Consider the following 143,283-nt stretch of genomic DNA (forward strand, 5'->3'; position numbering starts at 1 on the left):
TGCACATGTACTTTGAACTGTCTGTTGTCCCTCTTCAGCAAACCTGCCTTTGCACTTTAGAAACATTTGAACTTTGGCGAACTCAGAGTTAGTATTACGTCTGCAGAGCAGGGGGAAAAAAAGTTGTTCACAGAGAAAAAACCACAAAGATTTTACAGCGAGAATCTAAAATATTGTTGAAATTATTACGTAACTGCAGTGTGCTGTAAAATAAAAGCAGCCAGGGTGTACATGATGAGGTTACTTCAGCAGATTAATGGGGTCAGTCTTCTTTCCAGGTCTTCTATCATACCAAACTTACTTTGTTTTATACAGAAATGCCCAATAAAGTGAACAGTTGCTCGAGGCTACTGTAAGATTAAATTGATCTTGACAGTCTTTACAGCCAATGTGGTTTCAAACTTCAACAACATCACACTGTATGATGATGTATCACATACTTTTCTACTTATAGTTTTATTACAGTGTTTTGATACTTTAATTTATTGCATATAATGAGCTCAGTTTGAGTAAATGTATGTGTTATTGTTATAAAGGTGTCCTGAAAAGTCATCTCTTATAATCCATCTATACTCGAGCCCCACATAAAGCTCCTCTATCTCAGCCATTTATTAGAGATCCTCAGATAAATGAACTCTTCCTGCTTCATTTAGAGCTCGGGCACCTCAGCTCTGCTCATTGATTAGAGATGTGCTCAATAATTCAAAAAATAGCATTGGGAAAGAAGATGCTATTCATCATCAGTCAAGTCATTTGGGTGTTAGGCAATGACCCTTGCAGGCGCACCTGCTAAATCATTCGATGACATAATGAATGGGGTCATTTGTAACTGTATCATGCTGTGATTACCTATTCTTACAAAGGAGCCTTTTTGACCTCAATTCTGATTTAGTGAGTTTTGGTCTTGATACTCGAGAGCCTGAAAGTACACCGAGGAGAGTTTTAGAAGTTTTAGGAAAAAGTTTTAAGGACAAGTTTTTAGACGTGTGCTCAGAGCTGGAATGACAGAACCAACAACGCTAAACAAAAGATGGATTTAGCCCAGAAGTACCTTAAACCTGACCAGTAACCAACAGGAGGGGGGGGAATCGCCTAGTTTTATAGCAGTCTATAAGAAAATGACCCAAGGCTAACTTTCTCTTTGACCACAGCAAACACTTTCCTGATTAGGTTTACGGACTCGTTATGAATTCACTATGATCTTCATTTTGTACATTTATGGTCACATCAGTGTCCACAAGAACAATACATAAAGGTATACTTTGGAGCAGGCCAGCCTTGTGATCGAGCAGAACTATGATCAAACAGAATATCTCAGTTCCACAGTCCACGCTTCCATGACGGTGGCTGTGTCGGCCGTTTCCATGAAGTCTACAGCCTCAGCTTGACTCGAGGCTACAGACTTGGCTGCACGAATGTGGCTTGTGAGCTGATGGATGATGTGGAAATTGACCGTTTCATATGTGCATCTCTCATATGTCCAAATCTTTGAAATGATCCCAGAAAAACACCGTTTAAGCAACACTTTTTATTGGAGAAAGAATAGTAGGTTTTTGGTAAGTAAAGAAAATGAAAGCTACACATAAAGACAGCAACTATTTTTTTTAAAGGGGGGTCAATCCACAGAAAACACAATGGCTAAAGGTTAAAAATTACTATAGCACTTGAAACACTGCACAGTCAAAAGACAGATCTTGTTTGTACTGTAAGTGTAATTAATATCTTAAAGTGTGATTCAGGACTTCATTACAAGCTGATACCACAAAATATATATACATATATGTGTGTGCATGTACATAAGTTCCGTTTTTAATCCTCCATACTGTTTATCTACGTTACACAGCCACATACAAAATAACAGAAATGTGTCATACATGGGTATAAACTCTTGCAGAGTGCATAGTGGATGTGAATCATCCATCCGTCCATTCTCGTACACTTATCCAACTCAGGGTGCAGGGCGGCTGGAGCCTATCCCAGCTGGGAATCAAGATGAATGCTTTCATTTTTTCGTAAAATGGGTGTAACCTAGAAAATAATTATCTGTGACTGACTCCAGTTAAGTAGCTGTTTATCTCATTTTCCACAATTAATCAGTCGCGTGTTTTGAAATCGTCGGTTCATTTTTATTAATGTAACTCACAATATGGTGTAAATCTATACTGTAAATCTTATAGTTTGGAAAACTCTTTCTTTATATTTTGCTTTCGAGGATTTTTTAAGCCTCTTCACACTGACCTGTGAATCATTCAGCTCAAAGATGGACCAGTGCTGTGTCTACACACAACACAGCAAACAGCATTTCAGGATTCCTTTGTCATCTGTATTTATGAATATTTATCATTATGAAAATAGGAATTTCCTAAAATTACTAAAATATTTTTTAAAAATGTCACATTGTTATGTGTCATTAGATAAAAACCATGCAGAGAAAATTCCCCAGGATGCTGCATCAGGTGTTAGTTTGATGACGTTTGAGGCGTCTTCTTTTCTAATTTGATCACGATGCCCTTCTCTGGTCGTAGGATGAGCTCTCCAACCGGGCGGAGGTCTTCGCGTTTCTGACAGGCTTCGACTGTGAAGTTCCGCAAAATAGCCGCCAGCACCACCTTTTCTTCCATGAGTGCGAAACGCTGGCCTAAAGAAAATGACAGTAAAACAAACGAAGACGTGACGCACCTATTTGGAAACCTCACACAGCGAAGCGCGTATGGAGACTATAAATTTAAAAGTCCTTACCTATACAGTTGCGGAGTCCAGCTGAGAAGGGGACGTATGCATAGGCAGGCCTTCCCACCGAATTCTCCGGCAGAAAACGCTCAGGCCTGAACTCTTCGGGCTCGGGGAAGTACCGTGGATCACGGTGAAGAGAGTAGGTGATTATGATCGCGTTTGCGCCTTTAGGAACCTTGAAACCGTCTAAAAGTACGAAGAAAGTATGACACCAAAAACAGGCAAAACCGATTACTCAGATGCATCTGTTACGTGGCCACGACAACAGAGGAAGACTGGCTTCCCTTTTTGTGAAGAGGTATCAGCACCGTCTTGTGTTTGGGGTCAATGAGCCATTTGTTTCAGGTGCCAACGATCTAATCTTTAACTCACTGATATAGCAGTCTTCACCGAGGCTACGAGCAAAGAAAGGCACAGAGGGAAACAGCCTCAGAGCCTCCTTGATCACACACTCCAGGTACTTGAGCTTCTTCAGGTCCTCAGTGCTGGTGGGCCGGGAAGATGTACCTTTGAACATTAAACAGCACCACAGCACAGATTAGACATACAGTGATACTTAACCTGCCTCAGTAGGTAAAAGTGCAACAGTACATCCTAAAATTCACCTGTAAATAGGACAGCACTCAAGATCTGTAACTCTCTATAGAGCAATAATTGTTATCAACCTTGTGACTGTAAATCAACAATCATTAACATAACAAATTAATTATATAACCAGGTGTGGTAAGGTAATCTAATAGCTCAGACACAACAGGATAAAAATAGGATAGTAACCTCTTTGCAAATATGGTGAGGTTACAAGGATTTTGGTAACTTTTTGCACTTTTAACAACCAATTGCACGTACTTGCAGTGGCCAGCTATCTCAGAACAACCACTTTTGATTCCAAGTCATTGCACAGGTCACATGGTGGGAGTCGACCTGTCTCCAAATAACTGTGATCCGAATCAGCCCATATGGGCTGGTGAAGGTTTGCAGACATTTGTGGCCAAATTTATAAATGCAGACAGATCACGAGGACATTGCAATCAATCTGGATCAGTCAGTGCAACTCATCTGCGGTGCAACTCTTTGCAATCGGTGATTTCACTCAACTGGATACCAGTTGTTTGCGTTCTTGTTATAGTCCTGTATAAAAAGCTGCATCTATGTCGGTAGTTAAATCGGAATTTTTAAATTCTTTTTTAGATCTATGCAGTTCTTTCTGTAATCTGAATATAAGTGGTTGATGTCAGTTTCTGTTTAATATTAATTTCTGTGTATGTACATTTGGGTGATTCACTGCAGTAAATTGCTGTACTATCATAAACACATTGAAAGTTATCGCTAACTTGCCCCCATTCAATCACAATCACAGTGATAGCAGACTGACTCCATGTTATTGCTGTTTTATCACCATCTTAATGCACCACAGTCAACCTGAAGACAGCAACTGACCCTGGTCCCCGTCTTCAAAGCAACCATTTCAAAGACAAAAAGGTTATAAGTTCACTGCACATGGCTACAAAAGTCATGCCACGGTCTCCAATCACTGCTTCCCCAGGTGTGGCTGTAGCATAGGGTTTACATTGGAAATATAAGTGATGACCATATGGCAAAATTATCCTTCTCTACTTGTGGACAAATTAGCCTGGTTGCCTATGGTTACAAGGCCATCGGTAAAGAAAGTTATTATGCTGCACTTTTTGTCTGTGTATTCTGGCGGGTATGTTCACAGCTCTTATCCCTGAAAAAGCTCCCCGTGCCTTACAAAGAACAAATGAGTTTGAACAAAGATGAGTCAAAAAGCCCTCAGGCAGGAACAAAACAACACCATTAAAGTGGTAGAGCCTGTTATTATTACCGAACACCTCCTGTAGCTCTTGTTGAACTTTCTTGTGCACCTCAGGGTGCGAGCCCAGCAGGTGGAGAGCCCAATTCATAGCGGCGGCTGTAGTATCATGGCCCTGCAAATAAAGAGAGTTAATTAGAGACTTTTTTAAAGACCCTTTATTGAAACAGGATATGTGGATTATTCTCCCATAAGAGGCTCACATCATTATCTCAGAAAGTAAATCCTTTATTGGCACAAAGTGCAGTTTTTTGGGTAATATAAATGTATTAATAAGAGCAGCCTTAAGTATTCCTTTTCATTGCTTAACCACCAACCCGAAACATAAAGGTGTCCACTTCCTCCTGGATGTCCTCATGGCTCATCTTGCTGCCGTCTTCATAGGTGGTGCTCAGGAGCATGTCCAGAAATGCCCGTCGTTTCCTCTTGCCTTGGTTGTTTTCGCTGTCTGACTCGTTGCAGGACATGTTCTCAGCTCTTTCATGGATCACCTGAAAATAAATGGGAAGAGAAGAAGAGATGCTTCTTCTGAACAATTTCATGATTTCTGCATGATCGCGCAACGTGGAAAAGCGACCCGCTCCGTTACTCACTTTGTAGGTAAAGGAGTGGAGGACCTTGAGTGTTTTGTCGTGGTCGCGGCCTTCACTAAAGTAAGTGTAAATGAAGTCAGGCCATAACCAAGGTGACCGCTGTCTGCGACTGACAATGTCGCTCATTCTGAGAATAAAGAGAAAGACAGCAGATTAGATCTTTTTCTTCTACTATAATTTGCATTAGAATGATAAAAGCAGTAACTCACCTGTACACGCTCCTAACATACTCCGAATCAGAGTTACTCTGTGCATAAATTTTCTTTCCCATTGCAGTTTCTGTCAAGAAATTAAGGGTATATAAATATAAAACGCCCTTTTTCTAATTATTTATTTTGTATACCTGCATTTGTTAAGCACAAAAAGGGTCAAAGGTTTATCCAACTCAAAGGGTTGACAACTTAAAGGAAAAACCTTTACAGTTCAACCCCTACAGTAAAGGGATCTGGTGTCTCCGTTATGTCGTTGCAGATATTTCACTGGATTGGATTCGCCTTCCACCTTATAGAGAAAAATGAATCTAGAGTTGTTCTGGGAGATCACCGTCATCATTTGACGACTGGACTCGTCTCTTCCAGAATGACATAATGCATGAGGGCTCAAAAAATGCGACCGAGACCCACTCATCATTTCAACCCAATTAGACTGCATGAGTGGATGAATGGTCTCACTGCTAATCCCTACCATTACCAATTCTAATGAGAGAATATGTTTTGGAAGGAGAAACCATGCCATGCTGAATCTGCTCTGTTCTGGATGCGTATCACCTTAACGCAGGGTTTTCCTTTAAGTTGTCCCAGATTTGCACATTCTGCTTACCGCAGATAATGTCGAGAGCACAGAGGGTGATGAGACTGAAGCAGTTGAATGGACCCTTCCCTGCGTGGTTTTCCAACTTCTCCACCAGAATCTCAGCCTGCTCGTTCATCACTTCCAAGAAGTCCTCCAGGATGGAGAAGTGAAAGGTGGGCGTCAGCATCTTCCTCCGCTGACGCCACTTGGTCCCAGTGCTGATCAAAGATAAGAAGGCGCTATGCACTTTATATTATTTCATTTGCAATAATAATGCTGTAGATAGGAGCTTCTTTTTGTTTTGTGCATAGTCTTAGCTCAAGTTTTGATATATGAACGATCTAAATCTTTTGATCTTTCCTGATGGACAGATGGGATGTTTGCTATGCCACAGTTATACCTAGTAAGCAGACCAGTTCCCAGCCAAGGATGCAGAAACTTGTATGCAAAAGCTTTCTCCATGTGAATGCTGTTAGTCAGAACCGGCTTAAAGAAAAAGTAGACAGAAACATGTCATGAGTAATATTTGAGGCAAAAAGTTGTTTACTTAAAGAAATCTTCAGTGCACAATCGAGCATGCTATGTTCCAACAGTCCCTGTCGTCACAGGGGGAAAGAAATGATTCACTCAGACTGACCCTGCAAGCATCCACCTTAGTCCATTATCTTATCTAGATGTATGATGAAAACAAGTTACACATACAGTTTAGGTGGGACATATTGTAACTTCTTTAAGGAACATGAGGAATTTGTGCTAAGAGGAGTAACTGGCTTCAGCTTAATGTTTGAGTGGTGGGTGGCAGGAATTCTGTATCCTGCACTGTATAAAAGTGCAAAGACATCCTAAGATGTCATCACAGACTGCTTAGCTGATCTCAAAGACTTCAACGGGATCTCATCCAATCCATCTGTAACGACAGTGCAGCTTCCACTTCAGTGACATGTGTGGTTTGTTTACCTGCTTCGCTGAACGGGGATGGAAATTGTCCATAGGCTTACTCATCACAGGCATATTTACAGTATAAGACGTGCTGCATCCACTCTGTATTTTGGATAGGTGTCAGTCCGCTTACCTCAACCGTCTCAGCGTGATACAGAACCACAAAGGGGACCGGCCCGACCCAGAGTTTAAACAGCGGCTTATCTCGGAACTCCCAGGTAAAATCCTGAATTTGACGAAAGAAGTCTTAAAGAGAAAAATAAAGATGTTGGGTACAAAAATCACGAGAAACTCAATGTGCTTCATCACTTTGAGTACTTTAAATGAACACGTTGCTTGCTTGCTTACCGCCCGCATTGTTTTTGAACTGCAGAGCATTCCCAATGAAGGGGTAAGTGGTTCCCAGCTCAGGGATCGGCTTCATCTCAAACCATTTGTGCAGGTAATCGCTCAGCAGCTTGTAGGTTAAGTAGGTCAGAAAAGCAACAAAGATGCTAACTCCGAGTAAAGTTGTGCTGTAACTGCCAATTAAAACTGCCATTTTTCATGCCGTGTGTGTGCTCAGCCTGTGTGTGCTGAAATGTCGGTGCCAGGCTGTCCTTAAAAGCTCTGTGACATGTTTTTGCCCTGCCTTTTACTCCTCCTCTCCTCTACTGTCCTGTAGTGGGTAAAGGGGACCCCTGGTCTTACATTGCCATCTATTGCCCAGGAGGAGAGGAGGATGTGTGAGGGACTTCATAGAAAGTTTATTAAATTGACATTTATAGCATGAGATAACAGGTAAATGTACATTTTCAAATATGAAAAACGTGCTCTCTGCTGGCACGAATAACCCGTGTTAATTATTTACTGCGTGATCAAGAACTTTGTCCGATTTATTATCTCCGTGTATTTATCCACATTAACAGTTCGTGTCCTACCTGCCTGGTTAATAAGTGACAGTCTTATCTGTGATTGCCTTGTGTGTGTTTTTCTTTTTATGTCATCATAGCTCTTCAGCTTTGCACGCTAATTACCTTTAGCAATGGAAGGAGTGAGCCTGTAATATCTCAGCCAGGATTTCTGCTGCCCAGGCCCCACAGCTACTGAAAGGACTTACACTCCTTTACTAGAGAGCCCTGCTTTAAAATATGTGGTCTGCCAGTCTCCTTAATGTTAATGCATCCACATTAATAAGCATTGATATCTTCCCTGATGCTGGCTTTTGAACTGTGAGCTGATAACAAGGAAGGAAGGTCTCTGTTTTGACAAGGTGGTGCCCGAGGTTTCCAAAAAGGATTTGAAAATCACAGATTTTACGACAGGAGAGTTTTTAACTTTTCCTCAGTCGATTAAAACTGGAGATTTTGCTAGTAGTGGCTTTGACTCGTGCAGAGAATTCTCTGAATCTTTTAATAATATCATGTGTCTAAGTGATGAATTCTTAGATAAACCCTCCCAAGAAAGCCTGAACCATTGTGGGAATGTGATTTGTTTTCAGTAATTTCCAGACATTGTAGTCTACAAAGACTGTAAAAATGTCACTTTTAGAAACGAACATCCTTAAGACAATTTGTTCAGCCTTAAGAATGTTTTGAAAAAGTATTTGTTGGAAAATAAGCATGCCATTTAAATATTGACTGATAATAAGGTAAAAATAATTTTGGTAGTTTTTACGGTAAAACATTTCCGCTGGTAAAAAAAACAAAAACCTAGGTAAAGACAGTGCACCTTAAAAACATTGCCTGAGTGGCTGGAAATATACTGCAAATTAGAACAACTTCGTAGCTTGCTTTTGACTCCTTAGTACAAAATGTAATACTGAGCTTTAGCCACTAGATGTTCGATGTCAACTTCTTCTTTTTTGTTTGTTTTTTCCATATTACCCTCTGCATTGGCATACAATATAAAATAGGACTAGACTGGAAACAACAATAAAGGAGGATGTTACGAATGAGCAAGCAATAAATCTGTGAATTCCACGATTTTTATATTATTAATAAAACGTTTAATATTTTTATTTAAAATATTTATGCGGTTTTATTGCATTTATTATGCAAAAATACAACTCTTGCAGTCAGTCTCGTGCAATCAGTAGCGGTTTTTGATACGGTCGACATGGGCGGTTGCCCGGGGCGGCATCACGGGCATCGGCAAAAAAAATAAAAATAAAAAATTGCTCGTACTCATGCTGCCCCGACATCAGCCAGCGCACATTAGGAATGGCATAGGCACCGATCGGTTTTCTATGGCCCATTTGCTGGGAGTAAGGACGCCCTCCGTTTGCCAGGTGCGCCTGCTGCTTGCGGCACAGGGAGGAGAGGGCGGGGCGGCGACGGATTCACTGGTGGCTGGAGCGGCATCTAATAACCAACTCGCAAAATAAAAACAAACCAACAAACACGAAAACACCAGACATCATGATACAGAGTTATAATTTGCGCCGATGTTTTTTCGAAATTCTATACGTGAAAAGTGAGCGCGAGAGCCCTCAGTGCGCCTGCTTGCTGCTGAAGTCAAAGTAAACTTGATTGTCATCTCCGCTACATACAGTCCAGTGTAGAGAGAGACGAGACGACGAGGCTCCAGTTACAGCAGTGCAAGTAAACAAACAATAAATATAAGAAGAGTAAGAAAATGAATATACACTTTAGGACAAGGGGTAAAGGGATCAATAACAATTTAAAATTTATAATTTACAGTTTGATGATTTAAAGTACACACAACCCTTCAAAGGGGGAGGGGGGCCGGCTGCTTCCAGATAGAGCACATTTCATTCATAATGATGTAAATCCAAGCCCATTATGTATTCATGATTTGAATCCTGGGTTGTGTGAAATCCCAGAAATAAACCTTAGACAAAGTGAATCTGTGAACTAAGGTGTAGGTCTATTAGGTTATGTTGTGGCGATCCTGGAGTTGGGGGATTTGTGTTCATACTGGAGTGCAAAATCAAAACCAATGTAAGATGGGGCAAGGATACCTAGACCCCGGGGCTTAGAGTACGCTTGGGGAGTGTGATCGTGTGTACAGTGTCTCTTTATGTCTGTCTCCACGTTGGGTGAGTGTTGAGTAAGTGCATATGAGAGCATGAGGGTGGGAATGGATGTTTGTATCTGTGTGTGCCTGTTTGTCTGTGTCCATATGTCAGGTTGGGTATCAGACGCCACCTCTCTGGGGACATCTCAGGCCCTCCAAGGTCTGGAGGCCTATCTCCCCCCACAACTTCCCCTGCCAGTGACAGACGCCCTCAGACACCGGTGCGTTGGTGGGTCTTGGATGAGCGTCCAGGTACACACCGGCTCACTCCTTGGTGGCTGCTTATCGGGGCCTGGAGCCTGGGGCTCGCTCGGGCCACTTCGGGGGTGGGGTGCCCTCGGCCTGGGGCTCGGTCACTCTGGCGCAGCTGGCTGCCGGTGGAGCTCCCGGGCATGTCACTGCAACCCCCCTGGCTTCTGCTCCGCGGCTGCTGAGTGACCCCCCCCCCCCCCCCCCATCTGGGACTTTCCTCAGCTCTTTCTGGGACAGTGGCGCGGCTGCCCCTCTGTTGGTCTTCCTTGGTCTCTTGTGTTCTGGGGGCCTCTGGATGTCTGGAGTTTTGATCTCCTCCATACCTGCTTCATGCCCTGGAGGACGGGGCTGTGGCCTCCCCCACACCCTCTAGCAGATCATTACATGAAGGAACCTTTTAAAAACAAGTGTGTTCATGCTCACAGGTGTACACACGGGTGCTCACACACACAAACTACACCCTTTTTACCTTAAAGCACACTGTGCGCTGTCGATCTTACTTGCTGCACAATAATGTTTAATATTTAGTATTTACTGTTATATTCCCATAGATCATCATGATGTTGTTTATTCTATTGCTCTAGTCTTCTTCTGCTTGTTTGCTTTTTTTCTCAACAGGTGATCCAGGAAAAGAGAGGGAAAAAAAGGTGATGAAGCAAATTTTCATTGTCTTTTCTCTCTCTCTTTTCTCCCTTTTCTTTCCCTCTCCTTCCATTAACTTTCTTCTGAACTTTTCTTCTTGTCCAGTCTGGCCTGATTACAATAACTTAGAATAAAAATAACTAATAAAAGAAAAAATGAAAAAGAAAAAAAAAACAATGTAAGATGGACAAGAAAAGTTCAAAGCCATCAGGTGCTCAGTTTAGAAAAAATAGAAAAGAAGAGGAGGAGAAACGAGCAAAAGATACAGGTAAGCAGATGTGTCATTGGCAGGTCATCCTGAAACAATCAGAATCAGAATCAGAATACTTTATTAATCCATAAGGAAATAATGTGGATTACAGTTGCTCCAAAAAGAAATGGTAAAAATAGTAACAGTAACAGACTAAACTCCAAACAATACATTATGTTACAGATTTTAATATTAATTAGTCAGTGTCAATTGTTGATTTGTCCTGTTCTCATTGTATGACGAATTATGATGGCTGTTTGGTAGCCGTTTGCATACAATGCATACTTCCTCTCTCTTCATATGTGTGTGGGGCAGAGGGAGTGTTCGCCCGGGTGCCAAACAGGCTAGGACCGCCACTGAGTGCAATGTTTATACAAAAGGCAACACAATCAGAAATTGGAAGTAACATACAAACACTAGTTTATGTTAATTCTTTTACCCATTAACCCCTGAGGCTCTTTTCCAAACGGAATGATTTCTGTCATATTTTAAGCTACTTGTAGAATAAAATCACTGAGTGTACATTAAAATTAAGTGAATGCGGTCTCTCGCTGTATACATCATTACTGATATACACTGAGTTGTGAAACTCATCATTAAGAATAGACTTGAGGTCTTCAAATCCTGTCTTTATTGTGGAAAGAATCAAGAATGCAATCTGTCATGATTATCAAGGATAAACAAGTCAGTCCTTCAGCCGATTAGTCAAGCCGAGCGCAATGAGAAGCTTCTGGTGAAATGCTGGTATCCTTTCCTTATGGACAGGCCAGTCCAGAATGCAACGTGAACGTAACATTCCTCTGCGGAGGAAGAGTGAGTGAAACAACTTGTGGTCGTGCACATCCTGAAGAAAGACCAGGATGACTGAGTCCCTGCTTTCTTCGATGACTTGTTGAAGTGCATGATAGACTTTAAATCTGGTGACAAGAAAGAGAAGACATTGTGCTATTAAACAATATTATCCGACTAAGATAATTTTGCAACTTTTGCAATAAATAAATGACTGTTTGATCTCAAAATTATAGAGTTAGTGTGTGAACATGTAAAAAACAAGCAATTCGGAGCGCTTAAACCTACAGGTGAATAGGGACAAGTTCTACATATTGCTTGAAATGAACTACTATTGCTTTAAAAACACTATATGAAAGGTGTAAGTGTACTGATTTTTAATCAAAGGAAGGAGAATTTGATAAAACTGCCTTGCACATCACCATTTTTTTTCTTGTACTTAGCTTTCACCTGATACATAAAGTCACAATAAAGCATAATCTAGTGTATGTTTTATTTACCGTCTACACCAGGGATCTTTGAGGAGACTTTCGGTGACGACAAACATGATTTTTCTGGACTTTTTCATATTTGTCACAATGGATTCCACCTGTGACATGCCAGCGACTGAATCTCGATCCTCTAAACAAAACTGGCACTTTTCATTCTCTAAAGGGACCAACCTCCTCTCCACCCAACTGGAGTCTTCCTCCGTACGTATGACATAAGCGTCGTACTCATATTCTCTGCCTTCGTCAACTTTGGCATCACTGAATCCTAATGTGCGATTGATCATTATGTTCCAGTAAAAGTGGATCCTCCAGTCATGAAACCGCACCGTGAGTGCGGTTACAATTAGCAAGATGACGGCTGTGCTGCTCACTATGTAAAGAGTCTGAAATGGGGTCATGTCTTTGCAAGAAAGGGGGTCGAAATCCATGATGGAGTGGTTAAAGTAAGCTCGTGGAGTGTTGCACACATACTCGTCCCTGACATTTGGCACACTCGTCGTATTTGTGGTATTCAACCACGTCACGAACCACAGGATGCTCTCGCATGTGCAGTCGAATGGATTTCTGCCCATGATAAGCTGGGTGAGGTTGCTCATGGGAGTACGAAACACTTCAGGTCTCACGCTTGTGATCAAGTTCTTCTCAAAACGTAATACCTGCAGCGACTTCAGGTCATCGAAAACAGAGTCCTTGAGATTATTTATGAGATTGTTGCTAAGGCTTAGCTCCTTGAGGTGAGTCAAACCTTTCAAAGCCTTCAGTGGGATCTCATCCAGTCCATTATAATCCATCTGTAAGGATTCCAACCTCTGCGCATCTTTGAGAAACAACACCGGCCCACCAAGGTTGGCACTCTTCCACAGTCGGGCCAAGTTGTTGTGCTGGAGTTTCAACACCTTTAGGTTTACAAGCCCCTCTAGCAGATTGTCTTTGATGTTAGCAACATTGTTGTTGCTGAGATCCAAGACAGAGAGGTTGGTCAGGGGTTTGAATGGAGAGTGATCTAGGTTTAGGGCTAAAGCTTTAAGACTTCTCCCCAAAGTCAGGACTCTAAGGTTGGGCACATTAATAAAGGAACTGGAGCTTAGGTCAATTGACTGGAAGTTATTGCTCATGTGAATTTCCTGAACCTGATCTAGGCCTTCGAATTCTCTGCCTGTCAAAGTTTGCTTGATATGGTTGTAATCTAGAAGAAGAACAGTGAGGTTTCGCAAAACAGAGAAGCTTCCGGGATTGATCTGCGCTATATTTGTATTTATAAGATTTAGCCATCTGACTGGTGAATCTGCAAGAGATGCTAAGGTCTTGTTGGTGATGTTTCGGAGTGACGGACAGCTAATCCAGCTTATGTCAAGTTTTTTAAGACTTTTTAAGCCTGCAAAGGTGTGCTCTCCGATTTCCCGGATTGCAGTCCTCTGTAACATCAAACTCTCTAGCATGCCTAATGGCTGGAAAGCAAAATCATCAATAACTGGGGCAGCGGTACGACCTTTCACCAGTGCTTCTGTAAGTGCCAGTTTTTTCAATCTATTGAGCCCCTGAAATGTCCCATTGGTTAGGTGCTTAATGTTATTGTGCGACAAATTTAGAGTTTGAAGTTTAGATAGCCACTGAAATGAGCCGTCTTCAATTTTACCCATGCCATTACTGGACAGATCCAAGAAGGTTAGATTTGTCTTCTGCAGTCCTGTAAAGACTTTGTTTGTGACCATGACTAGACTCATTTTCCGAAGAGAGAGAGCATCGATGGCTGTCCCAGACAACTCTGAGCACAGTTTGGAAACCAGAGTTCCCAAGTTGCCATCCATGATTAAAGTGCGCAGGCCTGAAATGTGCTGAAAGCAGCCGGGCTCCAACTGCAAACAAACAATCACAGAGATTTTTTTTAGTGAGACGGAAAAAGGAAACAAAACAGACAACCGAAAGGAATGTGCTACAGTAACTCTACTTTCTACTGCCAGTTCCGATTTTGATGGAATTTCATTTCCCATTTCTGGATTAAACAAGTTTCTTACTGTTTTTAACAACACAGATGACAGGTTGAGGACTTGCAGAGAGGATGAATGGTCAAGAAATGAAAAGTCATCTTTCTTCAGAGTGGTGAAGTCATTGAATGCCAGGCTGAAGTTCACCAGGCTGGGCAGCTGAGGCTGGGAGCCGAGCTTGGGTGACTGCAGTTTGTTTTTAGAAACATCTAGAAAGGTTAGGTTCTGTGGATTATTAAAGAAGAGGGAGACAAGAAGAAGGGTTATTTAATGCTGTGCACAAGAGGCAAACAATTGATCCACAGCATATGTCAGACAAAATTTCATAAGCAGCACTTCTCTCAGGTCACAGGATAGTTTGCTCCATCTCTCTACAAAGACAGCTCACATATGCACCATCCATCCATTTCATATTAAAATTCCTCGGCTCTTTGGTTTTTTTTTTATTATTGTTTTATTTTATTTTATTTTATTTTTGGTGGTAGGTGGAATTTACGTTACTCATGTGTATTACTTTTGCAGGACAGTCCATAGTTATTAGGTTTTAACTGTTCTTACTTGCCTTTATTTCCATTAAGTACAAATTAAAGAACTCCAAAGGGTCCCCCCCCCAACACCACCATCGTTCCAATCATAAAGAAAGCGTCCCACATTTTTCACTGGCTCTAGTTTTCCAAAGTTAACACTGCAGGGCGGATGCTTTTTTGGTCAAAATGTCTGGCTTTTTTATCTAGTGGCTGTGAAGAAACCAGGAAACATCAAGTGCAGGTTACAATGTCCGTGTCTTTTGTTGCAGATGCATGCAAAACTGAGAGAACTACACGTCACCACAAAGATATAAGTGGTGCAGATTTTGTAATTTAATGGAAACAACCATTAAAAAAAGGAAATACGGCTACAATGAAGACTGGCTGAAGCAAGCGGAAAAAGACTGTCAGACTTTGTTGGGGTGGGGTGAGTCACGCATATGAAATATGTGGCTTGGAAGAAATGCGCTGAGCAACAGATGCATCCCAGCTGAAAAGATGATTGGAAGGCAGAATCCGTGATGAAACAACAGCTAACAACTGCTGTAACAGTTAGTTTAGAAAAAGTTGATATGTGTATTTAATAAGACTGGGAAAAAAAACGCAGTAACTTTCACTTCCTGCTAATCATAGGAAGTTCGGAAAATCGAACTGAAATTAATACACAAACCTCTTCCGTTTACATTTGTGGGACTTGATTTTTGAAGCTATATGTGGCAAAATTTCTCTCTCTCAGAGGAAGTAGGAAGCTCCACATTTCCTCACACACACACACATACTCTTTACCCCAAATTTAATTTGTTTGGATACCAACACATCTGTAGATATCAAACAAATGGCAGCAAGCTTTGGGCAGCAGGCTGTATAACCTAAATCCATGACCTAACCTAACCTAAATCCCCAAAACACTGATCACTGATGATTTGTATGATAAAAAGAAAACTAACTGAAACAGAGCTGTCATATTAATAATGAGGAGCAAACGTACAGTTTTTGGCCTTGAAATATAATTGAGTCAAGCAATAATTAGTCATCTAAGTGATCCGACACATCAGTACCTGCAGTGACGAGAAGGGTTCTCCCTGCAGCTTTAGTCTATTACTAGCCAAGTTCAACGATGTCAGTCGGGTGCAGTGGCTCATATCTCCAGTCTTCAGCAAATGCACCTGATTGTGTTCCAGGTTCAACATCTGCAGCAGAGGCAGTGTTTGGCACAAACCCGCGTCCACCTTGGTGATGCTGTTGTAACCGGCGTCGAGGTGCAGGAGGCCCGGGTACAGGCTTAGTGACAGCGGGGTAATCCCTCTCAGTATGTTGTGGGACACATCCAGGCTGGTGATGTTCCTGGGAAGGTCTGAAGGGATCTCACTGAGGCGGAGGCGACTGCAGTCAGCTCGGCCGTCTTCCACATAGCAGGAGGTCTTCTTCTCAGAGGTATCGCAACGGTACGGTCCCGTCAAAACACAACACGTGACGAGGATCCATGACAGGAGACGGGAACAATGGGCGCACATCATTTCAAAGACCTTTAAAGAAGAGAGAAGGGTGGATTTGCATTCAAATTTGTTGCTGGGATGGTAAGACTAAAGAAAAGGCTGAGAAGCCCTCTGTGGAGCTGGGTGGAACTGAGACATGTTTTTCTTACTTTTTTTTTTTTTTTACTTTCCTCTATATTAATAACAATTATAACTCTACATAATTTGTTTATATAAAAATATAATATTTGGTATACTGGGAAAATTACAAAAACAATGTACCAACGATTTCAATTGTGACACTACACTGTAGAACTAGTAAACACTGTTGTGCAAAAGTCTTGGACCATCCCTCACTTCTTTATACAAGTAGTTTACTTCCAAGGAGCCAAACATCCTTGGGCAGTAGTTTACTAGACTTTGCCTGCAGTACAGGCTGGATAAACCTGAATGGAAAAATAAACAATAAAAGATCACGAGTCATGGATTGACCTCCACTGAGCCCAGACCTCAATATTACTGAAACAGGGTGGGATCATCTCGACAGAGAACAGAACAAAAGGCAGCCAACATTCAAAGAAGAGCTCTGAATGTCCTCCAAGAAGCCTGGAGAACTTTTCCTGAAGACTACCTAAAGATATTAGAAGAAAGCTGCCTAAGAGAGCTCGGGCTATGTTTAAAGCAACGATGATCATACCAAATATTCACTGTCGAGCTCGTTGTTTTTACCTTTTCATGTTTCAATAAGTCGCGGCAACCTTTTCGTATTTCCTATCAAAATATAAAGAGATGAGCGGTGGATCCAGCCCTTTGCGCAGTTCTGTAACTTTGAAAGCTTTCAAAAATATCCGCCCTCGTAATTACAGGGTGACTACAGCGCTCCCACGCTGACCTTACAAGCACACTAATATTTTGAATGCAGTCCATACAGATTTCTTACCAGATGTGAACATTGCACAATACCTTCGACAGTCAGAGTCCAGACAGAAGATTCCCCCTGCAGCTGCACGGCTTCTATCGCTGAACGCACACAGCCACAGCGGCGCTTATGAGGAAATGAAACTGTGGTTTCGTTTCTTCTTCGGTGGTGGGTATCCACTGGAGAGCTAACCATTTCACGCAGGCGGATAGCCACAGATATTGAGATATTAAGTTTGCATAAAATTTATATGCATCATATCCTACACTCCAGAGACACGTCGGGTGATTTGACGTCTAGTTTCCGAACAAACTTTTTGGACTTGCGTGTAGACCGTAGACAGGATTCAGGAAGGCGTGGTGTAAACAGGTTGAGCCAGCCGGTCGTCTATTATGTTCGTGCCTTCTGAAACATTTGTCGGTGGTTTCATATATTAAACCGGGAACCGTTTCTTTAAACATGTTTAACATCCGCGGTGAGTTAAACAGCGACTGAGATGCGCCTGAGCAAATACACTGCTGTGTAGGAAAAGTGTCGTAAATATGTGCAGGTAACAACAGACAGCTGTAGTTATTTCTCTTTTTCTTTTAGGCATCCTTTAAATTAATAGTTAATTATATTTATTATGTTATAAGTTATTAAAACAAAAAAATTGTTACTTTATATTTATTTAGTTAGTTCGTTTTTTTTAGGATATGAAACTAGTCAGATGTCATTTAGGTAGCTCAAAGTTTATATGTGGTACTCTAAAACGCACACTTATTATAGTGACAGGACCAGAATAAATACGAGGTTTTCACTATCCAAAAAAAAAAACAACTGCTGCTTCTCTTTTAAGAGGAGTAGCATCTTATAGCTAAGCACTTGTTATAGCAAGTGAACCACACACCTGTGGGATATGGTTTCCCTTACCCTGATGAGGTTTCGATTTGGGGTCACAAACACAAGGCCTGGGTGCCAGAATAAGCTCTGCTAAGAGTCCAATCCAACCCACTGCATAACTTTGGAAAAACTTAATTTTGAACTTTCAACTGTGTTTTAAAGCTTTTCCTACATGGCTTTTCCCTCATGGTCATTCATACATGTAATATTCTTTATTTTGGTATCAGCCAGGCTCTGCTCTCTCATCTTCAGCTAGTTCAGAATGCAGCTGCCCGACCCTTGACAGGCACTCGTAAACATGAATATATCTGTCCAGTCTTGGCTCGTTTATACTGGCTTCCAGTACGTTGTAGAATCGATTTTAAGACTTTCTTTCTTGTTTTTAAGTCTCTAAATGAGCTGTGACGGGTTAGCTCCGTCAAACCTCTCAGACCTACTCTCAGGTCAGCTAATAAGTTGCTTGTAGTTGTCCCTAGAAACAAGCTAGGGCCTTTGCGATTGCTGTGCCCAAACTTTGGAACAGTCTGCCTCTTCATATTAGGATCTCTCCAACACTTGACATTTTTAAAAACCCATCATCACTTAATTGTGACTGGGCTTTTGTGTGATTCTTTGTGTGTGTTTGTTCTGCTTTTTACTTTTTTACTATGTACAGCACTTTGGTCAACCTTTGTTATTTAGAGGCATAAACACAGTCATTTAAGACTGTGTTTTTGTTAAGTTATATTTAAGAGTACACCCTAAACAAATGTACAGAAAGCACACTTTACAGTTTCTCTCTCTCTGCTTTAATTTTATTACATTTATTCACAGAGTATCAAGTTCTCCCTGATTGTTCCGAGGCCTGCAGGAACACTGCAGCGTACAAACTGACATCTCATTACATGACCTGATATGTCCTTATTCAGAACGACAGAGAAGTGAAATCTTGTTGTTGTAAATCTGAACTTGGTGTTAGTAACCACTGGAGGGCAGTAAAACGCTGCTATTAAACCATGAGCTTAAGTAATGCTGTGCTGTTTGTTGGTGGGCGCTATGAGTCCTCTTTCAGGGTACAGCACATATTTATAGTGACAGGTCTTTCAACAGAATGACACAACAAATGTCAATGAGCCCGTATTATACAGTTTGTATGCATCTTTGTGTTGGAGATTGCATTACACATACTGGATAATGTGCTAAAATCTATGGATTTGTTTCTGTTTTGCAGGGTGCTTTAATTGAATATATTATCTGACCCCACATAACTTTTCTTCTTATTATTCTATTAGAAAATAGAATAATAAGAAGTCCTTTTGGTAGGGACCCAGAACAACACAGTTCAGAACGCAATCATATCTACACTATGGACATAAATGAAGCATCAATGTTATTTCACTCCTGACTCTTGCAACCGATGGCACTGATTATATTTATTTTAGTTCAAATTAATTATTTAATGCAGGGAGTCAAAGATGTATGACTTCCACCAGAGATGTACAGTGCAGGTAATTTCATTTTAAAGTATAAGTTACTATGATTGCAGCTGTAGGCTGCAGCTAAGTGCATTACATAGGCAGTCCAAATACCTATAAATCTGAAGGTAATCACCATGGCAGGCCTTTAAAAGGTCAGCAGTGATAGAAAATCAGAAATTACTTACAGCTGGTGTAAGTTACATAAAAAAAATTAAAAGCAATAATGTTAGACTGACAATTATTCTTTAAACTGAATTTCACTTGAGATAAAAACCTTTATTTTTTTTATGGAAGCATAAAGATACAAGTGCCAGTTGAGCCAAAGCATTTTCATTATCTTAACATCAATTATCATACTGCGGGGGTTGCATGTCCCATCTTTTGCCATACAACACTGCCGTAGTTCAAACCTGCAATGAAGTGCTACTGAAATCGTTTTCACTGAACTTTAAAAATATTTTTTCCTGTATTTTCAGCCATCATTTAGTTTTTTAACTGTGGTCTGAAAAAAAAGAGGAAAAAAATGGACCAATCTTAAGAATTTTCACTGTGAGCGTGTTAACATTTAGCCTCAGAGAGCTGCAGCTGTGCACTTTCTGGATTTATAGTATCATAGAACTGCATACATAAGTACTATCTTTTAAATGTGGAGATAGCAACGTGCGATTAACATCTTAAATCTCTTAAACTCCACAGACCGTGTCAGCGTTTTTCCTGTCTTTTTCATTTTCCATCTCTCCTGCACACTGCTAATCGATTAATTATGCAGAGATGGATGAAGGAAGGTCACTGACCCTGCAGCAACATTTTAACACAGCATGTTTACTCTGTCTATTAACTGGATTAGTGCTATGGATGAGGACAGCTGTGTTGCATGAAAAGGAGGAAACATTACATTGCTTCAGTTTGGAAAAAGAAAAGCCTTCTTCTCTCTGTAGTCAGACCCGAAGATATGTAAACACACCATTCTCTCACCTCCCTTTTCTCCTTCATCCCCCCCTCAGATTATTGGGCTGCAGAGCAGGTACTTCCTGGAACAGACCTGAGGCCACTGATTGGTTTACCCCACCACTTAAGCTGAGGCAGCTTACAGGGCGTTGTGCCAACTCCTGGATTGCTGAAGACCTGCAAAAACTGAAGACAGCTGGCATGGTCAGCACTGTGGTGGTGCTGGTGGAGGTCAAGCTAGTAATGCAATAAATAAAAGCAGGAAGAATAAATTGAAAGGATTCAGCAGGGGGGGTGGGCAGGAATAGGGGCAATCAAATGAAGTGAGATCAAAGGCGCATGGAGTGGAAAGGGCTGTGATGAGAACAGGAGCCTCTGCCATAACACCAACTAACTCATGAGATGCACCTTGATCAGCTCGCGAAGAGAAGAAAAGTAACCATCAGGTAACCATCTGATTCTGACCAAGAGGAACAACTTGGCGCTGGAATAAGGGATTAAGAATAAGGAGAAGCACCCCTACTTACCTGTGGACAGTGACAGGCGTTACTGTACTTATTTCACTTACTGTTGCCAGATTGTGGCCGGTGCGTGTTGTGCGTACGCGTGTGATTGAATGCACTCATGCAAAAGGGATAATTGGTGGGAGGCAACAGCTCCATCAGTGGGAGTATGTGTGCGGCTTGGGTTAATCTCCTCTCCCTCATTTATAGATTGAGTCTCCGGAGTGTTGGAATGCCCTAACACAAAAGGTGAGTTTGCCCTCTTGGCTCTTCGCTGTAGCGGTTGTTAACCTGTGCTATGTAATTATGTCAACAGCTTTAACTCACAAATAAATCTTCATCATCAGCATGTCCAAACCCTCACTACACACTGACTGAGTGACACCTGTGCTTTGGACATCCATTTATTTACTCCCAGAATATGATTGTGTGCGTAGTTATAGGGAGTTGCAGTCTTATAGCAGCATACTGCCATTGTTTGGTGGACATGTGTGGACTTAAAAAAGACAAGCAGTGTTACTTTAAGTCTTTGTTAGCCTGACATTTTTAGCAGCGATGGGATAAATTCTCACAATAGGTGAAGTGGAAAACTGGAATGAAGAGATTTTTTGCAGAGAGGAATGGGGAAGAAGGGAACGGCTAATGCACATACAAGGAGATGTGCAGGCGGTAGAAGCAATGTTGTAGCATGTTCCCTCTGCAGAAAAAAAAAGACACTGCAGCATATCTCCCCCTCCCCAATTTGCTGACCAATGATGTTTGGAGGTCAGACTCCCAGCTCTGCTGTCAGCCCCATGACATACAGCTTGTTCAGGAACACACCTTAAAGGAAGCGCGGGGGAGGGGGGGGCAAATAATCACAAGCAAAATATATGCACATATTTATGCCATCTGCTGAGAAGCTAGTGAGCAAAAATGTGCAAATATATGCATTCAGCATACTGTTACCCAAAAAATAAAGCTGCTCAGCACGGATGACTGCATGATGTGTCACCCCGCACAGAAACGGCTGTTTTGTCTTCAGTGCAGGAAAACGAGCAGCCGATGTCAGACGACAGAGATGTGGCCAGATAATTTTTGCACGCACTTGGAAACTCAGATTTTTAACAGTTTTGTCCTTATTTTGACTAAAAAGAGTGCTGTTGAGGAATAAACAAAATAATTACTGCATGTGAGTGTTTCTCATCAGTGGCTAGTGCTCACTAAGTGCTTACTCGGGTCTGTTCTCACTAGAAGTAGTCCCCGGGGGTGACAGGACATCAATACTGAATTGGAATCAGCAGCATGGATCTACTACCATACTCTTAACTCTTTGCAGTGTGCAGTGCAGCTCAGTGATATTCAGTGTGTAAGAGGCACAGTTTGAATAAAATGCCAGACATATGCATGTATGGATTTGAAGGACCTGAAATCAGCTTCTTGTTTTTAGAAATCTTTTCCTTTTTCTAATTTTCTTTCTTTCACATTTGAATTAATCTCTATTGATTTTTGTTCTTATCCTCAGTTACAGTGTTAGAAAATGTTCTGTTATTTTATGCGTGGCCTAAAATTTGCAATACACCTTCCATCTGGCTCGTTTAAGGTGGAACTTCTGTCTGAGTCAAAGTGAGTCATCTCTCTCAGTGGCCCATAGAAAACTGCAGATGTGGGCCACATTTAGACCAAACAGCAGTTACTGCTGTCTGGGCAGTGAGTCAGCATCAGAGGTTTGTTTGTCCACGTACTGAACACCTGTAGGTCGAAACAGTAGTTAAACATATTTTGAAGAACTTGTCTTAGGGCTGTAGTTGAGAAGGTAAACTGGCAGTCATGTGATAATTTCACATCTCTATCACTCTGTGTTACAATAAAATAAAAAATTAGAGCAGCTTTAAGGAATTAAAAATTGGCTGTGGCTTTCCTTTTAAGCAGACTTACTGATAGCGTGCAGCTTTTTCAGGCTGATCTGAGAAAGCATGTGACGCGATCTACAGCAAACATTTTTATTTTTGCCTACAGCACAAACAGTGCCCGAGCTGACCCACGACCCAAGTTTTCCAAGGTTGCGAGCCTTTCTGTGAAGAGCTGAGACCTGAGCTTTCTCTGTGTGATAAATGCTGTCGGACATGTGGCCTTTTCAAAGAGAGATTACACATTTCTAGCGCCAGCCTTAAAGTAAAGGAGGCAGCCACAGCTTTGTTCCAACACCTTAAGCTTTGGCAGTCTTAACAACCCAGCCTGCCTGTTATGTTTAGCAGATGGGACTAAATGCCTTGATTTAAAGAGCCAAGCAGACTGAGTGAGTGCTGAGAGTCAGTGGTTTGCTTTTATGTTAAAAATAGGGCATTATATTTAGAATACATTTTTTTTCAGTCTTGTTAATTCTAATGTAAGAGCACAGTAAAGTCCAGCCACCTGCAGATCCTCCTTTAGTATTTTTCATGTAATTAATGTGTAATTACAATATAACTAATGTCCAACAGGGAAGATTGTCCTAAAACAGAAAAACAACGGGAAAAAACAATTTAGGCTCAACGCAGTAATTACTACATGTCTTATTTTCAGCTGATAAATTAAATAAAATACTTTCATTCACTGCTGTGTGAAGTTCATCCCCTTTGGGCTAAACACACAAATATTTTTTCTGGGTCATGTGGTCAAAACCGATTTAGCGATTTAGGTCTCTTTTGATGTAGCAGAGCAGCAATGTTACCAAAGAAGGAAGAGGGAGTTTCAGGGGTCACATTCCTCACACCGGAAAAAAAAATGGACAGACTGCTTTACTCCTAATGCAACAGAACCAGAACGAAGGACACTGAAAATTGAGAGCAAAAGTATTTTGATGAACGAGATAGTCAATATTTGCTGACAATTCTGTCTGCAGTTCTCCCTTTTTAGGCAAACTAAAAGTAAGCACTGTTTTTTTATACACAAAACACTTTGCCCTTTTGCTACTGTTTGCATCCCCTTGTTGGTCTCTGAATGAACTTAGACATTTTGTTTGGTCGCCTAGTTTTCAAATCCCACTGCAAACTGTGCGTTGTCGTGATTGCGACTGCACACTTGTCTACCAGCACCATCATGTGTTTGACCTGTATTAGTCTCCTCCTGTTGGCTTCTAATAAATATCCCTGCTTCTCCCCCCCCCCCCGGTTTGATAGGATTAATCGAGCCATTACTTAATTACAGGCTTGAGAAGAAGCTGAAAATCTATGAGGGGGATTTACAGCTCTTCCCATAAATCAAGGACAGATCTTTTTCATAACTGCTTTCCACTAACAGGATCATTAGCAAGGAAATGAAGGAAAGAGCTGGTGTTGCTGCTGATTTTGCTATCCAGGTAGCATTTCCAATGCTGGTCAGGAGCATTACAGTAATTACTCACTGTTAGAATGTGAAAATGGTTTAATAAATTTATGATTAAAATGTTCAATCAGGATTAGTAGCTCTAAATTGCAAAAAAAAAAAGCAGTGCAATTGTTCCATCATACTGTAGGCTTAGACTGTAGACTTTTGGCATAATGGTTCACTGCTACACTCTCATTGCTTGCTGAATTTGTAAATAATTACCTTACATTGAACTCAGAGACCAAGGATGGGGTCTCATTACAAATGCAAAAAAGTTTTGAAAAGAAATATTCAGTATTTGCTAAGTTAACACAACATCTCTACTACTGACTATTGATGGTGTAAACACTGCTTTAGAGTTGAGATCATGTCTAAGTATTTCTATACTCTGTTAGCAACCTCTTTTATTTTACCATGTAGAATAGCAGAGAGTTTGGTCCATGTTGGCCCAATAGCATCATGCTATTGCCGCACATTTGTCTGCCACACATCCACGATTGTACTGAGATCTGGTGACTGTACATTTGAGTACAGCGAGCTCACTTGCATGATCAACAGTTGATGTTTTGAGATTATACTTCTACAGAATATTATACAACGCATTTTAAAGATAAATGATCCAGTTAGCAAGCTCCTCAGAGGTCAGAGGAGAGTGGCTTGAGTTTTTCAAGCTAATGAAGGCAACAGTAGCTTAAATAAACACAAGTTACAAACAAGGTATGCAGAAGAGCATCTACAGCAGCAGAAGACCACACAGGAAACCGAGGTCATAATTTACACAGGTTCATGAAAATTGAAAAATAGAATATGGGAAAAATGGTGCCTGGGCTGATGATGATCAATTTCTGCATACACAACATAAAGACACGGATCAATCCTGCCTTGTATCAACAATTCAGGCAACTAATTGTAGTGTAATGACGTAGGAGATATCTTCTTGGCACACTTTGGGCTCCAACTTGTTCATGAACACACCTTAAAGGAAGCAGAGGGGCGGGGGCCAAATAATCACAAGCATAATAAATGCGAGTTGTTTAAATCCCACAGCCTACTTAAGTATTGTTGCTGACCATGTCTATCGCTTTTTGTGACCACAATGCACCCATTCCCTGCTGGCTGCATCGTCATGTCACTGTCATATCATCTCAAACTGGTTTGTTGATCATGCAAGTCACCAGATCTCAGTACAATCGTGGATGTGCGGCAGACAAATGTGCAGCGACAGCGTGATGCTATCGTGTCAATATGGACCAAACTCTGCTATTTTACATGGTAAAATAAAAGAGGTTGCTAAAAGAGTTTGCAAACACTTGAAATGTTTATGCCGTCAGTAGTTAGTAGTAGAGATGTTGTGTTAACTTATCAAATATTGAATATTGAATATTTCTTAAATTGAACTGTAATAAGACCCCATCCTTGGCCTTTTGATTACAATGTAAGCTAATCATTTACAAAATCAACCAAAGACTCTCCAAACACTCAGGCTCTGAGCTGAGAAGGGGTGTCTATCCTCACTAAACACTTAGATGTGCGAGGAATGGCTAACTATGAGCCAGCTGGCATCCCCACTTGCCAAGCACCTCTAACTATCAGTCACTTTTCATACTTTCTACTTCTCCATACTCTCTCAGTGCACTTGCTAATAGTCCATTATCTTCTTTTTTGTCAGGGTCCCCCACCCAGCTGCACATCTATCAAGTTTGCTTTTGTATTTGTTGGTTCTCATTTCTGCATCGGCTCTGCCAACTGGCATATACACAAAGCTTGCATCAGCAACCGGCCACATTTCGCAGCACCACTTATCAATCCACTCAGCAGTCACACAGGAGAGGCCTGGCTTACCCACAGTGAAGAGTAGAGAGGTGTATTAGAAATGTGTTCCAGAGAGTCTGTCAGCAATTACGCTTAGAAGACGCACGTGGGAAACATGAAGAGGTAGCTATGTTGCGTAAGGAGCACAAGATAGTCTGCCGTCCTTTCATGCCCTGATAAGGAAAAGGAGAGAGGTGGATGCGGTTCCAAAGGTTTCAAATGTAAGATTGTGTGTTTCAGTATCAGGGTTAGATCAGATTTAATGGAGTTGCAGTCTTCATAACACTGACAAGACAACAATTACACATGCATGTGATTACTAAGTATTAAGTGTGTGTATTAATCTGACACTGATGGAATGCCATTCATTTTTGCAGGCCTATCATAAATGAAGGCACTGAACAAAACACACATAATGATTCACTTTATTGCTACCCTTTCAGGAGTGTCACCAGTGTCATTTCAGTTCATCCTCTGGACACCATGGAAAGGTCTTCCAAACCTAATGGCTCATCTGTTCAATATTTAGTCAGATATTTCAGTCTGGACCACAGCAGACCTGCTAAATAACAGACTAACACCGATTCACTCAATAGAACTGTGCTAAAGAGCCTATTCATGTATTATCATGGCTAAAAAAAGAGATAGGCCTATTAGGACTTAATGATTTCCATAATGATGGGTTAAAGGGTGAGGATAATTTGGTTATTCAAATTGGGTGAAAGCTGAACTTTAATCTGCCTTAAACGTTTATTACAATATGAGAAACTTACCAGCATTCAGAGTGAAAGAGACATAAGATCTTTAATATCTTGATGACATTGCCTAACATGTCCAATATTTGGCTATTTCCTTCTAGAAAGCATGCTATTCCTCATTTTAAAAGGTTATCTCTGTATGTCAGCTGTAAGTTTGATCCCCCTATGTAGCATCACACAAATTAGAAGAGGGAATGATATAGACAGAAGTTAGTAGTTATCTTAAACGCATCCTTGTGCCCTGCTGCGGTAATTACAGTGTTAATTATATAGCTACACCCTCTGTTGGCCTCTGATTGCTCAATAGCTGCTAAATCATAGTTTAAGGAAACACAGCTAGTGCCTAACTTTGTCTCTGTGAATTGTAGTGCCGGGAAGGTAGCGTATCCAAAAAATGGCAAGCGAAAAAATAGTCCAGGATGTCAGGTGTTGTAGAGTTTGATGGCCATAATGAACGACTTCCTGTGGCATTCTGTTTTGCATTGTGGTGGAAGGAGTCTTTTCCTGCAAATGCTGCTGTGACTGTTCAACATGCCACGGAAAGGGTGTAAAGCATCCAAAACTGTGCTTAACTTGGACAGCATCCTCCTTTCTGACACTGACATCAGAGAGTCAAGCTCTACAGCCACGATCCTACTGGGCCAGCAGCAGTTTGTTGATGCCCCCTACCCTCAGTCTGCTGCCCGTGGACACCACAGACTCAAAGCATGCTGAGCATCATCCAACAAATATTAAAAGACCTCAGCTTCTTCAGAAATAGAGATTGCTTTGGCTTCTGTGTTTTAAGTTAAGTCCAGTATTGTTTTATTCTATTCATTTATTTGAATGAAAACAGTTCCCTGTAAGATGAGTTTATGAGAGTGGAACCTGGGGACAGTACCATCAAAACAATTAGTGAAATTAGCCTAAAAAGCTCAATAGTACTGCAGAGTCAGGTCTAACAATCTGTAGCTTTGGCAATTTACACAATACACATAGTCATTTTATCCGTTGTTGTTATAGGACATATTGATTAGTGGACTTTTTGAAGACTTCACAAGCACCGCAAGCAGACCAAAGACACTGCCGGGAGCATTTCCAAACAGCTACAGATAGATTATTAAAGCCACTGAGTCAGCAAATTCATTTGGGAGATCTATTACAATACTGAAAACACGTGCATGGGAAATCTTGCAGAAAATTAATTTAGTCCTGCCTCTTTTCCCTCTGCCTCCAGTCTGACTGTGCCAAACATCTTCAGCACTATTGGATTACTGGTAATTGCAAAATATCAAAAACCGAGTCGGCAGCGGTTTTGTAGCAGTATGCTACAAAAAGTGAGCCATGATTGATTTTATCATCCAAATGGCAATAAGAGTCTGAGAATCTGCCTCCGAGTGAGCCTAGGTGAGAATTTATGGCCGAGGAAAAAGGCTGAAATGCGTAATCTGTTTAATTAATTCAAAATATAATAAACATGATAGTGTGCGTTGGTTATGCTCAACATTTCACATGTCTGCAAAATAATTTAATTCAATTACATTTCTGCATGCAGCAACATGCTATCAAGTATAATTTTGTTATTATGGCATCAACCTCTGGTTCCCCTCTCGTCCTCTGAGCTCTTCACAGTCCTTTATATTGCTATTATATTTCAATTCTCTGGTATTCCTGAACTTCTCTCATGCACCATTATTTTTTCTGCTGCATCAGCGTTTCCTTAACATCTGTCAAAGCACTGGAAGAGCAATACTTTATTCAAACTGAAGAGTCATGAGTGACACTGGCTTTCACACTGGGCAATGCTCACTCTTTCTGACTGATTACAGCACAGGAGCAGGGCAGAAGCCAAAGTGCTGGGTTCACGGTAAATTATACCATCAACTGGATGATTGATGGGAGGCGGAAAGATTTTTTTTCCCCTTTTTATTCTATCTGTGTAAGGTGGAAACTGACTCTTGACCAAGTAAAACACAGCTAAAACACAGCTAGCTTGATTAAGATAGTTATCTGACTAACTGCAGTCACGCTGGGTAAAATAAATAAGAGCAAATGGAAGTTAGGGGGTCAAAGATTTACTTTAATACTTGAGCTGTCTCTAATGACTCTGCTAAACAGAGAGAGGACGTAGACTTCAACATCATCGCCCTCTTACAGATCTGCTTTGGCATTTCACCTGCTCAGCTCTTAGACATCAAAGTAAGTCAGGAATAGAAGTGAAAGTAGCATGATGTCATTCCCAGACAATGTCCTCCTGTACTCATACGCCATGCACTCATTCTGTACCACTTCTTTAACACTGGCCAGACGAGTGGACCTCAGTATCAGCTGTTCCAAATGTGGATCTCTTTGGATAGCAATGACTGAAAGATGTGACAGAGTGCCACTGTTCAGATAAAAGAGTCATTTTCTCACAAGATCAGTGTGCCACCCTGCTGTCCTTTGTCCCGTGGGCTATTCTGAGAGAGACTGCGAGGGTGCTTTTAGTATACACTGTATGTTAGGGCTATATATTTATTTATATACATTTATTTATATAAAAACATCAGTAGATTATGAGGGTGTCTTGTGGGAACTTTTATGTATTTTATTTAGAATGAGTTCTACAGTATGATGTAGCTGTAATCATGAGAAAATGAAACAGTTGCAGTTGTTTAAAGGTTAGGTACAGGGATACTCTGTGTGACGTGCTGCGTGTTGTCTCCTGGCTGTGGCCAGCTTCAGTGTGTCTTGTATTTAATGTCAGTATTTGGAATGCATTTAAGACTTTACTAAATGAACGATGCACTATGAGAGCCACCCGCACTGAGGATGATTCTTGAACGTCAGTGGAGACTGGTAAGGATTCTTGCAATTATATTCATTGACCACTTTGTTTGAGTACATCTGTTCATCTCCAAATATCAAAAAAGCCAATCATATTGCAGTAATTCAGTCCATTTAAGCATGTCAACATGTTCTGTTGAAGCTCAAAGCTTTAAAGAAAGGTGATTTAAGTGACTTTAAATGTGGCGAGGTTGGTTAAGCTACTGGCTTACGTCGGAAACTGCTGATCTGCTGGGATTTTCTCACACAACCATCTCTATGGTTTATAGATAGTGGTCTGAGAAAGAGCAAAAAGAAATCCACCGAGCTGGAAAAAAAATGCTTTTGTTGATCCCAGAGGTTCAGATGAGAATGGCTGCACTGTGTCAAAATAACAACTTGTTACTGCCAAGGTATGCAGAACAGCATCTCAGGGCACACAGCCCATTGAACCTAAAAGCACCAACACATGTCAGCTAAGAACAGGAAACTGAGGCTACAATTTACACAGACTCGCTGAAACTCGCTGAAACCTACCACCAGGTGGGCATTCTAGCCTAGTTATTTCATTTCTATTACTTGAATCTTTAAAGTCCATAGCCTCTTCCCTCGGTATGTCTATACCTGTACCTCCTGTGGATCTCTGCATACCAGACACAATGTATCATCATCGTCTTCCCTGGCCCTGTAAGAATGCATGCCTGATAGTATGCCAGCGGATAACATATCACCTATAAAAAGGAACCCTCTTGACCACAGTAACAGACAGTAAGGGCTGCTTTTACAGCACATGAGTGCTGGTGATAAAAGACCGAGCAGATGCCTGCATACACGCGCGCTCACAGAAACACATATGCACACATACACACTAACAGATGTGGTCTTGCTGACACCTCACAAAGGTCAGCCATCAATAATGCTCTAAATTCGTACAGCTTTCAAGCTGACAGAAGAAAGGGCTCTTTATGGATGTGCTAACGGCAACATAACACCTCAGCTTTAACGCTGCTGATGAAATGCTGTTAATGTGATTGAAGTTATAAGATGACACAAATAATAATCACTCTTACTGAAGCATTAAACAGTGAAAATGTATCAGAAATGTGCAGTATAGTAAAGAAACTCACTTGAAAATCAAATTCAGACATAGTTTAAACATAAATTTGGCATCTAAAGATGAAAACCCTGCATATAATGTTTTCAATAATTTCCATATTACTAGAAAATTAGAACAACTCAAATTTTTGGCTTTGTGTGTGATTCTGTATCAACTCGCTAGACCATGTCTAATGGCCCTCAAAAGGTTTTTAAGAATTTATGAGCAAAAGCTGCTTACTTTCACTTTAGAGTTACAACACATCTGCAGTCTATGTCTCTGTTACACTGAGACCTAAATAGATAAATAGACCAGCCACAACAAAGAGGTATTAAATTAGATAGATAGATAGATAGATAGATAGATAGATAGATAGATAGATAGATAGATAGATAGATATTATTGGACACATTAAAGACAAATTATTAAATGTGCATAAAGAATATCTTCTGTTGGCTATAAAGGCCTATAGTAGATCAAGTTTATATATTATTTAATAGCTGGGTGTGTTCGGATGGGGCTGGGGGAAATGCACTTAGCTTCCAAAGTGAAGCCAATGCAGCAGTGCCCTAAATAGGCATTCTTTTCTAACAGCCACCAGGGGGTGACACCTGTAGTTGCATAAAAGGCTTCAGATCCTACAGAAATCTATGAGATAACAGCACTCTCCCTTTACCTCTGTAAAAACTGACTTGTGTTGCATGTTTTGGGGCATAATGAAAAAAACCTTAAGTCCGTTTTGTAAAGTCTGGTGTCAGAGAGGAGGATTATATTATGTGACTGACAAGTCATTAGCCAGTGAGCGTATAAAACAATTAAAACTGACCTGTTTTAATTGTTTTATGGCCTAAAGTCATGCATGAAGAGTGTAGCCACTTTGAGCATCTGTAGCTGCTGGCTTTCTGCTAGATCTCACCTTAGATAATTTATCTAAATTTCAAATGCAGGACCACACCTCGTACACTCCCCTTCTGCTTCTCTGTCTATATATCTATATATGACGCCCCTGCACTACAAGCTACGAGTTTGTTCTCATTTTTGTTCCTCACCCTCCCTCTCTTTTTCAATTTATTCACTTCTCACAAGTGCATGTGTATCTGCCCATCCCAAGAGCCGACGCCAGTCCCCTCCAAGGCCTTTTCCAAACCGCAAAACAGGTAGCTAGCATTAGCTGATGACACAGAGCTCAAAACTAATATCCAAATATGATCATCAAAAAACCTAGATGGTGCATGCCAAAATGTCAAACTTATGACCAGGTGATGTCATAGTGGACATGTGCATCTTTTATATACAGTTTATGGTCAGCACTCAAATAAACCCACACTATCACAGCAGAGTATTTCCTGATAATTAAAAGATTTCGCTGCCAAATAATAATAATAAAAAGTAGAAACAAATGTATCTAGAAGCAAATACCTACAGCTCACGGTAGGGACATGGTAGCTAAAAGAACTCATTTAAACCTACAAGCATGGTGATGGACAAAATGCTACCAGGACAGCATAGATATAAATCTTAACACAGCTTCAAAGTTATTCCTAGCAAACATCTATGAATCATTTCTTATTTAGGCTTCGAGCCTTAGCCTGTGTCATGGTCTAACCATTAAAACAAACCGTCAGCACCCCGCCTCATATCTGAGGTCAGTCTATTGTGTGTTTCTGCTGCAGATAGAAGGCAAAGTGACACTTTCCTGTTGGTGAGCCGTACACAGGCCTCCCGTGTGCTGTGTGTGTCCTCTGCAAACACTGATTGAACCGCGGGCGTTGCCATGGCTACACGCAGACCCAATGAGAAGCTCGCGGTAGACTGTTGCTGAATGAAAATAACAGAGGCCATTTTGCGAACGAAGCCAAGACATCATTCACTAATAACGAAAAACGGAAACGGAGGCAGAGCCGGTCCATTTCTGGACTGACGCCGCTTCTCTTCTCCAGAGTCGCTAGGGTCGGGACTGCGGCGCGGCTCGCGCATGTAGTCGAGAAAGAAAGGCAGGCGGTAACTTAATTGTGCCGCCTTCTCCTTGGAGTGTCTTAAGGAGAGGGGATAGGTTATTTTCACCGCATTGCTGTCCGAGGCCCAGTGACCCCCCGGGAGAGAGGGAGTAGCCTTCAGTCAAGGTTGGCACAACATCCATGCGCGTTGAAAACAGGTGTACGGTTTCATCACACAGTAGCTCCCGAAGCCGCCGTAGCTTCACGGTGTGTGTCACTTCTGCGCCTGTCCGAGGACTTCACTCGTTTTATATGGAAAAGACATGTTATTAGACATGTTTCGGGAATTTGTCCGGTGAGGTGGCAGCTGTGTTAAGGTAAGTACACACTACCAGTTTGTTGTTTAAAAAACACAGGGGGGCTATATATTTATCTCTCCCTCCGCGTCGCTTTTAGCAGCTGCACCAGCAGCAGCAGCACTAGATCTGACCCTCGGCTTAATTTCGTGGTGTTAGAGCTGGTAAACAAGGCTATTTGGGTTGTTTTAACTGCCTTACAAGCAGTTATGACCCTGCAGTTGTAATTGACGAAACTCGAGAAAATGAATTAGCTTATCCGGGATGCGGTCGGGTCGACTCGGTTTCCATTTAAAGTGCATTCCGGTGGACTGGTGTCTCCAGTGCATTAGAGGAAGATGCGGTTGGGACTGGGAGGATGATAAATGACGAAACCACAAGCTTTTAAGCTTTACAAAGAATATTTCTAAAACCGTAAGGACCGACATTATGAGAGCAGTGTGGGAAGAACATGCAGCCTCCTGATAGTTGTAAACATGAACTGAAATATCCACGTTTAACCTAGATCTTAAACGCTTAGGATAATCTCTATTGTTAGCTTGCACTTGTGCATTGGTCAATACAGTTTCCCGTATGTGTAAGAAAAAAGGATATAAGCGTATAGCAGATATTTATTTTCTAACTGGACGAAGAACATATAACTTATTGAGTTTGGTTTTATGATGATAATAGTAACACTGTTACCCTGCAATTCTTTCATTTCATCTTGTGTGTAATATGTAGAGCAATGCTTCTGCGCAGGGCCACCCTACAGTCATCACTGAGTTGCAGTTTTTCCTTATTCCTGCTTCCTGAGTTCACATTCATCTGCCATTAAAGCTTTATCAGTCAGTCTCTATGCAGATAGGAAAACTCATCTGCTGCCTTGCTGTCTGACTTCCTCAAAGCCATTGCTGTCCCAGTTCAAAACAAGCAAACAAAAATAAAAAGGATAACACAGCTTTTTCTGTCCAGTCTTCTAACTTGGTTAAACGGATGATGTAATGAGGGGCAACGGATAGTATCCGTAAGATGCATATGAATGCTGGATGAGCAGGGAAAATGGGGATGTGTCCAGGATGCACAGACTGTAACACTATCACTCCGGGAACCACATACCACTCCCAGTGAGGCCTACCTTTCTACCTGCCTTGTGAGTGTCTTTTGCTGTGTGTGTGTGTGTGTGTGTGTGTGTGTGTGTGCCTTAGGCCATACTGGCCGGTGTTTCTGATGTTGTCTTTCTTGTATTTCTGTGACTACACACTTCTGTCTCTGATGAGGAAGCAGCGGGCAGGATGCAGTGTGACGAGCAACAGTTGGCTACTGACTGTTTCGCAGAGGACCAATAACAGGGACTTAAATATACACTCATAATGAGCAATCATAGCATTTTTGATTTGATTAATGGCCAGAGAGCCCAAAACTAAGTGTCTCTGTTGCTAACTCAGTTGCACCTGCTAGTTTAGAGTTACTGGGAGAGAAGCTGTGTGGTGCATGTGTGTCCGAGAGGGAGAGAGAAAGAAAGAGGATCAAGGCAGGTTGTCAGGGAATGGGCGAATGTGATACATTTTCTTCTGAAAGTACAGAATGTAGCAGAGGGGGTTACCAGAGGTGGGACCAAGTCATTGTTTTGCAAGTCTCAAGTAAGTCTCAAGTCTTTATCCTCAAGTCTCAAGTCAAGTCTCAAGTAATGTCAGGCAAGTCAGAGTCGAGTCTCAAGTCACTGGTGTAAAAGTCCAAGTAAAGTCACAAGTCTGAAATTTTGAATTTCAAGTCCTTTCGAGTCTTTAAAAAAAAAACGAAAAAAAGCATGTTGCAGTTATATGCTAAATGTAAATATTAGACCATGTAATTTTTAAATCTGTGTATTTCTCAACACATGACAAAATAGTGAACTTAGAAAATATACACAAATTGTGAAATTGCACCTCTTTAAAATGCAGCTCAATTAAACCTAGCTCCAAGAATAATTTTCACCGACAGTTCTGAGATAAGCTGCATGTTATTCTTGGATGCGGTTGTAGGACCGGCTTTAAAATCGCATGACAAAAATATCATACACATTAAAAAAAACTGTATCACCAACGTAGCCTGGACAACATTTGCTAGTTAGATGAAGTCAGCTATCTCATCGTAGCATATTTATATGCATATTTATAATTATACGCTTCTTGGAGTGAGTGCATACACTCATGAAGTTTAGTAACTTCCGGTCACTGCAACAAGCCCAGGTACAGTTTACCGACGGATGGGTGCAGGACCTTGAAATGCACCGTGTAGAAAGTAAAGACCATCGTACGTATCATAAGTTTACCAGTCTCACAAATCGTCGTCATAAATACACATTCCTTAACCGTTTATTAATAGGACCTTTGAGCTCAACGGTAGTTAATTAGCAGTGGAAATAATTTCTGGTAGCATCACAGAAATGTAGCAGTGACAATAATACTGTATGCTGTAATCGCACTGGACAATTAGTGATACAAAACAACTGTTTTACCCTGTGAATAAAAGTATATGTTTTTGTCAATGTACCATAATAACAGAAGCGAAACACAATATTGTGTCAGGACAATTCACTATTTATGCACAATAAACACAATAAATAAAGGAGCATAGCGCGACAATTTCTGTTCAGCGCCAGACTTGCTTGTAACCTATATCACCAATTATGTTAAGAAAAATGACGCATTAACTACAACAGCAGACTGACCTTTGTGGAAATGCTTGGAGCAGACTAACCTGTGAGCTGGAGTGTTCTAGGACGTTATAATTGGTCTTTGAATGGCTGCAATCCAGTCGCATCTTTGTTACTTCGGAAACATGGCTCGAACAATTTCTCTTCAACGACGTAATCCGATAACAACCGATCTCTTTACCCGTCGGCTTCCCGTGGCTGTCATGCGACCAGCTATTGCAGTTAATAACACAACAGCTTCTTGACATTTTTGTGTTTCTTTTTATCGCTGTGTGACTGGTTTCAATTGAAAGCCTGCGTGCGCTAGTACCGCTTGCCACGAGTTCCCAGAATCCTTTGCGGTTCTACCCGTGAATGACGTCACATTTTCAATCTCTATATAATATGCATGTTAAATTTTATATTTGGGGTAAAATATCAAGTCTTTTCAAGTAAACCGGTTCAAGTCCAATTCAAGTCCCAAGTCATTGGTGTAAAAGTCCAAGTCAAGTCACAAGTCTTAGAACATTATTTCAAGTCAAGTCTAAAGTCATAAAATTAATGACTCGAGTCTGACTCGAGTCCAAGTCATGTGACTCGAGTCCACACCTCTGGGGGTTCCTATCACAGTGGCCTTTATTTCACTCTATCATTCTCTCACACTCATTTTTAATTTTCCCATGTCTATTCTTTGTTTTGGTGCCCTCTCTTTTCTCATTGTATCCTCTGCTCTGCTTCCTCCTTTATCTCCCCCTCACTGTGCCCTTCTCCAGAGTCTGATGTCATGGCTCAAGTAGTGTTTGAGAAGTGGTGTGTGCCTGCTCCCAGAGCCCATTAACAATGTCCTGTAGCGTGCATCATAAAGTGTCATGCTGATGACTTTTTTTTTTTTAAATCTCATCTGCTGAGCCACTTTTATCTAAAGAAATCCTCTTTTTTGCACAGTAATCAGTAATTCTTTGTTACTGAACCAGAGATACTTTATTCTGACAAATAAGCAACACATTGTAGCACAAAAAAAGACTTGATACGGTCCTGCATTGGAATCATTTTTGCTTAGTTATCTGGCTGTGCAACAGAGACGGCCCCAAAAAGCTGCTGTCGAGGCCAAATGCTGATTGTGGTGTGCAATGTAGTTGAGTTACCACAAAGACAAAGAAAAGCAAAAAACAACAGAGATGAAAGAAGCATGGATAGGAAACACAAACAATGGCTGTGATGGACAGTTCTGATTCTTTATTAGTCCTACTCCATTGTAGAGACGTTCTAGTAGATCATGACTTGACAGTGGCCAAACCAAAATGACTAACATGAGTGCAAACAAGAGCCCACATTACCGGTTGTTCCACATATTTTTTACACTGCCCCCTGGAGACAGTACACAGCGACAGCACACAGACGCAGGTCAGCCAGCCTCTGTTGCACCTGCGGATGACCATACAGGGACCTTAATCCCACCCAATATGGTTTGCTTAGTGGCAAACTTGTGCATATGTATGTGATGTGTAATAATCAAATGTGTAAAAATGGCATTATCTGTTCTTATAAAATGGACTTGAACACATTTTTCTGGCTTTGTGAAAAACCTCTGCATCTATACACCGCTAGGGATGTTCAAATTATACTGTATCTGGAAAATTAAAAGTCTAAAAACTTACACTGCAAGTTGACAAGTATATCTTCACCTGTATTTCCAGCCAAGATCTTTCCCTAATTTAATCCTTGCACGTCAATCCTATTTCAGTCATGAGGCCTTTTAATCTATTTCAGTGGTTGTAAGAACAACCACAGGTTTCTAAATATAAAGGCTAAACACAGAAAGTAATACACAGCCAGCTTTGTTAAACAGCAGAAACACTAAGCCTCTGAGTACACTGAGTGGGCCTGCTATACCTCTGTTACACTTCATGTTATTCAAGTCCTGCCAGGTGCTTTCAAATTATGGTAAATCTAGAAAAGTGGACCAAAAGCCCGTGCAACACCACATTTACTTGCTGTGGTCACATCCAGCTTGTCATACATCAGATTAAGCCCCGTGTATCCCTATATCATTAGGGGCTGAGGCCTAACCCCACTGACAAAGGGCAAAATGCAGGGCACACCCTCAGCAAGTCACTATACCGTCATAGACAGGGCTACCACATGAGGCAAACATGCACGCTCATACATATGACAATTTTAGAATTATCTACCAACCTAGTATTTGTGTCTTTGAATTGTGAGAGGAAGCTGGAGCAACCTGAACAAAACCCCAAACGGGGACAGGGAGAATGTGCAAACTCATCACGCAAATGCCCCCATCAGACCAGCTGGTTCAAATCTAGAATCGTCTTTGAGAGGGCCAACCAGTACAGTACTTGGCCACTCAAAAATGGCCAGATCTGAATGTATGAGTTATACTGAAGGAGTTCACAACACCAGTTATGTAATACATGTTAAAAAAAGTTTGTAGAAAAACAAATATTATTAAACTATTATATCTCTATTAAAGAGCACGCTGCTTTGTGAATATGCTTTTCCTTTTTTGATCTTCAGATTTAAGTGTTTTCCAGTAAGTGACACTTACTACATGCGCAGCTCTTCTGCTTTTTATATCCTACCACTTACTTAACTGGTAATGGCAGGGCCTTGGAGAAGCTGATAATGAATTAGGTGTTGAAACTGTACGGGTGAGAGCATGTCGACACGGCTACTGTAGTCCAGAGTGGCTCATAGGTCAAAGTGTCGGTGCGTTTGAGTGTGAGTTTGTGTCAGTCACTATAAAAATAGTTTGCTTTGGTACTTTAATAAGATCATTACTAAGCTGCTGCTCTGTCCGTTTACTTTAAATTGTCTTATAAATCATTCTTCCACATGCAGCACTAAGTAGGACACACCTAGAAGAGCCAAAATATGATCTCAAGTAAGGAATGTGGTCAAAAATCTGTTTGCTTTGATGTGTGATGCAGATCCTGCTGCTTGTGTTTGTCATGCCAGGTTACAAGATTAAGTCTATAGTTGATAGCACTTATGATAGAACTTTATTGGTCCCCTGGTACTGCCCTGATTTTGGCCTCAAGGTTGCATCATTAGCACCTGTCAGTTGTCAGCTTTTCACCATACCTCAGTGATCCTTCCCACATGATGAGATGTTTCTGGGGGGGCAACTGCTGTTTGATTATGTTTGTTGACACACTGATCGCTGCTGTGGGGCTTTCAGGAACCCTAAAGTCTGAAGCCTAGGTGTTTGGGAGACATAGTTGGAGGAGCGCTACTCGTCACTGGATCCATTCGTGCCCATGTAGACAGGATTTTTACATTACCACTTCATCATCTGCATGATGACAGCAGGCACAGAGAGTGTTGATCAAGACTTAGCTATGTCCATGTTTGATTTAAAAGTTGGCAACAGGTTTGGCAGAGCCTATGAAGCTTTTTTTTTTTTCTAATTTATGGCCTTATACTAAAATAGTTGCTGGTCAGCTACTGTAGAGTAAGATAAATACATTTAAAATGACAGCAAACTAAAGAGATCCGCCCACTGTTTGGTGGAAGGTTTGTAGTATGAATCTCATCTGTTTTTGTCATATCTCAGGATTTGGTTTATGGAAGCTAATTAATTTCTTTTGTAGTGGCACCTCGGCTCTGCCCGAGCCTTTACCGCACTTTAATTTGTAAGTTGCGGATTCTTGCGCCTCTTCTGTTTATTGTTAAAAACTTGTTTTAAGTGGATGCGTTGGATGTTGTCCAAATAGCATGTTACACAGTAGCTGCCTGGCTGGTTTTAGGTATCCAGGCTCTAAATATGACATGCTAATAGCAGTAGTTACATCATCATTCTAGGAATAGCAGGGAGTCTGGGGTCTAGAGGTGCTTCTGGCTGACCTCTCTCCTGTGTATATTCGGCGTCTGTGTGCATGTGTGTGGTCATTTTCCAAATATACAGTCCCATATGGATTACAGCGCGGGAAAGATTATTAATGGTACAGGTGAGTGGTCATATAATTTGTATATTTAGAGCCTGGTATGACGTTGACAGTACAAGATGTATTTACATGGATTTAAAAAGGGAAAAGAAAAAGTGCAATTGCATGTCATGTCTATGTGGCTGGATATTCACATCTCCGAGGGAGCATTCTTGACACAAAGTCAAGCTGACCACAACAAAAAAGGAAAGAAAGAAAATCTCATGTGAGAAGGATTTAAGACTCCTGTCAGTTTCTGTGTGGATGCTGCCACTTTACATAGCCACAAACTGACAACTCTGGCCACTGTGACATAAAACCTGTTAGGAGGAGATGAGTACATTGAGGTTCTCTTACACCCTTCTCACACCTCAGGCGAGCCTAACATCTGAAAGGTGTATCTACCCGATGTAGCATACAGTAGAATCACTCTGCGACTCCTTTGGAATGTATGAATTGTGTGAACGTGTGCTTAGAAGTAGTTTGTCTTCATGGGCATGCGTGCGCTTATACTGCGTGGCATGCATGCAAACATGTGTGTGGCAAAATAGAGATACTCAGGCCTGTCACTTATCCCCCACCCATCCACACCGGGGGGTTACTTTCCAGTCTCAAAGACAAGCATGCCAGAGTCTGAAAATAACCGTATCTGATCACTGCTTCACCCAAACAGGCAACTCTCTTTCCCTGTCACTCCCACTCTTCGACTCCGTCTCTTAACTTTCTCCTCGGTCTGTTGTCTCTGTGCTTCCCAGGCATTGAACGGGGATCTTGGGACTAAAGCTTGAGCGGGAGGAGATACTTGTCCTGAGCAGAGGAGAGAAAGTGGAAGGCACAGGGGGACTTTAAGTCACAACGCCATACGTGACTCTTCTTAGCACTTCTCCAGTCTTTTGGGTTTATGACGGTAAGAGTTACATTTACTTTACTTGATGGACCATTGCACCTGCACTCTGTTGTCTGCAGTGGGGCAGGATTGCATTTCGTTGGCGTTCACAGGAAAACCATTTTTATTAAAACAAATTTAAATCCGAGTGTGGATATTTTGGATTTAACCTGTCCTAATATCTTATATTGCTTTCTTCAAAGACCCTCTTCAAGGCACGCAGATATTGCAGCGCTGTCTACTCGGTTGTCATGTGTCTATATTTACTTGTTATGAACACAGATGCTTTAAAAAGATTTAAATTAAAAGAGATCCGAATAGCTTTTACAGCCCAAACACCCAAAGGGAATAGTATTTATCTGTGCTGCCAAAACCAAAAATTATAGCCCAAGAGTAGAATTTTTGTCTTTTGTGACAGTGGACAGAGGAAATGGTGTCAAATAAAAACAGCGGTTTTGACCGCGGTCACCTAAGAAATAGGATCACAAAAAAAGCTTAGATTACAGTTGTGAGCGTTAACTTCCTGAGCATGACTTTATCAGATTTTTGTGTATTTGTTTGTTTGTAAATATATTTATAAGAACTCCGTAACCTCTTAACTTTTGCCCCAGAATCCTTTCCCTCTTCGGGCCCTTTTACATACTTCAGTCTCTTGTTACAGCCTTTTTTCATGGTTTCTTATTTCCTATTCAACAAAAGCCATACACCAATTCCTCCATTAGGCCAATCTCAGAGGTGTTGTGGAATGTCACCTTGACCCCTTGGGTACACAGTAAGGGGTGGTTCCCAGCCTCGGTTTGTATCACGGGCGGCTGGATTTGTTTTCTTCCGGATCTCACATACACAGTCACTTTGTGCGTTCCCTGCAAACGTCACAGGGCAACCTCTTCTTTTTTTTTTTTCTTTTTTTTCTTCATTCATATGCGTCATTCCAGCCTCATTAAAACTGATTGCAGAGGTCAGCGATACTTTTGTAAAGGTTTTTTGGTTAGATAAATCTTTTTGTTGCTTTTATAAAGTCCACGCTTCATTGTAATGAATAGTTTTCTTCTTCAGCTGATGGCATTTGCTTGGTTAGATGTGTGTCATGTGGAGTGGCAGTTCTATGAAGCTGGTGTTATTAGAAAAATTAAATGAATCTGGCATGAAATCAGGGATTTTTTTTTTCTGCAGTGTCTGTGTTTAAAATTAAGGATAGAATATTTTGTGGTAGTTATGATTATGAGCTTACCCGGGCTGTTGTTTCAGCCCTTCTTTTCCGCATTCCTGATTACTGGTTGTTTGTTCTAAAGCTGAAAATTTTTTTATTTTACTGAATCAAAGCGAATGCAAGGCTCTTATTTGAGGCTCTCATGCAAATATATAGAATCCTGGAAATAGGAAAAAGTTTTTTCTAATGTTCTTGACCAGCTTCGAGGTTAAAAGGTCACGGCTAATGGCATTAAATATAGCGCCTCCTCTAATCAAGTTCCTCTTGTCTTCATGCTCGACACTTAACACTGGTACCTGGGGAATCCAGACTATGCATGGGGAATTTAATCTTGGGCACAACAGATAGCCCTGCCGCTTCAGCGTACCTCCTGTCTCAAATCAAAAAATATATTTTTGAACTGTTTGTCTTAACAAAGTCTTAGACGTAAACACTTTGTTTTACATATTGTAATTTGGAATTTCTTTTTGTTGTCATCTCTCTGACGTGTTTGCATATTTTCAGGATACATTTCTTTACCTCGTCACACTTTGTCGCCCTCGAGATGGGCGTGTTTACTCGTAGCATGTGGAAAAACTAACTTCTGCATCCTCTGCAAGCACAAAGGAAAATATTGCTTTTATGAAGTCCACACCAAGTTGTAATGAATAGTTTTCATCGGCTGATGGTATTTGTAGTTCAAACATCATATTTTAAACTCAAAATGTTTCAGATTCCAAGCTGAACAACAGTTGTTCTTCCTTCACTCAGAAAGCTGGAGCTTGACTATTACATTACGTCAAAATGACAAGTCAGGAAACGCTCAAGCTTCATCTTTGAAATTGCTTTGACATTTAGCCTAATGTCACACTGTCCTCTCATTTGCTCACTCTATTATCTTCTCGTAGCTCTGCCTATATTAGCTTGTTGTGTGGGCTGCAGTCTGAATAATAGTTTTCAAGCTTTTGTTAGATATCTTTGTGTGTGTTGTGCTTATTCTTAAGGAGCCGGCATGAAACTGTGGCAGCTCTAAATGTATTGTTGAGCGGGGCTGCTCAGATGTGTCCTCGGGCAGCTTTTGGCACAGAGCTTACATAATGCAACTAATATAATTTTCCATTTTCAGTAGGATGCCAGTTATTTTGCACTTCCTTCACTAAACACAACACAATAGGAAGGTTTTCTCTTCATCTCTTGATTTTATTAGATTTCTATGCACTTTTTTATTTTTAATTTTTAAATTGCTCTCTCCTTACACACAGAGCACATCATAAATTCTGTATAGGAAGACTGAGATAACAAACCCACCAAGTGTCACATCCAATTCATTCTTTTTCTCCCATATCCCCGACTCAAAGTACCAGGGATTGTGTTACATAATTGCATTAGTGCTCTCGGGCCAATGGCTGTGCTCGTTAGCGTCGTTGTGATGCAATCTGGAGAACACACTCTCTGTTGTTTGCCGTATGGGCAGTGAGTGGGCACGCAGGGTCAGTGTGTTGACCTCCCCTGTCCATTCTTACAGCCAGAGGGGAGGGGGGTCCGCTAATGAGTGGCAAGGTTGAGCAAACAAGGCTGATAACAGAGACTTTGTTGCAAGTGGTTGTTGTTCAACTACTGGCAGTAATGTGCTGGTAGAACAGTAACATGGCACCGACAAAACATTCCTGCATCTAACAACAAATACTTTAGAGCTTTTGTGAGAGGCTTAAACTGTGTTCTGCTTGAGGATTGAAGCTGTTCGTTTTGTACTTTAGAAAGGTTTCGTTTTTTTAAAGGAATCATTAAAGACCATTTATTCAGATTTAGTGGTATGGACGGGTATTTAACATACTTCTAACAGGCTGGAGTGCAGGGCCTAAACTGTTTCATGGTTCGAGTAATCCGCTTTTCTAAAGTGAATTGCAGGTCAGAAGTTTCTTAAGGTATGTAGGAAAGGCAGCATGCTGAAACAATAGCACCTCAATCATATGAATGGGAAATGACCGGCATATTACCAGGAATCATTGTGATGTGGCCATTAAAGGATTTTTAACACCGCTGCTCAGCAGAGATTTTGACACATGCCTCTGTGTTAAAGTGCTTAAAATCACCGTGACATGGATTACTCATCGCTTTCTGAATGTAATATTTAAATCTGACTTTGTTGCCACCATTATGGGAGGTTATATTTTTCATTACTTTGTTAGGACATTTGTGTGGCTAAATGATGCCAAGATACTTGGAGTTTTAAATTAAGCATAGACAAAAACTTGTTTTTTTTTTTTATGTTCTTCATTATTTGAAAAAGGAAAAGGTTACAAGCTCTTAATGCTTCCTCTGCAGCTTTATTAAAAGGCTTATAAACTATTTCAATGTTTACTTTTATTAATATTTGTTGGGCTAACGTGGCTACAGTGTCCATTTAAAGCACAGTGGGCAATTCTTTTTACTGTTTTGATTCTTTCGTTTCTTTTACCACAATCCCACACTCCCCACATTTTTACCACAAAAATGCAACACTGAAGAAAAAAAAGCAAAAAATTTGGCTCAGTTTCAGTAATTAAGGAATGAAGCAATGCTAAATCCTGCCTTTTTTGGAGGGGTTGTTGTCCCCGTCGGTTTGGTTTCAGTCTGGTCATGTCTTGACTGAGATTTATGTTGAATCTCCCGGGACCTTCTGTTTCCCTGTTTAAAAAAGGAGTTTGTTTTCTCTGATTCCTCCTAGATAGGTTTTCCAGATTTCTCTGTTTGCTGTTGTTGTATCTGCGTAAAATGCACTGGCCTGGCTGTTACTGTGTAGCATCCCTACAGGTAATACGCAGAGCACACATTCCAACTCGTGTCCATTAATATTTCTGCTGCAGTATTTTTTGTTTTTTGCTTCTTCTTTTTCTCACTGAAGCTTGTAACAAGCATTTTGAACATTGATAAAGCTGTTTTAACATTTTGCAATATGCTGAGTATTGCAATAACATAAACTGTGATTCATCACCTTTTTTCAACTGCGAAGTATGTTCAGAAAGTTATACTTTGTCAGTATCTTATTGGATAAGAAAGATATTGACAAACTTGTCTCACATCTATTATTTTTTTGCATTAAAATCAGATCAGAGTGGTTGTGAGTGTACAACGCCCTCAAGTTCTGGGTAGTCACCACGGGTTATGTGGCAGAACGTGGGGAAAATTCAATACAATCACCAGGCTGCCTCTGACTTTTGGTGACGTACGGAGGCCGCTGTCATATTTTACTTGTGTGACTGCGCCGTTAACTTGTTCTAAATTAAAAGGGCAACTTTGTCAAGCTAAGTGTGTCCAGTGTTTGTTTTTGTTTTGTTTTGTTTTTTTCAGGTGAACTGATTTAATATAAGTTTGCTCATCTTGGGATGAGTTATCATTTATAGTTTTTGATATTTGGTGCCCCTGTATTGATACAATATTGCCATGCAAAATATTTCAATGCTCTGTTGTATCAAACATTTTCCCCACCCTTAGAGTGCAGTCGGGCACATCAGCTGGTCTCCCCAGAAAATAAAGAGTAACAATAAAATTGGTTTGTTTGATTTACGCAACTTATGTGCACAAATCTCAACTGTAAACAGACAAGAAGTCAAAGAAGACATTGCTGTGGTTATAGTTTGTCAAAACAGAGGCCCAAAATATCAAAGTCACTTTATATGGAGAGGCATGCCCAGCCTCACCTTCAAGTAAGCAGCAACAGCCAAACCAAGCTGGACATAAAGTTGATATATAGCTGTTCTGTTTTTCTGACATCATACGGATGATGAATCCGGGCAGCTCTGAGTCTGTTGTTCTCAGTTCTGTGTAAAATACAGAGATTTAATATACTGCAAATGCTACCTATTAAATGTATTGATTACTCATAGTCCAATAAAGCTATCATATACAGTGGTCTTAGTGCATTGATTTACATATTTTTTCCTCAAGACCAATTGATCATTTAAAGAGTAGGTACAGTTTCAGTCAGCCAGAGTTTACATTGGTTTAACTTTGGCCTTTATGTTGATGTAAATGTAATTAAAGCTGCCATTGAAGCAGGCTGGCTTTGTGTTTTGCAGGACTGTGTGCACACAGAGTTTCTGGTTGTATATGAAACACAAAGGTGTGGTCAGTGCAACTGTTTGTTTTGGTCTCAGATGTTCCTCCAGTGGGACATTCAGGGTCATATGCAACACTTTTAACAGATTTGCTACAAATTTTAATCTGTGAGTGCATCTTAGTGAGTGACCACTTCAGTACCAGAACCTTTGAGGCTGATGTCCCCTCATCACTAATGACCATTCACTCTCACCTGGTGATTTTCCCCCATACACACTCTTCTGCATAATCTTGAACAGCAAAGTATTGTTTTTATAATTATTTTTTTTCAATGCAGTTATAGCTTATAAGAAAACACCATCAGTTGTATAAGGTCCGTTTAGCAGGCACATGATATTGAAAAGTGCTTCTCTCAGCTCTTTAAGTACTCCCCCTAAAAGATGGTGGCATGTTTATTCTTAAGACTCTTGTTTTGTTTATGTCAAAGCAGTCAGTGACTAATGGTATCCTGTCGAACACTTTTTGAGGGCATATCTTTATTTTTCACAGCATCCTAGCTAAGTGACTGTTGTTGTTTTGTTTTTGTTAATACTGGCAAAGACACTTGTTCCTTCCGGTCTTTGGTGGTCCAGCTTTGTTGTGCTGTCTCCGCTCGGATTTTATGAGATAATTAAAACAGCGCTCAGATTACACATGGAATTTCCCATACATGTACTCAAACTTATCAGTTGTTTTCAGAAGGACATTTGTGTCAACACGTGATTGATTAAGTCAACAATATTAAAAGTCTTCCTGTTTAAGCTTACCATGTGATGAAGGGAAGGAAAATTAAGAAAACGGCTCATGGTGAGAAACTCAGATTAGCAAAAATGTTTTTCTAGTACTGACACAAAACAACACAAACTTCCTCTTACAGTAACAGTCTCTTGTCTATAAATAAAGTTTATAAAGTTTAAGCCCTATTAGTCCAATAATGTAAACCAGGTAGGTCTCAGAGGGCCACATGGCAGACTAACGAGACTTGATGGCCCCGATACTGGACATCACAGCTTTCTGCAGCTTCTAGCTCTGAGTTGTATATTTGCTGTCCCACAGCTATTACACTCAGTAATTATATACACACTGGTCTCCAGAGTGGCCAACCGATGTCTAAATTACAGTCGGTGGAAAAACCACAGCAAAGTAAAAAAAAAACAAAAAATGTCTCGAAAGAAACTTGACATACCAACTTTAAAAAGTAGTACAAGAATCCAAAGCATCTTGCTGGAAAACAAAGTCCTCTTCTTTATTATTGAGTATTTATTTAAGGTTTTGAGAGCTGACAGAGTATCAGATGTTTGGTCTGTCTGCATTTATTTCCAGGCTTCCTTTTCAAGCAACACAGTAAGCATTTATTGTACTATTCTTAGTTAGCGTATTGTCTGTCTTGTCTTAATGTTGGTTTAAAATGGAGCACTGTAACAAAAAATAATTTCCCCCAGGGATCAATAAAGTATTCTGATTCTGATTCTGATTCTGATTTTAGGGGAGTATTTGCAGGATTATTTTGGAAACTTTCTTTCAAATAGAGTGAGGCACATGCTAAAGAGCTACTAATGGTCTATCCCAGGCTTTAGACGGGGTTGCTAGATTGTATTTAAAAGCTTTAAAAAGCTCTATATTGACAAGCAGGCAGAGTTGAACTGAGGTGTTGAGCCCGGAGCGTTTTACTTCCAGTGTGTAGCCTTAATATTACACCACGGCCACAGCTGCTGTGTCGCCGCTGATCTGTCCCCAAGAAACATGATGCTGTTTATAATCTGACCATCATTTGGACGCCGACAGCCTGCGACGCCAGACCCATGATTTACCCCTGGGTGCCTGCGCGCGTGTGCGTGTGTGTGTGTATGTGTGCGTGTTTGTTTCTGAGAGCAAGATTTATGAGGACACAGGGTATGAGGGTGAGGATTAGGTCTTGAGGGACAGAAAGTATCCCATGTTGTCTTCATGCACTCCCACAAATATTAGGATTTTATTTGCCAACCAAAATTAGCTGTGTTTGGAAGAATGAAGCAGTGAATATGGATAAACTAATCAAAGACATGGTGCTTGAAGGTTATGTCAAGAAGAATACAGATTAAAAAAGAATTTGTCAGTAAACGTTACTTCATGATAAAAACATGCTGATCCCATCTCTTATTGGGTGATAAGCAGGATACCTCTTGTAATTTAATTTATCTATTTAATGTACTCTTGTTTCGTTCCATCTCAGGGTGAGTTTGCTTATATAACTGCTTTACTGTGGGTCTACCCTGCTCTGAAGCAGATGGACACAGGGCTGAGCAGAGGAAAGTGTAGTAAAAATAATATTGTGTAACTGTAAGTGATAAAAGATTCAGCACTCAAAATCTCAAAGCCAGGGCAAAATATCTATAAGTTATGATAATAAAGATCTATGGCCAAAATAAAAACCCTTACCTGATTTATATTTGGCCCACCTCAACTTGTTACACACCTCTCGAGCATTTTGAGCTCACTGTGTACCTGCTACATTTTATCCTTTTGCACTTGTGCCTCTGCAGTGCATGCTGAATCTCCCCCATTGTCAAAGTGACTACCCTTCAGCTTGATTTTGAATTTTGGAAAGTGGTTGAAGTTGCAGGCAGCAAAGATTGGCACCTAGTCCAGGTGGTGAGTGAAGGTTGTGTTTGTGTGGCTAGAAAACACAGTTATAGTACAGCTGACGGTCTCAGCCTTGGGGTCGAGGATATGATGCAGCTGAAAACTGCTTCTGCATCGCTGTTCTCATCAATGATGATGCTCCTTACAGTCAAGTGAGGAGCATTATCAGGCCAAAAGGGTGATCTAAAAGGACAACCTTATTGGGTGACTGGCCAAATCAGGTAAGGCCTCAGTCACACTGGCTTGGGCCATTTGGCAACCCCCTGGCAACCTCTGGTTGCTGTAGTCTATTCCCCCAGTGTTGGCTGGAGGCATCTGGCTGATGCCTGATAAAAATCAGTTGAAAAGAGGTTGTTGCACAGATGCCCCTCATCTACAAACACTCGCCGTCTACTCTCCAAGCTGAGAAACTTTTCAAAGTCCAACACAATCTGGAAACAAAGAATGTTTGCCTTCATAGTAAAAGTTGTTCATAACTGCTGCAACCAACACGTTTCAAAACATTTACTATGAAGGAAAGTAGTCTCCATCCCCCGTTTGCATCACACTTCTTAGTTTTACTATTGCTTAGCAAGTAGTTTGTTACTATTTGTAGAAGATTCTGTGTCTTCAATTGGGAACCAAAGCAATCACAAGAAGGTTTGTCGTGCAGCACTGTATACCCCTGCAACCAAATCGACTGTCAACAGGCTCCCACGACACACTTTTCCCTAGTGACTAGTGGTTACCAGGGGTCTCCAGTCTCTACGCCTGCGTCAATTGATTTCACAGCAGATGCTAGCAACTGTCTGCTAACCGATCAGGGATTATAGATTTTTCCCTCATGGCGGGTAGTTTCCTGATGGTCTTTAGCCCCAAATGAGTTTAAGCTCTGTGTGACTGGGGCCCAAGACAGTTTCATCACACCTTGTGCATTTCTTAAAACCATTACAAGCAATCAAATAGAATCTGCTGACAGGAAAATAAAGTCCCTGTGATGGTAGATGTCTTTCACTATGTTTTGTATTACAAGTTAATGGTTGTAGCTGCATGTTTTTTGTCTTTTGTTTGTTATGTGTACATAAACTACTTAGTTGTAAATGAAATGGTTCTGAGAGGCTGGTGCTGTAGTTACTTGTATAGTTAGCAGCAATAAATGTTTCTTAGTTACTTCAAACTTAGTCTGTCATTAAAACTGTTTTGTATTTATCTCCTTGTTAAGACTGGAGTTGTGAGTATGGTCTAATACAGTATGTACTAAAATGCTGGGTCATCCATCTCGTGCCACTCATTACTGGGGACAACTGCTAAGGCAGTTTACACATTTATGTCAGAATACAATTGCATACCGTCCCCCAAATAAGCACCAGTAAATGACAGCTGTAATTATCAGGACCTCACATGCGTGCAAAGAGGCCCTAAGCTGTCACAGTGTTGAAACAAATGTCTGGTGATACATGTGTTTTGTTGGTGAATATAATCTGTTTCATCCTTTTTAACAAACTGGCAACATACAGCTATGGGGCATATAGCCCAAACATCTGTGCATTTCTCTCCTCAGCTCTAAGAATAGAAAGATAAAAAACAGAGTTAAACAGAATCAGGCAGTGTTAGCGATGTGAGTCTTGTTTCTTTGTAAAACAGGTGTGCTGTTTGCTTGTCAGTTGTAATGATTCTTTGCCTTTGATTTGTGTCCTTTTCCTGTCACTCGTATATCCAATAGTTTATATAGTTTATATAGTTTTTTAGAAATCATTTATTGCTGTTTCTCAGTGAAAAATGATCTATTCCATGTTTACAAAATACTATCATGCACCCAGCCTGCCATCATTTCTCAGAATGGAAAAAAAGCCAAATTAGTGAGCACACTAAAAACTAATCACAGTCATATGCTTGGTTGCAGTAAAGCAGGTACCTCGCTACAGTTTTGTGTTTTAACACCGGAATCTCCAAAATCTGCTTTTGAGGTTTTACCCTCAAGAAGATCTATTTGAGGTCTTGGATTTGAAACTCTATTCAAACAGTTTAAATCTCTTTCTAAAATACTTTGTATTTTGTTTTGTTTTTTAGGAAAGTGTGTGCCCCTGCTGCCGATCAGTAAGAAGTGCTCTTCAATATGAATACAGGTACAGTATATATCCAAAAACAAGTACAGAGTGCAGCGTTTACAGGATCGTTGGGAAGTCCCCCATCCACCTGTCCGATCCATGTCTTGCTTTTGTTTGGAAAAGTTAAAATAATTTTGTCATGTGGGTTTATCAGCCATGACGGTGATGAGCATACATGAAACTTTTACTACAAAACAGTGTCTTATATAAGACTTCAGGTTATAAGTGTAAAATGTATTCATCTATGAGAAAAATGGGAGAAATATAACAAGAAAGAGCATGTTTTACATTTCTGCCTGTCGTCATGTCATGATCATAAAATCATTAGTTTGGGATTTTTTTTAAATTTATTTTTTGGTAATAACCCAGTTCAGAATCACGTTGATTTAAAAACAACTAATGTCTCACTTTATCTCTTGTAAATATTTAGGTTAGTGGAAGCTAATGCAGTAAATCATATTGACTTTGATTTGTTCACTTTTGCAGTTCTCGTGTTTGCACAGCTTTTTCCTAATTTTCTATTGAGTGCCAGTAAAAATCAGCTACTTGAAATGCATGTGCTTTGCCTCCAAATCTGCCTTTGTTTGCAATATTGTTACTGTAATTATTATCTTTCCGGCTGAATGCATTTGTTTATGGCAGTATGCGCACAAGCATGTGCATGTATGCTTCAGCTTTTGCTTCTATGATCATCTGCCTGGCTGTGATTTCTCAGATAGCGGAGGATATGCTCGCAAATGTGTGGCCTTGTCACTCATGCTCTCTCCCATGAAGAGGGTCCAGAGCTCACCAAATCTAGCCACAGGTACTAACACTCATAAACATACAAATGAACATAACTATTTCCCAAAATAACCCAAATAAAAGGCCGCTGCAAGTGTTGGCTGAGCCAAACTATCGGTCAAGGACATGAGGTACATCTAAGTGGCTTGTTGTTGTTGAAAATCCTGTTATGGCTTGAACACATTTGAAATACTTTGAAATAGGCTGTGGCTGCCTCGGTATGCTTAAGCAATGTTTGGATTGTGGGATGCTATTTTTTCCTAATCAGTTCATTGTGTAATTCTTTCATTTCCTTTTGTTCATTTCCTTCTTTTGCTTCCTTCACTCATTCGTCATATTTGTATCTATGTGCTGTTATTCTTTTGCTTCTTCTTTGTAGAAGTGATATTATGTTCTCACATCCCACAATGTCTTCTCCCTGTCTATGTGTATATTACCTTAATGTTTTTAAAGGGTTTTTTTAATATATGTTTCTTTTTTTGGTTAGGCATTACACTGTTTCCTTGACCTAAGCTAAATTATCCTCAGATACTCTGTGTACAGAAAATGGCATCGTTAATGAAATTACTGTTACACTAGATTCACCACAGAGTACTATTGTTTGTGAGTTCAGTGTTAAATTAGATTACAGTTATTTGATTGTATTTTTAGTCATAGGAAGCAAGTTCAGTCACTGAAGCAAATGCTGATATTTTTTTATGCCAGGAGTTTGAAATGCAGAAAAAAATCATTTTGGCATAGATTTTGATATTACAGTTTGATAACTGTCTCTATAGAGTCTCGATTTCTTTGATTTCCTTTTAGATAATTTCAAGTTCACTCAAAGACATTTTTAGGTTATCTCACATATTTTCCTAAAGCTCCAACTTGCCTTTCTTGAAGTGGCTCATAGTGGATTTTAACGTTTGCTTTAGATGATGCTCCTGTTACAGCGTGAAGCGTGAAAATTGCTTCAAGAATGAGTTTTCTGTCTCTATCCTTTAAGCTGACGGGAAAGCAACCTCAAGAGGAAACCCACAGACACGTTGTAGCATGCAGGGGGGGAAATCATTAGCTGTTAAAAATGCAGTAGAAGCAGTTCTTGGTAATTAGGTGTGAATTGTATCTTGATGTTTAAGAGCTTTTTAAAAATGTTTGCACAGTAGGTGTATATTGGAGTTTGTTGCAGAGATGAATGTAAGGAACACTCAGCCATGTTGCTTATTATTGCTGTGTCCTTTTTTCCCCAGGGAGTGATTCTCACTCATCGGACTTGGGTAAGTGCCTGATGCTTTTGGTGATTTCTGGTGGACAATCCTAACACTGCTGTAAAACATCCCACATGATCCCAGCAAACTTGGTCAGAAAACATTAGTAATGGTAAAATTACTAAATTTATCTTCAGATTCTTGGCGGTCACACAGCGCAACAGACGGCCTTAAAAACGGAGATGCTAGCAGCTCATCGCTTGCTGCCAAAGGCTTTCGCAGCGTCAGACCCAATCTGCAGGACAAAAAGTCCCCCTCACAGGTGAAACATCATTCACAGTACACTGACAGACACTCACGCATTTATTTCTGTTGTTGCTATTTAAAATTTAATTACAAGTGTAATTTCATGATGTGATGTGCTTCTGTTGGCTTTTGAGTGTCTGAGTGGGGAAAAAAGTTATTTTTAACGTCATTAGGAATTTGGATAATATACATATATTGTTGCTATATTCTGAAACAAGTCTTTTAAACTTTCTGATCTCATGCTTTGTGCTGATGATTTTTTTTTTCTGTTTTGTTTTTCTTTTTTGCTGTTTGAACTTACATTGGTTGCCACTTTCTAATTGGCTAACAAGGATATCAGTCCATTGCCATTGCCACCCCCCAGAAAAGAGAGTTTTCACTTCTCGCCTGCAGGCACTAATCCTCAAAATTACAGTTCCCTTATTGGCCTGGCTAATGATTTGAGTCCTGGAATGCTAACAATCACTAAAAATGAGCAAGCAGTCTTGAAAGAGTCCTACACTGTAAGAAGCACATCATCCTACTCATACTCAGAAACCAGTGCAAACACAGTCCAGCAGCTGAATGAGTCCGTTGTCTCGAATGACACAAGCAATGCTAATACAAAAGAACGTAAGGTGTCTTCCCTTACACTAACTCCTGTCACCATCCCTGACCCTCCTGCACACCTCAATTCTTGTGTTGATCCCCAACATAAGACCCAAACCACAGGGTCCCCTCCACCCACTTCCTCACCTCCACAAAGAAGTCCCATCCTATCTCAACCCGTGACACAGACAGCTTCGATTTCTGTCCGCTTGGACAAAGAGAATAAAAAAAATCCTGCTTCATCTAAGACAAACTCCAAAGTGGAACTCGAGGTCTCAGATCAAATGGCAGCTCCAGCTCCATCCCAGGTGGAGATGACGAAGCCTCCTCCTGCAATTCCACCAAGGCCTTCTCCTGCAAAACTGTTGGTACATAACTGACTACAGACCGGTACAGCAGAGCAAAATACACAGTTGTGTTCATTTAAAGGTCACTTTAATCCAGACACTGGGTTTATGTCTTGGTGACATCAAGACTGATTAAAGGGTAACACACCAACTGCATCATGTCACTTGGTTGCAGTAGGTCCCCAGAAATAACAGAAGTAGTCAAGCTACTATTACAGTGATGGCCCAAATTCTAAACTAGCTTCTTTTCTTATATGTTGAGTCTGACTGTGGCATTCTGTTAAAGCAGATATACCGTAGGGGTTTTAATGCATGTCTCCTACTTGTGTGTGTTGCCCTTTAGTTCATTCTTGTTCTTGATAATACCTTCCACTGAACCAAACAGTGATTCTACATTTGTGTGAACTTGTACTGCATTTTAACCAAGTGTATAATATGTTGTACACCACAGTTAATTACCATGTAATCTGGTGCTTTTTCTGTAAAGTGTGAATTAACAAAACATCTTCAGTTTCCAGCATTAATGCGTTCAGAAGAGGGTGCTGCAGCTTTATGACACAGTGTGGTTTCACAACAGTAATTCACCTGTTGTCACATGTTATTTTTACACATCCCTTTTGACGCCATGTCTAATAAATTATATCACTAAGCACTCTCCTCCTTTCCTCCTTTTCCAATGAATTACCTTTTATTCCAACCTCAGGGGCCTCCCTCGCCTGACCCCACAGCACGGCACTCCCCCTATCGCTACCACAGCTCAGAGTCACTTGACTACCTGTCAGGTCTAATGCCCAAGGCACTATCACCCACTCCGTATGTCCCAAGTGGAGCTGGTGGCACAGCTGGTGCGGCCAGCGGGCCAAGCCACGGCGCAGTCAGCAGTGTGAGCTGTGCCTCGCCCTCGGCTTCCCCCGTTACCGTGTCAGCTCTCAGCCACTACTCGACATCCACGGTCGGTCTGCTGGACGAGCTGCAGATCTGTAGCCTGGACTCGCCTGTCGCCTCACCCACGCCATCGCCCACTCTGAGCCATGTCTCTACCTACACGCCCACTGCTGGCCGTGATGATGTGCTAACAACCTCTGTGGCCTCCACTGCTGCAGCAGCCACTTTCACTAATGTAATTATCCAAGTCACATCTATAACATACATCATTACCAAGAACAGTTGGTTCCCACGCTCCCTCCACTCATTTTGATGGCTGAATCAGAACTCTACAAAGTGTGTGATCACTACCAATTTTTAACTTTCACTAACTGTTATCTACACCCTACCTGTCAGATACTGAAATTAAATCCAGCCCTCTTCGTTCCCTTATTATGTTACTGTCTGTACTCATTCAAACATGTCTATGCGTGTCTATATTTCTCCTTTTGTCGTTTTTGCCATCGTGTTTCTTAAGGCCAGTTCATATCAAAAATTCATGATGCAATGGAGTGATTTTTCTAAGGTGAAGGTGCAGTACTCTGCTGGAAGCCATTAGCTATGGATTATTAGCATCTAAAAAGACTGAACTCCTGCTGTTTTTCTTCTTTCTTTTTTTTTTTAGTACTGCAGCATGTGTTTGGACTGTAATTATGTGACCATTCAGCTCATTATATTACACTGCAAATAGACATATTCTACTTTATTGTTTCTCTATGTTATGCTAGGAGAACATACATGTGTATGCTGTGTTTGCAGTTATGCAAGTATGATATTGAAAGCAGTAGATTTCATTTTGGTAAACTTGTTTCTTAGTATTTTAATCTAATTTTTGCCTTTGGGGAGAGCATGCAGTGCTTTGTAAATGCATGTAACTACACTGCTAATCACTATGTGGATAACAAGTGTTTGCAAAAGTACTCTAAATACAGAATTCTTCAAACCTTTTTTTTCAATGAGATATACAATGTTACCATGAGAAGTTAATTAGTCATTTTTGTTGTTTCTTCCTGTTAAAAGGGAGTTTTTCCTTCCCACTGTTACAAAGTTTTTGGTCATAGGGGGGTTGTCTGATATTGGGGTTTTCTCTATTATTGTAGGGTCCCTACCTTACAGCATGAAACACATTGAGGCACATTGGCGCTTTATAAATAATACTTTATCTTTCTGCTATATGACCACTATGACTAAAATATCATATTGGCCTTTCTTTATTCAGTTTATTAAAAAATCATATTCTAATAAGTAGCTTTAATTAGTATTCTCTGTGTAAGTAGATTAGGGTACTACAGGCAGGCAATCTCACTTGAACCTATGTATAAAAATAATTGTGTGTGTGTGTGTGTGTGTGTGTGTGTGTTTTTGTTTTTTACATAATTTTATACTATTCATATGACAACATAATAGCATTATATGCCAAGCACACTTAAAAAAGCAATTCATTTTTTAGTCAGTCTTTCTTTGGGTTATCTGAGTCGAAGATGATGGTGCTCTGGCTCTGTAGTACCTCCCTCTTGCTTCACCATGAATCTTTGGTGTGAACAGGCAAACTTTAAAACTGAAATGCAGTGCTGTGAAAAAGTATTCGCCCTTCATGAGTTCATAGATCTTTGCTTAGTTCTCACACGTTTCAGAAAATATAACTATGCCACCCACAGCAGCAAGTATAACTGTCAATGATCTGTGTCAGATCGCTATGAAGGAATCTTGAAGAATTTTTTCAGTTTAGCAGCTTTGCGGGGTTTCCAGCATGAACAACCCGTATAAGGTCATGCCAGAAAGTCTCAATGAGATTAAAGTCCAGACTTTACCTTTTGGTTTGGTTTGGTTTGGTTTGTTGGTTGTCTTTTGTATCCAAGTCTTGGGGATCATCAAGATGTTTTCTGGTAAATGTGAGACAGTCGCTCTGTTCTTTTCGGTCAGCAGTGGTTTGCTCGTTGGAACTCTCCCATGGATGCCATTTTTTTTTCTCTTAGTAAATTAAATCATCATTTAAAAACTGCATTGCTTTTACATGGGTTATCTTTTTCTAATGTCAAAATTTGTTTTATGATCTGAATCATTTAAGAGGGAGAAATTTGGGGAATAACAAAACTATGAAATCAGGAAGGGGGTAAATGGTTTTCACAGCACTGTACAGACTTTTTATTCTTTTTCAGTTAATGTAACTTCTTCCTGTGGCATATTGAATGGGAAGAGCATCCCATTGTAAATATATCATGTCCACTATCTTGTTTATGTCAGATGTTTGTTAACTAAATAATGAGATGTGTGTGAATGTGAATGGGCTTACTGTCTCTGTTTTAGTCTTTTGTTTTTTTCTTTTTTCATGTATTTTATGTACACTGTGACGTGTTTCAGTGAGTGACCCTTCCCCCCACTAACTGTCTTTATGTTTTAGTCACTTCAGATTCACAACTTACTGTGAATCACGTTCACTGTATGTTCACATGTCCATCCACTCTTAATCAGAACTGGTTCTTTTACCCGCTCTGATTGGAACAATGTGATGACTAATGTTGGATGGTAAGACTTTGTAATAGCCATTGCTAATAAACCACAAATTGATTGTTAATTAATCTTTACTAAGCGGTTAATTTACTAGAAACAAACAATGATTTGTTTTAGTGTTAATGAAGTTATAACTTAGATTTAGTAGCTGTTACATTATGATGTCACCAACACAAGCAACATTTTATAAACTTCTGTTATGTGTTTATTGCAAAACTGCATTAGCATTTCGGTAATGATTAACCTGCCTGTTTTCACTCCCGGGGGATTAAATGCTGCTGTTTATTCAACTGTGCAGGTGTCTCACATGTATGCACAAGGTGTCCTTTAGCCTTGGTCTTATATTGGTTCCTTGAATATTTACCTAAAACACAATCTTTTCATAAACATATGCAGTATTTTGAGGGCCTGCACCAAACCAAACAACAAATGTAAACAGCAAGTGACAATAAAACTACACACCGACAGAGACGTCACTGTCCAGGTTCCCAACTCTTATGATTTTTAGTCCACTAGTATCCATCCTTAGCAATGGTTATCATGAAGTGTTATCTGGCGGCTAATCCTTTTGTTTCCACAATTTTTTAAAAATATATATATTATGTTAAGCCAATGTTATAGAGCTTTACAACTGTAAGTAGTGTAGGTTTTGTCTGCTGTTGGTGATTTTCTTACACTCCCTGTTTCTGGGTTTTGGGTCGCTCCTAGGGCCAGGTTCTTTCTCACGCAATGAATGGAAGTACTAGCCATCCACATAGGCCGCTGTCTCCCCCGTCATATCCTCCACCTCCTGTCTCACTCCACACGGGGCTTCAGAGACAGAGCAGGAGTTCAGGTGAGTCACTGATCTGTGGTGATATATGACATGCCTAAAAAGATTGAAAGACATTAGACTTAAGACTACACAAGCACATGCAGAAAATAGAACCTAAGTTCAGTCAGATAATTGAACTGAAACCTCTCACAGAGGAACAAACGTTACATCATTGCTTACATCATTGTAAATGTAAAAGGATCTTTACAGTGTAACTGTAAACGTTAAGATGCCAAGTAAGGTGTATGTATCTATGTCTCAGGATTCATATATAATCTATATCTGTAGCAGTCTATCCATTACAAACTTTTAACTGGAGCTTGTGGAGGACCTGTATTACTAACACGTCTGTCTCCTCTTTCTCTGCTTCCTTCTTGGATCCAGAGGGCAGTGAAACAGTCACCAGAGAGTCTGTGATGTCAGGGCACACCAGCATCAGCAGCACTGTGCCCATTGCCCGTTTCTCAGAAGAAGAAAAGAAGGTGTCGGTCGTTAAAGCCCCCCACTACGAAGGCATCGGCCCAGTTGATGAGTCAGGCATTCCTATCGCCATCCGCACGGTGAGAGAACTCGTACAGTAGACCTGCTCTCGTAGATGCTGTAGTAAAGCAGAGGAGTTTCTTTGAAGCCATTTTCTCCTGCCTCCTTGTGTGAACAGGTTTTTTTTAAGCAAGGAATTACTTGAAGCTGTCAGCAGCTTTTGACCCCATGTTCAAAGACTCTCTCCCGCTCTCACTATCTCAGTTTCGCTTCCTTCTGTGTGCTAGTCATGAAGATGAGCTCAAACAAGGTCTTTGCTTTGGTACTACAAGGTCCTTGCTGATTACTTGTCAAGGAGCGTGTCCCTGTGTGTTATCTCTGTTAAGGCTTTCCGTGTATTAACACTTCACTCAGTTATTGGTTGGTTGAAGAGCAGCATTTAAAGGAATGCTCGCTGAGCTACAAAATGAGAGAAAGAGAAATGGGGAGAATAAGAGACGAGCAATAAACGAAAAGAGTTGAAAAGAGACGAAAGCAGGAGAGAAGAAAAACAGATGCTCCTTGTTTTAAGCGGGCAAACATTTTTGTGGCCACTCTGTTTGGTAACCGTGGAGAGTGAAGTGGTAATTGGCGCGTCTCTTGGCTGTGCCAGTGCTGCGTGCACAGTCACATGCTCTTTCTCTGTGGAGCCAAACTGCCTCCTCTCTGACCGGAATCCAGGCACATTGTTTAGTGCTACTGAATAAAGAGAGGATTAAGTCTCTCTGCCATTTGATGGGTCTTTTTTTAAGTGTCTGTTAGATCTATACTGTTTACACAAAGGCACACATACCAGGGTCTCTCCTTGATTCTCCAGCCACAGCAAGCAGAGCCCCCACTTTGTACCAACAAGGATTCGACACCTTTGTGGTTCAAAACTGAACCTGCTGAGGCAGCTTGACTCGAACATACGCACTGATAGTCATACCAAAACAAACTGACATAGTAGTCATTCAGGTAAGTGATAGTGTGTCATTTGTGGCTATTTAAACTATGCATTTAAATATTCTGACCTTACATAAACATCATGTTTTTTTAATTGCTCACTTTAAGATCTCAAAGTCATAGTTAGAAAGAAGGACCCCACAGCCCTACTAAGGGCTGCAGCAAGTGCCTGATTTTAGAATATTACAAAAGTAGTTGCCCATGCTACAGTATCGTTTGTCCTGTTCACACTTAATCACACTGAGAAAAGCATAAAAAAGGAGTGGTAAATACAGGCCATATGCTAATAACGGATCATTTTAGCCCATTGCTAAGTAATGATGTCATGTAATAATAATGTATCATGCATAATTTGAGTTTTGTGTATATCTGTTGAAGGTTATTCTCATGAAATTAAACCTATGAGATGATTTTATAAGGTGTTATAGGCACAAAATGCTAAAATTTAGTAATTTTAGCCATTTTGTTTGCTTGCAAAAATGACAATATAATAGTTGATATAACCAAAAAATGTCCTAAAGGTCTCTGAGGAATATGCAGACACAAACAGAGGTTCCACATATTATCCACATATTTAAACACTATCACTGCCAAATATTCTAAAAATCTGTTTTTTCACAGCTCTTGTGTTTCTTTTCATATGAATATTCAGTGTAAGTTCTTGGTGAGACTTGTATGGTTACTGAATATTATCAAAATTTCTGTCTAAAAGCTGTCTAAACAAAAGACTATCTTAACCTTTTAACAAATGTCAAGTGAAAAACAGTTATACAAGTTACAAACACACTATATGTGAAAAGCAGCCATACAGAGCAGGAGTTGTGTGAATAAAGCAACTTTAGCCAGTGGTCAGACACTAGCCTGATATTTGATGTAGGGATGCACCAACTAAACGTTGGCCCGGGTTTCATAATTAGTGCTTACTTAATTTAACGGGTTTGTTTGTTTAATCAACAGAAAACGACAACACACAAGTGGCCATGACAGAATAACCTTATTGGCAAATACAAATATTTCTCTCGGATAAGACGCAGTCTTGGTTTTATTCTTTATATTAGTTATAGTTATATTAGTATTAGTCTGTTTATATTAGTTAAATTATTTATATTAGTTATATTATCCCTGTGTGAAGTATAAATGCTTCAACAGGCTTACTGTGTTTTTTCAGCTCTAGAATGTCCAATAACATGTTGTGAGTCTGTTTATAGTTTCTAAATTCAGCCTTCACATTTGTGTTACATTTAACGGCACATAACTCTGGTTATTTCTTTGTCTGCAGACGGTGGATAGGCCCAAAGACTGGTACAAAACTATGTTCAAACAGATTCACAAAGTTCACAAAGCAGGTAAGGCCTCTGCTGTAGCGTGCTGAAATGATGTGCAACGACTAGATTATTAGACATTTCATGCAGAATTGGTCATGTATGCATGCTGTTTGTATGCGTGTGCATATTTTGTGTGTGTGTGTGTGTTTGCATGCCAGTTCTCATTAAACCAAAAGACCCAGATGATCCCAGAGCCAGAGCTCGTTAGATTGCGAGCAACAGCCTGGAGAGGAGGAGGAATGGAGAGAAACCTCTAATAGACACAGAGCCATCCTGGGAAATCTGCTCTAATTTTGTGGGCTTGACAGAATCACAGAATCAGTACAAGGCTTGTTTGTTCTAAACTGCTCAGCCTTCTGCTACAAGAGCACACACAAAAAACTCATGCACTCTCAGATACACAGACTATTTCACGGGTGTGTGCGCTGAGAACTCATCCAAAGGCTCATTATGGTCTTGATGCATTTTATTTTTTTGATTTTACTGGAAGCACAGGCAGTAGTATGCTTTCCCCATCCTGCAACCTTGATTCGTTTTAGTCAGAATTTCAGTCATCTTTCATCTTTAAAGTTCAGAAAGAGTTCTGGGAAAGTGGATCATGTTGCTTTGGTGCTTTTAATATACTTGTAGCTGAAAAGAAAGTCACTTGTGTAACTGTTCATTTCCAGGCTGGTTAAAAGTGCTATCTTTGAGGACAAACTTGTACCCTGTGTACAACAAAGTGTGCTTACACGTGTTCCCAATCAACTGTTTTGTACATTTCCTCTACAGATGACGACTATTCCGACACATACAATGCTTCATATGCTCTCGTAAACAATGGTGAGACCTGCTCCTGTGTAACACAAGTTGTATTTCCTAAAAATCAATAACTTCTTCCCAACCTTCCTTTCTGGCTTACTGGCCTCATTGCTTCTGCCTCCACTCTCTCCTCCATCCTGTCCTTGCCAGATAACTACAGCCTGTCATCCAGCACCACCATGGCCCACCCTGCCCCTCGGACACATACGTACAGGCCTCTGTCCAAGAGCCCCTCGGATAACAATGAAGGGCATCTTGGACCTCGGGAGCTTTCACCATCCCCTGTACCCCCACCACCTCCACCCATGCCATCCCTTCTCCAACTGAGGGCGAGAGACAGTGATCGCGAGAGGGACTTGACAGACGCGTAAGTGCGAACTTTCTCAATATTAACTAATATTGATGATATATTGATATGCTGTAATATTTTTAATAATCTTTATTTTAATGTCAGTTATCTCAAGCGTTTTTTTCTGAAAAAGCATGTGTTTGTTTCTCTCACACCAGCAATGAATGGGGTCCTCCAGACCGAAAAGTGGACACGCGAAAGTACCGCGCAGAGCCCAAGAGTATTTTTGAGTACGAGCCTGGGAAGTCCTCTATCTTGGAGCATGAAAGACCAGTGAGTAATTTTTTTTTTTTTTTTTTAAATACTGAAATTCCCACCCCTCTTAAAATATGCAGAGAAATGCCTCCCTGTTTATCTTCACCCTGGCATCGTGTGAGAACATCAAGTGATTTCCTCACAGTGTTTCTTGGTATCGTTTGGTAGAAGATTAAATAATTCAGTCACTGCTCAGGCTGTTTTTAGAGTGAAAAAATAGTCACAAGCAAGAGCGCCTTTTTTTTTTTTTTTTTTTTTTTTTTTTTTTTGAAACTTGCTAGTCTGGTAGACAGACATTAGTATGTCATTATATTGTTGGCTTTCACATGGCTCTTCTTCTGTCAGAGACAATGTGGGCGTTAAAAGCTTCCAGTGCTTACATCCGCTAGCGACAGTACTCAGTGTTAATGTTTGTGTGGGGTGAAGGACAAAGCAGATAGCAGGAAAAAAATGCAAAAACTGACTGTGTTGACAGGCGGGACTGAAAAAAATAGTATTTGAGATTAGGACGGAATAATGAATAATGTGTTATAAATGAGTTGTGTTTGCAAAAAAAAAATGGCTGTTTCGCAGATGTTTTATGTGATGACTGCTGAGAGTGCTTCCAGGGCAATAATGCATGAGTCACTTCCTGATAGACAGAGGTAATAAAGGAGAAAGCTGTAGAAGGACCCACGCTGTCTAATGTGCTGCTCGGTATAATTTTTTTTCTCCATTAACCAAAGTAAAAAAGTGTCACCCCTAAAACAACCTGTATGTTGATGACGCACTCGTTTGGGTAATTATGGCCTTTAAGAGGCAAAAAATGTTTTTCTGTTACTCTTGTTCTTTAGATGTGTGTGTGCAAGTGTCCCTAATGCATTTGTGTGATTGGCAGTCTCTGCTCCAGGCTTCTGTTTTGTTTTTTTTTCCAGGGTGACTCATCCATCTGAAAGCTGAATTTCCTTTTAAGCCAGAGATGTAGCACTACAACACCTACAAAACATCTCCTGGCAGTTTTTCATTTGGCATGAAAACTCAATTTTATGTGGGATTGGGGTTAGAAAGAGCAGACAGCGTGGTAAAACACACAATGCCATCTCTACAGTTCAAGTAACAGTAAATGGAAACAAATCAAACAAGCTGACCTTTTATTAAAATGTGTCTTAAAAGGCATCAAGACATACAAGAAAACTAAGGCAACTAAAACATTAATATGGACATCATTTTAAAACGTGAAAAACATCTAAATGTTGTCTTTTTTCATTCACAAACATTCACTTCTGAGTGGTTCATGGTGCTGTTTGTGTTTGATGTTTATAGACTGTATAAATGCATACAGCAGCACAAAAGCGTAGTCAGTTACAGTTATTATTTACATGTTTAGCCTGAGCCCTTTTTGGATTGTGGCAGTTTGTTGCTCTAGACTGACTGACCACTGTACTGTAGGAGTGAAACTTGAGCTGTAAATGGGCTCTGCTGCAACACTTTTGTTTCCATGGGCAAGCCTTCATCCTGGTTCATCCTGTGCCCATCTCCCTTTGCCACCTGTGCCCATTCCTAACCACGAGGACCATGTCTCTCTTTGTGTGTGACTTCTTTCCACACTTCCTTTCTCCTGTCTTTCTTCTACTTCCTCTCTCTGTCACTGTCATGCTTTCCCAGACCTATGATGACATAGATTTAGAGAACGAGCCTTGGTATAAGTTCTTTTCCGAGCTGGAGTTTGGGCGGCCGGTAAGTCAGGGCCTAGCTACTCCTTTAAACACAACTCTGTCATAGGCATACACCCACTATCTCCACTCCACCCGGGACTTTTTTTTTATGTCTGTGCTATTAGACTGGGTGGGGCTAGTTGTTTGGGCATGTGATACTTGTTTGGTGCTTGTTTGGTGCCCCCTTCCTTACCCCCAAAACACCTTTGTGACAAACTGCGGTTTATCTCTCTGCTGCTGGGTTTTTGGTTCTTTGACTAGCAGGCACTAAAATGCTCACACGTGAACCTCGACACTTTTGTTTCAGTTGGTTCATTTCTGCATCTTGTTCAAAAATAAGCAGGAAATGGTTTAAAGGCAGTGGCCTCCAAACGTTTGAGATAACTTGAGGTCATGAACAGTCAAAACATTAATAAAAAAGATGCAGTAGCAGAGATTCGACTGATATTTACTTTTTGCTCTAAACTCTTTCTTAAATAATTTGTGTAATTTTGTTCAGTATCTATCATACAGTTCTTTGCGAAAGTCTTTAGCCACTTCTAAATTCTTCATATTTAGCATCTAAGAAGCCAGACTTTCTTGTAATTTCTTTAGTTCTCTGGGCTTTCTGAAGTTTTTCTTTGGACATTGGCTGCTTTTTCAATCTGCTTTTTCATTCCAGTCATTCTGCCTCACCATTTTCAGAAGAATGTGTTTTTGTTAGCTAAGCCTCACAACGCTGACCTATGAATCATTCAAGCATGAAACAGGCTCCTAAGTCAAGGAATGAATCAGTGTTGTCTCTACACATACAGTGGGGCAAAAAAGTATTTAGTCAGCCACCGATTGTGCAAGTTCCCCCACTTAAAATGATGACAGAGGTCAGTAATTTGCACCAGAGGTACACTTCAACTGTGAGAGACAGAATGTGAAAAAAAAAATCCATGAATTCACATGGTAGGATTTGTAAAGAATTTATTCGTAAATTAGGGTGGAAAATAAGTATTTGGTCACCTCAAACAAGGAAAATCTCTGGCTCTCACAGACCTGTAACGTCTTCTGTAAGAAGCTTTTCTGTCCCCCACTTGTTACCTGTATGAATGGCACCTGTTTGAACTCATCATCTGTATAAAAGACACCTGTCCACAGCCTCAAACAGTCAGACTCCAAACTCCGCCATGGCCAAGACCAAAGAGATGATGAGATGAGATGAGATAGCCTTTATTTGTCAGTTGCAGGTCTTTTGCCCACAACCGAGATGACAGACCTTGCCGACCATACATACAATACAAACATCACATTGGGGAGACAGGTCAGGCCAGGTAGCGAGGAAAAAAAACATTGAAATGTACAACACAAAAGGATAATACAGGAATGCACAGGTATCAACTCACAATAACACAATAAACACAGACAAGCAACATGGGAAAGAGTTCCAGTGTGTACATCTGATCTGGGACCGCTACAATCTTTCGACTGCGCCTCCAGCTGACCCGATGTCCACATCATGGGGGAGGTAAGCGTTGGAGGTGGCGTTGGAGCCGGGGTAGGGAGGGTGTTGCGTCAGTGAGTGCTTATCAGTATCAGTATATGTATGTGTGTGCGTGTCCATAGTTCAGCTGAGACAGTGTCCTTCGCCCTGCCAGAGCTTTCGAAGGACACCAGGAAAAGTATTGTAGACCTACACCAGACTGGGAAGAGTGAATCTACAATAGGCAAGCAGCTTGGTGTGAAAAAATCAACTGTGGGAGCAATCATCAGAAAATGGAAGACATACAAGACCACTGATAATCTCCCTCGATCTGGGGCTCCACGCAAGATCTCATCCCGTGGGGTCAAAATGATCATGAGAACGGTGAGCAAAGATCCCAGAACCACACGGGGGGACCTGGTGAATGACCTGCAGAGAGCTGGGACCAAAGTAACAAAGGTCACCATCAGTAACACACTACAACGGCAGGGAATCAAATCCCGCAGTGCCAGACGTGTTCCGCTGCTGAAGCCAGTGCATGTCCAGGCCCGTCTGAAGTTTGCCAGAGAGCACGTGGATGATACAGCAGAGGATTGGGAGAATGTCATGTGGTCAGATGAAACCAAAGTAGAACTTTTTGGTATAAACTCAACTCGTCGTGTTTGGAGGAAGAAGAATACTGAGTTGCATCCCAAGAACACCATACCTACTGTGAAGCATGGGGGTGGAAACATCATGCTATGGGGCTGTTTTTCTGCCAAGGGGACAGGACGACTGATCCGTGTTAAGGACAGAATGAATGGGGCCATGTATCGTGAGATTTTGAGCCAAAACCTCCTTCCATCAGTGAGAACTTTGAAGATGAAACGAGGCTGGGTCTTCCAACATGACAATGATCCAAAACACACCGCCCGGGCAACAAAGGAGTGGCTCCGTAAGAAGCATTTGAAAGTCCTGGAGTGGCCCAGCCAGTCTCCAGACCTCAACCCCATAGAAAATCTGTGGCGGGAGTTGAAAGTCCGTGTTGCTCGGCGACAGCCCCAAAACATCACTGCTCTCGAGAAGATCTGCATGGAGGAATGGGTCAAAATACCAGCTACTGTGTGTGCAAACCTGGTAAAGACCTATAGTAAACGTTTGACCTCTGTTATTGCCAACAAAGGTTATGTTACAAAGTATTGAGTCGTATTTTTGTTATTGACCAAATACTTATTTTCCACCCTAATTTACGAATAAATTCTTTACAAATCCTACCATGTGGATTCATGGATTATTTTTTTTTCACATTCTGTCTCTCACAGTTGAAGTGTACCTCTGGTGCAAATTACTGACCTCTGTCATCATTTTAGGTGGGGGAACTTGCACAATCGGTGGCTGACTAAATACTTTTTTGCCCCACTGTATGACAACTTGGCAAAGAAGCAGTTTTAAATATTACCTTTAGGCACTTTGTTACTAGCAGCCTGTCACAAAAAACACATAATTTGTTCCCATTTCTTTAGCTAAATCCATGAAAATAGTTGACAGGCATAACATACTATTGTTGTAAAACTTGGTGTGCAGTGTGAGTTTTAAAAATTTCTAGGAAACTGGACAAGTTGGGGACAAAATAAGAAATGACCTAAGAAGGCATAAAAAAATGGTTACAGCTAAAAGTCATGTCCTCGAGAAGTAGGAAAAAATCAGTAAAGACCTGACAAGACCTGAGAGATGCGGCTAATCCTTCAGCTGATTGGCAGCAGGCTTTATAATCATGTATCTGAATTTGAAACTTTTTGTTCACAAATTGTAATCAGTATGTACAGAGGAGGTCTAGAGAGAGGTACAACAGTGTCTGCAGCCATCTATAAAACACAGTGGAGGCACTGTCATGGTTTGGGGCATTTCAGCCTGTGGTATTGGGAGAAAGCGTCTGGTGGCTTAATTTTTCAGCATGATAATGACCTCAAAAGCAATGCCAATGCTGTAAAGCATACCTAGGAAGTAAAACACTATCAGTTATGTATTGGCCTTCCCAGAGCCGGGACATTAATATTAATGAAGCCTTGTGGTATCATCTTGACAGAGAACAAAACAAAAGGCAGAAACACTGAAAAAAGAGCTGCAGCCTGGAGAACTATTGCTGAAGTCTACTTAAAGAAATGACAAGAAAGCTGCCTGAGAGAGTTCAGACTGTGGTGAAGAACATAAAGAATAAGAATGGCTCAAGACTTTTGCGTAGTACTGTACATGCCAGTATTTATTTGTCAATCTGCCTTTACATACCCTGTTTATTCATTTGATCCTTGCAGTACTATGAGGGAACTCTCTGCATACTTTGAAGCTAAATGCTTTAGTGCCCTCTGATGGATGTAAGTGGTAATAATGTCATAGTGACTTGAAACAGAGATCGCCTCCAGTCATAAATGTGGGATCAAATTACCCACAACCTGTCTGATTTACAAAGTGTCACATGGACATGCCTCTGTCCATGCCAGCGCATGACATCAGGTGTTGACTTGCTGGGCTTATTCGAAATGTTCAGGTGAAAATTTCACATTCAGATCTAGCATGACTTTCTGTCTTCTCACAGTCATGTTTAGCTGTTTTGTGAGATTTCTACCTGCAATGTTTTCACTGTTTCACATCATTCAATAAGCCCTTAGAGTGTAGACATTTTATCTGACTGATACGGCCACGGTCAGAACCACACACTGTGTTCAGTTTTCGATTGAGGCGATAAGTCACAGCATTTGATTGTGCAAGTCCTTGCACTCTCAAAGAAACACAATGTCGCAGCTTGTGCTTCACTTTGCTTTTTGCTTACAGCTTGTTCTTACACTCTGCATGTGTGTGTGGTAAATAGGCACAGTTGCGTGTGTTGGTGTGGTTTATAGACTGGTGTAGTAGGCCTGCGTTGTTTTAGCCTCGACAATCTGCAGTTTAAGGGAAAAAACTAATAAATAGAATACATTAGAAAGTGTATATCAAAGAACGTGTGTGATGAATAGATATATGTAGGTGTGTGTCAATGTGTTGGTGTAAGTGCACAAGTGTCTGATACAAGCAAATCACATGTGCTGTGGTTGTCTGTGGTTACTCAGATTCTCTAACAGGTGTCACTCTCTCCACATGTTTTTTTTTTTTTGTTTGTTTCCCCCCCATGATGTCACCACCGCTTCTCCTCCTTCACCTCCTCCATCTTCACCTTCTTATTCCTCCTCCTCTTCTCCTCCCCTTCCTGCTCACTGCTGCTGCTTGGGGCTCAAGCCTCCTAAAAAACGGCTGGATTATAATCCAGACATCTCCGCTCGCCAGCGCATTGAGGTAATCTCACATTCACAAGTGTTCCAGTAGTGTTAATTGTACCATTTCTAACCCGTTACAGCAATCAGGATCTCGATTGCTAAGACATATTTAAGATACGACTGCTAAAAATGAATGTACTGTGAGTTTAAATTAAAATGCTAGCCATTTACTAAAATTTGAGTGGGTTGTTTTGTGAAGGCTGTTGAACATTTGAAGCTTTGAAGTGCTGGTTCACGTCATTCTTTTTTATCAGCCTTTGGTAACATTACAGTATGAGCTCAAAACTTTAGAAAACCAATAGATGCTTCAGACATAAGTGTCCATCCATCATTTTTCTAAATCCAATTCAGTCTAGTTCATGATCATGGGGGTTGGGGACTTGCACCTACCCAAGTCATCATAGGGTAATCACACATTTATCCCAGTATAAATGTGATTGCAATCGATGCTGTTGATTTCCCTACTTTTGTCATCAGCGTTGAACACTCTATACCACTAAGACCCATTCCAGCTGATCCATGCCAGTTTTTGCAGGGTAACATTTGCCCCCCTGAGCTGAACCTCCATAACACCCTTCAGTGCATCACCTTTTCCATCATCCTTCAGAGCAGCACGACAGAGACCAGAAATTTGTCTTCGGTATGTGTGCACCAGCAGGGCCTCTTCTTGGTCAGGTGTGCCATGTGGAACCAGCATCCATTGCGCCTTACGCTGGGGGAGTGTTTTGAGTGTGGCACAGCAACAACCGCATGCAGGCTGTGTATTGTAAGCTGCTCTGCCTCAAGTCTTTGTTCCTGCGGGGCTCACTTTTCTCTTTTGTTGTCTGCCCTATTCCAGACATCCCTCCACATCACTCCTGCTGACAAGGCTCCAGAGAGACCTGCAAGGTAACTGCTGCTTCTTTTATTTTCCTCTGCATCACCCTCATCCCCTCTTCCCCCTCCCCCATCCTTTCACCAGCAGCTGTCCGTGTTGTGATTCAGCTCAGTAGAAAAACTAAGGTCTTTCTCATATTGTCGCTCGCACAAACATCTCGTGCGTGTGCAGTAAATGATGACTTGTGAAGTCTTAATTTTGCTTTTGTCACTGATGGTAGGGCGCTTTGCCTCGTTTTTTTTTTTTTTTCACGAGCTGAGCCAGAATAAATGAACCCAGCAAACCTATTGATGCTGCTCTTCACCTCCTGTCCTTCCCTCAACCCCCATTCCTCCCCTCATCCCACTCCCTTTCATCAATGGCCTGCTTATTCAGATGCATTATACTCTGTGAAGAGAGAGGGCAGAGCGGGGATGTGATGAATAGGCCGGGTCATTTATTTAACTGTCCTGAACAGAAAGCCCCCTTGGATTTTTAACATTTAAAACTCAAGTTACTTTATTCCCTTTGTTTTGTTTTTGGATTTAAGTATAATCTGGTACTTTGTATGATGATCTTAGATATACTAGAAATGTATTCAAGGTTTTCATATTGATCATAGTGATTTTAACATTCTCTCAATATATAAAACCTATAAAGTATTCTATGTAAAGTCAAAGGAGCTTGCAAAGAAAAGCGTCTGGACTTCTTTAAGTTGCTTGAAGACGTTTCACTACTCATCCGAGAAGCTTCTTCAGTGGCCTTCTTCGGGCCTTCTTCTTCTTAAAGTCAGCAAAGAGGCACAGAAAAGAAGACCAGACACCAGCGAGGGAGGATAAGAAGGACAGACGCAACAACATTGTCATCCCCTATGTAGCCGGTGTATCAGAAAAACTCAGGAGAGTTTTCTCCAAGCATGACACCCCAGTGCATTTCAGACCCAGTAACACGCTCAGACAAAAACTGGTTCACCCGAAAGACAAAACGCCAAAACACAGACTTAACAATGTGGTGTATGCTGTACAGTGCAGCGAGGAATGCTCAGACCTCTACATTGGAGAGACCAAACAGACACTTCACAAGCGCATGGCACAACACAGAAGAGCCACCTCCACAGGACAAGACTCAGCAGTCCATCTGCATCTTAAGGATAAAGGACACTCTTTCGAGGATGCCAATGTTCACATTTTGGACAGAGAGGACAGATGGTTTGAAAGAGGAGTGAAAGAAGCCATCTATGTCCACTGTGAGCGACCATCTTTGAACAGAGGCGGGGGTTTACGACACCAACTCTCTGCCATCTATAATCCAGTTTTGAGATCCCTTCCCAGACGCCTTAACGCCCACTCACATCCTGGGCCATCTGACCTCAGGAATTCGCATGATAAGGTGGGGCCAGGTTTCACAATGAACACACCCGAAACTCTGGCTGATTGGGACCCACACCCAGTCTCACACCTTGGCTCAGGCGATTAGAGGATCATCAGGGGGTCCTTTTGTCCCTCTGTGGGGGGATACTCCCACTAGTTTTATATCTGGGACTCTCCACCATTTGACCTTAGAACTGAAGAAGCTTCTCGGATGAGAGGTGAAACGTCTTCAAGCAACTTAAAGAAGTCCAGACACTTTTCTTTGCAAGCTCCTTTGACTACGATGACCTGGATGACTGAGAACCTTCACAGACATATTCTATGTAAATTTAACATCTCCTTTTGTCAGTAGCATCATTTCTTACAAAAGAGGTTATTTCTTAAAACTACTGGGTTACTTTTAATTTATTTATTTTTTGCCTGTTGTCAATTCAACTACTCATGACTTTGGTAAATAAACAGTGCTCCCACAGGAGATTTATAGTGTCTGTATTCGCCTTCTGCAAACTGGATTCACTAACTGTTTGGCCCATTCTTTATTGTAGTGCTGCCAGTGACTACAGGAAGAGAAGGAAGTCTGAGCCGTCAAGCTCCCAAGTGAATGCTCCATCTCAGAGCCGAGCTGCAACTTCCCCTAAACCAGTGGATGCCTACAGACCCAGCAGCAGCCTAAAGAAACCCGTCATTCGTTCCTCACCATCCTCACCCTCCAGAGCCAAAGGTAGCCACGCTTTCACAGATGCAGCTTCTTTCACTTCTGGGTATTTCATGAAAAGAGATATTTTTTTGTATTTTGCTGTTTGGCAAATCCAGAAGAAAGTTACCATTACTGTTTAGCCACCAAAGGCTCACCCTAGGTCAGGTTGTGTTTGTTTTCCCTTCTTTTCCCAACACATGCATGTGAACTGTGCTTATATGATTTTGTTGGGTTTTTTGCAATATGATGCCTTTCTGGTATAAACCTTAAAGTTCACTGATTGGTGGAAGTCTGAAGGAAAAAAAAAAGAACATCAAGTCATCTGTTTTTTCCATCCATTCTTCTCTCCTGTTTATTCTCCCTCTCCCCAGCTCTTCTACTGTTTTGCTGGGTATTATTTCTTAACTTGCTTTCCTCCTTCTTCTCTCTCACCACGCTGCTCTCTATTGGACATCTAAAAGGTGGGGACGCATGCAGCATGTATTCAAACAGTTTGACCTCTCCAGGTCCTTATCAGCAGCCCTTTGTTCCCCCAGTCCCATCTGACCCTCTCAATTCAAATGAGGATGGCAGCCAAGATGGCAGCTCTTCCTCCAAACAGTCTGTCTGTTGTAAGAACAGCTGGCAGACAAAATGCCAGAATGCTGAGACGTGGAGCAGTGCAGAGGAAGCGCCAGCTTCTCCTGCCAAGCTAAAGTCACGCAGTTGTGATGACCTACTCAACGATGGGCGTTCTAGCTCGGGTGGACGAAATGCTACCCGCTCAGAGAGTGCTGGGTCACTGGTATGCGATGGAAATCTCTCCACAGTATCATCATCTACTCGTTCATTACCCCGTCTCCATCGACGACGAGCACACGACTCGCCGGGCTTTCTCCAGCTCTATCGAAAGATGCACCAGATCGACAGAGCTCAGCTAATTCCATCTGAAGTCATCCGGTCGGTCCGTGCGCGCATCCTGGATCTAGAGCGTCAGCCTCATCTGCTTCGGCATCGCCTCTCTCCTTGGACACCCTCCTGGGGTGTGGAAGTGCCACGTGATATGGTGCCAAACCGCATTTCTGAATATGAGCGTCTTATTCAGAAATCCAAATCCATGCCTAACTTGGGTGATGGCGAGGTGCCTTCAGGCACCACCACACCAGGTGGCTCATCATCTCGAGCTAGCAGTGGTGGTGGTGTCACACCCAGTTATCCAAAACGCCGTTTTTCAATAGAGTCTTTACTGGAAGAAGACAACAATGGAAACAGTGGAACAGTACCTCAAACCATGGATCACTTACACCGACCTCGTAGCCCCCCTGAGGGACAGCCTCGTGTTGGACCAGACCCCGGGCGTGGACGGTCCTTCCCCGCTCCTCCTGTTCTCCAAGGCCCCCAAGCCAACCCAGACTATTCTGACAGTGAACAAGACGCTGTTGCCTCTGACCTCAGTGACTTCATTCAGGTTGAAGGCTCGTCATTTTGCAGTGAGAGTGACTTTGACCATTGCTCACTAACCTCCTCTGAGAGCCTATACGGCTCTTCCACCCTCCACCACCATCACCACCACCTCCGTCACCACCACCACCATCACCACCATCATCCTGGTCACCAGAGTCTTGGTCAGAGCCAAGGCTACCAACACCGCCATCTCATCAGCACCTGCAAAGGCCGCTGCCCGGCTTCATATACCCGTTTCACAACCATGATACGTCATGAGCGGGAACGCGCGCGACAGGAGCACCAGAGACCTTCACAGCAGACCCGCAGCAGCCATTCCCAAAACCAGAGCTCACAATCCCAGCAATCGATGTCCAAGCTGGCCTTCCTGGTCAGTCCAGTGCCTTTCCGCAGGAAAAAGGGCTCACCACCTACCTCTAGAAGATGCAGTGGGGGCGGAGGTCGAGGTAGCAGACCCAAGTCTAAACAGGCAATTTACGAAGCGCTAGATGCAGCTTTGAGAGACATATATGAGCACATTCAAGCAGAGAGAGGCCACAGAAACCCTCGGGCACCTGATGATAGCATCCTGAGAAGAATCTTGGCAGAACTGCTGCCAAATGTGCCAGAACGCAGCTCCTCGTTGCGGGGAAGGAGGGGGTGTTGGCACGGCGGTCACTCCTCTGCATCGTTGTACCCAGACAGTAGCCCCACTGGGTATGCCTCATATAGAGGAGAGCCCTCAACACCACGGTTACAGTCACCACGGATACAGTCACCAATCAGTGCCTGTTATGGACGACAGTTGGAGACCTCAAACAACAATGATTATGGAGAGGAGCAGGGCAATGGAAATGGTCTCTGTTACTCAGGTGGAAATAACACACATGTAACACCTCAGATACACACTACACTTAGCAGTCACTTAACATGAGTGTGTTTCACAACAAATACATGCATGCATACAAGCATAAATACACGAAGGCACATATACATCCACTTACATTTATCTCAGTGTCTCTTTCAGTTTTGTCTGCACTCGTTGCCCAGTTCTCCTCATTGATCTGCCGACACTTCCATTACCATGCTTTTCTGTTTAATTGTATGGCATTGATTAAGACCCATTTACTGTAAATTCTCGAGACAAATCTGGCTATTTGTTTATTTTGTTAAGTTAATGTGAGTGAAGCTTCCTGCTATTTTTTTAGTAAAATAAGAGGACAGTGCTTCTGCTTTAATTTGAAACACTGCACAGAATGTGGAGTTTTATTGGCAGATCCTCAATGAACAGATGAAGAAAACAGTGGAGAAGCTGAACTATTACAGTGAAATAGTACAAAAGTACAGTGAGGGATACAAATAACATGGTCCAAGTATAATAAGTCTGTTTTAGCACTGATGAAAAGGGTTTGAAACAGGAGAGGGATTGTTTCAAATGCTGGCTTTGTTTTCTGCAATTTTGGAAGACAGATATTTGAGAATTTACAGTATATTGCTCTGTAATCCTGTCTCAAAGATGTAATATTTCTTTACACCTTACTTTTAGGCTCCTAATGAACGAGTCATTAACTGGATTTTGGAGTTTGGCTATACAAAGAATTGAATTCTCTCACCAGAAGCCGAGGTTTACGTGTAGACTTGAATTTATAGTTGGGTTTAGGCAGTGTCTAAACCTCAAATCATAAAACAGAACAGGATGTGTAGTTACTTCAGGTGGATATTGATCAAACACTTTTGTTTTAAATGTGTTGTCAGTGAATGTGTTCAAAAAATCTACTTTCATGTTCAGAGTAAGAAATAATAATCTGGTTACAGTTTCCTTCAAACCGTATTTGTTATTTCAGTTTATTTGTAAAGAAATATAACTTCTAAGAGACAAGGTTGATGTTTGGGGTAAATTGTTGTGAATGTTCCTTTTTTTTTTTTTTTTAATGCATTTTGTTTTTCTTGTATCATTTGTCTGTTTCAAACATTTATTTATAGTTATCGCATTATTACCAGGTCATTTTCTTTCCCGTAATCCTTTTGATCCTACGTTTTTGTTGTTTGCCATATTTTTTTGCTCTGTATTCCCCGTGTTTCATTTAGTTTTCCGGGTATTTTGTAGCATCGCATGTGTCTATTTGTGCTGTTGTCCAATCACCTTGTTTTCTCCAATGAAAAACAAATAAAACACACCTGTTTATGACCCAAGCTTCCATTCCCTCATTTACCTGTTTGAGTGGCATCATCACTGTTTCCCAGATCACACTTTGTATTGTAGGTGATGTGGCATGTTCGCTTAGTAACTCCTGTGAACCTTTTCATGCGTCTCTGCTAATCACAGACCAGGACATCTCCAGGAGTTCCACACTGGATGGACGCCACACACCCCAGAACAGAAGACCCACTCCTGACAGAGAGGTACAACATTGGAACTGGTGGTGCACTTAACACATTTATACACGGTGCATTTCTCTCAAATAACATGTAATCAATGTGCTCAAAAGGATAACGTCTTTGTCTTTAATTTCCCAGTTCTGTAGCACATTGATATTTATATTTATTCTTAAAAATTCAAAATAATTATGTTACATACGTGTTTCATATACCTGGTAATGCTTGTGGGCTTTCTTTCTCTCACTCCACTCTTTTAGGTCTCCCATAAACAGATGACACAACTTATTCTGTTCTCTCTCCTCCATCAGAAACAACCTGCAAGAGCCATTTATGATTTTAAGGCACAAACGAGCAAGTGAGTACAACAAGCTTAGAGTGCACGCGTGAGAGAGCCGAGTCTAAGAACGCAGACATCTAACTGCACGTCAGCAAACTCAATGTCCTTTATTTACATTTTGTAGTTGTAATATTGCTTTCATGTATACCAGTATAACACCTTACCACCATAATCTGATGGGGGGGTTTTTTCTTTTAGATGTATGCATGAATAAAGCTGCTTTCTGCATTGCTGTCTCTTATTATTTTGCTCTTATTACTTATATTATTTTGCTTTCCTGGCTGACATTTTGTCACCGATGCTCGTGCTGCAGAAGTCACCGTGTCTTGTTCAGCTGCTATGTTATGTCCATGCAGTGGATGAAAGATGCATGCAGAGGCCCTTCACTCATAAAACTGTGTTACAGGGAGCTGACATTTAAAAAGGGTGATGCAGTGAACATCATCAGGCAGATAGATAACAACTGGTATGAAGGAGAACACCGTGGGCGAGTGGGAATATTCCCTATAGCATATGTAGAGGTAAGTCGGCTGCTGATTTCTGGTCTGAATATGGCTTGGTTGTATTTGAATATGCATCTCCTCCAACATGACACGCATACAGGTTTACACCATTTTTCACACATTTACAGAAGATGCCGTCTCCAGAGAAGCAGCAGCCAATCCGTCCTCCTCCTCCAGCACATGTCAGAGAGATTGGAGAGGCAGTGGCCCGCTACAACTTTAACGCTGATACTAACGTGGAGTTGTCACTGAGAAAGGTATTTCAACTTAAAGCATGTTTATAATGTTTTTGTCATTGATTTAAATATTTGAAGTGCTGGCTTTTGCAGTTATATCTAAAGGTAAAGATGTTACTAAATTGTAGTAAAAAAAAATGCAGTCCTCTGAAGAACTAAATTCCCGGTATTCTCTGTTCCATAGGAAGGAACTTCTAATCAAATGCAGTTTGATAAAGCAGACATATTGTATAAATTCCTCTATTCATATCAGATTTGAGGCCTAAAGCTAGGCCAAAACTGAGCCATGCAACAGGACAATGATCTCAAGCACAGCAGCAAATTTATAACATAAAGGCTGAAAAAGAAAAGAATCGATGTGTTACAATGATTGAGTCAAAAGCAAGAAAGTGCATAATGATATGCGCATAAATTGATGACAAAGAACTGAAGCAACGCCGTTAAGAAGAGTGGGACAAAATGATGTAAAATGACATGGGGAAAAAAGCCACATTGTGGTTTAAGTAAGTGTGAGAGGACCTGCTGTGGGGTCCTGTTCATTCCACCGTTCCTGATTTGCAGCTAAGTGCCTTGTTTGTGTGTTGTTGGTGTGTCTGATGTGTGCAGGGTGAGAGAGTGATTGTGATAAGGCAGGTGGATCAGAATTGGTATGAGGGGAAAATCCCAGACACAACCAAACAGGGGATCTTTCCTGTGTCCTACGTTGACCTTGTCAAGCGATCTCCATCCAAAAGCTCCGCCCATCACATAGATCCACATGGTTACCTCAGCAACAGGACACCAAGCTCCACACCCGTCAAGGTAAGAGAGTCTAGAGCCTGCTTACTCGTCAAGCCACAAAAAACAATAGAGCAACTTCAGATCAGATTTGTGCCTTGAAGATATTGATTAAGTTATACTTGAACTTGGCTTTTATTATTTATTTTATCAAAGTTATAAGTAATCAGAGCCTAATTATTGTTAAATTACATTGTTACTGTTTAAAATCACGTGTTTGTGTGATGGTCTCTTTATTTCCTGTTTTATGCAGTTTTCCTCACAGTTGTATGGGATGTATGTATAGTCAAAGTTTATTACAGAGGACACTGTTTATTTTCAAATGCGCTCTATAAATAAACTTTACTTGACTGTACGACAGTGCAATAATGTAAATAATGCATCTCTTTCAGGGGCTTCATAAATTCATTAAGATGTGATTTTGGGGGGCATTTCTTCATCTTAAAAAAAGCTGTTGGTTATCAACTTGCACCCCAAATAAAAAGAAAATAAAGATCCAAAACTTCCCTCTGGTGTAACGGTAGTCTAGTAATTAGTGAATACTTTAACTATAGTAAGTCTTCTGTTCTACCTTGAAGAGTCAAAACGTACATAAAAACACACAGCACGTCTCTGTTCTAGTTTCATAAATCACCCACTGTTCCTTCTTTTTTTGCTTTATTTTCATGGAGCCTTTCTATCATCCACCTCCACCACCCACCACCCACAAACCCCCCTCCCCTCACCCCTCTTTGAGAAGCCTTGACCTGCAAGCCATCACCACCGAGTGGCTGTCCCTCACAGTGGAGCCGTCAGCATCCACTCAAGCTCGCTCCCTCACGAACACCCCTCTGCCGCCCACACCGCCTCCTCTCCCCTCTGACCTTGCATCTCTCCTAAAGGCTCAAGAGCCCAAAGCACTCTCATCTGCACAGCCACAAAAAAGTTTCACCTTGTCATCCCTAGCAACCACAGCCTGCAAAGAATTTTCCAGAACGCCCACTTTTAAAGACGCAAACCTCAGTTTAGGTCACACCACAGCTGTCTCACCCATCTCCCCCCCTACTCCTCCTCCTCCAGACCCCCATTTCTCATTAACCTCTCCACTGCCTGACTCTTCATTTCAATATAACTGTGGCAGAGGACTGCATATCACTGAGGAAGACTCAAACTTAGGAATTACTACGCCTGAGGTTTTATCAGAGCCGATAAAATCAGCCACACCTCCTGCACAAGAGCACAAATCCACAGTACGAGTAAACAAAAGCAGGGAAACCCCGGACACTAAACTGCAAGTCAAAGACCCTTATGATGAGCTGTTGTGCATGTTTTTGGATGGTTCCAGCAGCACAGATGATGGTGATGTTTTGAGATCATCTCCAGTAGATTCTTCAGCAGCTAAGCTGACCAAAACGTCCCAAAGCAGGCTCTTCCCATTAAAAGCGGAAGAATCCCATCAGTCGGACGTAAAGCCCCCAGCGGTCACTCCTGCAAGCAACTCAACAGGCAGCTTTCAGTTAGCAGTGCAGCTTCACAAGCCTGTAACAATGGAGCCCCTATGTGTTTCGTGGGGAGAGCAGTCAAAAAATGTGAATGGGCAACGTTTTGACTCACATAGACCACCGTCAGTACAAGCAAAGGAATACACTGAGTTGTTCATTGAAGAAGACGATGAAGCTAGAAGTGAGAAAGAGCAGGATGTTAGAGTTTTAAATCAGATGCACAGCCCACAGGTACAGCATGGTGTGCACTACATCTGTTGAGTTTGGAAATGCTATAGGGCCTTAGAAGGGACATTGAGGAATTAAGTTAATATACTGTATGATGTCATTCCCCGCCAAAATTAGCAAGTGTGTCCCATCGTCCTTTTTTTATGTTTTGTTTTGTTTTCTCCCATCTCCTGCTGCGCGACTGCAAAATGCTGAGGCGCATAGTGCGTATAAGTCGCTAGCACTATGCTGACTCATTAACTGCAGAGCTCCAAACCTCTTCTGGCATTAACATCAGCATAGAAACTGTTCACCAGGAGCTTCTTGGCATTGGTTTCCATGGCCGAGCAGCTCCTGTAGGTGCAGTACACCCAGGGTTGGTTTTTTTGTTTGTTTGTTTGTTTGTTTGTTTTTTTGGGGTGGGGGGGTGTATTTAGTGTTCAAGAGGCACTTGAGTTCTCTTTCCAGTTTTTTTAAAAATTGTGTTATTTTTGGCATCTGATTTAAAAAATAATACGTTATTTTTATTATTGTTATCTAGTCTAGTCTAGGGCGCATTATAGACTTGTGTTCTTATTTCCATTCAACACTGATCACAAGATTTTTTGGAAACATCTCATACTCAGTGGAAACTAGTGGATATATTTTTGTTAATTAGGATACTTATCACAAGATTTTTATTTATATATATATATATATATATATAATTATACTTTCCTCCATGTCCCGTCTGGGGTTTAGTAAATCACAAACAGAACAGCTCATCCCGTGATTACACTTGAGTATTCACATGTGTGTCTTTACCCCGTAGGCTGAAGTGTCTCCATCTACTCAGTTTCCCCACAATGGTCCCTCCTCCCCCTCCACACCACCCCCTGTGACCTCCCTGCTTTCCACTTCTTTTTCCTCTGCTTGCCCTTCATCCTCTTTCTCCCACACACAACAGCAGCACAATCGTAGTATCGTCCCTTCCTGTGACCATGCCTCCCCTCGTCCTCCGTCCCTTCCTCAGCTCACAACGTCACTGCTGCCTCCAATTTCTCCATCTGTCTCACCACCTCCCCTCCACTTCCCTCCAGACGATCCCTCTCAGCGGTCTGTCTCTCACCCCTCAAGCTCTCCTTTTCTTTGTAGTCCGGTCACGACATGTCCCATCTCAGAGCCAAATTTTCCCCTTCCTCCCGCTAACATTGCCCCTCCACCCTCCACTCAGCGCTGTCCCCCCACTGCCCCAACTGTACCACATCAAGGACGTAGGTCGCCTAAGGTGAAGGTAAAGCTGGCATGTAACGAGTATGCCGTTGATTTGTGGTGATGAGGATGATAAGAACTCTCATAATAGTGTATTTCTCTAACTACTAAGACGTGAACTGAATTGAGAAGTAACTGATTGGTTATATATATCAAAGATTAATTACAATTTATAATCAGATTTATAGATGCAATGCAAGCAGTACTGTTAGTTTCAGGCACTAATTCTCATTATATTAACATGTAAGTACCCAGCTGATGATTTTAGAGGCAGCAGAATACATGCTTGAATAACTGTTAATAGAGTTGTGAGCTGTAACTGTACTGTGTTGTGATTAGGAGGCTTTTTATTGGCATCAGCATGTTGATGATGTTTTACAGCATGTCTTTAGACTCTCTGTCTGTGTGCAGAGCTCAGAGTCGAGGTTGCTGTTGGTTACTGTTAAAGATTATAGGTGTGTTGCTTCTGGTCTTTCTGCCTGTTAAGCAGGATCCAATTGTTGGTGGTAAACCCCCTCGTAGCCCCATCTTGTCCCGGAGGTCCTATCTGTCACCCGTTAGAGGTCGAAGGGTAGGGGGGCATGTCTTCATTCAACCATGCTCATAGTGCACTCCTGTCTCTGTGCAGGAGGGAGATGTTGGGAATAACCATATCATTCATGACTGATAACGTGCTACAGTATGCTTTTTTTGGTTCATTTCTTTTTGTTCTTTTGTCATATGATGATTTATAATTTCACTTTGTGAGAAGATAAAAATCAAAAGTATCTTAGAGCAAAAAAACTTGCTAAAATCTTTTCTCCTCAAACACTAAACAAAAGCTCCACAAATGGCAAAACACAAATTTGTGTTAATCATTTGTGTTTCTCTCTTTGTCTCTAAAACTCAGCGGTCAGTACAAGATGCACTCCACGGTGGAGGAGACCCGTAAGTAGTATGATTTTAATTTTTTTTTGAATTGCTATTAACATCTTTCTCTGTGCTTTAAAAGGCGTGTGTGTGTGTGTGTGTGTGTGTGTGTGTGTGTGTGTGTGTGTGTGTGTGTGTGTGTGTGTGGCATTAACTGTAATCAAAACAACTGCACCCATCCAGTTTAAATTAGCTGTACTTAACTGCAGTGTTGGTCAAGTTACTTGAAAAAAGTAATCAGTAACTAATTACTGATTACTTTGACAAAAAAGTAATCCCGTTACTTTACTGATTACTTATTTTCAAAAGTAATTAATTACTTAGTTACTTAGTTACTTTTTAAAAACCCGATTTACAACCTGAATAGGTGATAAAGCGATAGATCTTTCAGCCCAATTCTACTTTTTCTACATAATCCATCATACAAAATGTAATCAAATGGAAAAGTCTCTTTTTTAAACTTGTTTTATTAGTTTTAATCTTTTAACTTTATGCATCAAGCAAAAATTTAATTATATGCAACATTCTCTGACTTGAATTAGTTTAACATTTAAACCTATTTTTGACACATTCCAGCACATAAAATAAAAAAAATTTTGTGTTTACACTCACTCTTTCAAATAGATGCAAGTAAAACACAGCAGGAAATAAATAAAGTCAAAGACTCAGCGGTCCTGTTGCTCTATTTTCACCTGTAAAGCAGGAGTGGGTTAGGCGGAGGTTTACCCTGGTGCAGGTGTGCCGCGGTCAGTTGAAGAATCCGCGAGTTTCTCTGTGAATTTCCCATTACGTCGTAGCTACTCGGTGCTTGCTTGGAGGTTTTGGGGGTTTTTTCGCTGTAAAAAGAAGTTTTCTTCCCACGCACGATGGACGCTAATGTTTTTGTCACTTTTTATGGAATCAAACTCAAAGTAAGGTCAGTACTTCCACGCTTTAAACGCTGCACGCTCATACTCTCTCCCACAATCGATATACGATCCATTGTTGATCTGCACACAGCTGCTGTCACTAACGGCGCACTCGCTTACGTCACTGTCGTGAGACATTCTCGCAAAAAATCACGGTTTTAGTAACGCAGCGTTCCTACGGGAAAGTAACTGTAATCTAATTACCGTTTTTGCAATAGTAATCCCTTACTTTACTCGTTACTTGAAAAAAGTAATCAGATTACGCGTTACTGCCCATCTCTGCTTAATAGTGAAGAAATACTTGCCAAAGAATAAAAATCAAATCTTTTCCAACCCAGGTACCAGGCGCTGTACAACTACATGCCTCGCAATGAGGATGAGCTGGAGCTGCGGGAGGGAGACGTCGTTGATGTGATGGAGAAGTGCGATGATGGCTGGTTTGTTGGTAAGATGAACAGGCATCAGCCAACAAAAGTAATAGAGATAGAAATACAAAATGCATTGAGCCAAACACATGATGAACTAAAAGTGAGTTTATCACTATATAAGTGTATAAAGTAGTAGAATTATATTGTTACACTTGCCTGCCTCTTCTATAAATGTATAAAATCCAATCATCCAGTCACATGGCAGCATCTCAATGAATTTAGGCATGTAGTAATGATCAGGAGGACCTGATGAAAATGTACAGGATTTTCCCAAATAACCATCTCTGCAGAACAGCCTGAAAAATAGAAAATGGCCAGACTGTTTCCAACTAATAGGAGGTCAGCAGTAACTAAAATAACCACTCATTATAATCAAGTTATGCAGAAGAGCATCTCTGAATACAAAGAGCAGCAGAAGACCATACAGGGACCCACTCCTGTGAACTAAAAACAGGAAACCGATGCTACCATTTACATGGGCTCAGAAAAATTGGACATCAGAAGATTGAAAAAATGATTTCTGCTGCAGCATGCAGGTTGTTGATGTCATTGTGCCAATGTGGATTGGAATCTCTGAGGAATGTTTCCACAGCACTTTGTTCAATCTGTGGCACAAAGAATTAAGGAAGTACCAGCAAGACGTCGATAACTGTCATAATAAATGAAGCAGAAATGAGCGCACTGACTGAATAAGCAGGAAGAATGCAGAAAATAAATACAGTCAATGTTTAACTTGATAATGACTCCAATAAAGTGCTGAACTACTTTCAGTTAAATTAGGAATTTGATAACTCTGTCCACCACTGTATATATCAAAAAAATCGATATAATTTTATAGATACTCACAAAAATCACAGAATTTACCTCAAGGAACTTTTACACTTTATACAGTGCATTTTGTGCTTTTGTTTGTTATTTTTTCCTGTTGTGTTTGTGCTGGTTTCTAGCTTTTTAACCATTACTAATGTATGAGTTAAAGGTTTAGTCAGTTACAATGGACCGAATGGACCATGAAATTAATGTGATTTGAGAACACCAACTTTGGACCCCCTCCTTAATTTAATGTCTAAAGTCAGGGTGTAAAGACAAACACGACCTAAAACCTTCTAAAAAATAGAGGAAAACTAAAGCATAAAAATGTAGAAAAACTAGACACACCACTAGATGTCAGTGTGGCTTCAGCACTGACTGTGGGAGAAGACAAAACAACCATATCCCTCACAGCTGAGCACAGATTAAGTGTCATTTCTTTGTTTTTCAAAAATGAAACCTGCTTAAATGTTGGTGTAGTTCTGAATCTCCACAGTTGGCAGATTTCTAGACTACAGCTGACATTTGTGCCATAGTCGTGTTTCAGCCCTGACAGTTTCCTTTCATTGTTCTGTGTTTGTGAAGGGACCTCTCGAAGGAGCAAGTTGTTTGGAACCTTCCCAGGAAACTACGTGAAGCAGCTATAATGATTCCAAACTCCCGCTGACCCCGCCCCTTTCTATGACCCGTTCATCGCCCTCCTCAGCACAGCACCCGCAGGACATCAACAAAGACCTGCAGCACACGTTTGTGTTTGCGTGTATGTGTGTGGCTTGTCAGCTTCACACAGACAAAATACTTAGCTCTAACTAGCCATCTTTAATGGAAGACTTCTATAAAGTAATAACGCATTTTTTAAACTTATCTTTTTACCCTTATTTTTCTATTATGGAGAACCGAAGATTTGTGCTGCACCCAGTGACCTTTGACTTTTGACAATAACGGAAGTATATCTGCAGTGATGCTTTCCTTTCTTTTTCAGTTGTTTAAGGACATTAAGATCACCAAGAATACCTTTTTTTTTCTCCAGTAACTCAAAATTTAAATCACTTATAGTTAACTTCAGTGTTTATTTACAGATGTCTCCACAAAGATTTAGTGCAGAGAGTGTTAAAGGAAAGCAGTATTGTGTCAGAGGCCAGATGTGTTTTGGCAAATTAGGAGCCAACGTGTTGCATCATCATGCCAGGTAAAAGGATGGTTCAGCAAATGTTTTTTTGTTTTACTTTGGGGGATATTATTTAATAAAATGAACAATAAGTTTAAATACTGCAGACGTGAAGAAAAACACTATCACAGACTTAGCTCCAGATTATAAACACGTTGTTGCTGTTCAGTTATTTTCATGTTAGAATTGAAGCACTTTTACTGAACTTGATCACAAACAATCTCTTTGGTTTCTTTTTTTAACCTCACTTCAGATTTTACACAGCAGAGGTCATTTTGACTGCGCCTGGCTTCGGGGGAGAGGAGTGTGTTGAAAGTGTATGCAGAAAGGTTACTGACCTTTTTTTAGGTATTATATTTATTAGAAGACGAAGGCTGGTCTCACTGTGTTATACGATGATTTTTAGAAAGAACGGAGCACCACATTGGTTTTTTGGGGATTTTTTTTAAGCATATTTTAACAGTACCTAACTTACATTTGAATGATTGTTATTTTATGGTCATCATTATTCAAAGTCCAGGTTCTGAGTGATTACAGAAAAACAAAAACACAATGGTTAATGGGCTAAAAAGAACTTACTGTTGTTTTATGATGAATTTATTTAAGTCAGATACAGGACGGGAATTTTGAAAACCTTTGGAAATCACAGAACTGCTGTTGGATCTTTTATAGCTGTTGTCAGAGTGAGTGGGTAGTGTGTCATTACTCATGTTTGTACTGTTGTGAAATGATTGGCAATTTCCATCTTAGCGTGTCGTTCTCAGTAACTGATCTCTGTTTTGTTTTCTTCACAAAGAATGGACACTGACAACAAAACGATGTAAAAGCACCTTAAAATATTTTATCATTCACTGTCCTTCACGTCACTCTCTGTCATTCACCATTTCAGCCGGCGTGAGTTCACTGTGTGCGAGTGTGAGCGTGTCGTGGTTTTGTAAGCCTTTTTTTGTTTTTGTATGTGAGCTGTAAAATGGCCAACATCCACTTGCTTTATAAAGTCGGCTTTTTCTCATCCACCATCACGTTTGGTTTCCTCTTTCTTTCCATTTCGCATCATCAGTGGTGCTAACCCGCATTCTTCTGAGAACGTCTCGTGTAGCCGGGCTCGTAGGATTTTCTTTGCTCCAGTTCGTCGTTTTTACGTTGGTGGGGTATTTAAAGTGAATTTACTGTAGGTAGACCGAGTAGAGTTGGTGATCGCTGCCTTAAATCCAGCTCACTAATTTAATAGCCATGTATATGTAAACCTGTGATGCAAAAACAAAAAGAATAATTTATGCATATGTAGTTTAGAAAGTGTATGAAAGTGTGCAGAGAACATACAAAGTGTTCAGTGTTTAAACGTTAGGCCCTCTGCCTGCCTTTGATACGAGCGTAAGAACAAATTCGAAGCAAGGAGATGAATTTGATTGCTGATATGTTTATACGTGTATGAAGGTGTAAATCTTATGTTATTCATGTTATTATTGAACTCAATGCACACTCTTGGACCTGAGTATTTCTTGTAGGACTTGTTGGATGATTTTAAGGGGCTGTATTGCTAATAAAATCCAGCTGGTAGATCAAATATTCCAACAATTTTTTTTCTTTCAGCTCAACAGAAAAAGATTATGTCATCCACCTGAAATGAAAATCTCAGGTGCCATAGGCAGAAATCTAGAAATCCCTGGCATAAATCCTCTCCTACCAGAAGGTCACAGGACACACGCGTGAATTAATGTTCACTTTTGACGTCAAGCAGAATTTAAAAACTGCAAAGCGGTTTGCATCGGTATTGGACTGAACAGAGTGAAAAGTTCTGGGTATACAACCTACACAGATGTTCTTAGGTGCTCACATTAAGCATAGGTTGAAAGCTGATTGATAGAAATGTGGGCTGGAATACGAAAGCGAGTAACGTCAGAATTCAGCATGAAGGGTTTTTCCCCCTTCATTAAAACGTAAAACATCAAAAGAGCAGCACGAAAAGCAAAGGAAGCACCTGCAGAGAACAACCGTTTAAACCGTTTTTAACACTTGGTTTCACTTCACTACTAAGAAGGTCTTTGTCTATTATTACTTCAGCCCTATTCTCAGTAGACGCTAAGCTAAAGGACCAACAGACCGATTGTCATGGACACCGCCCCCTGGTGACAGTAAACTGCTACAACGTATACACGACTACTGGAAACTACCAATGTATAACCGGTGAAAAGCCCTGTGGTTGGAGAAATCTTGTGTCGGATGCTTTTTCTTTTGTTTTTTAAACCAGAAAACAGAGCCCAGAGTAGCTGGAGGCGGGTCGCTCCCTCTCAGACTTGAATTATTTTATTGTTGCCTGCCCTAGCTAAGGTAGGACATATAATTTAGATGGACACGAGTACCTACTAATTAGTGCTAGCTGACTAAAAACACAAATTTTGTAGACTGGAACTCAAAGCAGGGCACGTAATTCCATTCCCTGCAACCAGGCAAGTGTTTGTGGTGTCAGTGCCACAAAAAGAATTCAAACATCCATTTCAGTCCAGTTGACTTCAGGTCAGTGTTGGTCAAGTTACTTGAAAAAAGTAATCAGTAACTAATTACTTATTACTTCCTCAAAAAAGTAATCCCGTTACTTTACTGATTACTTATTTTCAAAAGTAATTAATTACTTAGTTACTTTTTAAAAACACGATTTACAACCTGAATAGGTGATAAAGCGATAGATCTTTCAGCCCAATTCTACTTTTTCTACATAATCCATCATACAAAATGTAATCAAATGGAAAAGTCTCTTTTTAAAACTTGTTTTATCAGTTTTAATCTTTTAACTTTATGCATCAAGCAAAAATTTAATTATATGCAACATTCTCTGACTTGAATAAATTAGTTTAACATTTAAACCTATTTTCTGCACATTCCAGCACATAAAATAAAAAATTTTTTGTGTTTACACTCAGTCTTTCAAATAGATGCAAGTAAAACACAGCAGAAAATAAATAAAGTCAAAGACTCAGCGGTCCTGTTGCTCTATTTTCACCTGTAAAGCAGGACTGCGGTAGGCGGAGGTTTACCCTGGTGCAGGTGTGCCGCGGTCAGTGGAAGAATCCGCGAGTTTCTCGGTGCTTGCTTGGAAGTTTTGGGGTTTTTTCGCTGTAAAAAGAAGTTTTCTTCCCACGCACAACGGACGCTAATGTTTTTGTCACTTTTTATGGAATCAAACTCAAAGTAAGGTCAGTACTTCCACACTTTAAACGCTGCACGCTCATACTCTCTCCCACAATCGATATACGATCCATTGTTGATCTGCACACAGCTGTTGTCACTAAAGGCGCACTCGCTTATGTCACTGTCATGAGACATTCTCGCAAAAAATCACTGTTTTAGTAACGCAGTAACGCAGCGTTCCTACGGGAAAGTAACGGTAATCTAATTACCGTTTTTGCAATAGTAATCCCTTACTTTACTCGTTTCTTGAAAAAAGTAATCGGATTACAGTAACGCGTTACTGCCCATCTCTGCTTCAGGTGACGTAAAATCACTGAACTGAATCCCCAACCCCAGAGGCAATCTTTTAATACAGGAGTTGACAGAGATTGACTCTCTTTTGGAGCCAGTAGAGGAAACCAATCTGCAGTAAAAGGCGGTCGTGTGCCAATAAGAAGGCAGCTGCATGTTCAAGTAAACCATCTCAGTATTTTGGCTCTCAGCTACAAGGACATTTCTTTCTTCTTACAAACAAAACTTTTGCAAAAGGTCACAAATTCTTTGCGAAGAAGCAAAGAAACAGCAGTTGGTGTCTGTGAGTGTGGAAGGTCCGCTTCAGTCCAAGCGATGTAAATTTCACCATCAGGAGGGGAACGTGTGCCCTGCAGTTTGTCACGACACTCTGGCTACAATCCACCATATGCACGGCTCCTCTAGGCAGACTTGAAAACAAGAATAAATAAAGGATAAATAAGGAGAGCTCTTTCAGTGGGTCTGCAAACAAGCAGAGTCCTGGTTTCAGTCACGTTCAACAGCGCTAGATTAGATTAGATTAGATAGAACTTTATTAATCCCTCAGGTGGGTTCCTCTGGGAAATTCGATTTCCAAAAAAGCACAGCACCGACAGAAGTTACAGAGTTACTGTGTTGCTATTGGTGGATTTTGAAGCTTCATCACACATTGAACCAGTAGAGCAGTCCTGATCTATGTTGCATTAAACTTGCATGACATATATAACTGTTCCATTCCTCAGGTAAAGCAAGGTAAACATAAAGTTCATATAATGCCTATATGCTTATGTACTTGAACGCTACACGTGTGCTAAATATGGTTTTGGTGTTACAGAGAATGGATGCCTAGATCTGTACTCTTACTGTTACGGCCTGTTAATTCTGTCCAGAGAGAAAGAAATGTGGAAACACAAGTGATTCCATGTCATGGCAACCACAGAAACAAACCATGAATCTGATCCACGCTGAAATACTGCAAGTGGGAAAGGGTTTTCAAGGCCGAAGGCGGAGTTTGTGGTGTGGATTCATAATGGCACATTTACATGATGAAGCCGCTCCCTGCTCAGCCTAAATGGCTATCACTGTTGACACAGATTAGTATGCCTTACTCACAGGCATGGACCATTTGATGTTTTTATTTATTTTTTATTTTAACTTATTAATAGTACTACACAGATATGAAAGGGGAGCAAAGAAAATTCTGTATTGGCTGAAAAATAAATTCCTGAGATCACAAAGAGCGAATTCAGATTTTGGCCTAGAAGAAGTCTTTAAAGACATGAAAAATGGCTCAGTTTAATAGAGTAGACAAAGCCCGGTTTCTGCTGTAAACACAATAAAAAATAAAAAAAACTTCAAGTCAGAGCTGGATTGTTATCAAGCTCGGCTAGGAGTGAGAGTCCTGGGTCCCTTCCAAATCAATAGTGACTGGAATGTGCCTGTGAGACCTCCAAGGCCTCAGAGAGAAGCTTTGCCTTCAGACCAAATAAGGGCAGGAGCAGCAAGACCCATCAACCAGAGCAAGAGGAGGCCAGCCAGACCTCGAGCTGCCCAGGGATGAGAAGCATTAGTGGGGGCTGGCTTCTGACAGAAGCTGGTTTACATCTTCAGTCTGTGTGTGGACACGAGTTCATTTAGGTAAGCAGTGACTGAGCCAGAAGTGGTTATGAATAAAACAAGCAATGCTTTGGTTTTACCTCATCATCATGACAAACACTGGCTTCTATTCGGAGAGGAGGAATAGTACTGTAAAAGAAGCAACGAGACACGCTCAAACAGAATTAGTACAGACTTGAGAGTCAGTTCCCAAAATCTGACCAATTACCTCACTCACGGGGCGGGAGCTGTCCATCCTCCTCCCCCTGACCCCCTCACTTGGTTCAAAATCTCCATCACTTTGATATTCCACTGCTCTTTAACTGTGATCCCCACAGTGTGCAGTTTACTGTCTGTGCTGCTGTCAAAACAGCAGGGAGACTTTAAAGGGTCATGCCACTTAACGTGGTGCTGGATGGGCCGGCCCCCTGGGGCTTTCGTCTGACAGGAGGAAAGGACTTCAACCAGCCCCTGACCATCTCCAGGGTGAGTGAGTGAGTGAGTGGCATAATGTCTGCATTATAAGAACAGAAGCAAAGTGATATCAGTTTGCCAGTTTTTTAAGTAGTTCTTTAAATCATTTTTTTTCTTTTCCCAGTGCATTTTTCAAATAGCTTGAGGGTAAACATTGTGCTTCCAGACGATTCATTCTAGAAACATTCTGGTGTGGTATGAAGCTTGCACCTGTGCCGCAGTAAATGCAAGAGGCTTAGATACAAATAGCAGCTTGCATTGTTATCCAACATATGTGCACACACGCACACGAATACACACACAAACACGGATGTCTCATTGAGTAAATTTTGAAGCATGGAAAATATTTCCAAAATCATACTCTAATCCCGCTGCCTGTGTGAATAATCACCAACTTAAAGCCGATGATCTAAACAAATGTTTGGACAAACCTGTGTGAACCTCCTCACGTTACAGGACGAACAGACAGTGCCGACGCTGGAGTGATGAGCGCAGCATTATGAAATGTCTGTTAGAACAGTGCAGCTGTTGAGAAGAAAGTACACCAACTTTGGATCAGCTTACAGCATCAGGCAGCTTGTCATCCTCAACAGCACAGAGAGAGATAAAAGATGAGAGAAGAAACAAAAATAACTCGCAAATACAAAAAAAAAATTCCAACTAGATTAAGTCATTTGGACATGTGAATGACTGACAGTAGGTGGACTTGGAAGATAAGAAAATGGAGAAACTCTTATCTGTATGGGGTCATCGGTGATGAAAACGATAATTTCCTGGAAGAAATTAGGTATTTCCTGTTGACACGAAGTACTAACAAGGGAATCCTCACAGATACCAATAATGACGTTGTAAATTTAGCACAAATTAAATGGGACAGTTCACATTCTCTGTTTCTGAAAATATGTTAAATATGTTCATGTATTTTGTAGGCCAAAGCTGGATAAGAAGATAAATACTGTAGATAAGTGACTGGGTGTTGTTGTTAGTTTAGTACAAATATGATAACAGATAGTCTTTCATATCTCAAACCTCACTGACTCTTTATGTTGCTGTCCTTAAGTCACCAGGTTCTAGTCTAATTGTATAAATTTTATATTATTGTTTTTGTGGTTTGCGTGTGTGAGAGTGCAAATAGCATTCTAATAAGTAAGTTTTGGGAGTGCAGGTAAACTTAGAGAGTCCAACTATCTGTTTCGCTTCAGAACGCTAAGCTAGGCTATGCTAACCAGTGGCTCCTATTGTCTCATTTTTAAAGGAAAATTCAGGTAATTTTCAAACCTATTTATATCTTCTAATTTGGGGGACCTAAATGTTTTTTGACCTAAATAATTTTTGACCAAAATGTTTGTACTTTCTAAAATAGAGCAAGAAACCAACGACCGTCAAGCACGCTAATCCCACTTAGCAAAGATCTGTGTGAATGTAAAAGCTTGTTTTTGCCACCAGCAAACTTAGACTGTTATTCTGAAGCGCCAGTCAAAGCTATCATAAAATGTTTTTTCATTCATTTATGGAATCATATCTACAACTTCAGAAAAGTGGTGTAGCACCTAGCTTACTAATGCTTGGGCAGGAAACCTCGCTGCCACTCTTTCACACACTAGCAAAATTTTTAACAGTACCAAGTAGTTCAATAAACTTCAATAAAACCCTCCAACATCTAAAACAGAAGCCATTAGATGTAGATGGTAGAAATTGCTTTCCAGTATGTAATTTATATTTTAAAAAGGATTATATTAACTATTTTGTTTTTTTAGAGCTAGCTAACTTTTGCTGCCAAAATCTAACCTAATCATACCGTCAAAAGCAAAGTCTCAACAGATGTCCTAAACGGGATGTGAACTTATTCCTTATGGGTGAAAAATCTGTCATTTTTGTTGTAGTCTCTGTAAAATGGTGACTTCCTGTCAGCTTTTAGTGTAACTTCAGATGTTTTCAGTTCCATTCTCACAGGCATATAAAATAAAGTGTCCAGCCATGCTCAGCTCAATGAATTTGATCATAATACGGTGACTACTTTAAAGTCTTCAACTTTAAGCATTATTCCAAAGTGGAAGCATTTAGGAAACACAGCAATGCCAGCCACGTAAGTTGCTGAGCGGGGATGAACGTGGTGCTTAGGAGATGCTCTGCGAACTGCACAACTGCAGACGTTCATGGGGTGTAACGTGTAGGTGATCCAATATTTTTTGAGCATAGCCTGTGAGTAAGAAAACCAGTCTCTGTTACTTTGATGAGGATTATTTCTAAATGAGATTACATCGTCCCTTGTAGTTGGAAGTTTTAGCGTTTTTGTTCCATATTGGTCAAAATCAAAACTTTTTTTTTTAGCTTTTTAATAATTCAGACTCCACAAACCTAATAAACACATAAGAATTTCAAAGGATGCACACAGTTAACAGACATTTATATTGGCTACTGCTCCAAATAACTGTTTTGATCACTGCAAAATACAAAAGTTAGGATTTTGACGATGAGCACTGCTTTCTCCATCTGTGTTACAACTTGCCTGTGGGCTGAATCCCCAGAGTCAGCCAGAGATGGAGATCAGTAATCCTGTTATGTATGATGGGGTTATGTGAATCTATATTTAGAGAGGGACCTCAGGAAATACTGACCAAAAGCAATTTTAGCTCACAAACCACCAGCTCTTTCCAGTAAACTCACACCTGTTGTGTTAGTGGACACTCAGAGGCCTGTATGAGCACAGTGATGAAAGAAGGCTGAGATTGAAGAGAGAGGGGAAGCGGAAACGATATGAGATCAGTAATATGAGAAGCTGTATCCTCAAATGCATTTGTAACAGAGACAACTGTTAAAAAAACCAAACCCCAAAACAAACTATGATTAAAAAAAATGGCTACAGGGCAGATTAAAAAGCTGCTACTTCAGTGAACCCACAAGATTTATTTGAGAGCACAAGTGATTCGACTCGCTCCGTTCAATGCCATTTTTGGTTAGGAACATCCTCCCCTTCATGAGCCGTTGGTGTTCCCAGCTGGTGAAAGTAAACACAAGTGATAATCATCTTTTTCTTCAGCACACAGGGGCTGTAAAGTGGGCGCCGCTCTAGATTTACCCATGAAGATCTGCATCTCTGTGTGATGTCTCCATGAGGGGTGTAAAGCACATGGATTCAATTGCCTAACATGCATTACGTGTCTCTGCAGGATCTCTGTGAGAGAACTACTCCCATGATGTCATTACTTTGGCTTAATTTTTAAGACTACAACTGTATATGCTTATCAGAGTCCAGCGGTCCAAACAGGCAGAAAAAAAAAAAAAGAAGATTGCAGCTGACAAGAAGGCTGAGGTACTCCTTCACAACGAGCTTCAACCTGTCACATTCCCAGTCTTGCTACTTGCATCCCCTATTTTATCCCGGACTCTTAAGAAAATAGTTTTAGAGCAAGCAAGGGAGGTAAAAAGAGAAGAGAGAGGCAGGACGGGAGAAAAGCAGAAAGAAAAGGCAGGCAGGTGGTTGTAATTTAAACAAAGACAAACGTTTGACATGACAGCTGAACTCCGAGGAAGCAAAAGAATGTAATTAAAGAAAAAAATAAAAGCATGGCTGTGTACCTACTCGATCCAGACATGAGAGCAGCGAGACAAAGTCTGACAGCGCTCTCAAACAAATGCTCCACTGTAAATTACCGCTCCCTCTTTTGGAAGCATGAGACATCCCCTCACCACTTTTATCCGCTGTTATTTATAGGCAGATGACCTAATTTAAGTTTCACCGTAACATCTCAGTGTAGCTCAGTCTGCAATGTCCAGTAATGCAATATGACTGAGCACAGGTCGTGCCCTGTGTGGCGCAAGTGGACATTTTGGGTACTGTTTGATGTTGCCTCGGGAGAGGTGAGCTGTGACCCTGGTGGCTTTCTGGCAGTTCTTGCTCTTTTTTCCAGTCACTTCCTGACCATCAGAATACATATTACCATCTGGACGCTGTCACTCGGTGTTTACTTTGGCTCCATGACAGGAGAGTTTACACACATGCATACCAACCAGAGCAACGTCTCTCTGTTAGCAGCTACTGTGGAGAGTGCACGAGCTGCTGAATTTATAGATTTAGCTCATCAATGGTCTGAATTGTGTTTTGAATTTGTGTGTGTGTGTGTGGGGGGGAGGTTATAAAGCTTTGATCCAAGCAGGGGAACAGAAACAAGGGGCCCAGCCCCTGAGTACTGTATTAAAAGATGACGTGCCAGTGATGGAGAACAGACTTTTCACAGCACTGCAACATCTGGACGTACTGGACTGTATAAAGGCAATGTACAGAGGGAATCCAAGTCAAGGGCAGAGTTTCTGTTTAATAAAGCTAAAGCTTCAATCCATGTAAGAATCTTGACCATAACGTAGAAATGAGATCACCGGAATATGTTGGGGTTTTGTTTTATTTTTTTACTCAAGTCTTTGTGTGTAAGCATGTATAAGTTTAAGCATATTATGTATTTGCTCGTTCGTGTAAGGTGTTGTTGAAAAGAACTGCATTTGGACTCTATTGAAGCTGGATTTAAATGCTCAAACATGCCAAGTTTTCTGTTTTTGAGAAAAGAACACTTTGTTATGATTGTTAGCAAACTATGATACAACAAACAGGAAATAGTTTTAATACAGACGTAAATATCGTGCTCATTTTCCACTCCCTCTATTGATAATGATACTAATTCAGGCTGCTTCAACCTTTTCCGCTGCATAACTTGGTCTTCTGGTCCCAAACTTTTCCCATGACCCCACCAGCTACAGCCGTACATCCCTGAATTCGTCGAGGGCATGTTTTTGTTTGTCACTGAAACTGAGAGGAATAAACTGATATGAAAATTTAGTTAAATCGTAGGACGAAAAGCAAATGAAGACAGCTGCTGCTGAAATTAAAAGTTGGACGTTGGACAGACTAATTAGGAATTAGCTAATGAATGGTGTGTCTTAGTAAAGTGTGTAACTCCCATAATTTTCAGAAATAGTTGCTTGGTGAAAAACTTGTTGTGTTTCTTAAAGATCCCCCATTCAGTGTTCCCAGGGAACACTGTCTAGGAACTGAAACAGGCCATAGAATATGCTTGTTAAAGTATCCTTTGTCCTACATGGAGCTGTTTGCATTATTACTGACCGCCACAGTAAAATGAAAGCACACCCAGTTTAAAATTTATCTGGACTTACAATTGGATAAATACACCCTCAGATGAACTGTGTCTGTGAAGTACACCTGTATTGCTTAAGAGGATAAGTAGCAGCCATGAGCTACTGATCAAATTCACCAGATTAACTGATCATCAGCAAATTTTGGGAGTTTGCTTGCCTGGAGCATTCAGGTGCCAATCAATCCGGAGAGGGTTATAAGGCAATTTCTAAAGTCCATCATTCTACAGGGAAACGTTATTTACAAGTCAAAAACATTTAAGGCAGCTGCTAATCCTCACAGGAGTAATCTTGCCCCAAGGTTGGGCCATGCATCTTCAGAGAAACACTAAAATTACCAACAACTACATCCTAGACTCTACAGGCCTTAGTTGGGACAGCAAATATTGAAGTTCATGGCAGTACGTATAGAAAAGTCCTGTATGGCTTATTTGGAAGAGTTACTAGGAGAAAGCCTCTTATCTCTACAAAGGCTAAGTGCTACTTTCAGTAAAAACCAAACACAGCATAGCAGCACAAACACTTTGTACCAACAGTCAAGCACGGTGGTGGAAGGGTGAGGATTTGGGCTAACCTTCAGTGAACTGAATGGGTTCTCTCCGTGTACTCTGACTTCTCGCCACAGTCCAGAGACATGCAGTCAGTGGGGTTAGGTTAATTGGTGATCTGTCACTGTGTGAACCCTGTGGCAAATTGCCGACCTGTCCATGGAGTACCCTGCCTCTCACCCTATGCCAGCTGGAATAGGCTACAGCAACCCCACGACCCTGATAAGGACAAGCTGAAGAGAATGGATGGATATTTGTTTTTCCTTTTTTTTTGTTATCCACTTGTCTATGATGCTCGCCTTGTTTGTTGACTCCCATCCAGATCACTCCTGGCAGTAAGGCATCTGCTGCCAACCTGTGCCCTGGTGATGTCATCCTGGCTATTGAGGGAGTCCCAGCAACAAACATGCTGCATTGTGAAGCTCAGAACAAGATAAAGGAATCCACTCATCAGCTCTGTCTCACCATTGAAAGGTTGCGGGAGTATACACATGCTCACAAACCTTTTTTTGGATCATTCAGCTTTTGATTCAAGTTAAATTTGAAGTTGGATTTTTTGGTGTTAGCTATTTCACAGGTGTTCGCTTTACTATAAAGGTATAAATCCATGACTAATGTATCCACATTCTGTAATACAGATTGTTACTGCAATTATTTTGTGTGTTGACCCCTTAATTTTAATAATAATATCCACTGCTACTACAAAAAAAGCTGTGGGAAAAAATGTGGAAGAAATATGTAGCCTGTGGTACTTAAGGAAAGACATAAATCTAAGGTCAGTTTAGATGTTTTATGTGCCAGGATTAGGCTCACATGTGCGCACAAGCTTCAAAAACAGGCATTTAACAGTCAGTTCATCGTGGTGAACTTCTGACCAGGATCTGCCTTTAAATTCCAGAAACGAATCAAGACTGTGGACTCCACGTGCCATGGAGGACGGGAGAGCTCACCCATTTAAAATAAACCTGGAAGCAGAGCAGCAGGTCTGTGAGACTGTATGTTTAGTAGCTATGATGCCTTAAATCTTTGTATCTTGTTACTGCTTCAGTAGTGTCCTTGCTTCCTTCTTCTCCTACCAGGAATATAAACCAATTGGCACAGCTCACAATAGAAGAGCTCAGCCATTTGTGGCAGCAGCGAACATTGATGACAAGCGCCAGGTAGTCAGCACATCCTACAACACGCCTATAGGCCTCTACTCCAGTGGCAACATCCAGGATGCTATGGAGGGCCAGATCCGAGGCTTGGTCCAGCACAAGCCTGAGAGGTGATCAGTGCAAATAATCATTAGTTTGTCTAAAAGCACCACATTACACAAACTAAGTGCTAAAAACCTGTTGCTTAGAAATACTTTTCCATCAGTCATTGTGTTGGTATGTTTAGAAATATAAAGGTGCGTAAGTGTAAAGCCTAATGGTTCACACACACAGAAAAATGTTAGCACGACAGCATGCCACACTGTGCCACCAACACATTACATCAACAGGAAACTTATGCAATGAAGCTCCCAGCGCACAGTTTCAGTGCTTGATGTTAATGTACAAGGAGATTTGGAGGTCTGCAGCTATTGAGTGAGCAGAGCATTGGTGACTTTTATGCACTACCTCAGCACTTGGCAACCCTGCTCTGTAACTTTGGGGTCTGCCACTTTGCGGTTAGGGTTACTAAATGCTCCCACTTTGCAATGATATCACTTACACTTAATTTTGGAAGAAATTCCATGTACTAAATTGTTGCAAGTGCATAGCTGGCATCTTATTACACTACTATGCTTGAATTCAGCGAGCTCTTTAGTACAACTGATTCTTTATTGGTGCTTTATTTTATACACCTGTGGTTGAAAGCACCTTAATCCAAAGCCTAACAGGTGCACAATACTTTCACAATACTTTTGTACACATTATATACTCCACTTAACCAACTAATGTAAAGCTGTTCTGCGTCACTTGCCCTGTGTGTCTACTTTGCCACAGCAAACATAAGTGGAAATTCTTACATGAGCTTAAATGAAATGAGTACACATACTGATTCTCTGGAGTAGTTTTTGCCTTGTGGCTTTTAGTCTCACTTTACAAAGGCCTTCTTCCTCTGCGAAGGACATCATTGCATCGTTGTAATTATACACAGCAAATAGCTGTTTACTCTTCTATTAAGTATGTGGGAAGCTTTTAAGATTGTGTGTGTTTATGGTTGAAAATAACTGAGCTGACCTAAGAATATTTAACCAAATAACTGATTAACTAATTACTTTCCTCTGGAGCCTCTCTTATGGCAACTCTCTTTATTTGAGTGATAAGGATCCAGCAATACAACAACAGGAATGAATAATAACCACTGTAGATCCTACAGAGCTACTATTGCACCAATTGTTTTTGCCCGTTTTACACAACTCACCTCCAGAATCACCCGTCCAGTGAGTCACACAGATGTGCTACAGCATGTTAGCCTTCAGCCTTCCCATGCAGTCATATGGATTCCATTAGCTTGTTTGATGTACGGTGTCTTAGGGAATATAGGAAAGAATCTCTTTGTGGCTCAACCACAACTTCTGAATAGGTCACATCCGACCAAAGCCACTCACTCATGCATTACTTCTGCACTGATTTAGACGAGCACTGCAGCACATTATCAGTACACTGGAAGGGATCATTGTTTATTAAACCATAATTATGGTTAAATTACAGCTCAAATTGTACGTTAATCAAATCCGTGTGATTATTTTTGTCTCGCATCCATTTTCTCCTTGTAAGGCTGACCCATCATGCTGCGTGATCGTCACCTGGTTACGCACATTTGTTGCACACACTAGACACCAACTTTAAAGCGTGATGGGTGAAACTTTCATTGGGTTTTTTTTGTCAGAATTATAAGAAAACTCCTGTATTGCAGTTAGTAGAATTTGATGGGGTTTTTCTGTGTGTGTCTCGATGCACTGCTCAGTCCCAGAGCTCTAACCAGCATTGAGGATTCTGACGTTTACCGGATGTTACAGAAAGACCAGGAGGATCCCCAGGAGCCTCGGCAGTCTGGCTCCTTCAAAGCCCTCCAGGAATTTATTGACAGTGATGGTGAGCTCTCTCCTAAATTATGCATCTCTTCCTCAAAAAATCAATTCATAAATCATTCATAATTCTTCCCACTTTTTCAGTCTTCACCTGGTTGTAGTGACACTGACAGGCAGTAGTTTTGTCATCAAACACTTTTCAGTTCACGAGATGCTGTTTTTTCACATAAAGTTGCCGTTTTAAACCTTTTTTTTTCCAGCTTTCCCCCTGTAAGAAAAATAAAGAACAAATTTGAAAGTTTCATATCTTTTTCAACCCTGGTTGGAAGAAGGGCTCAGGGATTGATCTAAAAACCCTTTGGCTTAAAGTCATAGCTGAAATTACATGTTGATGACTTACCTGTGGCATTAATACATTTTCAATAAATTACACTGTGATTTACTTGGACAAAAAGGACTGAAAGTAAGTAGATCATTTATGCAATACTGTGACAATGTCTCATATCACACCCTATTAAAGCTCCACAGTGTGTGTCATTCTCCTTATTTTTGGAGTATTATTAATACAAAAGCACTTTTCCACGTGTTTCCTTTGTTAGCAGAATACGTATAATATGCTGAAAAACAAAAAACAGAAACCCAAAATGAATGATCATTCATGCCGCTTTGTCCCCGTCTCGTGGTTTTTCTTTTCATGTGTGTGTTATGATCACGCAGGGTTTTTGTGTTGAGTGGTTTCTTTCTAATGTGATCAGGCACTCGCCCCATTGTGACCAGGACAGTAAAAGCGCCCACAACCAAACCAACTACGCCCACAGGAAACCTGCAGAAACTGCCTGTCTGTGACAAGTGTGGGAATGGGATTGTGTGAGTAAAAATAGAACGACTCATCTGCGATTTACATTAAGACCATCTATGCAGAAACAGCACAGTTCAGCGCAGTACACCCAGAGGCTCTAGCATCGTTTGAAGATCGCAGAAACTGCATAAATTATATGCGCTCACCTGCTACCTCATTAGGTACACCTGTTCACCTCATTGTTAATGCAAAAATCTAATCAGCCTAATAATGCACTGAGTGGCAGTAACACAGTGCTGAAGTGAAAACTGAGCATCAGAATGGGGACGAAAGGAAAGTTAAGTGACTCTGAATGAGGCATGGTTGTTGGTGCCAAACAGGCTGGTCTCAGTAGTTCAGAAACTGCTGACATACTGGGATTTTTCCCCTCACAACCACCTCTAGGGATTACGGAGAATGGTCTAAAAAAGAGAAAATATCGAGCGAGCGGCAGTTCTCTCTGTGAAAATTCCTCGTTGACGTCAAAGGTCAGAGAAGAACGGCCAGACTGCTTTAAGCTAATACGAAGGCAACAGTAACTCAGTGCAACCAAGTTATGCAGAATAGCATACGTGACCGTGCAACACGTCGAACCTTGAAGCAGATGGATTGGAGCAGCAGAGGACCACACCGGGTACCACTTCTATTAGCTAAGAACAGGAAACTAAAGCTGCAGTTTACATGGGCTCAGCAAAACTGGACCACAGGAGATTGGAGAAATGATGCCTGGCCCGAGTCTCAATTTCTGCTTCAACATTTGGATGGCAGGATCAGAATTTGTTATAAACATGCAATTAATGGATCCATCCTTCCTTGTACAAACAGTTCAGGCTCCTGGTATGGGGGATGTGTTCTTGGCACACTTTCAGCCCACCAGTACTGGCTCAGCGTCATTTAAATCGCACAGCCAAACCATCAAAAACTGAATTCTTGAATGTGTCAGTAAGTTCACTGCACTCATATGGCCTCCACCATCATCAGAGATTGCTAATATAGATGTGCAGCACCTGTCTGATGGACCGAAACCTCTGAGAAATGCTTCCAAAACCTTGTTGAATCTGTACCAAAGAGAATTCAGACAGTTCTGAAGGAAAAAAGGGATCCAATTCTGTACGAGCAAGGTGTACCTAATAAAGTGGCCACTGAATGTCAGCTAGAAACACAAATGTCTTACATTTTGAAACTCAATACATTATCAAAAGCTTCTGGGACTGGGGGAAAGAGAAGTCTGTTAAACCTGTGTGTTTTTAGATGGGCAGCAGAGGGCGACTTTTCTGGTTGCAAAAACACAAGTCGCATTGAGGTTGCACTGCAGGAAAACAAGTGTTCCAGTTATTTGGGTTTGTGTCCATCTATTGTCTTTACACTTGGAGCCTGTTTAGAGTACATCTACCAGTGTTTCTAACCTATAAACAGTTAGCACAGCAGTAACTGGGTTCTATGCTTTATCGTGAAGCTGTACCACTTTTTAAGTGCCGTATATTCTGTGCTCCTGACATCAGTTTGTTTTTGATGCTTCAGTGGGACAGTGGTGAAAGCTCGGGACAAATATCGTCACCCTGGTTGCTTTGTGTGCTCTGACTGTGATGTCAACCTGAAACAGAAGGGCTATTTCTTTGTGGAGGGACAGCTGTACTGTGAGATCCACGCTCGTGCCAGAATGAGACCAGCGGAGGGACATGACCTCGTCACAACATTTCCCTCTGTATAGAACCCTGCCTCCCTTATATGAGCACAGACACATAAAATCTAGGAAGCCCTTCTATTCCTTACATATGTGTTCATGTGTTCGTCTGCACTTTGGTGCTGTGTGTAATAATATTTCAGTAAGAATACACTCTTCACTCTTACTGATATGATGTATTTTCTAGGCAATAATGTAAACACCTGGTTGCTTAGAGAGTCCAGCGAAACCACAATCTGTCTTTCCAATAAAGGCCTCTGCTCATAATGTTAAAGGTCTCTGTATGTGTAGCCTTAATAACAACAACAACATGGCTAAATTACGTCCTCAACATGTCTTGAAGTTCTCCAGAGGCCTGGTAATGAAATAAACATTTGATTCAGGTGTGTTGACCCAGTGTGACATCTAAAACCTGCAGGACACCGGCCCTCGAGGCCTAGAGTTCCCCACCCCTGCTCTAACAGATCCAGCTCTGTTTATGCATAGTTTAAGCAAGAGGTGTCGGACTCCAGGCCTCGAGGGCCGGTGTCCTGCAGGTTTTAGATGTCACACTGGGTGAGCACACCTGAATCAAATGATTAGTTCATTACCAGGCCTCTGGAGAACTTCAAGACATGTTGAGGAGGTAATTTAGCCATTTGAATCAGCTGTGTTGGATCGAGGACATATCTAAAACCTGCAGGACATCAGCCCTCGAGGCCTGGAGTTCGACACCTGTGGTTTAAGCTAACAGATGTTAGCAAATTAAAACGATGAATGTATTTGTTAAAATTCAACATGTACAAACTCATTAAATCTCTGGCATGGTTGTATGCCCGTCATTGGTGTGAAATATCCACCTGCTTCATATTTGAAAGGTGGATATTAAATGTTGGCCGTTTATAAGCTTTATGGCTATAAGCATTTGTTAGCCACGACAAAAAAAAACCCCCACTCCACTGATGACTTGCTCTTAGCCAACACCCTTAACGACTTCTACTGCTGTTTTGACGAGCCATCAGGCAGCCTTCACACCTCCAACGGCCCCAGCAATAGAGACACTTTGGACACTAATTCCCCCACCTCTCCCCCCTACATAGAGCCATCACCACCTTCAAACCGTTCACCTACAACACCCCCCTCCTCACCCCACACAAAAGAGGATTTCACACCACCTCCTCCCACCACAACTCTTCATATTCATGAAGCAGATGTGAGGAAGCAGTTTAAGAACCTGAATGCTCGGAAAGCTCCCGGCCCAGACGGCGTGTCTCCTGCCACCCTCAGACACTGTGCAAACGAGCTGGCCCCAGTGTTTTCTGGCATTTTCAACTCCTCACTGCAGGCATGTCATGTGCCTGCCTGCTTCAAGTCCTCCACCATAATCCCTGTCCCCAAGAAACCTAGGATCACTGGACTAAATGACTACAGACCTGTGGCTCTGACATCTGTGGTCATGAAGTCTTTTGAGCGCCTAGTTCTCTCCCATCTCAGGACCCTCACGGCCCCCCTCCTGGACCCCCTGCAGTTTGCATACAGAGCCAACAGGTCTGTAGACGACGCCATCAACATGGCCCTACACTTCATCCTGCAGCATCTGGACTCCCCAGGAACCTACGCCAGGATCCTGTTTGTGGACTTCAGCTCTGCCTTCAACACCATCCTTCCAGACCATCTCCGAGACAAGCTTTCCCAGATGAATGTGCCTGATCCCATCTGCCGGTGGATCACTGACTTCCTGACGGACAGGAAGCAGCATGTGAGGCTGGGAAAGAATGTCTCGGACTCCCGGACCATCAGCACCAGCTCCCCTCAGGGCTGTGTTCTTTCTCCTCTGCTCTTCTCCCTGTACACCAACTGCTGCACCTCCACCCACCAGTCTGTCAAGCTAATCAAGTTTGCAGATGACACCACCGTTATTGGACTCATCTCGGACGGGGACGAGTCTGCCTACAGGAGGGAGGTTGAACGTCTGGTGTCCTGGTGCAGCCACAACAACCTGGTGCTGAATGCCCAGAAGACAGTGGAGATTATTGTGGACTTCAGGAAGCACACAGCCCCACTCCCCCCCATCATCCTGACTGACACCCCCATCACCTCTGTGGACTCATTCCGCTTCCTGGGTACCACCATCACCCAGGACCTGAAGTGGGAGCCCACCATCACCTCCGTCATCAAGAAAGCCCAGCAGAGGATGTACTTCCTGAGGCAGCTGAAGAAATTCAACCTGCCAACACGGACGATGATGCAGTTCTACACTGCAATCATCGAGTCCATCCTCACCTCCTTCATCACCGTGTGGTACGCTGGAGCCACTGTCAGGGACAAACAGAGACTGCAGCGTGTTGTGCGCTCTGCTGAGAAGGTGATTGGCTGTAGACTCCCATCTCTGCAGGACCTGTACACCTCCAGGACATTGCGGCGTGCAGCTCGGATCTCAGCTGACCCTTCTCACCCTGGACACAGTCTGTTTGACCTGCTCCCCTCAGGCAGGAGGCTCCGGTCCATTCGCACCAGAACCTCTCGCCATAAGAACAGTTTCTTCCCCTCTGCTGTTGGACACATGAACAATAAACGTACGACTGTTCCCACTACTAACACCTGACCCTACGCTGTGTCACTGCATCATTCTATGTTTGGCACTGATCACCACCTGCACTCATGTATATATCTTTCAACGTAGCAGCAACCACCCTGTGAGATCACCTATATGCAATACGACAGCCACTCCTTAGTTCGTTGGCCTCTTTGTATTGTTTGTTGTGCACCATATCGCACAATTCCTCTTGAGTGAATGAGTAGCTAACCTTGTTATGCACCATTTCAAAGAACAATGGAGAGTTACACAACTGAGTCTGCAAAAGAGCAAAACAGGCAGATGAATCTGTCACTGCAGACGCACAAACCGCATAACTTTATTTTTATCCTCAGTCAACATCCGATTCTAATTTCCAGGATGTCAGATTGAAACTGTGGTAGCACACAATTGGAGTCATAAAATAAAAATACAGCATGTGGTTAAGTGTTATAAAATCCTTGAAATTCTCCATGATCTCAACTATTGCAGTGCTGGATCTAGTCCAGTGTTAAATAAACAATAATACTCAATATTACCAATACTATGATTAACTGTCTTAAAATATTGGAGAGTAACTTTAGTTTCTATGACATGAACCTGTTGAGACAGCAGGGGGAGCCATAGCATTATTGTTTGTTCTGTTATGACCATTCTACATGATGTTTTTGAAGTGTTTTGAGGTTAAATTAATTACCTAAGTAGCAATTGTGGTGAATTTTCTCTAGGTCCGAATTTAACATTTAAGATAATTGTGAATTATTAATCAAGAGATTGTACCTAAATTAATTTCTTTAATCTGCACTCATAAAACATCTTGATTAACGGCTGATAGTCAAACCCTCCAGCACTTTCTAAGCTTTTTAACCTGTCAGTATATTTGACCTACATCTTAATCAGGTGCTGGAAATTAGCCAGAAGTTTCACACATTAACCCGAGCAGGAGGTTAAGTCAATTAAAACATAATTGCTATCAACAACACGTTACTAATCTACAAATCTAGCACGTTGAATATTCAGAAAACTCTTGCAGAAGCTGGACAAAATCACAGTCAAAAGCCATTTACTGTTTAGGTTTATACTCTTTCTCTGAGGAAAGAAAAACTTCTAAGGATACAAACAAACTGTGACACCTAGAGCTGAGCGATTCCAACGAGGAAATACTCGGGAGGTTTTATAACATTTACTATTACAACATAATCAGTGACGCGCCTAGCTAACAAACCTAGCTTTATCCACTCCGAGGACCAAGTTTTAAAAAAATAAAATAAATAAGGGACCAAAATGCCAGACTTGGTATCTCACACACCAGTTGGAGATGTCACGGTAGGTATGAGCTACTTTTTATATGATATATGAATGGACATTTTCTGTTTCTGTAGCTGCTGCTAACATGTTGTTTGCTTATACAAAATAAATCTGATGTTGGTCACATTACTTAAAAGTTTATTGGAAAAGGTTTGCACACAAACTTTCACTTTAGATCAACACATTAACATACATTTTAGACTTCACCTGCACCACTTTACCATCTGATGCAAATTTCAGTCAACCAGATATAATTTATTTCAGTTGTGCAATTAACGTATAGTAGAAAGAAAATACTGCTTTTCCACTCATTTTCAGTCTAGTACTTGTACCTGATCGTTTTCAGATAAATGTTGTTGTTTGTTACAACACTTAACATTGACCTACGAATGATTCAAGCATAAAAAAACGACCAAAGGATGAAAAATTGTTGTTTCTACAAGTAACTGACAGCTTAAGAGAGAACCAAGATTTAAGTTTTACTATGACGCTGTTGCAGAAACACAACATTTGTTTCCATTTCCTTTGTTGAATACGTCAGAAATGTCAAAGATAATACAGTTTGACAGACATGAAATAACCATGTTGTACCAACACACTGATTCCCAAAGAACTATTAGCCAAAACCTTGGCATATCCCAACATGATGTGCAGTGTGTCCTTTGAGGAAACTGGACAAGTGTAAGACAAAAGAGTAAGTGGAAAGCTTAAAACTGATCTTTGGCAGATAACCAGTGTCTGAAAGTCATGTCCTTGAGAAATGGGGGGAACCATCCAGCAAAGACCAGACACTGGACCTAAAAGATACATCTGAAACTTTGATCCATCTACTCCTCACTGAAGCTTCATCAGAAACGCTTTCAGTGGAAGGGTGCATATCAAGAAGCAATTCTTCAGGAAAGGAAGTGAAGGGAAACGGCTGAGGTGTGCCAAATTACACAGGAACTGGACTGAAAATCAGTGGCCTTGTAGTAATTCATCTAAATTGAACATTTTAGCTCAATCTGTCGTCAGTATGTATGGAGGAGGTCAGCAGAAAGGTACAACAGTGAGTATCTACAGCCATTTGTAAAACATGGTGGAGGCTCTGTCATGGTTTGGGGCTGTGTTTCAGCCAGTAGTGTTGGACATCTTGTAAAAAAAAATCAGATTTTGATTCACCATGCAGTATGACCTGGAAAGCATGACTTCATTTTTTTCGCATGACAATTATCCCAAACACACTGCTAATGCAACAAAAGCGAAACACACTGTGGGACACGGGGAGTCATGGATTGGCTTCACCAGAGCCCGGACTCAGCAAGCAGTGTGGGGGGATCATTTTGACAGAGAGCAGAACAAAAGGCAGAAACATCCAAAGAAGAGCTTTGAATGTCCTTTAAGAAGCCTGGAGAACTATTCCTGAAGACCACTTAAAGAAACAAGACAAGAAAGCTTCCAGGCTGTCTTGAAGAATAAAGGTGGTCATACCGAACATTTACTTTCAAGCTCATTAAAATTATAAACCTTGTTTTGGCCTTATATGCTGTATTTCCATGTGTGCACATTTCAGTAAATCACTGCACTTATTTCAAATTTTCCTGGGAAAACATGAAGAAATCAGGGAGGACTCAAGACTTTTACACTGTGTTGTATATATAATAACAGAAAGCCACTCAAGTGGCTGAAGAAACCCAGGGAATCACCAATAACCAATAAAATTTTCTTCTCTACATGTGAATCAACTGATTAGTATCCTGCCACACCATCTAATTATTTCACAATGGGAATACAATTAATTGGCAAAATCAATGCTCGCGATATCTAACAAAATGTCATTAATTAAATATTAATACATGTTGACAGAAAGTCGTGAGATTGACATGGCAGATGACTTAAGTGCTTTCTTGTATGAAAGCCAAAGGACATGGCGATCAGCAAAAAATAATAAAATCGAATTTGTTTTCAAGCTATTGTTCAATTTATTTGATTAGTATGTACCCTCATCCTGGACAGATGCTTTGTGACAGCAGCACCTGCTCTGCCAAACAGCCAAAGAAACAATTATTGATTTAATGCTGAATACACCATGAATAGCTTACTAAAAATGGAGACCCACAGCCAATATCCCAGTCCCTTGGGTCCTCACGTACACGTAAAGTAAATCACTAAGGACGCGGTCAACAGGAAGAACACTTTAAAACCTGAGTGCCGAGATAATCAGTGTAAGAGTGAATAGTGGTGATTACAATGCTCACTGCAAACAAAGACAATTCGGGGAGGGGTGGGAACTATTTTACTTTCCTGTTGAACTCAGAATTTAATTAAAAAACAAAAACATGCAAACATCTGCAACTACAGCTAAGACACCACTGAATATCAAATGATTCTCAAATTTAAAGCAAGAACAGAATAATTAGTGGAATTTACTTCACATGCCATTTCTTACATTTGTTACATTTACATGTCACGGATTAAAATGTATTTCATATTCATTATCTATCAATAAAATAAGTGTGTATGAAGGTTAATTCACACAGGAAGGCAATAACGTCATCATTGTACACAGTTTTATAACTGTGACCACAGATGATCACAGTCAAAATTTCAACGTATTCACGACTCCTGTACTTCAAACCATGCATTCAAATCATGACCATTAACAAGAGCATCAAAGAAATCTTTAAAACCCAGTCAGATTAAGTGTTGTTTACGATGCAGATTAGTTAGAAAAGAGCCACTCTATGTCAGAAATAAAGTTTAGGAGTTTAGCATTAACCACACGTAAAAGTTTAAGGAAAAATTAAATAGATGCAAGGATTTAACGGGAATACGATAATTCGGGTAAAAAGCCTGTTCTTGGTTTCACTTGCTTGTCTCAGCTGGGCTCTTCTGCTGAATCGTCTCTAAACGTGTTGATGCTATGAGAAGCACAAGAAAGCACATGATCAACATAATGATAGTATATTTGAACCATCACTGCAAACACTGAGCTCATAATAGCACATTTTCATTTTGCCACAGTTTGTTAACCTTGTAAACCATTACAGCTTTGCTGCTTTCTTGCATGTTGAAAGTGAATGCTTAAACAGAAGCATGGACACGTCTGACACAGTGGTCAGCAGCACAGGAGCACCACAGGGAACTGTGCTGTCCCCTCTTCTCTTCACCCTGTACACCTCTGACTTCTGCTACAACTCTGAATTATGCCATATTCAGAAGTTTGCAGATGACACGGCCATCATGGGGTGTATCTGGGATGATCAGGAAGAGGAGTACAGAAGTCTGGTAAGGAACTTTGTCGCATGGAGTCACACAAACCACCTGCAACTCAACACCTCAAAGACTAAGGAACTGGTTGTGGACTTCGGGAGGTCCAGAGAAGGTCCACTGCCAGTTCAGATAGAGGGGGAGGAGGTGGAGGTGGTCAACAAGTACAAGTACCTCGGGCTGTGGATGGACAATAAACTGGACTGGTCATGCAACACAGAGCACCTGTATAAAAAAGCCCAAAGCTGACTGTACTTCCTCAGGAGGCTGAGGTCTTTTAACATCTGCAGGAAGCTCCTGAGGATGTTTTACCAGTCAGTGGTTGCTGGAGTACTTTTCTATGCTGTGGTGTGCTGGGGGAGCAGCACAGCAAAGAGGGACTCATCCAGGCTGGAGAAACTGATCAGGAAGGCTAGCTCTGTGGTCGGCATGAAGCTGGACACTCTGGTGACAGTGGCAGAGAAAAGGACATTAAAGAAACTGATGGACATTATGGACAATGCTGGGCATCCTCTGCACACGGCCATAAACAATCAGAAGAGTCTGTTCAGTGACAGGTTGCTTCTCCCCAAGACAAGAACTAACAGACTTAAAAACTCCTTTGTCCCACACGCCATCAGACTGTTTAACTCCTCTCTGGAGGGGAGAGGGAGGGGAAACAGGAGGACAAAGGAGGGGGGAACAACTAAGCTGCAGTGCCTCTGCACCTCACTGTACAATACCTTGTGCAATACTTTTTGTAAATAGTCAACAGTGCAATAGACTCAATACTTGAAATGTGCAATTCACTTGTATTTTTATTTTTTATTCCTATTTATTCTATTTATCCCCTTTGTATATTTTATTTATATTTGTCTCTGTATTTATATATGTGTGTGTGTGTGTGTGTGTGTATATATATATATATAACAATTCTGTAACTGTAACTTCGGTCGTTGCTGTGCTTTTTTTGGAAGTCGAATTTCCCAGAGGAACCCACCCGAGGGATTAATAAAGTTCTATCTTATCTTATCTCTTATCTCTCTGGATACGTTAACTTTTCCAACTATATCTTTACAACCCTGGAAGCCTGAGCTGAACTGGCAACTTAAACATTAAATTCACTGGATATTCAATTCTTTCAATTATATCATAATTTGTCTGTTATTTATTATTAAGTATTTATTCTTAATTGCCCAATCCAAGTCAAACACTTAGCAACAGCCAATTTAGTACAGCCTAGGTTCTATTTATTCTTCTTATTTTATTTATTCTACATGCTCCTGTGTAAAAGACTGCTGTCGAACAAAAATTCATGGAACAAAATGAGTATTAAAGAATATCTGCAAGAGCAGATATTCTTTAATACTTTGTAATCTGATGCAGTTGTGCAGAACACTGCTTGTTAAACACCACACGTGTTTCTTCCAACACGTTGGTGAAGAATGAAATCTCTTGCAATCATTGAGATAACACTTCTCTCCAGTCTTTGCCAAACATACCTGGAAACACCCACACATGCTTGAAATCAGTTATACAACAGGCAGTCTGAACCTTAGTAGCTCAACTCCCTTGTAAGAACTCTGCAAACTTTGAGATAAAGAGGGTGGGAGGAAGAGGAAGATAAGGGGAATAGGAGGGAGAAGATCAGAACCAAGAACATACCTTGGTCCGGTCCTCTTTTTCAAGCAATGAAAGGCATGCAAGTACATCAATGTGATTTCAGTCCACTCGACAGAAGAGCAGGGTGATATCTTCCCCGTTGCCAAGCCACGGATGGCACAGCTCGTGATGTGGACGATGTGATGTGTGGAGCATAACAAATGACAGGATCAAACAGTACTTTTTTTGTTTACCTCTAAAGGTTTAATTGTTTGAAAAGCAATTGCTAGGTTAGACTGCAAAGTTTCATTTTGACATAGAAGTTTGGTGTTTGTCTTCAAGTCTTGTGTCTTATCAGTGTGTGCATTTCTAACACAACAAGACAAATTCCTTAAAAAAGTGTGGCAGGGACCAAAAAAAAAAAAAAAGTAAAATAAAAATAAATTAATGATTACAAACATCAATTTTTTTTAATTGCTTATGATAAAAATGCTTACTGTTTTAATTATTTATTCATATTGTGAGAAAATAATCTAATTAGCTAATTAATTAATTAATTAAACATGTCAAGACTTTGCTACATTTCAGTAAAATGTGTCGATAAATACGCCATTAAAGTCTGTGCAGCCTGGCATCAGCGTGAGCAGGAAAATAAATGATTAGGGTGAACAATCAGAAAAACGTGAGATTATGAGAGGTTTTTGCTTTTCCGCTTTTTTGTCACAATAATATATTGTTGTTTCATTCTAGTGTCGATGAAGCTTATTCTGATGTTTGAGAAGATTTTGTGGCAACTTAAGGGTGGGAGCCGAACCAAGAATTTGAAGGAAAAAATCAGAAAAGCTTAAAATCAATTCATGTTATGCAGATATTGTAAGAGAGCTGTACTGGTGGCGTTGCTGAACAGAAATCAAAATTGAGAAGAAGTTCATTATTGCAGCGGGTATTTGTCAGTTATTTTTCTGACTGCAAAAATGTAGATAACACCAGTATATTGCGGATGGCAGATTGGATCCGCCGTATTTTAAATGATTAAGATTAAAGACGTATACATGTATGTTACGAAGCCGTGAGTACAGTTTCACAGGTGTGTTAATGATGCCCCCCTTTGTTGCTCTATTTGATGTTAGAAGTTAGCTATTTTAAAGTTTAAGCCCTTTAAAACATTTAAAAAGTCATTTTAATCATCCATTATTATGTGTGGTCAAAATGCCCAAAATAAACATAAAATACACACTTCACATTTGAACAACTAATTATCAGTCCATTCCCTTAAATTGTGCAACTTTAGACATTTGTTGATTTACAATCAGTACAAACCCCATCTTCGTCTTTCTGTGTCTCTCTGGCTTTGGAGCATCTTGCGGTCACGCTGGAAAGCGGGAAACACTTAAACACAGACATAAAAGCCATCCTGTAGTTGTTGTTCATCCAGCCGTACAGGATGGGGTTGACGAATGTTGAGCACATTGCTATGATATGGAACACAGTGAAAAGCAGCTTGAAGTCCTTCATGTACGGCACGCTGCTGTCGATGTCAACGGCCAACTGGAAGGCGTGGAAAGGCAACCAGCTGACGGCAAAGACCACCACCATGGTCAGGAGCATCTTGGTGGTCTTCTTCCTTCGCTGATTACGGTCATTTCGATCGTTTCGATGAGCCATGTGATTCTTCAGTTTATTCCAGATGCGAATGTAAGCGACAGAGTTGATTATTAAAGGCAAACAGTACTGAATCAGAAGCATCGATGTACTGTAGATGGCTCCATTCATGCTGCTTCCCGGCCACTTCTCCGCACACACGTGAAGAGTCTCGGCCGGCGACAGATCAAGCATCTCGTACTCCCTGAAAATGGCAAGGGGACTAGCCAACAGGGCACTGACGGCCCACGTGATGACGATAACAACAGCACACATGTCTTTGGACATCTTAGTCTCCATGTGGTAGACAATGTTCCTGTGGCGGTCCAGAGCAATGATATTCAGAGTGATGGTGGACACGTGCACAGCCATGCCTTGAGCACAGGGTAGCATGAAGCACAACACCTGACCAAACATCCATTTGCCATAGAGGGTGTTGACAAGGGTGGAAGGTAAGCACAGCGTGTTTACGAGCAAGTCAGCAACAGCCAAGTTTACGATAAAGAAATTGGTCACGGTCCGCAGATTTTTGAACTTGTAGACGACATATATCACTAAGGAGTTCCCAGTGACTCCAAACAGGATGATTGTGCTGTAAGCAAGGATGAGGATAACTTGAACTGCAACCAGCCTTGTGCTGTCATCCTCCATGAGAAAGTTCTCACCATACACTGTGTACGCGGTTGAGCAGCAGTTAGAAGGTTGAAGCTGATAATCTTCTACTTGAGTCATGTTTAATTGTTCTGCTGTGTTCATGACTAAAAGAACCAGAGTAAATCTGTGGAACAAAAAGTAGATATGGACATTAGTTGTGGCTCATGTAATAGTCTATTAACCATTAGCCAGTAGTTTATATTGCGTGCTCTATTAGTAGTATTAGTATTAAGTCTGCATTAGTCAAAATCACAAGTAAGCTCTGTAAAATGCAAATCTACACGTGAGAAGTCACTGAGGGACAGCCCTCATTTTAATTAATTCATACATTGAAAGTTTTTTTTTTTTATGTGGTTTAACTTTGAAAAGTCCACCATTTATGTTAAATATCAGCCAGTTACCAAAAACCTCACAGTTACACCGGAGTTTTGACAGAACACTTGTTGGTGGCACATAGGTTTGCTTTGGGTGATTGCAGATATTGACTCCGAAGGCTTGGCTTCTATCCAAGAGCACAATGCGCTTCTGATGGGGTGGATTTCCTTTTAAGAGGTCTTGGAATACAATGAACGCAGGAACCAGAGCCACATACTGTAACGAGCAGTGCCGCAATTATCTTTCAGTGCGGCAAACACAAATCTGTCACTAGCTGAGAATACTAACCCCCTTCTCAGCTGCTGGATTGTGAAAATCTTAAATTAACATTTACATGCCCTATAGGATGCACCGCGCTTTTGTGGGGGGCTTGTAAAAAATTGCAAATGCAACAGTTATTAAGTCATGTGGCAATTTGTGATGGCTATTTATCAAGAAAAAACACGTGACAGTTTGAGTATAAATGAGACAGCTACTCTGATCAAGATCCACTCACCTCAATCTGCAGAGTGAGATTGTTAGATTCCGCTCATCGTTTGTGCCGCTAGTAAAGTTTTGGTGCTTTTCTTCTCGTTCCTGTCATGTCCAGATGAGCAAACCCATTTAAACACCAGCGGGGGGGAAGAAAAGGTGTCCTTATTCTGAGAAACAGCAGCAGCAGCAAAGCGCGCAACAGTTTGCCAGTGCGCACTGCGGTCCGTTTGGCGTCGAGGGTTCATTAACTGCTCTGTGAGACTGAGCGATACAGAAAAACGAGGCGGGTTAAGTAACAGAGAAGAAACGAGAACGCGGTCTTTTGGGGGTCTTCATCCTGTGAGAGTACAAAATGTAATAAATGTGCGCCAACAATAGGAAAACCTAAAAGTGCAGATGCGTAGCGTGCTTTATATGGAGCATTTGAGCAATAGCAAAGTGTAAAGACTGTGAGAAGATGAGACTATAAAGTCAATTATAAAAATGTTTTATGTAGAAAAAAAAAAAAAAAGCTTGGCGACAACGTGCTTGCAGCATCTGCGTATTACAGGGACTCCGCTGATGAAGTCTGGGTGTGCCTCCGCAGACTGTTACGCAGCACCGGTAGCAGCTTTTTCTTTTATCTTTTGGGGTTTTTCATAATTAGTATTTGCAGTTTAATAACTGCGCCTAGAACATAAACACTATTGTATGGTATTAAAAACTCTAAACAGATTCCTCCAAATGCGTCAAGGTGCAGCTAGGACGTGACTCCAACATGTCCTCGAAATGCTACTTGCAACAACAAAATTTACCGTGACTTAAAATCAAGTCACAAGCTAGAGCATATTTAGCATCTTCTCAACTTTGTAAGCAGTGAGTCAAATGTGACATAAATTTACCACCCACGCGTTAATTATCTCTGGACACTTAGGAGCTGAACAGTGGCGTGTCCAGCGGGGGCCTGGGGCACAGGCCACCCCCCCCCCAACCAGACTGGCCACCCCAGGTGTCACTCCGAAGCTAAAACAATAAAATTTAATGAAATATCAAATGTACGATTATGGTTTCACAGTGAAGCTCAGATATCCGAGGGTAAGTGAATGGAGCACCGGCTTCTGCACTATGAGCATCAAGTTAGCAAAGGTAGGAGAGCCAAGCACAAAAGACGGCACCGCAGAAAACATTTTTTCTGCGAAAGATTAACAAGTTAACATAGCTGGACTAGCCATTGGACGTTTGCATGGTGGGCTGATGACTTTTTTTTTTAATTTTTTTTGTAACGGCATGAACAATGAGAGGTGGTGGATTGGCCAGATGCTGGCCAATGTGTAAAAATAACTCAGTTGTTTGGTGGTGGCTATGGCGGAGCTTCCACAGAGGCAACAGGTGGATGAGGGAAGGTGAGGCAGGAGGAGAGACCCGAGGCGGCCGCCGGTCCAAGTGTCAGGTGAACTGAACTTCAGGTAAGAAGTTATGACCTGCAGTCTATCTGGGTCAGATATAAACCAAGTTTAGGTGCAGTTTATTTTTGTTAAGCTGACTTTTTACAGTCAGTTACAATACCTCGTACTGCCTGAGCTAGAATGACGAGTTTCTATACAGCTGTTCGGTTGCTATGATGTTACTGATAGTGAACTTTATTTTATTCATAAGGTTAGTTAGTAGAGTTGCCAACAGCTCCTTAAAAAATGGAATGGTCCCTCATTCAGAGAAAATATTACACGTTTCATATTGAGCTGAGAAGAGACGCAGTTTGTCCCGTACTTCAGCTAGGATGGAAAAAGACACAAAGCTGGAGTTATTCTGTCTTTACAGCTGCCTCTTCTATTGCTACTTCAATCGTGAAACTGATCAGCTGATCAGCTTTTCTCTCTTGTTTATTTATCGCCCACTTTGTGCCAGAAACAGGAAACCAGCGGATGTCGCGCTAAACAACAGCAGCATGTTTAAGCTTGATCAGCTGTTGTTAGAATTTATTTAACATTAATTTCTAGTATCAGCTGATGTTTGCTGGAGCCACAGCTGTAAAGCTGCTGGTCATGATGTCGGTTTGGATATGTGGTGAGAGGGAAACATGAAGATGAAACCAGGAGACGTCCTTACTGGATCATCAGAGCTGTGATGGAGAAACAGGTTTACCTTTTAGGTGACATGAATGAGTTGAAGGGAAGTTATGAACTGTTTCTGAGAGACAAATAACACCAGGATCCTTTTTTACGTAGCTGACAGCTGGTAACTGTGCAGGGGCAGGTCTAGGAAAGTGTTGCCAGGGGGCTGGGTAGGGCATTAACAGGGAGAGGGGGGCACAAAGAAATACTTTTCTTTTTTTATTGTCAATTCAAATATCTAGCTTTTATTAAATAATTATCTGAATCTTGCGAACAAAGTTTTTATCTGACGTAAAATGTATAGAAATCATACATATACCAACAAGACTGTACATCACTGTCACAACAGCATTTGTTTTCATTCAAAGTCTTTATGGCTTTAATACCTGGTGGGCCGGTCTCTAGTCAAAATGCCCAATTTTTTGTCCCAGTCCAGCCCTGCAGGTTAATACTGGCAGTGTCACCATGCCAGCTGACTGTATTTCATCATCAGCCAATGCTGTTATTTATACATCAATATTACCAAAGTTTACCATAAGGCAGCATAGAAAGTATTTACTTGCTTTCAGGTTTTATTCAAATGTTAGTCTTTTCATTTGTTTCCCCACTTTTTTCCTGTTTCAAAATCAAACACCAGTTTGTGAGAAGATTATCTTCTTTTTTTTAACAGGCAGATAAAGTTTTGCATTGGCATTGGCTAATTTGCCAATTGTATGTTAAAAATGTTCGTATTTTAATATTCAAAAATGTTTTTGCCCAAAACATATGTGCACTACATGTCAGTAAAAATACTATGCAAATATTGATGTCCTTGAATGCTGAGTAAACACTGACTGATTGTATCTCTTCTACTTTATCAACGCAGTATCTAAAAACTTTGCACCGTAGTGGTTAAAATCTCATTCTAATAAGAGTTAAAAGCGCATTCGGTTATTAGGTTTACAGGGTTATTGAATTATGGTTAATGGTTGGTAGAATTGTTTTTAACATTATCTGCCAATTACATCTGCCACCCTTCTCCAAATCTGTGCCCCTACCTGGCCCCCCAACAAAAATTTTCTAGACACGCCACTGTATAGTGTATGTAATTAAAGTTGTATGTAATTGATGTTGTTTTCTTTTTGATTGTTTATTAGTATGTTTGCATTGTTAAATTACGTTGTTACATGAAACAATATCAGTTTCAGTTATATGAGCGTCCGTGAGTCTCTGCCGCTTTTTTTCACTGATGCCATCAATCAGCATCCTCTGAAACGTCTTTTTTCCCCACAAACTCATCATTAGAGACCTCACTTTTTATATTCTGGTGAATAACAGCGCAGGTTCCAGCTTAAGGTCTAGTTCAGTGAAGCAGGTCCATTTCAAATTGTTAAGCCTGCGGCTTATAATTGCAATCATTTGATTACCGCTGTTATAAACCAAGTCACCATGTGGCCATTAGGAACTGAGTTACTGTAGAACTGTCTCCTTGGCAAACGCCTACCAAACTTGCCCATAGAGCTACAACACAGATGGTGAAATAATGAGGAAAGAAAAACAGGAAACCTGGGCAAGGCTTTCAGGAAGATTGCAGCAGGCTGAGCAGAGTGTAAATGATCTTCTTTAATATGGTAGCAAGAAATGATTCTTCATTTGTCATTGCAGATGCCTCACACTGTGATTTAAGGCTTCAGCTCCTGGTCAAGGAAAAAAAGAACATTTCTGTATTAGTAAGAGGTCCACATAGATTATATGTGTGTGTGTGTGTGTGTGTGTGTACTCTATGTCAGAATAAAATGTTTTTTTCTATTATACAATTCTTAAATTGTATCTGTTTCACTAAATAGCTAGTGCAGGGATAAATATGTAAATGAATCAGAATTTATTTGCCTCTTATTTCATGTTTTATTCATCCTATTTAGCCTCTTACCCTCACAGGCTGCAGCCTCCTGTGACCCTGACTTGGAGAAGCGATTAATAGAATGGATGCATGGGTGCATGGATAACCTTTTTCTTTTTTTTACAGTACAATTTTGTTATTCATTGTCTCAGCTCACATCTTAGAAATTAGACTTATTTGATGCACTCAACTGGCAGCGAGCAGGTAATTGAACATGACAGCATTTACATAGACATCATTGAATTGTGCACTGGAGACATCAAAAACAGCTGAAGCAAACCTAAATACCTGCAGAATTTTGCTTGCTGTGTGTCTGTAGAGGATGACACGACATATATCATTCTGAACAACAAAGTGTTTGATATGATAAAATACACAGAGAAACGTCTCTGTTGCAAAGAAACCAAATGTTAACCAAATAAAGACAGTGGTCAGTGCTGCAGAACCTGATGCCATATTAAGATCCAAAGACCAGATGTCAGTTTGTACTTAAAGTGATTATGCAGGGGACTGTATGCCTTTTCCCCTGTGGAACATGGTCCTGCGCCCTGCTGGACCCTTCTGCCCCTCCTTGGGATGAGGTTGCTTGTTGGTTCTGGGGTACATGGCTGGATGTTCTGGTGTGGACTTTGGCCCGCTCCCTTGGAGGCTGGGCGTGGCTTAGACCTCCTCTTTGTCAGCAGGCTCTGGCAGGTGCGGGATAGTTCTAGGCTGCCTGGGACCCTCAACTCTTCTCTTCTCAGCTTGCACCAGGGTGGCCAGCCTCTGGCAGGGTTGACTCTGAGACTCTCACCCTTTGGTCGTGGGCATCCCATCTGAGGCCTCAACCCTTCTCCTGCTGGGATGGGTGTGCGGTTGTCACCGAGATGTGTGGCCACAGGTCTAAGGTACTCTTGGGGGCTGCAGATAGCGCAGTTGTCCATCTCTGGTTCCATCTCTGTCTGCTTCTGGCTCATGGGAGGCATTATTGTGGCTTCCCACCCTAATTAGCAATTACATTTGTGACAAAGACACAGGCATTGTAACACACTCTCTCTCTGACACACTCATTAACGCTACAAGAAAATTGTTGATTTATGTATCTGTGTATTTTTCATTTTTGTGTGTGCTGCATGTTTGTGTTTTTCTTAAAGGAGCAGCAGTTGGCGATACATTCTGCATTTCCATTCGTACTCTATTCTTTTATTATATTTGCCCAATATTTCCCCACCCCCCGCTTCCTATGAGTGCTAGGCGCTCATACTGTACCACATATAATGTAATAACTGAAATACTCAGAAATAGAAATAAATAAATCAACAGATAAAAGATTCACATGAACAAGAGGAGCCTGTAGAGACTCTATGTAGCTGTTCTTGTAAAAGCAAACTGAGTTTAGCACCACAGTGCATTCAGATCACAATTCTGACTGTAAAAGCTGACAGCTAGAGCAACGTCTCTTTTTCAGTGGAAGCTGACGTTAACCGATTAAAGACAGTGATAAACCAAACGTTGCTTGGTCAGTGCTGCAGAACCTGATATCATATTAAGATCCAAAGACCAGATGTCAGTTTGTAGTTAAAGTGATTATGCAGGGGACATTTTGCTGTATGCTGTTAAACGTGTTACCTTCAGTCAGTACTAATGGAGTTAAAACTGAAACATGTAGACAAATCCACATCAGTTTTGTCTCACATGGTCAATTCTTTGTGGATGTCCAAATGAAATGTAAACCTCTGACATGATTATTATTTGTACTTTAAATATTATTTTTACTTTATTTTGAAGAGAGATGACACAAAAACAGGAAGAATGGCATGAAAAATGCTACACTAACGTTTGCAAGTGTTTTTGTTATCGGTGAAACTGAGTTCTTACTTAAAGCCAGCTTGCTTGGTGTGTTTACGTCACTGTATCTCAAAAGGTGATCATGAGTCTCTTCACTCATGGCTGCTGCACATTTTCATTGTGCACAGCAAGACACATGCAGGGCTTCCAGTGTAGTCAATTAAAATTAGCATTGCCACACTGCTCTCACACAGCCAGGGCTAATAGCCGCGCTGCCTTCTGGTTGACTAATTTTCTGCCTCAGTATTTATCATAATTACTGCAGTTGCTGCTGTGTCATATTTACTCCTAGTAACTAATAAAGCTGTAATATGCAAGCAACAAAAATAAACAAATAAATAAATAAGGGAGAACAGGAACAGGAAGATATTGTGGCCAACAATAATAAATTCATAGAACTCAATCAAAAGATAGCATTTATGGACAGTGTGTTCAAAACACTTGTTTAACATGCAGAAAAATGAGCTAAAAAGCTCAGTAAAAGCGATGAAATGGATCTGAGGAACATGCTGTTCAGAGCAAATAACAGTGTTGTATACAGTGACACTATATATTTTCACATCATTGCAGGCTGATACAGTCGTTTGGGTAGTTTGGTTTACTTACAAAAGCTTCCAGATTTGACATCGGAGTAGTTCTTGGACTTTATTTGCATGTAAACGTGGGCGTCATTTGCATATGTGAGTACGCACTGATATCCCCATGCTCATGTTGTTGTTCCTATATCATCATAATAAAGTTGATCCAGGATCAGCATTGCAGCTGACCAATGACATGTCTGACCATTCAGTTACCATTACAAAAAATTTGGCTATTGTTATTAAAAACGAATCGCTAGAAAGATATAAATTTGGCTAACAGCAAACTTACCTTGATAATATGCTTATTATATTGTATAAATGAACTTTGAAAAACACTTGAAAGATGAGATTTTTATATAAACAAAGACAGAAATTTCAGTTTTGGCTCATTTACAGTAGCTGCGTTTGGTCTGTTTAAATCTGTAAGAAAGAGAGTTTAGGTAAACTCACTCAAGCAGTTTGTGCAGCAAATATTTTATAGCCTCACACTGGTGGAGTCACGATGTGCGTCACTGTAATTTCAAGCACATCAGCGCATCAGGATGCACTGCTGTTCAATTCCGTCCTTCAGTGCACATCCACTCTCCAGAAGAGCATATTTCTTGCCATCTTCACCCCACTTATCACTTTATTGGCTACTGTATTTTGAAGCCTTTGAAGCCTTTTTCCAGTCTTATCAAACACCTGAAGCACTTTTGCACCGCAAACCACTTTTACCATTTCACGCACATTTGTATAGCGCTTTTATCCTACACATTTTTTATCCGTCCAAAAGCTAATTCCACACCACAATAATACACACGAGGCTTGAAAGAACTGCGGATCAAACCATAAACCCTCTGATAAGTAGTAGTAACTTCCTATACCACAATTACAAATCTCTGTCACAGAAATTATGTTCATAGATTAGTTATTTTCCAAATCATGTTCTGGTGGTACAGTCAGTGTCCTGAAGAGAACCACGTTAAACTTTGGTGGTATTACAAAAGGATTTTGATAGAGCAGAGGTCCCCAACCTTTTTTGCGCCACGGACCGGTTTGTGCCCGACAATATTTTCACGGACCGGCCTTTAAGGTGTCGCGGATAAATACAACAAAATAAAACTAGTACCGGTACCGAAAAAAAAATAAGATTTATTCATAACACACGTGAAAAGACCCAGGAAAACCGAGTTAACGAAAAAAACGATAACAAAATAACGATAAAAACCCTGAAAACCATACATTTCACACCCGAGTCTCACTCTCGCGGCCCGGTACCAAATGACTCACGGACCAGTCCGTGGCCCGGGGGTTTGGGGACCGCTGTGATAGAGTTTAAATACATTTATAAACACTGTTTGTAAAATTGCACCCATTCATCCTTTCTCTTCCGCTTATCCTTATCAGGTTTGCTGGAGTTATCATAGGTGAGAGGCAGGGTACACCCTGGACAGGTCACCAGTCTGATGCAGGACTAACACAGAGAGACAGACAACCAGCAACACTCACAACTCAGTTTAGACTCACCAATTAACACATCATTAACTGCATGTCTGTGGACTGTTGGAGGAAGCTGGAGTACCTGGAGAGAACCCATGCAAACTCCACACAGAAACAAGGTTGGAGTCAAACTCAGGACCTTCTTGCTGTGAGGGAACAGCACTGACCACAGCACCACCATGCATTTAATATCTTTAGATTTCTGATTTACATAATTTAAAATGTTCTTAAGAAGAAAGCGAAATTCACTTTTTACCCCTCAGTTGCAAAAGGCTGATGGGTTATTGTCATCACCCCACCAGGCAGGCAGGTGGACAGCATGGACACCCAAGATTGTGAATGAATAACTGGAGAAGGAGGTGATGCGGGGTTTTGAAATTGATGCCATATGTGCATCTACTGAAAACCTTGGACAAATTCAAATATCAGTGAACCTTGATCCCGAGGTCGAAGTCAAAGGTCACATTTTCTGAATATCTTGTGAATGCAATAACTGAACATGGAAGTCACCTATGATAAAAATTTATACCACGTGTGCATGCACTAAGACGCTGAGGCGTGGCACTGGCAGCTACCACTATTTTTATTTTTATTTATATAGCACCAGTTCACAACAACTGTTGCCTCGTGGCACTTTGTATTATAACGGATGTGAACAATCCCCAATCAGCAACATTTAGCCACAGTGGCAGCAATGAACTCCCCTTTAACAGGAAGAGACCTCCAGTGGAAGCAGACTCTGATTTTTATGGGAAAAAAGTTGTCCAGAGCATACATAAAAATACAAAATATATTTTGTGACAGAACTAGGAAATGTTTGAGTGCCCTGGAAATATTTTAAAAGGACAATTCCAGACATTTAGTTGAGTAACTATAGCCACTAATGTTAATGTTTGGACCACGTTTGACAGTTAGGGTAGGGAAAACTGGTGACAGCAATAATAAAGCTCAAGGCACCTACAGCTCAATGTCTCAACTGTAAAAAAGTCATTCAAATATTATCAGTTTGTGTGTATTATAAATATTAAAAAATGATTATAATGAAATATAAGAGTGTTTACGCACAGTGTACTCCTGCTTTAGCTTTTGGGCTCTTAAAATAGATTTAGCCCACTTTCTTCTCATAGACACAGACCTTTTTTTTCTTAAAGCTGCCATGTGAAATATGTCTCGAGGTATTTAATAGAAGCTGAATAAGGGAGACATCTGACACCGTGTGAGATTATAGAAATGAAAATTAGATTTCTCTTAGTGAATCCAACTTAGCCCTGGAAATCGTCAATTTTAGAGGCGACAAAACCCAGTTACACTTCCATCTCAGCAGGGTCTGTGCACCTGCACTCCTTTTATTAGAACCTGTGGGGTTCAGCCCATTACATCAACCTATCTTAAATCAATATGTAGTGCTTCTCTGCGGGATTAGTGCTTAAGTGTAATGGTAAGGCAATTATCCTTCTTTAACTCTGGTCTTGGTCTGCCTTTGATACTCAGACGAAAGACAGACATACACTTGCACCTATAGAATGACTCCTATAAACTCATTTAATGACTCGTTAAATGTTCACATTGTAGATGTCCAGATGGAAACATCAAGAGTTGGATCTTGGACTTAGTTTGACTTATGCAGAAGACGTTATATGTGGTTGTGCAGTTTTTTCATGCCCCACATACATTTTTATGTCATTTTAAGTGTTAGTGTGCTTGTATTGCTTTTCTCTGCTCCACTATTGTTGTTGAATGTGTTTGTATGTTAAAAAAAATGAATAAAGTTCACTTGACTTCACATATCAGTGTTTTTATCATTTATTCTTATTTTTAACAATAAAAAAACAGTGACCACAATGAATTTTAATTTGATAAAGGCAGGAGAGACATACCCATTCATGCTCACATGTGTTGGTTCCTCACCCCACCAGTGGGGACTGCCCACGATCTTAATCTTAATTCATGATCTACTTAATCCGGTTGTTCAGTGATGACACGACGAATCCTACTTCCGGGCCTAAAGTAGTCTGCGTTTAATATGGCTTTTGTGTTGTTAACATGTTTAATGTTTTGTATTTTCTTCTATTTAAACAGTCTACTAAAACAGTCAGTGATCACTGTTGACCTCCCTCGGCTTTTATTACCGCTAATCATTTATTTAAGCTCAGTTTTTAAAACTTTAGGATGTAACTACAGCCCAGCCCATGCAGCAGTATATGAATGACTAACCTCGTATTGTGGATGGATTATCTCAGTTGTTCTCCTGGCTGAAGTTTGGTCCTTTTACAGCATCCTGCCATGCGATTACATTTGTTCCTGACCACCGAGAACACTCACGTTAACTTTTATCGAGCGGGAAAAAAAAGTTAGCTTGTTTATATTATGCTAACATAGCTGTGTCGCTAGCGGTCACGTAGCACATCATTATATACCAGCTAGCCCAACTTCAGTAACCCTACAAACGTCACTGCTGTTTAGTTTTCTGTCTTCATTTATGTTGGAAGTGATAACAAAGCTGCACGTTTTAATTTGTTTCCAAAACCCCGCAGTCAGGACATGCTATATTGTATTTAGATAGAAGCTAGCGAGCTAACTTCCTGCTAACTTCTAACTCCGTTAAATGTCATAAATTCCGTTTTCATGGATGCCTTGATGTTAAACTCAATTGTTACACCTGGTAGAGCAGAACACTGATCATTTTATTAAAGATGAAAGACTTTAGGGGGCGCTCGTGTGCAGCTATGGAGTAGACGTGTTTTCTGTGCTCTCCGTGCCTTCTCACTCATAAAGTTGCACTTTAAGTTTATTTCTAGGTGGGTAGTTTTAAAATCTGTTTCGTGGACTGTCGGAGCCGATCTTTTGTCATCATGCCGAAGAAAGATGAGAGCCAGAGGGATACGTCCAAGGCGAGTCAGTCGGCGGCAGGTAATGATGCCATATTAGCGGCTATCGCTAACCATGGAGCTGAGCTTTCCAAAATAACCTCGCTCGTGGACGGGTTGAAGAAGTCGGTTGAGGGCCGTCTCGATGCAATTGATGCAACGCTAACTTCTCTCCAGAAGAAATATCATGAGTCTGAGCGCCGGTTTGAAGACCTTGATGAAGCTATGTCCGCTAACGATAGCCGATTAGCAGCGCTGGAAGCATCGTGCAAAGAGCTACAGGTGGTTAACACTCTCCTCAAAGCTAAAGTCAACGATCTGGAGGGGCGCTCTCGCCGACTCAACGTGAGGATTGCGGGAGTTAAGGAAGGGGATGAGAAAGGCAGCCCTACCGACTTCGTTGCTAACCTACTTCCAGAGCTTTTGGGTCGTGAGAACTTCAGCAGGCCGATAAAAATAGACCGAGCCCACCGTAGCCTGAGACCGAAGCCACAGCCCAATGAACGGCCACGTGTCATCATCGCTAAAGTCCACAACGACCGGGATGTGTTTGACATACTACGACTCAGCAGGCAAAGGTCTCCTTTGCTGTACCGCGGAGACAGAGTTTCCATTTTTCCTGATTACACTGCGGAGGTCTCGGCGCAGCGGCAGGCCTTTGGTGGTGTGAGGAAGCGGCTGATCGACGCCGGTGCTAAGTGCTCTCTTCGCTTTCCCGCAAAGCTCCATGTCGAATATAACAACACATCGAAGACTTTTATGTCGCCGGAGGAAGCTGCACGGTTTGCTGACTCCATTGGCTCTGCAAATGAATAATAATTCACAAGTGACTTACTAATTTCACGACATGTTTACATATTCGCGCATTTTCTGCAGTAATGTTCTCTACCCAGCTATGTTGAATGTTTTGATCCAACATCTTTGTCCTCAGCTGATCAATGCGCAATATAAAGGTTTTTTTGGTTTGCATACTGTGATTTACATACTGTAGAGTTCATCTCTTTCCCGCACTGAAACGGTGTACAGTGCCTATTTTGCCTATTGGGTTTTGCTTCTGCAGTATTTGTGTTACGTTGTGATATTGGGGATATGCACATGTTTCTGTATGCTCTGTCTCATTTCTGCATATTTGCAGTTTTGTTGCAACGCTTAAAGTTTTATATCCATCTAGATATTTGAGTTGGATCTTTCGTACTTGGTGCACAATTTTGTTTTTCATGTTTGTTAAATAGATTATATGTGGGGCGCACGGGGCTCCACGGTATTTTTTTTTTGAGTATTAGCGTTCAGTCAGGCTGGCCCTGGTTCCCGGCTGCCTCCCTGTTGGATATAGGGGGTGTTCCGCTATCTTTTTTTCTGCGGTTTGTGGGGTGGGTGGGGGTGGGAGGGGGGGGGGGGGGGGGTCTACTTGTTTCTAAATATGTGTCGTTTTTGTTTTTTGATGTAAGTGCCAGCTCTTTATTTGTCAAACCTCAAAGCCTTCATTTTGTCCTTCCACATCGTCGTACACCATCCACTCACTTAAGATGGGGATGAGCCACATCACTTTTACAACCTGGAATTGTCGGGGTATGGGCAAAGCTCTTAAACGTGGTAAAGTATTTTCGCATTTAAAATCTCTGTCTTCTGATATAATTTTTTTACAGGAGACCCATATCCAACCTTCAGAGCAGAGGCGATTAAGATCGGTATGGGTGTCACAGGTGTACCAGTCCGCCTTTTCTTCCAGGGCGAGAGGGGTTGCCATTCTTGTTCGCAGAACTATTCCTTTTATATTCAAAACTCAGATATGTGATCCAGGTGGGAGGTTCATACTTGTTACAGGTACAGTCAACTCCACCCCTGTAGTCCTCTTGAACATCTATGCCCCTAATTTTGACAACCCTGACTTCTTTAGTAAAATATTCAATCTTGTTTCACAATACAATGACCATAATATCATTATCGGTGGTGATTTTAATTGTTATTTCGATCCATTGTTGGATAGGTCTTCTGCGTCCCTGGCCCCAACCTTGAGAGCTGTTTCTGTACTCAATACTCTTACTAAATCTTTGGACTTGGTTGACATTTGGAGGCACCAGCATCCGTTAGAAAAGCAATACTCTTTCTTCTCCCCTGTCCATGGCAGCTTCAGTAGAATTTACTATTTTCTTATTGATTCCAGGCTTATTTCGAAGGTGGTTAGTTCCACTTATCACAGTATTTTAGTTTCGGACCACGCACCTCTCTCAACGGTAATTGACTTCAACCTATATACCCCCCAATACAATTGGAAATTTAACCCCTCTTTATATCTAAATGACTCTTTTACGGTTTACCTATCTACTAAAATCGCAGAATTTTTACAATTTAATGATAATGGTGTAGTTTCAGACTCTGTTTTGTGGGAGTCCTTTAAAGTCGTTATTAGAGGTCATATTATTGCTTATCAAGCTTCTCAGAAGAGGGACAAACTCAGGCTGCGTACTAATATTGAGGCAGAGCTGGCTGTGTTGGAGGAGAAGTATCGCGATACCGGGGCTGCTGACACACTTAATACCATTCTCAAATTGAAATATGACTACAACCACATGTTGGGGGAGCAGGTCATGAATTGTATTTGTCGATTAAAACAGAAGCATTTTGAGCTTGGTGAAAAGGCTGACAAGGTGCTTTCCAGACAGCTGAAGGGCATTCAAGCTGAAAGGGCGATACACAGAATTCTCTCTGCAACTGGCCAGTTGCTGTCTGATCACAAGCAGATAAATGACAGATTTCGCAGTTTTTATTGTCTGTTATACACATCTAGTACCATGGCCACAGTTGCTGAAATCACTAATTTTCTTAATGCTTTAGACATCCCGACTCTTCCTGAGGCTGCACGGGGCTTACTCGATGCAGACTTTATGCTGGAGGAAATTAGAAATGCAATCTGCTCCTTTCCTAATGGAAAAGCTTGTGGTCCGGACGGTTTCGGGATAGAGCTTTATAAGACACATATTGACGTTATCGCTCCCCTGCTACTTCGGATGGTAAATTGCGCAGTGTTAAACGGCTCATTCCCTCATTCTTTCTACGATGCCCATATATGTCTCCTCCTGAAAAAAGACAGAGACGAAACTAATGTTTCTTCCTATCGTCCCCTAAGTCTTCTCAACTCAGACCAAAAGATAATTGCTAAAGTCCTAACCAATCGGTTAAATAAGCATATAGGCTCTATAATTCATCCTGACCAATCGGGTTTTATCCCCAATAGATTCTCTTTTTCTAATACTAGATGTCTCTTAAATGCGATGTACTCAACGACACTGCCCAATTCTGCGGTGATTTCACTCGATGCCCAGCAGGCTTTCGACCAGGTGGAATGGAGTTATTTGTTTGCTACTCTTGAAAAATTTGGTTTTGGGTCGAATTTTTTGAATATGATTAAGTTGCTTTACGCTTGCCCTCGTTCCTCGGTCCTTACCAACCATGAGAGGTCGCTCCCGTTCCTCTTACACCGTGGGACAAGGCAGGGTTGTTGCCTCTCTCCAATGCTTTTTGCTTTAGCTCTTGAGCCGTTGGCCATTGCCATCAGAGCCAATTCCCATATCTCTGGTATAAATTGTGGCACATCAGAGTACACCATCGGTCTGTATGCAGATGATATCATATTGGCTCTTTCAGATTTAAAGATCTCCCTTCCTCCACTTCTTAAGCTGATTGACAGCTTTGGCCGCCTATCAGGGTTCACCATAAATTGGAAGAAGTCTGTTCTTATGCCGCTGTCGTCTGGTCTGGGCCCTGATTTCCTGTCTAGTTTGCCCTTTAAGGTCTCCCAGGATTATTTTTCATACCTGGGTATTAACATCCCTAGGAACTCAAAACTCCTCTTCAGGCTTAATTATTCGGTTCTAACTGATGAGCTCAAGTGTATGATAGATAGGTGGAAACTTCTCCCACTTTCAATGATTGGCCGTATCAATATAATCAAAATGGTTGTGCTCCCTAAATTCATGTACCTATTCCAGAACGTTCCTATTTTTCTCAGGTCTTCCTTTTTCAAAGCGTTGGATGCCATTATCATGCCTTTTGTTTGGGCCTACAAGCCCCCCCGCATCTCGAAGTCTCACTTGCAAAAGCCCTCGGACGAGGGTGGTCTGGGCCTTCCAGTTTTCAGACATTATTACTGGGCCTGTAATGCCAGAGCCTGGGTCTTCTGGAATCTGCCTATAGTTGGTGATGCTGTGGGATGCAGGTCCAGCCCTAAATGGCTCGAATTGGAGCTTAGCACTGCTATCGAGCACACTGGAGCATCCTTGCCAGCTATCTTATTTTCAAAATCGGTTATTAAAAGTGCATGTGATGACTTTATTCTTTGCAACTCCATAAAAATATTGAATCAAATTAAGAGAATCTTGAACCTCCCAGTAGTGTCAACTTTTGCCCCGATCTGCCACAATCCTAGCTTTACGCCTAGTACAATGGATGCTGCTTTCAAACAATGGCCTGTCAAAGGGTTAATTGCTATAAAGGATCTTTATATTGACAATCATTTTGCCTCTTTTGCTCAGCTTCAGACAAAGTACAATCTCCCTACAAGTCATTTTTTTCGGTACTTACAAATTAGGAATTATGTCAAGCAAGCATTCTCAAATTTAGATACCATCCCCATACAGCATGTCTTTTACAATATGATGAACAAACCTCCCACCTCAAAACACTTAATTTCTCGGCTTGTCAACCTTTTTTCTTCGGCAGCCCCCTCTTGCCATATTAAAGAGGCTTGGACAAGGGACACTGGTTTGGTTATCTCTGACGATCTATGGGCTGAAGTGTTAAGTCGGATAAAACTATCCTCTGTTAACGCCCGGCTTCAGTTAATTCAATTTAAGGTTGTCCATAGACTGCACTATTCCAAAACCAAATTGAACAAGATTTTTCCTAACGTTTCCCCCAAATGTGATAAATGTAAACTTGTGGACGGTACTCTTGGCCATCTTTTTTGGTCCTGTTCTACACTTACAGCCTTTTGGACTAGTATTTTTAGTTTCTATAGCACTGTTTATGATAGGCAACTGTATCCTGACTGTCTTATGGTGATCCTGGGCTGCTCCGGCGACTCCTTGGCACTTCCCTTTGCTGTTCAACAGGCCCTCATGTTTGGTATGGTGATTGCCAAACGTCTGATTCTGGGGGAGTGGAAATCTGCCTCCCCTCCCTGCTTCAAGAGGTGGCTCGAGGAGATGGTCTCCTGTCTATACCTGGAAGAAATTCGGTTCTCTACGTCTGATTCCATGGAGAAGTTCAGGAAGATATGGGGGCCCTTTATAGACCATATTAAGAAGGACAGTCCACGCCCTGGGTCCTGACCACATTGTTTTAACTGCTTTCATTCTGAGCTGTTGCCCATAACTGTTTTTGCATGATTGTTATCAGCTCCTCCTAGTGATCTTTGGATTTGATCTTGTGGATTGGACTCACTAGATTGTGAGTTGTTTGACATGTATACCAGTTGCTTTGTTTGCTTCTCTGCTGTTTTTAACAAGTGCTGGCCTTGTACCCTGTTGTGTGGTTTGTTGCTCTGTTTTTTTTTGGGGTTTTTTTTTTGTTTTTTTGGTTGTTATTGTCTTTATTGTCTGTGTTCTTCTGTCCCGCTGTTTGTGAATGTGTAAAAAAAATTTGAAACTTGCATAAATAAATACATTAAAAAAAAAAAAAGATGAAAGACTTTAGACAGTTTTTCAACTCTCAGTAATGCCATAGTGATCGTTTGATATATGGACCTGCAGCAGAGTTTAGGCCCAGACACGGCTAGTGACATCAGACTTAACAACCGGATAGGTTGTCACAGAGGCGGGCTCAGTTATAGTTATTAGAGCGCTCTGGCCAGGCTGAACATTTAGAGTCTTTGCATCTGATGCTGTGAAATTCTGATAAGTGTCTCATCTTGTGTTTACATCATGACAAATATAAATTTATATTTTATATTTTTCCCCTCATAAGCTCTACATTACACATATATACCTTCTCAGTGTTTCACATTTCCTGTTGTTCTTTCTAGCATCTGTTTTCCTGGATTTGTTCTGACCGCTTGCCTGGCGTAAAGTCTGCTTTCATCTCACTAGTTCTATCTATAAATCCTGGAATTAAACGCCCTCTTCTCTGAGTCAATCAGATAATATTCTCCTCTTTAAAAAAGGATGTTTCTCTTTACTTTTTTTGCAAAACTTTTTTCTCAGTTTTGATACTTCTGCAAAGGAACCCCTGAATGTATTAGTCAGTTTAGGTCAGTTTGAAATCTGTTATTTCTGTTTCAAAGACCTGCACACATCTAAACGCTTTGCAGGCAAACACAGATGTGTCAAAAAAAATCACAATAAAGATTTGTGGGTACTGACGTTGTTTTTTTTTTGTTTTTTTTATCATTGCTGTTGTTGTTGTTTTTATCATCACCTTTTATGGATAGGGGTGTCCTCCTTTAAGTTCCTCGGCACCCACATATCCGAGGACCTATGCTGGTCCACAAACACATCAGCCCTAGTAAAGAAAGCCCAGCAGCGCCTCCATTTCTTGAGGGTTCTGAGATGGAACAGGCTGCAGACTGAACTCCTAGTGTCCTTCTACCGTGCCACTATCGAGAGTGTGCTGGTGCACGCCATCCTGTGTGGTACGCTGGTTGCACAACAGCTGACAAGAAGAGACTACAGAGGATCATCAGAACTGCAGAGAAGGTGATCGGCTGTCCACTCCCCTCCCTGAACTTAATTGCCAGCTCAAGATGTCTCTCCAGAGCCAGGGCAATTATAAAGGACCACCTCCATCCTAACCACCACCTCTTCAACATCCTGCCCTCTGGAAAAAGGCTCAGATCCATCAGGTGCAAAACCAACAGACTAAAGAACAGCTTCTTCCCGTGGGCTGTCAGAACTCTTAATGCAAACTAAGAGTGTGTAAAGACTTCCCCAACACATCCACCCTGACACTGCTGTTGATCATCTATGTGCAATATCTCAGTCTTTCCATGTTCTGTGCAATATTTTTGGCTCATGTGCAATTATTTTGGTCCACACCATGTATATAGTTCCACTCACATATGTATACATATACACTGTTTTTTATTTTATTCTATTTATTTAATTATTTATTTATTTTCCGCCTTTGTTGTATATTGGTTTCTCTTCTTCTTACTTTAGCACCTTTGTGGTTCAGCTACCCAATTTCGCTGTGCAAGAAACTGCACAATGACAATAAAAAGCTCGAAGTCTAAGTCTAAGTTGAACTGTGTGTTTGCATAGCCATATACTGAATATTTACAGAGAATTTATTAAGATGATTTCACAACATTGTACTGCATATATCACTTTCCTTGTTACTGTTGAAATGGGAGAAGATTAACAACAGTCTCTGCAGTAAGCAGCAAAAACATTTAATTCTGAGCATTGTTGTCTCCGCCTATTTTTCCCAGACAAGGCGTTGTCAAAAACGATTGAAATAGCAGCAGATAATAATGTAATGATATGACCTATGAGCCATAAAAGTAATGCAACATGAAGGGAAATTCAAATTGTTTAACAGAATAACAAAAACTAATTACAATAGAAGGAATTTATTGCGCTTTTGTCCACATGGTACAAACAGTAATTTATTCTACAACATACAAAAGTAACAAGTTGTGTCATTTCTGTGAGTCTTATCACAATACAATTTGCATACACCATCACACTGACATATATTGTATTCGTCTTCTTCTTCATCATCTTTCTCCCTTTAGGCGTCACCACAGTAGATCACCTGCCACCATCTCACCCGATCCTTAGCGGTCTTTTCTGTCACATCAACCCGCTGCGTGTCCTGCTTCAATACATGCACGAACCTTTCCTTTCTCTTTTCCTGCTGCTTGGGGGGGAATGTCCATCATAATCACATGTCCAAACCATCTCAACTTTTCCTCTCTCACTGTGAAACCTGAGCTGTCCCTCTGATATATAATCTTCATTCCCTATTAAAATCTTAACATCTTGAACTTTCATTCCTCTTCAGAGCACAACTCCATCCTTTCAGGTACTCCCTCACTGAAGATCACAATGTCATCTGAAGACATGCCTGACCTCATCTGCTAACCTGTCCATCACCACTGCAACCAAGAACGGGCTCAGAGCTGATCCCTGATGTAATTCCACCCCCACCTTGAACCCATCTATCACACTTACTGCACAGCTCATCCCTGTACTCTATCATATATCTCAGTCATTATTTTATTTAAATGTCTTTGAGCTTTATTCAAAGTCTTTAAAGTTTTGCACCTAAGTCATAATACATTTGTGCTAAATAAACCTGCTAAACTACAGTAATATCACAGCTTACTTAACAGTTCAGAAAACTACAAGAAAAAAGAAAGAAATTAAAACAGCCATATATAAGAAGTTGAAACAACAACCTAGAAACCTTGTTTCCAGTGTTTTCAGTAACACAGCAAAAACAGGGCCAGAGTCCTTTCTCTCAGGTCGGTCTCTCCAGGGGTCATTAGGCAGCCATCCAGATGGTGAATGAGACGAGCAGGATGAGTACAAACATCAGCGGCGTCACGCAGCCTACATACAGCGCAGTGCACACGCCACACAGTGCAGTCAAAAGGGCGCTCAGTCTGCTGAACACGATCTTCCGTATCGTAGTGCAGAACTGGGGGGAAAATGTCAACATTAGGCTGTGATAAATGACAAAGTGTGTGAGATAAATTTAGAAAAGTAGAAGATGTTTGTTCTGAAAAGGGAAAGTCTTAATGACAACAATGTGGACACAAAGTAACACTAGATGGAGCTGCTCGCCTCAGGAAATAGTTAAGTTCAAAATAACAAATGCAGGAAAACTTAACCCCCCCCCAAAATAAATAAATAAATAAATAAACATAACCTTTAAAAAGCAAGTCTTTGTTTCAATATAAATCCCTAAAAAGTACTAATAAACCATTTTTACACACTGTTTAGTGAGGTAATTATAAAAAGTCCACCCTATTTGAGGAAAAGTCTAAATTAATGTTTTTCCTTTTTTTTTTTTTTTCTTTTTTTTTTTTTTTTGTCCATTTGATTCACCTTTTATTGTTTATTTTATTTTCACTTACTGAATACGGGACAGACTTGACTGGGGGAAAGAAGGGGAGAAAAAAAGAGGGAAAGCGAAACAGCTGAGAAGAGGGACGGGGGAGAAGGGCAAAAAACAAAAACCAACAGAACGGGCAGAGAAAAAAAAATGCATATATCGATCACCTGGATCACCTGCTGAGAAAGAAAAAAGAAAGCAAGCAGAAGAGAACAAGAGTAATAGAATAAACAACATCACAATGATATATGGGAATATGACAGTAAATACTAAATGTTAAACATTATTGTGCAGCACATAAGATCAACAGAACACAGTGTGCTTTGAGGTAGGAGCCAAAAAGGGTGTAGTTTGTGGGTGTGATCACCCGTGTGTACACCTGTGAGCATGGACGCGCTTGTTTTTTGTTTTTTTAAAAGGTTCCTTCATGTAATAATCTGCTAGAGGGTGTGGGGGGGGGGGGGGGGGGGCCACAGCCCCGTCCTCCAGGGCGTGAAGCAGGTGTGGAGGAGATCAAAACTCCAGACATCCAGAGGCCCCCAGAACACAAGAGACCAAGGAAGACCAACAGAGGGGCAGCTGCGCCACTGTCCCGGAAAGAGCTGAGGAGAGTCCCAGATGAGGGCTCACTCAGCAGCCGCGGAGCAGAAGCCAGGGGGAGTTGCAGTGACGCGCCCGTGAGCTCCGCCGGCAGCCAGCCGTGCCTGAGTGACCGAGCCCCAGGCCGAGAGGCCGGGGGCACCCCACCTCCGTAAATGTTTTTCCTTTCTAAAATAACACCTATGTAAAAAATTTATATATAAAATGTCTGGTACAATATATATGGTCCTGGCTGCTTTAATTATATTTCCCGTCTGCAATAGATACCAGTAGATTTCTTTCTAATATGGTTTTCAAAATAAAGTGAATAGCAAAATCTACTGTCTTCTATAGGTTTTTTATTAAAAAAAATACTTTGCAAAATTCAATCAAACAAATATTTTGTAGCAGTCTAACTTCCTTAAATGCATTTATTCTGTGTGTGGCAAGGTATTCAAAAATTATGTTTCTACAACAAGAATAGACACGAGGTTTAAACGCAGTGACAAACAACCTATTTAGTCTTGTTTGAAGTCAGACTTGGAAAAAAGTGAACTTCATCCTTTAGTCTTGCTGCTGGGAGGCCTTTCTGTGTGGAGTTTACCTGGTATGTCTGGTAGCTGATGGCCATTCCATATCTGCAGTACATGACGTAGTGTTCACAGTTGTACCACAGCAGGCTGTAGGTGACTGAGCCCAGGAGTTTCTCTGCCCTCCGAGCCACCTCGTCTCCATCTAAGGGAGGCTGTGCGCACACTTTATCCACGTGGTTGATCAGGATCTCAGAGCCATAAGCAAAATCTGCCACAGAGTCCACTCTGACGCTTGCTTCTTTGGTGATGGCCCCCAGGATAAGGCGGTTATTTGTTACCATCTTTGCAATCGCAGATTTGTTTTTGGTGATCGCAGGCAGGATGTCCGGAATGAGATGAGCCACACGATCGTCCCCCAGGTAAATCCCGAAATGTGTGAATAATGTCCTGGGTACCTCAAGCAAGTCGCCGCGCTTGTACAGAGATAAATCATATTTGGGCTTCTCTTCCTTTTTAGAAACTACAAAGGAAAAGCTGAGCAGTTGGTAGAGAAACATGATGGCAGTGTGCAGCACACAGGCTGACACCTGACCGTTTTATTTATAACAGAAATGGGAGGGCCGAGTCTGCCGAGGAGGATTAAATGTTGCTCAATGTTTTAGTGTGAATTTCACAGGAAAACAAAGGAGCTTTCTTTAATCCCTTTTCTGTGTGGTTGGATTTTGAAATTCAGGCCTATTTGTGGGGTATTAAGGTGAAGCGCCCCCATCAGGAAGGCTAATTGGGCAACAAGTTCAATTCCAATTTAAAGGTCACAGTTATTGAGCCATTACACCCAAAGAAGCACCTTTTGTTAGTTTCTTTGTTGCAGACTAGATCGGCCTCCAAGTGTTCAAACCAGTCTCATTATTATTCAGTGATTTGTTGAATATTGAGAGAAATATATTAGATAGATATCTGTGATCTGTATTTATCGTAGGTCTGGGTGTGAGTGGTTGCTGGTTGTCCAGCAGCAGATTGGCAGCCTGTGTAGGATGTACCCCGACTCTCAGCTGAGATAGGTTCTTATAATTTCATGTCAAATACCCTTAAAGCCAAATGTAGTCCTGTGATGGGTTTGACTCTTTCTTGATATAAAAGTATAAAGGTTTGCGATAATCCATCACTTGCTCTCTATCTGTTTGTCAACTATTGTTTTGGAGGCTTTCTCACGCAGCCTGTTCCACAGCTGACCCTATGACCAGTTATCTGCCATTAGCATGGGTGATGCAGGCCTCTTCTTCCACTGGCATTCATGTGGCGATGTAAGAAGAGTCAGATTCACACGAGGCAAACATGTAAAAATGCATTGTTTATTAAACAACTGTCATATTCATAACCTTTATTTACATACAACATTATTATTGATTTAGTCCAATGTTAGCAAAAATAACTCACTGTATTCTTCTAATAAAGAAATCAGTTTAGTCCCCACATTTTGAGAGTAAAATAAGAAACTAATGATGCAGTAACAACATAATACATCAAACACTGTTGGCCAGTGAAATCAGAGAACTGTGACAAAGCATGAAGCTGGAGTTCAGTGTTCAGGGAGGTTTTGCCAAGTAAAAGTTCATCTTCTTTATTGGCTTCTTGCCTTGAGCTCTTTTAACCAGCCATCCAGAGAGTGAAGGGAATCAGAATTGTGGGTAATGTAGTTAAAGGTGCCATACCAAAGTAAACAACAGAGATAATTCCAAGCAGCCCGGAAACGATAACAGTGCGCTGGTCCCTGATGATTGATTTTAGGACCTCACAGAACTGCGGAGGGAAGAAAACAGGAAAAAAAAGTTATTTATCATTGTAACATTTCTTAAAAGTCTCGGCATACTTTAGACATGGCCCCAGGCAATTCGGGATGTTTACCTGCTCTGTTTGCCGGCTCCTTGCTGCTCCGTACCTGCAGTACGTCACGAAGTGTTCACAGTTACTCCACAGTAAACTGTACGGAAAGGCTCCTATGAGCTTTTCAGCTCTCTTGGCGACGGTGTCGTCGGGCAGAGGTGGCGTCTTCATCATCTTATCAGCATGGTTCACGAGGATGCTGGCGCCATACGCGAAGTCCTCCAGCGTGTCTACGCGCACCGTGGCACACCTGTATATGCAGCCGAGGATGAGCCTCTCGTTTGTGATGACAGAGCTGATGAGCTTGTCGTTGCTCGTGAGCACGGGGAGGATGTCTGGAATCAGGTGGGCTACTTTGTTGTCGCCTAAATAGATGCCGAAGTGAGTGAAGAGGGATCTGGGAACCTCTAGCACGTCTCCCCTGCGAAGGGGTGGCGATGGAGTGCGTCGCTCAGCGCGCTCCCGCTGCCGGCTTTCTAACCAGCTGGACTCAAAGAGTTTGAACTTGAAAAGAAGGGAGACCTTCTCCACCAAGAATGTCAGCAGCTGCAGCATCGTGAACATATGCGGAGGAAGTACACCAGAGTGCGTGTGTGGAATGGCCTTTTTATCCTTCCTCGCACGAGGAGGAGAAAGACCGTCCAGAAAATCCCAAGGGCACGATTGGCCAGGAGTAACTTTGCGCACGTGCGCATTCTTCGTAGTTCGTCTCTTTAGCATCTTGCCTTTAGTTGTTTTCTGCGGTGCACACATGTGCAATTGTTTTCCGCTAAACCGCTTTAATCTGTCTCACTGAACTCGTGTGAAATATTAGTTCAACGAGGAACGGCAGAGTACGTCTGCGTTCAGACTGCAGATTTGAAATGTTAAACAAGATGAACTCATCATGATATGCATCAAAAGTTTTTGAATACACTGTAAGTTAAGGGAAGTCCTCTTTCACAGAGGCTGTATAAACTCTATAAACTCTATTCATAACAACTGTACTGCTCTGATAGCCACTTGTGCTCCAGCCTTTATTGTGTTTAAAAGTGGAGGAGACAAACAAAAGCAAAGTTATAACTACAAAGGAAAATCTCTTTTTAAGTTGTGTTTTTCTGTATTTTGCATCATGTCAGCAAAGCCTTTTTTTTATTTATTTACTTAGTAAATGACAGATTTCTGGATATTCAGTATCAATACGTTTTTAAAAGCACAAGCTTAAGAAAAAGAACATTTGCATGAACAAAATCATTCAGTCACATACATGTGGCCAATTTAAAATCAACAGTTAACCTAATATCCATGTATTTGAACTGTGGGAGGAAGCTGTGGAAAGAACCCATGCAGATGTGGGTTCAACCACATCTGCATGGGTTTCAAAGCCAGGGGTGTCTTGCTGTCAGGAGATGGTTCTAACCAGCTCACCACTTTGCTCCAACTGAGTTTGCTCCAACTGCTCCAACCGAGTTCGATGGTGTTAGATACCTGTACATAAAACAACTAGAATAATATAAAAGAGTATTTAAAAAAAATAAAGTTAAATGAAAACTTTGTTCTCATTGGAGCTTTTTTCTGTCAAGCTAATTATTGTCATGCAAACTGTTTTTTTATTTGTGTTTTCAAATTGGACAATTAAGCTGATTATCACCCAAACAGGCATTTCTGGGCCGTGGATTTTGTTGACTCACAATCCGTCCTTTTCCATCATCAATCCAGGATCAGTCTACCAAAATAAGTTGGATGGCCTACACTTTCCCAGAGGAACCATATGATGAGATTACCTTAATCCTTCAGGCTTCACTTACACGCTCATCTTTAACCCAGATACAAATACTTTGAGAAACACAACAGCTTGTTTCGTTTTGTGCTTGTCTTTGGATCATTTGTTGCACATTTGTCTGCTGACCTCGATTCTGCAAAATCCTTTCAGAAAAGGATAAATCGTTGCTGGTATTTGACTGTGTCTGTGAGAAAGCCGGTTTAATGAGGTGTGTGTTTGATTAATGACCATAAAAAGCAATAAGCTATACAGCTCACTATAAAACTTGAGTTACACTCATAAATTATAAGCAAAGATGAGGATCAAAGTCTCATATCAATATTTGTGCTGGAGGTGTCCTAATTTAAGCTATGATTATGATTAATTAAGATTAATCACTTTAATTTCAGCGTAAATTAGTATTAGTAAGACATGTTTGTCTTTTATTATTAGTATTATTGGATAGATGAAGTCTAAAAATGCCAATATCTGCTTAAGGGAAAACCTACAATGTGTAGGTATTGCATCTAGACCTAAAGGTAAAGTGATTCTCTGATTTATAATTCAGTGTCTAAAACAATATTTACAATGAGAGTTCATTAAAAACTCTAATTGTGATGAATGAAGGACCCAAGTAAAAAGCAATGGGTTGCAATCAGTTGAAAAACTGATATCAGTCTCTCACGGCAGCAATGGTTGTTAGCAGTAGCAAACAACGAGATATTTGGCTCTTAGCTGGGGGTTATTTCTCTGTGTAGCTGACATCTAATGTCGAAAAAACATCAACGGGCAACAAGTAGCACGCACAGCTGTGAATTCACCTGTGGATGATAATGAAGAAGAAGCCACTTTCAGCTGCTCCCCACAGTGGGTGACTCCAAATTTTTGATTTTGTAGAGATTTGCACCAGAGGCTTTTTCTGACACAATCCCAAAAGGGATTTGTGTCTCCAGCTGGAACCAGCGACCTTTTGCTTGCCAAGTAAATGCTCTAGATGAAGTAATGTTTCATAAAAACTGCTTCGTGGTCCAGTTTTAAGGAAATCTTGAGTAATGTTAGGCTATTCAGGACTTTGTATCTGATGAGTGCGAGGGCCACAAACAGTGCACAGAACATTGTTATTGTTATGCATTCCACAAAGGTTCGATCTGATGTATTTCTTATTAACACATGAATGTGCATATACAGCAGACAAACACAGGTAGTTGCATTATTAACATAAAAAGTTTATTTCCACAAAAACACACCAGCAGAAACAAATAAAGTCTGTGTGACTTAAGCTGACTACAAATCTGTTACATTACATCCTGATATTAGAAGAATTACTGATGATGATAATGTACTTTTTCCTCATTAGTTTGTGATATGTGGACAACAAAGTGTCAATGTCCCCGCATGTGTTACTGCAGATCACACCACCTTCAGCTGAGGCGACTTAACGTGACCGCAGGTTGAACCCGAATGTGGCCAAACCGCAAACCTTTGCCCTCCATCCTGGGGAGATTTACGCCACAGTCAAACAGCTCCAGAATTATAGTTGTGACCGCTGAAGCATCCAAACAAGGCTCTTTAAATTTAATTCCTGGTCAGATGACCTGTGAACTATGCTGACTTTGTTTTTCAGCTTTGGTGCTTAAGTTGATTACTGACATAAGGACGTATTTTCCTAAGATGTGGAATGTGGATGTTTTCATTTTAAAGAAAACTGCATTTATTCTGCATAATATTCTTGTGACCTATTTCCAGAGTATGCACAGTCTTTGTAAAGAAAACTAAAAACTTGCTTTTTTGGTTGCTTTGCATCCTGATAACGCGCGAACAGTGTAAGAATGTCAGTCGGGCATGAGCATGTGAACACATCGACAATGGCCCAAAACACATCTAAACATCCTGAACCCGGTGTTTAGAGAGCGTGCCTGTGTCTTCATGGCACTTAGAGAAAGAAAGAGGCACTTTCCATCTGGTGTCTCTAGAAAGTTCAGCAAAAGTTCAACACTGTTTAGGTTCATGGGCCTGGCAGTTCATTCTCAGGTCAGCGAGGCTTTATATCCATCCTGGGCTTGTTTTTTTTCCACATAATAAAACCTGGTCACACAAAGGTAGTCAAGGTTTATCATTTAATGTCAACATGGGGCCCACAGATCAACCATTATTAAGCTATATTAAGTCACATGTATCTTTACTGTTTGTTCTGTTGTAATAACAAGAGGTGTGTTTGCTCACAGCACCTTGCAGAGATGGCCACAGAAAAAACTATTTTCAGCAGCTACACCTTTTTAAAACTACACAGCATCTTTGGAAGGATCTGTTTACTTAGTTGTGTTTTTAAAAAAATTTAATGGCACAAGACTATTCAGTAAAACGAGGCACAGAAGAGAGTTTGAACTTTGACCCGGGGATGAAGCAATCCTTCAAGGAGCCAAATCCGGATTGGACGTAATGTCAGCTGCTGTTAAGACTAGTGTCTCCTTCATCTCTTTAAATTGAAAAAAACATATTAAAAATATGAACACTTTGATTTAATTTAGTTGTATGTCATTTCCTACAACATTATGCAGTTGCATTACAATATAAATGGCCTGTATTTGTATAGCACTTTTCTAGTCCCTAAGGACCCCAAAGCGCTTTACACAACCTGTCATCCACGCATTCACACACAGGTGATGGCAAGCTACATTGTAGCCACAGCCGCCCTGGGGCGCACTGACAGAGGCGAGGCTGCCGGACACTGGCGCCACCGGGCCCTCTGACCACCACCAGCAGGCAACGGGTGAAGTGTCTTGCCCAAGGACACAACGACGGAGACTGTCCAAGCCGGGGCTCGAACCGGCAACCTTCCGATTACAAGGCGAACTCCCAACTTTTGAGCCACAATCGCCCCAATAATGTTTGGTTTCTAAACTCTGGTCCTTGAAACTGCTTGTTTTAGGTTTTTAGGTGCTTCTCTGCCCCCACAGCACTTGATGTAAGTGATTTAATACCCATAGTATTTTTTTAATGAGTGTACGTGATGTGTTGGTTGTATGGTTGTTGTTTGTTTTGACATACTGCGAATCAATTTCCCATCAGGGACAATAAAGTTACCATTGACCATTGACCTGATCATTTGACGTATATGAGCAGGGATTACAGTCACGTTCCCAGAGCATTGTGTGATGGCATATATTAGCTGATTTGTTGATTGATTTGTCAACAGGGAACCCCAAGGGTGAAATTCAAGTGACAGAGTAGTATAAAGGCTAGCAAAAAATTCCTCATGATGTATACATGTATCAGTATGTGTATTTTTATGTAGCAAGAAGGCTCAGGGCTCAAATGCACTGGGTTCATTAACTCAGTTAGCTGTTATACTACTGTTATTGCAGTGTCTGCGGACACTGTGGAGTAAATCTGACTATGTGTTCATGTATTGTCTTATGGGTATTAAACAACTAAGTACTATTGATAAATGCAATAAAAATGTAAATTCCCTCAGAAACACAGTATTGTCTAAAAAATGTAATCTGCTAACACTCACCCTGCATGCAGATTAAATGCTCATTGATGATGAGATTACTTCAGATGGCCTGAATGGGACTATATGTCCCTCTAAAATAAAGCAACTTTAAAAAATGTTTTAAAATGGATTCATCCACAACAAAGCTGTTGTTAGTTACACTGATGTGTCCATGAAATTGGAATTAGCCACTGACAAAGAGTGCTGCAGTTACTCATTAATCATATCTGAGCTTTCTTTGACCACACGCCACAGTTTGGGGGTTTTCTTTGCTCTTTCACGTTGGTCTGTATTTGCTTCAGTTTGACTCCAGCTCAGACAACAATAACGCAGCAGCACATGTGCTCCTTATAAATTAAGCCTGTAACTTAGCTGCTTTGTTTTCCTAGAAAAGTAGATTTTTCCTGCAGAATTAAGGAAGAGGATCGTTAGTGTTCCCCTGCATACATACAGACTGCAAAGTCCACAGGGGTTATTCCACTATGATTATTTCCAACAGCATTTTGTTCACAGACACTTTGTAACAGAAACTTGTTTTCATGAAACTTCAGTAAGGCAAAGCTTACTTTGGTGCACTTCAGTGCTGCTTATGTAGCTTATTTTCAAAGATTTAGATAGTTCTGAAAATGGTGTTAGAGTTGTCTGTTCTCGCTCAACAACAACAAAAAATAACCATTTAAAAGTCAGTTCACTGCATCAGTTTGGTGGTGTGTTTGGTGTCCTGTGTATACAGTATGTGTCTTGTGGGGTCTATTGTGATTCCACAGCCACTAGTGGTTGGTTTTACATGCCCGTGCAGTCAACTTTCAAAATAAAAGTTTCAAAGTATCACAGCCTGCCCTGTTATTGTAAAACAGTTTATCTAGTAAACATATTTTAGCGACATTATAAGGCTTGGTGGATTCACTACAGAAAGGTTTTAAAGGCTTTACAAGTAGTCTGCCCGTTGTAGTTATGATGAAGGCCTTTCCTGATTTATACCATGACCATATCATCACATGTCAGAAACCACAGATAACTACTTTGCTAGGGTTGGGGGACCCTTGTTAGGATAGTAAAGAATAGTAATAATTTTAACCGGCTGATTGAGAATCAAAGTGATCATTAAATAAAATTACTGTTGTAGGGAGAAAAGTCTCATTCATGCAAGTGTAAATTAAGCAAGCCAGAATAATTTATTAATGTGTAATTTTGGTTATTGTCAGTATGGACACTTAACACTATCTTTTGTGTTGTTAATAATTGTCATTTTTAATCAGTCTAAAATATAAAATCCAGTTTTTGTTCACAGGAACATATTATGGCATTTTTACAAGGATTGCTTGTTGTTTGTTTTATCAAGCAAAGATTAAGAAAGGTAAATAAACTATGTTACAATCTGAACTCTTGGCTAGAACGAGCTCAATTACGCTGGTTTCCAAATTCAATAATACTGTCAGGTCTTAAAGTGCAAGATGAGTCACGATTTCTTCAAACTTGCTGACAGCCTTACCATCACCAGAGTTTACAAAGACGTACAGTACATGGCGATCTCATACAAGTGTCCTTTACCACAGCTATGAGTTTCAGACCACGTCAGCTCCTGACAATGATGGCTGTTGGACATTTGAGTCACAGGATTTTCACAACAAAGTGAGTGGGATTGTTTACCTATGAACCCCTTATCAAAGTCTGGACTGAGGACCTTGTTCAGATAAATAACCAACAGAGTCGAGCTGCTCTTCATTCTCCAACGAGACGAAACCACAACTGGCAACCAAAGAAACATGGCTCCATCACTTCTTACAACAGCAGGGGGACTTTTATTACTTTTCTCTTTCTCGTCAGCAGTAAGTCACTGAGCACTGTTGCACTTTTGCTGATGTAGTTTTATTGAGCATAAAAATTGTATTGATTGTTCCTTTTTTGTGCAGCAAATCCGAGGAGACAACATACAAGAATGCAGGCTCAATGATGGCTTTGTAAGTGCGCAGCTTTAAGTCAAAGCTTTAAATGTTCTTTCGGGATGGATTATATTTCTATAAAAGCACACTGTCGTAAAGAGTTTTGTTTGTTTTGTTGACATGCTCCATCTGTGTTTAGGGAAAATACTGTCCAACCACATGTGGAGTTGCTGATTACATGCAAACATATACAGAAACGGTGGACCGGGATTTGGACAGCTTGCTAAGGGAACTGGAAACAATTGCCAATTTGACTCGAGGGGCTGAAGAAACAATTACCTACATGAAAGATACAGCTGTGGCACATCAAAAGAGCTCTGACCCGGGTAACGCAGTTATTTTGTGACATCTAATCATCT

The 143,283-nt window shown here is 41.0% G+C and overlaps 8 protein-coding genes across 15 annotated transcripts in view; 3 read left to right on the plus strand and 5 right to left on the minus strand.

Annotated features, from left to right (window-relative positions):
* Positions 1 to 1,513: 1,513 nt before the first annotated feature.
* On the minus strand, positions 1,514 to 7,557 carry cyp4v2a (cytochrome P450, family 4, subfamily V, member 2a). The gene is made up of 11 exons (XM_082537807.1): positions 7,237 to 7,557; positions 7,022 to 7,134; positions 6,350 to 6,435; positions 5,977 to 6,167; positions 5,367 to 5,436; positions 5,158 to 5,284; positions 4,882 to 5,055; positions 4,577 to 4,679; positions 3,106 to 3,240; positions 2,740 to 2,919; positions 1,514 to 2,638 (listed from the first exon to the last, which is right to left on the minus strand). Exons 1-11 carry the CDS (start codon positions 7,427 to 7,429, stop codon positions 2,460 to 2,462), a joined length of 1,551 nt encoding a protein of 516 aa, XP_082393933.1. The 5' UTR covers positions 7,430 to 7,557; the 3' UTR covers positions 1,514 to 2,459.
* Positions 7,558 to 11,112: 3,555 nt separating this feature from the next.
* tlr3 (toll-like receptor 3) lies at positions 11,113 to 17,652 on the minus strand. Of its 2 annotated transcripts, none has more exons than XM_082536949.1 (5): positions 17,258 to 17,652; positions 15,901 to 16,368; positions 14,346 to 14,540; positions 12,340 to 14,186; positions 11,113 to 11,967 (listed from the first exon to the last, which is right to left on the minus strand). In XM_082536949.1, the coding sequence occupies exons 1-5, from the start codon at positions 17,429 to 17,431 to the stop codon at positions 11,736 to 11,738; spliced, it is 2,916 nt and encodes a 971-aa protein (XP_082393075.1). In that variant the 5' UTR covers positions 17,432 to 17,652; the 3' UTR covers positions 11,113 to 11,735. The 2 variants fall into 2 exon arrangements, with proteins under 2 accessions (XP_082393075.1, XP_082393076.1); XM_082536950.1 differs by having other exon boundaries at positions 17,281 to 17,394.
* A 14,090-nt stretch (positions 17,653 to 31,742) lies between these two features.
* On the plus strand, positions 31,743 to 85,397 carry sorbs2a (sorbin and SH3 domain containing 2a). Of its 5 annotated transcripts, XM_082536941.1 has the most exons (28): positions 31,743 to 33,117; positions 40,452 to 40,603; positions 50,520 to 50,575; positions 51,273 to 51,362; positions 52,570 to 52,596; positions 52,725 to 52,849; positions 54,472 to 54,888; positions 57,912 to 58,038; positions 58,402 to 58,577; positions 60,761 to 60,827; positions 61,578 to 61,628; positions 61,758 to 61,974; positions 62,115 to 62,229; positions 63,856 to 63,927; positions 68,605 to 68,661; positions 69,481 to 69,530; positions 71,414 to 71,589; positions 72,027 to 73,859; positions 75,314 to 75,390; positions 75,675 to 75,721; positions 76,110 to 76,224; positions 76,335 to 76,463; positions 77,049 to 77,243; positions 77,891 to 78,931; positions 79,719 to 80,180; positions 81,048 to 81,085; positions 82,314 to 82,420; positions 83,799 to 85,397. In XM_082536941.1, exons 3-28 carry the CDS (start codon positions 50,566 to 50,568, stop codon positions 83,858 to 83,860), a joined length of 5,883 nt encoding a protein of 1,960 aa, XP_082393067.1. In that variant the 5' UTR covers positions 31,743 to 33,117; positions 40,452 to 40,603; positions 50,520 to 50,565; the 3' UTR covers positions 83,861 to 85,397. The 5 variants fall into 5 exon arrangements, with proteins under 5 accessions (XP_082393067.1, XP_082393068.1, XP_082393069.1 ...); XM_082536944.1 differs by lacking the exon at positions 72,027 to 73,859 and having other exon boundaries at positions 31,753 to 33,117; positions 75,624 to 75,721; XM_082536945.1 differs by lacking the exon at positions 72,027 to 73,859 and having other exon boundaries at positions 31,753 to 33,117.
* Positions 85,398 to 89,717: 4,320 nt separating this feature from the next.
* LOC309707900 (PDZ and LIM domain protein 3-like) lies at positions 89,718 to 101,403 on the plus strand. 2 transcript variants are annotated; one of them, XM_082535478.1, is made up of 7 exons: positions 89,718 to 89,922; positions 95,926 to 96,077; positions 96,502 to 96,586; positions 96,683 to 96,870; positions 98,544 to 98,671; positions 99,363 to 99,474; positions 100,967 to 101,403. In XM_082535478.1, the coding sequence occupies exons 1-7, from the start codon at positions 89,830 to 89,832 to the stop codon at positions 101,154 to 101,156; spliced, it is 948 nt and encodes a 315-aa protein (XP_082391604.1). In that variant the 5' UTR covers positions 89,718 to 89,829; the 3' UTR covers positions 101,157 to 101,403. The 2 variants fall into 2 exon arrangements, with proteins under 2 accessions (XP_082391604.1, XP_082391605.1); XM_082535479.1 differs by lacking the exon at positions 89,718 to 89,922 and adding an exon at positions 89,935 to 91,175.
* An 8,677-nt stretch (positions 101,404 to 110,080) lies between these two features.
* Positions 110,081 to 113,926, minus strand: npy2r (neuropeptide Y receptor Y2). Its single transcript, XM_082537796.1, has 2 exons — positions 112,988 to 113,926; positions 110,081 to 112,240 (listed from the first exon to the last, which is right to left on the minus strand). Exon 2 carries the CDS (start codon positions 112,216 to 112,218, stop codon positions 111,109 to 111,111), a length of 1,110 nt encoding a protein of 369 aa, XP_082393922.1. The 5' UTR covers positions 112,219 to 112,240; positions 112,988 to 113,926; the 3' UTR covers positions 110,081 to 111,108.
* Positions 113,927 to 131,092: 17,166 nt separating this feature from the next.
* LOC309707730 (lecithin retinol acyltransferase) lies at positions 131,093 to 134,419 on the minus strand. The gene is made up of 2 exons (XM_082535218.1): positions 133,932 to 134,419; positions 131,093 to 132,331 (listed from the first exon to the last, which is right to left on the minus strand). The coding sequence occupies exons 1-2, from the start codon at positions 134,415 to 134,417 to the stop codon at positions 132,176 to 132,178; spliced, it is 642 nt and encodes a 213-aa protein (XP_082391344.1). The 5' UTR covers positions 134,418 to 134,419; the 3' UTR covers positions 131,093 to 132,175.
* Positions 134,420 to 135,196: 777 nt separating this feature from the next.
* On the minus strand, positions 135,197 to 137,172 carry lrata (lecithin retinol acyltransferase a). 2 transcript variants are annotated; one of them, XM_082535194.1, is made up of 2 exons: positions 135,766 to 137,172; positions 135,197 to 135,660 (listed from the first exon to the last, which is right to left on the minus strand). In XM_082535194.1, exons 1-2 carry the CDS (start codon positions 136,495 to 136,497, stop codon positions 135,508 to 135,510), a joined length of 885 nt encoding a protein of 294 aa, XP_082391320.1. In that variant the 5' UTR covers positions 136,498 to 137,172; the 3' UTR covers positions 135,197 to 135,507. The 2 variants fall into 2 exon arrangements, with proteins under 2 accessions (XP_082391320.1, XP_082391321.1); XM_082535195.1 differs by having other exon boundaries at positions 135,550 to 135,660; positions 135,800 to 137,168.
* A 5,505-nt stretch (positions 137,173 to 142,677) lies between these two features.
* fgg (fibrinogen gamma chain) overlaps positions 142,678 to 143,283 on the plus strand; it is a 3,205-nt gene continuing 2,599 nt past the window's right edge. Inside the window, exons 1-3 of the mRNA XM_082537574.1 lie at positions 142,678 to 142,810; positions 142,895 to 142,942; positions 143,064 to 143,250. Coding sequence (XP_082393700.1) covers positions 142,748 to 142,810; positions 142,895 to 142,942; positions 143,064 to 143,250 — 298 coding nt within the window. The 5' untranslated portion in view covers positions 142,678 to 142,747. The remainder of the gene's footprint in view (positions 142,811 to 142,894; positions 142,943 to 143,063; positions 143,251 to 143,283) is intronic.

The sequence above is a fragment of the Aulonocara stuartgranti genome (genome assembly GCF_965226115.1).
Source record: "Aulonocara stuartgranti genome assembly, chromosome: 6".
Taxonomy (NCBI): domain Eukaryota; kingdom Metazoa; phylum Chordata; class Actinopteri; order Cichliformes; family Cichlidae; genus Aulonocara; species Aulonocara stuartgranti.

Coding starts and splice junctions, on each gene's coding strand:
- LOC309707730 (XM_082535218.1), bottom strand. CDS start 134,417: ATGTTTCTCTACCAACTGCTCAGCTTTTCCTTTGTAGTTTCTAAAAAG. Junction 132,332..133,931: donor TCAGCTACCAGACATACCAG/GTAAACTCCACA, acceptor TTTTCCCCCCAG/TTCTGCACTACGATACGGAA.
- lrata (XM_082535194.1), bottom strand. CDS start 136,497: ATGTGTGCACCGCAGAAAACAACTAAAGGCAAGATGCTAAAGAGACGA. Junction 135,661..135,765: donor GGAGCCGGCAAACAGAGCAG/GTAAACATCCCG, acceptor TTCCCTCCGCAG/TTCTGTGAGGTCCTAAAATC.
- cyp4v2a (XM_082537807.1), bottom strand. CDS start 7,429: ATGGCAGTTTTAATTGGCAGTTACAGCACAACTTTACTCGGAGTTAGC. Junction 7,135..7,236: donor GTTCAAAAACAATGCGGGCG/GTAAGCAAGCAA, acceptor TTTCTCTTTAAG/ACTTCTTTCGTCAAATTCAG. Junction 6,436..7,021: donor ATCACGCTGAGACGGTTGAG/GTAAGCGGACTG, acceptor TTTTTCTTTAAG/CCGGTTCTGACTAACAGCAT.
- npy2r (XM_082537796.1), bottom strand. CDS start 112,218: ATGAACACAGCAGAACAATTAAACATGACTCAAGTAGAAGATTATCAG.
- tlr3 (XM_082536949.1), bottom strand. CDS start 17,431: ATGGTTAGCTCTCCAGTGGATACCCACCACCGAAGAAGAAACGAAACC. Junction 16,369..17,257: donor TTGTGCAATGTTCACATCTG/GTAAGAAATCTG, acceptor TCTTCTTTAAAG/GTCTTTGAAATGATGTGCGC. Junction 14,541..15,900: donor AACCCTTCTCGTCACTGCAG/GTACTGATGTGT, acceptor AATAATCCACAG/AACCTAACCTTTCTAGATGT.
- LOC309707900 (XM_082535478.1), top strand. CDS start 89,830: ATGCCACTTAACGTGGTGCTGGATGGGCCGGCCCCCTGGGGCTTTCGT. Junction 98,672..99,362: donor GGAATTTATTGACAGTGATG/GTGAGCTCTCTC, acceptor TAATGTGATCAG/GCACTCGCCCCATTGTGACC. Junction 99,475..100,966: donor AAGTGTGGGAATGGGATTGT/GTGAGTAAAAAT, acceptor TTGATGCTTCAG/TGGGACAGTGGTGAAAGCTC.
- sorbs2a (XM_082536941.1), top strand. Junction 52,850..54,471: donor ACAAAAAGTCCCCCTCACAG/GTGAAACATCAT, acceptor TTCCAACCTCAG/GGGCCTCCCTCGCCTGACCC. Junction 69,531..71,413: donor GCTCCAGAGAGACCTGCAAG/GTAACTGCTGCT, acceptor TCTTTATTGTAG/TGCTGCCAGTGACTACAGGA.